This window comes from Diceros bicornis, chromosome 3 (genome assembly GCF_020826845.1).
Source record: "Diceros bicornis minor isolate mBicDic1 chromosome 3, mDicBic1.mat.cur, whole genome shotgun sequence".
NCBI lineage: Eukaryota > Metazoa > Chordata > Mammalia > Perissodactyla > Rhinocerotidae > Diceros > Diceros bicornis.
Window position 1 is genome coordinate 103,304,366 of NC_080742.1, and position 144,179 is coordinate 103,448,544.

The 144,179-nt window shown below is 47.1% G+C and overlaps 1 protein-coding gene and 1 non-coding gene across 2 annotated transcripts; one reads left to right on the forward strand and one right to left on the reverse strand.

The window, feature by feature from the left end:
* Positions 1-242: 242 nt before the first annotated feature.
* Positions 243-76,195, reverse strand: VIPR2 (vasoactive intestinal peptide receptor 2). Its single transcript, XM_058534337.1, has 13 exons — positions 76,136-76,195; positions 73,684-73,783; positions 55,068-55,175; positions 51,751-51,848; positions 25,235-25,332; positions 15,247-15,388; positions 9,257-9,407; positions 8,494-8,554; positions 6,967-7,036; positions 6,376-6,467; positions 2,993-3,122; positions 2,882-2,923; positions 243-1,395 (listed from the first exon to the last, which is right to left on the reverse strand). The coding sequence occupies exons 1-13, from the start codon at positions 76,193-76,195 to the stop codon at positions 1,222-1,224; spliced, it is 1,326 nt and encodes a 441-aa protein (XP_058390320.1). The 3' UTR covers positions 243-1,221.
* LOC131400628 (U6 spliceosomal RNA) lies at positions 24,684-24,790 on the forward strand. Its single transcript, XR_009217387.1, has one exon. It is a non-coding gene; the product is annotated as a U6 spliceosomal RNA (small nuclear RNA).
* Positions 76,196-144,179: the final 67,984 nt, after the last annotated feature.

Below are 144,179 nucleotides of genomic sequence, written 5' to 3' on the forward strand. Positions count from 1 at the left end.
CTCCCTCAGCCCCTCCCTGCCTGCCAGGCCCTGCTCCCCTCCGAGGGCCATCTCAATCATTGACACTGCGACCAGGGTAGATGATGCCTCAGAAAGAAGACTTCACGGCCTCATCTCTAAGGGGCCCAGTATCATAAACGGGGTGAGGAATCTGCACGGGGTCTGGGCTGCACGGAGCGCCCTGGACCGGTGTGGGTTTGCTCTCCTTCCGACCGCCCCCCCAACAGCCTCTCAGCCGCCCCCTCTCAGACCACTCCTCAGGTCCGCAAACATCAAAGGAACTAGAAGCCAGGACTGCAGTTTGCCAACATTGGACAGGAGTGCTCAACTCACTTTGATACTTTGTTAAAATAATTCTCCACTTAAATAGAAATGCCTTTAAGATTATTTTCATGAAAAAGAGAATAGGTTTCCACTCCCATCAGATAAAATGCCTGGTGTCACCCTGACGCCCAGGAGCCTGAAGCGTGGCCACAGGTCACCCAGTGGCCCTTGCTGAGCGCCCCTCTCGCCCCCGCGGGGTGAAGGGGCCTGAAGTGGCCCTGGAGGTGTCCGTCGAGCGGTGGAGGGGCCCCCACGAAGTGCAGAGGCTGACATGCCACCACCCGCAGTCACTACCCGACGCTCCTCTCCGCACTGTCCCTGGGCTGGGCCAGCCAGGGTGGTGCAGAAGCAGGGAGAAGAGAGCCCTGGACGGTGGTGTGGACAGGACCCGGGCATGTGGGGACTGGTGAGGCACCCGGGAGGGGGATCCACCTTGGCTTCCAGGAGTGGTTTCATGGAGGTCCTAATCTGGCTTCTACACGTCCTGCAGACGGAGGGCTACCTGTGGGCCCCGGGCAGGGAGGCCAGTGCTGCGGGTCATGCGGGGCAGGGCCCAGCGCCCTGCCGAGGACAGGCCCTGAGACTGGGAAACGCCCTTGTTTTCCTTCTGCAGCCGCTGGACCCACAATCTGGGCCACTGCAGCTAGTTTCAGGGACCACTTCGGTCTCCCCATTCTCTTCGAAAATGGGTCCACCTACACGGCCAAACAGCATTATAAACAAAATTACCTAAATGCTGGAGTGTAACAATAATTAGATTAAATTCCAGTCAGTTACGGTGTGACCCCAGTTCCACGGACGGGATAAGCAAAGACCAGCTGATTGAGTTGCTGCCGATTCACCGACCAGGGCACCTCGCCCCGCACCCCGCGGGCTCTGGGGGGGTCGGTCTGCACACTAGATGACCGAGGTCTCCGTCTGCAGGGCAGATGGGGCACAGGAACCTCGGTGGAACTGCAGGGCGCTCTCCGAGCCATTCCTCGAGAGGGAGGAGCTGTGGAGCCTGTAGTCCCGGCCGGAGGGCTGGCTGGGGCACAGGCTTCTCCATTTTCTTCTCAGCTCGCTCTGCACCTGGTAGGGGGCAACACGGGTGGTGTGGTCAGTGAACGGGTCAGCCTGGGACAGGAGCTCAGGTGCCTTCTAGAGAAAACACCCCGGGAGTGACCACTTCCCTCCACCCTTTCCTGGGTGTCAGGCTGTGGCCATCCCTCTACATCGGATCAGATGGGCTTGGGAAAGAGGGAGGAGGGACTGGAGGCCGAGAGAAAAGTGCTCAGACTGCGGAGCCCGAGGCTCTGAGATCTCCACTCCATGAGACAGAGGCTGATCTACCCAAACCCGAGAGGTTAACTTGTGTTTTCAGAAAAGAGCTTCCACAGGAGCTGGCAGCCCTTTGCATGGACAGTCTTGGTTCCACTCTCTCCCTCCCACGAGGGTGTTTCAGGAAAGGTTGGAAAGAGTGAGGAGAGGCAGGTGGAGGGGTCGCTCGCACAAACATGAGGATGGAGAACAGAGCAAGGAAGAGATGGCTCAGCTAATGGAAGACGTGCAGGGGGATATCCCAACGGAGCAGAGAGAAAGCCAGAGACAGCAGGGAGGGCCTGGGAGAGGGAAGAGCCGGGCCAGCTGGGAGCCTGCAGTCAGGGCGTCAGGTAGTGGTGGGAGAGCGCCAGGTTTGTGTCCCCCACCACCTCACAGCCACCTCCCTGTGCCCAGAACGGTCTCAGGCCTCCCCGGTCAGGCGCTGAGGGGTCTCCTGTCTGAGGAACCCCTGAAGGCAGAGGTGCCGCCGGGGACAGCAGCAAGCTCAGGCAGAAGAGATAATTAAACAGCGGGGGTGATGATGATGTTCCCGAGCTTGAAGTTTCCTGTTACTCCTACAGCTGCTGTTGTGGGGGAACTGCTAACAGAGGCGGAAGGAAGCCGACTGGGGAAAAGCATTCACGCTGGCGGAGGGGAGAGGAACCTGGAGAGCGTGAAGAGGTGCATGAAAGGAACAGAGAGGCGTCGGCCATGCACAGCTGGAAAGGCAACCACACGGGATGAAGTGATGGCGTACAGGAAATGAGCGACGGGCAGAGGGCACGGTGCATGAGGGACTCATGCCCGTACTTCCTGAGGAGCCTCTGGCAGCAGCTTCAGGAGCAGGTGCGTCTCCCCCTTCCCTCCTCCCCCTCTTGGTCTGCACGGCCCCTGTGTCGTGTCTGGGACACACAAGGGTCAAGGAGCGAGACAAGGCCCATGCAGAGTGGTGGGGTCCCTCTCACTACCCGATGGGGAGCTTTCCTGAGTGGGACCCGCACAGACTGGGCAATCCCGCTGCTGGGTGTGGAGAGGAGGCCCGTGCACGGCGCTGGCGGGTCGGCAGGAGGCTGGGCCAAGATGGTGCGGGAGGAGTGAGCATGGCCCTGGCTGCTGGGCCAAGAGAGCTGCGGACACGGGACAGCGGGGCTGACCGACAGGAGACCCAGGCTCTCGCTCCAGGTTGGGGAGTGCTTTAGGAAACCCCCACACACGCAACATCTGCACGTGGCTCTGAGGCTGACGAAGCACTTACTTCACTGTTGAGAAAGCAGTAGAGGACTGCCACCACCAGGCCCTGCGGGTGAGAAAGGCCGTCAGAGGCCGCCGCCAGCCCGGGGGGCGGGCCCAGCCCTCCTGCACGCACCTGGAACGATCCGAGGCACAGTTCGAACAGTATCTGGTATTTGGAGGAGATGCCAATGGGAAAGACGGCGAACACCATGTAGTGGACTCCGAACAGCGGGATGAGCAGCAGGGTGGACTTGGTCAGCCGCCTGCACCGGAGAGAGGAGACTGAGTGCGCCCGCACGCCCATGCCGTCAGGCACCAGCGACTGCCGGTCTCGCACGCGGGCCCAGGGCCTCACCGGGCTGAGCCTTGTTTCTCCTAAGTTTAAGTAATACACCCCACCCCGTTATGGGCAGAATGTGCAAACGTAGTGATGAAAACCACTTTTCCTCATGAAGCGGCATAGCTCTGTCTTGAGGAGTTGGCCAATCATGACAGTGGTCTGAGGGGTCCTACGGCCCCTGTCCCTGGCGGACAGTCAGGACCGGCACCGGTGTCTGAAGGACAGAGGCAAATTCTACTTGAGATGACAGGAGCAGGCTCAGCAGGGGTGAGGCCCCCGACACCAGCACGACAGAGTCCCTGCAGCCGGCTGTTGATAGGTCCCGGCCGATGATCCGTGCTCTACATCCCACAGATTCTGTGGAATCAGGGAATGATGTAATTTGTCCATCAAAGAGTCATCACCCTCCCTCACTAAAAAGCAGATTTTCTGCTCGTTGCATTTATGTGGCAAATGAAGGACCTGAATTCAATTCTACCCTCCCCAAGGCTGCATGAGTTATCCTGAGTCCCCTCCCCTCCGAGCAAAGGCACGTCATGGTTCTCTAAGTCAGCGCTTCTCCAGCCTCAGCTGCGCCAGAACTGCGTAGAGGTCATGTTAAAACGCAGACTGCTGGCCTCACCCTCAGCTCCCAGCTCTGCAAGTCTGGGGTTGGCCTGAGAATCTGCATTTCTACCAGGTTCCCAGAGATGTGGTGGCTGCTGTCTGGGAACCCCACTTTGAGAACTCTCATTGCTGCACGTCAGAATCACCTGCGGAGCTTTTACAACTCCTCAAGTGCAGACTTTCTCTTCATCCCACTGAATCAGGTCGCTGCAGGTGGGACCCGGCATCAGGAGGTGTACCATCTTCCCAAGTGATTCCAGTGTGGCCATATCCAACCCTTGCAACTCCAGCATGGTCTGTGGATCAGGAGCCCTGCGGTTGCTGGGGGCTCGTCAGGGTGCAGGATCTTGGCACCCCCAGGCACAGTCAGGCCCCCGGTGACGTGTGTGCACGACAAGGAACATCCAGCGGTCTCTCCAACCGCAGCCTTGTCCTGGAAACTCTGCATGGAGGGAGCTGAGGGACGAGGCCCCACTTTGCTCCTCTCCCACCTTCTCTTGTCAGTTGACCCCACCTAACACTTAGTAAGAAGTCTTCAATTTCTTTACATGTTTTTGAAGCACCGGCCTCAAACCTAGCAGTCAGAGCCTCGAACACAGAAATGTAGAAATTCTAGAAGAGTGTTCATTTCTCCCAATTTCCCTCACAAGAGAACACCACATCCTGTGGGGTTTACAACCAAGCAGAGTTTCCCCTGTTTCCCGGTGATCTGCACAGCACAAACCCCAGAAGCTGAGCTCACTCTGCAGCAGATGTGAGCAGCGCCTGAGCCCGGTCTGTGGGGAAGGCCGTCACCGACACCGCACTGCCGCTTGCAGACGGGCACACGGAACTTGGGGCTGTGGTGCACCTGTCCCATTTAACATCTCGGTTCACAATGAGCCTGTGAGTAAAAGCTGGGATCCTGCAGGGACCTGTGCCCTTTAGTTAAATGTTGGAGTGAGAACCTGCCCGGACTCCCATTATTAATACATCTGGAGGCTGCTATTGTGCTCGTCTCCAGGAAAGGGTTTCGGTGAGGCTAGACCCTGGGACCCTGTCCAGGGAGATTTGCTGCCACTGTCATGAGACAGTTCACAGAAAAGACGTCAAGATATAACCGCAGGGAGCGTCAGACGCTCTGCCTTCTTGTTGTCCTGGAAAAAGAGCAGATTCTATTACCCCACTTAATTTTGTTTCCAAAATAGAAGCGTCTGTCTCTAAGATCTCCCTAGCGAACACTCCCAAAGAATCCAGGGAAAAGGTCAGCATAGAAGCTAAACAGACCTGCAGAAAATCTAAAGTTCAGTCTGAAAGGCTACCGAGAACGTCCCGCCCCTGAGCCTCAGGCGCGGGTGGGTCCCAGGAGCCGGCCCCGCTCCTCACCTGAGCAGTAAAAACCTGCTCAGATGGTGCGGCCCAGACGGCTCTATCCTTTGTGGTCTGAGTGGAATCCCACCTCTAGGTCTGGCCTTGTGTGCAGCCTCCTCTAATGTGCGCCGGGCAGAGAAACCAATTCCTTGGACTTTATACACTCCAGGCCACAATTAGACATATCTGTTCACCAAACTCACACAATACTTACTGGTGCCAGGTGCTGAATGTTTTTCAAATATTAACTCAAAGAATCCTCATAACCTTACAGAAAGTATTATTATTTCCACTTTACAGGTAAGGACACTGGGGCACAGAGCATGTGGTCACCTCCCCCAGGCCTCCAGCTGGCATGTACACCCAGCATCAGGCTCCTGACCACGAGGGATGCTGCCTGTCCATCTCCCCAGGTCCCCCTGCTGTCTAAAGGAGGGAAGGGAAGCACACCCTGAGTGGGTTCCCCCCACACCCCCAACCCGTCAGGTGACCTGCCCAGGGTCATACAGCTCTCTGCGGCTGTGATTCCAACCCTGTCTGTCTGAGCCCAAGGCTCCCACCGGCTGGACCAGCCACTCCACACTAAACTAGTGTTTATTTTATACTCAAGTTGTGGACTTTATTTGTTCTTTATACATTCGTATAGACTCTTTAAGTTCCTTTAGAGAGTTCTCAGGGCCTCATTACTTAGCTGGATGACTATGGGTGACTTACTGAAGCTGCGTTCTCTTTCCCACTGAATGGGGAGGAGGACAACCATCGTCATGTAATCCTTCAGTCAATAAACATGAACTACTATTAAGTACGAGGCCCGGCATTAGGTGCCGGCATGCACCATGTAGTCTGATGGGGAAGAAAGAATTAAACATAAAATACAAATAATGTGTGGTCAAGGAGAAAAAGTAAGATTACAAGATAGGAAAGTGGACAGAACACTCCGGCGCATGCTCACTGCAGGAAATCCAGCCTCGAGGAAGGAGGGTCTCGCGGGGACAGTCGCCGCCAGTGCCCTCCCTTGGACAAGACTCTCCAGCTCTCACCCGACACACGCAGGTCCCTGCAATCAGCCAGGAGCACACTCCTGCGAGGACAGGAGGAACACTCGGCCACGTGCCGGGCACCAGACCCTCGCTCTCCACCGTGCCCTCGCCCCCTCACTCTCGGCTCCAGGCCGTGTGAGGTCTGAGGCTGCTCAGCACGGGATCTAAACTCATACTCACTTATACTGTGACTGGTCATTGCCGCCGACATCTGGGGTTGTCAACTTCTGCAGGAGAATTCGTATAATACTCACGAAAAGGACAAAATTGACCTGCACAGAGAGACAACACGTTTGTGCGTGACTTCCCTGCAAGGGAGGCGGGTGTGGCCAGGTATCTGCGGCTCCGCCCAGCCTGGTCGGCTTGTCGCCAGGACAGGGCTCCAGGCACTGCAGTTAGAGAAGTTCGCGAGCCCTGCCCGGCCTGGGTCTGCCCCCACATCAGAGCCGGGCATCGTCCCTTGGCTGCTTCATGTGTTTTATGACCCCGGCTGCGGCAGCGTGAGTAAATTGATTTTGAGAGGTGAAATCCGGCCCAGCCCTGACATCGCTTGGTCAGCCCGACTGATTCCTCTGCAGAGAACATGCTGCCCTCTTCACTGAGACTTCACCCAGAAGGCCGGCTGAGTCCATGGTGGAGGGTGCGAGGTTCTTGTCTGCGAAGGAGGACTGAGCAGGATGTGGCCACCTATATTTAACCCCGGACAAGGGGCTCGCTCTCCGCCCAAGTGTGCAACCCCCGGGGAACTCCAGTTTCACAGAGATTACTCACTATGATAGAAATTAGGATTGGTGTTCGGATGACCCACCAGGGAACACTGTGGTCGTTGGTGTCCCAGCAACTATGGAGAAGAGAGGGAAAATCAGAAATCAGGTCACTCCCGGTCCATCTACAAACCAGGGGCACGAGGATGAGCGTGCTGCCTGTGGACTCGCCCGAACCGGCTCGCACAACGCCGGCCCCTCTCCCTCCCACCCCCAAGCCATTTCACTCGGCTTGTTCCAGGGTCCCTCCTGAGCGCGTTGCTCCACTCAACGGCACCATCGCTCTGCACTTAGAAATCTTGATGAGCCCGTCTCTATCGAGTGATTCTGTTTCATTTTATCTTCTCGACATGATAGTCTGCGGATGGAGGTGAAATGAAGGCATCACCCCAGAAGCTGGGAGAAGGGGCAGATCAAATCTCACGAAAACCCCATAACTTGGGAGTTGGTGCAGCTCACACTTGTTCCAGCCAACATCAAAAAAGGGAAGTTTTCTCTGGAAAATTAGTTTCCCCTCACCTCCCAAATGGCTTGTATTTGTATCTTGAATAAAGGATTAAAATGTCTTCAGAATAACTGAGGCAGGTGCAGCTAGGAATGTTTGTCTAGTGCTGTTTTCATCTCTGATTTTCAGTGTAAGGGCGGACCCCAGCAGGCAGCTGGGACAGGATGCTGTACAATACCGCCGTCACTCCCTCGGCCCCCACACCCCAAGGGGGGCTCTACAGCTCCCTACCCTGTCCTTGGATCCTTGAAGTTTCTGCAACAGGATGTGGAGCCTTTGGAACCCGCAGGGCCCTGAGGAGCCTTCTGGCCGATGCTGTCTCAGCCCCCGGCCACCCCACAGGTGCCTGGGGGTGTGAGCCAGCCGGGCTGAGGCCAGAAGAACCACCACGTGAGTCAGCGCACAGAAGCACACCCAACCAAGGGATGATTTAAGCCACCGAGTTTCGGGTGGTGTGTGACTAGTCGTGTGTAACCTGCAGGCCCCGAGAACCCTGTGTGAGGCGCAGCACTCGTGCTGGGAACTCTGGTGCCCAGGTCTGTGGCCATGGTCTGGCTCATGGTCCACACAGAGCAGAGGGGCTCCCAGGGCTGCTCACGCTGCTCTCTCTGCTCAGGATGAGTTCGCGGGAGAGAACACTCCCTCAGAGGGCTGTCCTGCAGCCTCTTCAACCTGATCTCCACCGGGTCCCCTCTCCACACTCGGCTCAGCAGACAACACAAGCCCCTGCTTGGTTCCCTTTTGTGACACTTCTCCTCGTCCTAAGAAGCTACTCCCGTTTCTGCCTGGTTTATCCCCGTCTCAGCCCACCACAAGACCTGGTTCAGTTCCCGTCTCTCACTCGGGTCTTCCCACATGCTCCAACCCCAAGGGAGTTTGACGCTTCCCATCTATGGGGTGGTCAAGTGCTGTCTGTGTCACTCTCACTTGGCTGCAAATGCTGCCTTCTAACCAGGCAGGAAGCTTCCCAAAGACACAGATGCAGGAGCTCTGGCCCATAGAGAGGAGAGGGACGGACACAGCACTCACCCCGTGTCTTCCAGGGAGAGCCTGGCCGCAGTCCATGCCCCGATGCAGACTGTGGGGATGCCTGCGGAGAGACACCTGGTTACCCATGGCCCTGAGTACACTAACCTGTACAGCCCTGCAGGGACACAGTGTGCGCCTTGATGAGCCAGTGTCGTCAAGGACGAGGGCTTTCTGATGAAAAGATTAGGTGGAAACTCTTCATAATATACAGGTTTATGCTCGGGCCTTATTAAGCAGTGAAGGTAATTAAATATTTGTTTGAAATTTGTGTTTGAAAGCTAAACCTTCACGGCCTGAAGCTCGTCCTTGTGCGTGGCGAGTGCTGTTGCTGAAGTCAGGAGGGGGTGTTCACTGACGTGGCAACAGCCGTCCCTCAGCTTGACACCCCTGTCCAACGCTGGCTCCTGCAAGGCTCCTGCTAACTGGCGCGTGATCAGGACCTCAAGAGGGAAGGATTCCTGCTCCTTCTCCTCTTAGGCCTTTCTTTCTGACTTTCCCACCATTGGGGGATATTCAAGGAATGGGAGTTTAGATCAGTTTTAAACTAGGCTCCTGGTTCCCAGAAGTAGTCAAGTGTTGGCGGTAGGAACCTCCAGTTGTCCTGGCAAAGCTCTTCCTAATCTGACCTGAAGTGCACCCAACAGGAGCAGCAAAACGTTTTTCTGAGCTGAGAAAGCCTACATTTATAGGTCAGAGGGGTTTGTGGGGTGGCAGACAGGGCATCGGGCACGCACGGGAGGTTGGCAGGGAGGTGAGTCCTTACCCCATCCAATCAGGAGATAGGCCACGAAGCGTCGGCTGGGGGAGAATATGGCCACCAGGAGGGTGTGGAGGTACAGCCCTTCCACCAGGAGCCAGTAGAAGTTGGCCATGATGCAGTACTGGAAGAGCACCAGGCTCAGCTTGCAGCCCACCTGGAACGTCAGAGAAGAGCAAGAGAACGTGGCCCCTGAAGATGAAAATGGTTCAGGCAGGCAGAGCTGCTGCAGCACCCAACACACTCATATTCCTGTAAGAACCTAGGACACCCTGACACCGAGGTGTTGGCTGCAGACCTGTGCTGCGTCAGAGCGAGGCCCTTGTCCTCCGCCACACCCCGAGTCTGAACTTGCTGGAAGACAAACGGGGGACGAGGCAGAAGCACCCAGCCGTCCCCGAGTGTCACGTGCTGGACCATGAGGTTTCAGGAGGCTTGCCTGACCTCCCCTCCGGTCCTCTCCACCTCTTCTCATCGTCCTGCATCCTCGTCCCCGCTCACTCCCCTTTCCTTCTCTCTGTTCTTCCTTGCTGTCCTCTCTCAACAAGAGATGAGAAAATAAAGGGGAAAACAAGAGAAACCTAGCAAATCAACAATACCCCCTGGAATTTTGAAAAGGGTTTCAAAGGGAAAAAAATTACGTATTAATAAAACAAATAATAGTATTTTAATCTCTCAGACTTTCATATAACTAAAAGTACCAGGTATTTCAAGTTCATGAGCAAACATGAAATTGCTGGTTTTAATCACTAAGTTTACACAGTGTGCTGGAAAAGAACGCACTTCATTCTATTCTCCTTCCGTATCTTTGCAGCCTTCCCTCAAAAAAAATATATAGGTGGATATACTTATATACTCATACATATGGATAGATATACTTTTATATATATGTGGCTATATTTATATATATGGATAGATATATGTGGGGTGGATATACTTACACATATGTGGATACACTTGTATATGTGGGGTGCATATACAGATATATACATAGACATACTTCTATATACATAAGCATGTGGATATATGTGGACATACTTTTATGTGTGTGGATACTTATATCTACATTTGGGGTGGATACACAAATATACATGTGTAGATATACTTACATATACGGGGTGGATATATGTACACATACATATTTGGGGTGGACGTGCTAACGGCAAACTCATGGCAGCCCTTTAAGCCGGCCCCGGGCTGTGAGGAGCTTCAACATGGCAGCCCACATAACCTAGAACCTGCCTCTCCGCCTCTCCGCTCTCCTACCCCGGCCCTGCTCTTGTTCCCTTTCCTAAGACGAGAGGTTCAGTTTATCTTCCCGAGGTGCTGCACAGACACTGGTTACTGTTTATTGATGTGAGTGCAGATCCCCAGTGCCGGGAGTGGGGTCTGGCTCGTGGAAGCCACCCAGTGAACACTGTGACATGGGCCACTGTCAGTGGAAAGATGCAGATAATGACACAACTGTGAAACAGGAGAACTAACTTCACTAGACTTTCGACTTATCACCGCTTGTCTGGACAGTCACAGAAATCATGTAGGGTGTGGAGGAGGACGCACTCTGTGCCCACTGGGCGGGCAAAGCTGTGAAAATCCACGTCCTGCCTGACGGAGCAGGAGGGACATCCTGCACACAGAGGTGTCAGTTGTTTCGGCCTTCTGAAAGCAATCCAGCAATACTTATAATGTAAAACACACAAGCGCTTTGATCCAACAGTTTCACGCCTGAGTTCCACAGACAGAAATGAGAACACAGACTATGAAGACGCATGTGCAGTGATGTTTGTGGTGGTAAAACCTAGGTGTGCCGCTATTGGTGGAACCGTTAAATAAACCATGTCACACCACACGCTACTGTGCCACCTCAAAGGAAATACTGACACACCGTTGACCTGGAGGATTTCCATGATGTCCTGCTGAATGAGGAGAAAAGACGCAGAAAAAGTGTGTCTAAGACGATTCCTTTTTCTTGGTAAAACGGTGAAAACGCTGCATTTCTTTCTGTTGCTCATTCACACCAACACACTCCGTGAGGACAGGAGGTCTGGGGAGTGACATTCTCTGCTGACCTAGTCTTTCAGCGGTGGTTTCAATCCGCGTCCCTCAGAGTGGAGGGGTGAGAGGGTGGGCGGGCCACTCGGGGGCCCCGGGGCCTGCAGCTGCCCAGACAGCACACCACACGGACAGCCGGGGAGGAGACCCGCCAAGGCCAGGGGGCTGTTAGCAGCAGGTCCCCACCCAGATGTGTCCCCTGGTCTGGGAGCCTCCTACCACCGCACAGAGCTGGGCGCTGAGGGGAATGAGCCTTGCTTTCGGCGGGGGCTCCTGCTGAAGGCCGATTTCTAGGTGGTCATCTGGTTGTTCGTTTTCTCTAGACTAGAGTATGCTTTTCCACGGGAGTGAGATAAAAACCAAACAAAACAGCAGAAAGAGGGAGGAAGCCACATGTGCGCGGGGGCCGGGGGCCGGGGGGACAGGGGCTCTGTCTCCTGTTCAGCTTTACGACCTCACACAAGACATCTGGCTCCTTCGAGGCCCAGCTCCTCGGGAAAGTCACACCCACTTCCAGGGTCGTCAAAGGCACACTTAGTAACACCCTGGAAATGCCTGTCCACCCCAGGCCCCGCAGGAGTGTAGGGCATTCCCCTAGTCCCTGGAAGACTTACGGCATCTGTAGTCACTGGTTAAGAGCAAGAAACACAAGATGTTTTATTTAAATGTGTGAAAATACCATGAAGCAGACAGCCATGGGGCTGGGGACAGTGAGTGAGCCCTTGCTGAGTGCAGTGAACGGCCGTCGCATGTCCACGGCAATGCCCACTTGTGTGGTTGCACGTGTGTCCTGTGTCTACAGCTGCAGTGCACTTGAGGACACGGGGCTCCCACAGCACCTCGCCAAGCCCCAAACCAGCTGTCCCTGCGGGGATGGATCCAAACATGGGACGGAACAGAGTCTGAAAGCGTGTTTGTGTGTGCACGTGTACGTGTGTGCACGTGTGTGCTTGTGCGTCCCTGTGTGTGTACGCGGGTGCCTGTGTCTGCACACGTATGCCTGTTTGTGCACGTGCATGAACTTGTGAACCTGTGTGTGCACGTGTGAACCTGTGTGTGCATGTGTGTGTGCTTGTGCATCCCTGAGTGTGTATGTGGGTGCCTGTGTGTGTCTGCACATGTACACCTGTTTGTGCATGTCCATGCACACGTGAACCTGTGTGCACGTGTGTGCTTGTGCATCCATGTGTGTACACGGGTGCCTCTGTGTGTCTGCACACGTACACCTGTTTTTGCATGTGTGTGCATGTGTGAACGTGGATGGGCTCTCCCTCACTGTGCTCTGCTCACTTTCCTCCAGACCCTCTGCCGTTCTGACCTGGGCTGTGGGCTGATACGGCAGTTCAGCGCACCCAGGACCCTCTGGGATGTGTGGACCCTCAGCCTGACCTCCAGCCTGTATCTCTGGCTCCCATCCTGACCCCGGCCCCCTGGGGCAGCAGGCAGTGGCCAGGTCAGAGTTTAGCTTTGGACTGGGCACATCCCTGTTTAGAGGTTTCGGCCTCACCGCAGAGCTCACGGCTGCCGTGTACATCCCCAGCCCCCCTGGCAGGCGGGACTCAGGCTCTCAGGGAGTGCCTTGGAAAGCCCGTGGCTGGGGTTTGAGCATCCTCGTAGACCCTACATGCCATCTGCTCTGGCCTCTGTGAGAATAAACTGCCTGTGTGTCCCCCTCCCCTCGGGCAGCCCGGGGAACCCTCAGACGAGAAGACATACTGAGCCCAGGAGAAATGCCCGGCCAGGCCACGTGGGAAGAGGCGTGGCAGGGGGAACCCTTCTCTTGAAAGGAGACAGACTCTGTCACGTTCTTGGCTCCTCCAAGGGTCTTGAGGAAAAGACCCCTGTATCTCTTTGGGGAGCTGCCCCAGGTGTTCTGCTTGGGAGAATAACGCGGGTTTGTCTAAACCGGGAACAAAAACGTCCAAGAGATGCAGCTGAAGGGAAGGAGGTTCTCTCGTGTTCCTCTCGCTGAGGTTTGTTTCTGGCTAATTGACACAAACCTCGGCATGCTCTAGGGGACAGTAAAGGGAAGACCTTGTTCTCCTCTCCCACCCCCACTCTCCCCCGCCTCATGCGTCCTTTCCTCCCTCCTGTTTTCTGTCCCCATCTTTCTCCCGTCCTGAGTCCTTCTTTCCTCTGTTGGTACAGGACTCTCGGTGACATCTGGTGCCAGGGGGTGCATCTGGGACCCTCCCCTCCACTCTCACAGCTCTGGGGACCAGAGGGCTCCTGCGTCTGCTCCCTCCTTCCCCAACTGCAGTCCTCAGAACTTGCTGGAAATGCAACACTGGCCCTCTTTGCAGGGCGTCCACGGTTTGAGCCGTGACGCAGCACCATCAGCCCATCGCGCTGTGAGCTGTGAGACTGGCAGGTTGCTGGGTCCCCTGAGCCCAGAGTCCTCATTTGCAAAACGGGCGAATTGCTCTCTTAGGTCACTAGGCACTCACCAACAGTGTCCCCGCAAACAGCCTGGCTCTTGGAAGAGACTCACACATGGTTGGGGAGTCAGTGATTCCCAGTGTAGGGCGGTGGGGTAGGGCTGGGGTGATGGCAGGGCAGGGTCACTACACCTGCTGCCCCAGGTTTCCACTGCTCCTCGACCCTCAGTGAGGAGAGTTGAGAGCACTGCTCCGGTCAAATGCCTGGTGTTTGTGGGCCCAGCAGGGTCACTAGGTCCTTTAATAAAGAGCTAAGGAAGGAGGGCTTAGAGCTTGGAGACCCAGAGAAGTGATGGAGGGCCCGGCATGCCCCCGGTTCATGGCGTGGGGGGTCACCCTTGTGCGCACGGAGGACTCCTGCCCCAGTGGCCCCAATGTCCACTTGGGGGTGGGGATTTGCCAAGTGAAGGATCTTGTTGTTAATTTCATCACAGCAGGCTCCTGTTATTAATTTAATCCACATGCATCATGGGCTGATTATCCCCAGGATTATATTTACCTGCAGGCCTATGACACAGCTGATGTTCTGTGGTATTACAAAGGGCTTTACTATCTTAAAACTAAATTAATTCAAATCTGTTCAGTCCAGAGCAATGGTGCCAGCAGATGACTCCATCCATTTGGAATCTGAGAGGAGAGCCAACATCCTGGCTCCTTACGGATGAGAGGAGCCAACCTCAGAAGCTACCATCAAATTAAGAGTGAGGAACCAGAACCCAAAGGCCTGCCAAAGACCCTGAGGACACTGTGGCGTGATGTGGTGGTGGAGAACAACTCGGCAGAATGACTTGCATGTTGGAGGAGCTCAACCAATGTTGTACTAAGTTGAACTCGGTATTCAAGACACACTAACATCCACCACAAACCAGCCAGGGATGAGGGACAGCACGGGTAATGTGGAACAGCCCAGACTGCACTTGTAGAAACTAGTAACTGAGAAGGTTTATCCTCGTATCAAAGAGCTGGGCCCAAGTGTGTTCATAGCCAAGTAACCGGCTCCCTCCCGGCAGGTGCTGCAGGGAATGCACGCACTGCACACGTGGCTCCTCCCAGCAATCGGATGCAAGCTCCTACTGCTCAGAATCTGGGAGATTTGGGGAGAAAAGAGTCGCTTTGTGCATGTCCATCTATGTTAGGATTTTCCAGCCCAGAGCCGTGGCTGTGGGCTCCTGGCAGTGCCCTCTTGGAGGTCTGGCTCTTACTGGGGCAGCGCTCTGGGCCCCTGACCTCCCAGCCCCTGACCTCTCAGCCCCTGGCCATGCCTGGGACTCTGCTCACTCGTCTGCCGACCTGGCCTGCTCTGAGCCCGGGCCTCTTGGCCAGGCCCTCTGCTCCTCAGGCCTGACCCCTCACCGTGACCAGGACTGGGACTGGCTGTGGGACATCATCACGCTGAGAAGTAGAGACAGAGACGAGAGATGGGCGGGGAGGAGGGGTCAGCGGGGGCTGCAGATCACACAGGCCACACTGCCCACAGTGAGAGGACCTGCGCGGGGTCAGCCTTACCCAGGAGGACGGCTGGTCGGGGCAGTGCAGTGTGCCAGAGCTGGAGTACAGGACGTCATCCTTGACCAGCACCGAGATGGCTCGCAGGATGAAGGAGAGGAACAGGTTCAGGTGGATGTAGTTCCGGGTGCAGTGCAGCTTCCTGTGGGAGGGTGGGGATGGGAGGGGGTGGGGGAGGGGGGATGGGAGGGAGAGGGTGGGGGGAGGGGGGATGAAAGGGGGAGGGTGGGGGAGGGGGGAGGGGAAGGAGGGGGAGAGGGTGATGGAGGAGGGGTGGTGGGGGGAGAGATAAACATGGATTTTGTGGACACTTTAATAACTGCCTATGTGGCTTTAATCTTAAAGCTTTCTTCTTTTTTATGGAGTTAGTCATTTATTGCTGATTGTACATTAAGGATGTTTTCAGTTTTGCATTATGATAAACATTTTTTTCCTGAGTCTTTTCCCCAATTTCTGACTATCTCCTTAGGCTGGAGTCCCAGAAACAGGATTTCAGGATAAACACATAAGGCAAAGCCGCGCTAGGCCCTGAGCCTGCAGTGGCACGGGCCCACTCTGGACGGGAAGACCGAGCTGTCTCTGCCACAAATTTCCTGCAAGACCCACATCAAATGACCTGTCTGTGAACCTACTTTATGTGACGTCCTGCTTCTCTAAAAAATGCTCAGAACATTTTGTTTCTAATTCTCTTTTAACACTTAAATTCTGCTTTGGAGAAGACTTAATTGGATATTTGATGTGACTTTTAGTTGTTTAGAGTCATCAGGAAACAAGCTGTTCCACATAAATGCACTTCTGAGATCATCAAACATTAACTTTTTATGTTTATATAAAGTTTAAAAATTCTGAAAAGCATTAAAAAATATACACTAAAGTGGACTTCTACTGGTGGCTACGGAGGAGAAGCCTATCTGACATCCCTCCCACTAAGGGGCCAACGAAGTGTAAAAAGTCGTCTAAGGGCTTTGAGAGCAGCCAAAGCAGCTAAGACTTGAAGGACCAAGACCCTGGTGAGAAGGGAAAAGCAAGAAGATGCGTCCTCCGTCCACCGCGCCTCCTCTTGTCTCCTCGGGCTGTTGGCTGACTCGTGTCTCAGGGCATAGCGGCCATTTAGAAAGCAGAAGCCTAGAGCCTGTAACAGTGTCACTGGAGGGAATGGAAACAAACGAAGTTAAGGGCTTTCAAGGTAACAGACGTGAGGAGCAATGATTCTGGAGAAAAGGAAAACACAGGGAAAAGAGTCTAAAATTCAGCAAGAATTACCTACTCAGGCTTTCCTTTTTTTTTCATTCCCAAGGTGTTCATGTGCTGGGTGAGAGGCTGGAAGTGAAGCAAAAAGCAATGGCTAAGAAAGTAAAATGCTTGGAAGAAATTTTAGCAACCTCACATATTGAGTGACAAAAATTGAAATTCAGGGTCTGCAAGAGTACAGCGAGTCCCAGGCTTTCATTCGAAACCCCTAAAGAGCTATGACCCAGGAATAATGAGGAACCAGAAACAAGCCAGCCTCCACCAAGCCTGAAGCGCAGCCTCCAATCAATTCAACCCCCGATGGCTCAGGGTATTCTGCCCATCATGCTAGAAAAAATTAAATCCTTTCTGGAGTAAGATATCACCCAAAGCCTCTACAATTTAATTATTTGTAATTTCAGTAAAAACTTACTAGGTATGCCAGAAATAAGACCAAATGACCAAATGCAGCTAAAAAGAAAAAAAAAAAAAAAAAAAACAACAGAAAGAGATCCCAGATACTGGCATTCTAAGACATATACTGTAAAATTACTCTGATTAATATGTTCAAGAAAATAAGAAAATGGATGAAGAGATGGAGAATTTTATTAGAGAATGGAATTTATTATAAAAATCAAATGAAAATTTGAAAACTTAGAATCCTGAAATTAAGAATTAAATAGCTGGGTCTAACATTAGATTAGACATAGTGAATGAGAGTATTATGAATTGGAAAACTGATCAGTAGAATATGTCTCGATTCAAGTAGAGAGAAAATAGTGGAAAAGATATAAAAATAGTAGGAAATATATGGGAAATGGTAAGAACTTTGACCATCTATGAAAAAGGAATTTCACAGGAGAGAGAATTAAGGTAAAAGAGATGTTTGAGGAGATACTGGCCAAGGATTTTTTGAAACTGATAAAATGCAATAACAGATTAAAGAAACTCCATTAACACCAAGAAGAAGAAATAGAGAAAACCACATTAATTCCCATGACAGTGTAATTGCAGAAAATTGAAGAGAAAGGAAAACAAAATCTTCCAATCCCCCAGAGAAAAAGATGCATTCCTTCAATGGAACAATGGTGAGACTGGCAGCTGACTTCTTGAAGGAAGTGAATATGCCCATCTTTAGTGCGATGGAAGAAAAAACCTGCCAACAAAGAATTCAATACTCCCAAAAATGTCCTCAACAATGAAGGCAAAATTAAGATGATTTCAGGCAATCAAAAACCAGGACAACGCACTGCCAGTAGGCCTGTGCTGAAACAAACACCAAAGGCTGATCTTCAGGCAGTAAGAAAATGATCCTAGGTGGAAACACGAAAACACAGGCAGAATGATGAGCACCAGGAAAGATAAATATACCCGTCACTCTAAATAAATGCTGACTTTTAAAACAACAACAATAATAATTATGTCTTGTGTTATTTATATGTAGAATTAAAATACATAACAATAACAAAAAAGGCATGAGGGGGTAAACGGAATTAAAATGCGGTCAGGTCCTTGCATTGACTGGAAGTGGAAAAACAGTCACTGGAGGTTAACTTCTGTAACACAAGCATGCACGCTGTAAATCTGGGGTGACAACCAGGAGAAGAACAACAGAATGTATCACCAACGATCTAGAAGGGGAAAAGGGGAATAATAAAAATACTTGATCCATTAAAAATAAACACAAAACGAGTGCAGAAGCGATAAAGCAGAGCTGAGACAATAGAAAGCAGAGACAGAAGGCGGAATAAAACTCCAAGCTGTGAGTCAGCAGTCTAAATGTGAGTGTAAAAATACTGCGTGTAAAAATAAAAATACAGTGGAAATAAAAAGCAAATCCCAATTAAGTGGAGCTTATAAGACACCCAAATTAAATATAAAACATGGAAGTTCAAAGCAAAAGCATAGAAAACAACATACTTTGCAAATATCAAATAAAAGAAAGCTACCATAACTATATTAATATCAAAGTAGATTTTTAAGACAAGAGGCATTACTAAACATGGACATTTTAATAGGAAGATGAAACATTAAACTGGTATGTCCCTAATAACATAAGCTTAAAATATATAAAGTAAACAGTGAAAGAAATAAAAGGAGAAATAGACAAGTCCACAACTACAGTTGGAGATTTTAATATATGTCTCTCAGTAACTGATAGAACAAATAGTTAAAACAATCAGTAAAGATTTGGAATATTTAAATAACATGATTGACAAACGATGCAAATGACATATAGCATAAAAAACAATAACTGCAGAATTTACATTGTTTTCAAGTGAAAAGGAAAATTTTACCAAAACAGACCACATTCTGGATCATAAACCAAGTCTCAACAAATTTCAGAGGATTGAATTCACGTAGGATGCTCTCCGATCACCACGTGTTAAGCTAGAAATCATTGACAAAGAGCTGAATAGGAAATTAACTAATTGGAAATTAAGCTACAGACTTCTATAGCCGATGAGTTAAGAATCACAAGAAGAGCTTAGAAAAATCAGAACTAAATGATAATGGGAAACACGCACACATCTTAAAACTTGAAAGATGGAACTAAAGCAGGACTGAGAGGGAAATTTGTAGACATAAATAAACGCACTGTAAACAAAAAAAGACTGAACATGAATGTTGTAAACATCTATCTTCAGAAGCTAGAAAAAGAACTCCAAATTAAAACCAGAGAAAGCAGCAAGAAAGAAATAATAAAGATTAGAGGGTAAGTCAGTAAATTAATAAAAAAACATACAAGGGAGAAAACTAACAAAGTCAAAAGTTGGTTCTAGGAAAACACTGATAAAATTGATAAAACTTTATTCAGTAAGATTTATCAAGATAAAAAGAAGGAAAAACTAATTACCAATACCAGGAATGAAACAGGAGATATCAGTATAGCTCTTACCTACATTAAAAATATAATAAGAGAATATAGAAAATGTAGATGAAATGGACAGACTCCTTGAAAAACACAACTTATAATTAACATAAAAAGAAACAGAGAATCTGTATCATCACGTCTGTTTTTAAAAACTTGAACCTAAAAATAAATCTTCCCCATGACAACTCTCAGCCCAGATGACTTCACTGGTGAATTGTATGAACATTAAGGAAGAAATAGCGCCTTATCTAACCCAAACTATTCCAAAGAACAGAAAAGAGGGAACATTTTCTTATTCACATATGGGCCAGCATAACTGTCATATCAAAGCCTAATTTTACAAGAAAGGAAAATTATAGATTAAATTCATGGATGTAGATGCAAAAATCCTCAACAAAATATTAGCAAATTAAACTCAGCTACATAGTAAAAGAATAATATGTCACCACCAAGTAGGGTTAATTTTAGGAATGAAAGGTAGATTTAATATTAGAAAACTGATGTATGCAATTTTTTATACTAAATGAACAAATGGTAAAAACCATCTGCTCATTTCAATATATGCAGAAAAATCATGATAAAATTCAATACCTATTCGTGATTAAAAACTCAGAAAACTGGGAATTGAAAGGAATGTTCTTAATCTGGTAACGGGTATCTTCAAAATATCTACAGCGAATATCACACTTACAGTGAAGTACTGAAAGCATTCACCTTGAGCTCAGAAATGAGAAAAAGTGTCCCCAGTCACCATTTCTGTTCAACACTGTGCTTCACAAAAACATGAGTTGCATATAGAAGAATCCAAATGAATTTAGAGAATAATTATAGAATTCATAAATAAATTTAGCAAGGTTGCTGAAGCAAGATTAACACAGAAATAATTTCTCTTTCTAGAAACAAGTAGAAATGGAATTTTACAAAATATATACAATAGCATAAACAAATACCTAGGAATGACTATCAAAAGACGTGCAAGACTTTTACTCAGAAAACCACAAATAATTATTAAAAGAAAAAAAGACTAAACAAATGCAAGTATATACTATGATCACAGGTTGGATGATTCAAAATCATAAAGATATCCAGTCCATCCAAGCTGATATATCGATTCAGTGCAACTGAAAATGAAATCCCAGCAGAATTTTATTTAATGGCAACAGATAAGCTGATTTTAAAAAATTCACATGTAAGTACAAATGGCCAAACTCTTCCTAACAAAGAAGAAGAGCTGACAGACATAGGCTGCTGGAAATCAAGACTTATTATAAAGGTATGGCAATTACAACAACATGAAAATGCCCAGTCATAGACCAAGAGGCCAAGAGAACCGAGCAGAGGGTCCAGTCCCAGGAGACACTGTCACACAGATGCCTCTGCAAAGCCGTGGTGGAGGACGGTCTTCTCAGTAAGTGGCGCTGGGTAAACTGGATACACATACTGAAACAAACCAATGAACTTAACCCCTACCTCACACCACACACAAAATTAAATTGCAGGTGGATCATAAACCTAAACATGAAAAGTTAAAGTAATAAAATTTCTAGGCGATAACAAAGAAGAATACGCCAAAGAGTTCTTAAGCAGGACTCAGGAAGCACTAACCATAAAAAACAAATGATAAACAGACGTCATTAAAATTAAGAACTTTTCTTGATGAAAAGACTCATTAAGAGAATGAAGTCAAACCACAGAACTGGAGATAAAACTGGTAATACCCATATCTGACAAAAGACTCCACTATATGACTCCTAAAAATCATTTTAAAGAAAAATAGACAGGGGTCTGGCCCCATGGCCAAGGGGTTAAATTTCCTTGCGCTCTGCTTCGGCGGCCCAGGTCTGCAGGTTCGGATCCCAGGCGCGGACCTACACCACTCCTCAGCCATGCTGTGGAGGCAACCCACATACAAAATAGAGGAAGATGGGCACAGATGTTACCTCAGGGCCAATCTTCCTCAAGCAAAAAAAAAAAAAAAAAAAACCAGGAAGATTGGCAACGGATGTTATGTTAGCTCAGAGCGAGTCTTCCTCACCAAAAAAAAAAAAAAAAGAGAGGCAACAGAACAGAAAAATGAGCACACAGTTGAACTGTTACTTCAAAAAAATAATTTCCAAACATATGACCTCATTATCCAGCAAGGAAATGCAAACGAAAATCACAATTCTATATTATTATAGACCAACTGGATGGCTAAATTTAAAAAACTGACAATAACAAATGGTAGCAAGAATGCAGAGCAAATAGCAATGTCATTCACTGCTGGTGGGCATGTGCAATGGTACAAATATTTTGGAAAATTAGTTGGCATTACCTAGAAAGACTAAACCTACGCATAGCCTATGACCAGTGAATGTAATATAAACATGAAATAAACATAAATATAAATGTGTACATGTGTAAACACACACACACATATATATCTAAAGAAGTGTGCACATAGGTGCAAGAGATAACCCATGAGAATATTCACTGCAGCATTACTTGTTATAGTTCCAAACTGAGAGTCACCCGTATACGTGAACAGTTGACTGGATAAATCAATTGTACTACATTCATATGGCAGTAAAAGAGAACAGGATAACTACATGCAAGAACATTGATGATCTTCCCGCCTAAGGCTGAATGAGCATGCAGAGACAGAGGCGAAGCCGTCTATGGTGACAGAATCTGGATGATGGTTCCTTCCTGGGAAGTGGGCAGCCGTGGACACAGAGCTCCATGAGGGCGGCTTCTGGTGCTAACAGTGTCCTGCGTCCTGACCCGGGCGTTGTGTCATTCGAACATACAAGAGTCACCCACTTCACAGAACGCGTACCTCACTAAGAAAGGTTTACTTTTCTGTATTTAACCCCACCGCAGAGCCTCAGTGGATGAAGATCCTAAATATAAAGTGAATTTTCTCGGTGCCTCAGGAGTAGTCTGGAGCCGAGGCACGCCCGCCCCAGGTGGGAGCTGTGCCCGCCCGCTCTCCGTGTCCTGGCCGCTCTCAGGACACAGGTCCCCACGCCCACGCTGCTGCGGTCCCGCTGCTGCTCCTGTGGGCTGCGTGCATCTCTCCACACCAGCTTTTCCTTCTTTTCTTCGTCCTCCTCCCTCCCTCTCGCCCATGTCTTTCCAGGGAGCAGGGTTTGGGACTCATCCCCACCACTCAGAGATGAGCACATGTGCATTCCAGTTAGGGACCATCTAAACACGTTTGCTGAGTTTCTTAGCTGTGTTCTTCAACACCCATTGCTCATTTTAAAACTGCACTTCCAAGTATGGATGTACTAATGGATGATGGATGGAACTGAGAGTGTGGTTTCCAGATAAGCCAGGCTGGAATCTGCCACTTAATGATGGTTGGAAATGGACTTGTCAGAACACAGCAACTCCCAAGGTGAGGCGGCGGCATGCGGGCAGTCATGAGTCAGGCTCTGCACTCCCCAGCTCATAGGCGGCCCCTCCCAGGGCCCCTTTCTCTCACTGGCAAGACTGGGACAGCAGCAGCGCTCACCTGGTGGAGAGGCTGTGGGACTAATTCAGAAACCTACAAAGTGCGGGGCACGGCGTGTTAGCAGTTACCGCTGTTTTTCCTGGGCTTGTGGGGACTAGAGCTGCTTTGTTAGGTCCCCGGGTCACATCAGCACTCGAGGATGGGCCGCGGTGACCGCCCAGCGGCTCCCACACAGAACTAGGTGGCGTGTGCGGCAGCTAAGTTGGCCCTGCACTTTGGGACCCGGTCTAAGAAATAAGTGGTGTTAAAATAAGAACACGGTCACTTACTGCTCTCTTAGCTTATGGGGCTATTATGGGGAATAAATGTTCAGTGACTGCAAACAATTCTGTTTCCTGGGTGTAATCACTGGGACAATGGAGCGTGTTATTTTTATAATATGGATGTTAGAATCAACTCTCTCTCACAGCTCTCCAGGGAACTGGCATCGGATAAATAAGCACATCTGACAGATGGAGGCGGGAAGCGGACAGCATTTTGGTGGCCCAAGATGAAGGCAGAGCAGAGAACTGTACGCCAGCTCTGGGCTCTGGGCTTTTTCCAGCAATTGTTACACACTGAATCAGCGGCAGGATGACACCCAATGCAGACACATCCTTTTTAAATGAAGTGTCACCAGCAGGTGACTAACAATGTCCATGTATAGAAGATTGTGTTTGACACTCACAAAACCATTTGAGATTCCCTTAAAGGATCATGTCCGTATTTACGATAGTTCTAAAATGTTATTAGGTTGGCTAATTAAATATGTCACCTGCACAAATCTGAGGGAAACTGCTGACATCAAGAACGTGGATGGTTCCACAGAGGAGCTCGGTAAACAGAAGCTGAAGCTTTTCTAGTTCAAGCTACCCTGTGCCAGCTTGCCTCCCTGAATGCTTCCTTACTTTTTTATCTTTAACAATTTGGAGGTTTTAAAAATATATAGTAAAATACAGAAGATAGAAGAACAAATACTAATATTGTACCAGCGTTTTTTTAATGAACTAGAATATGACATTTTTCAAAGCACAGTTCTGGATTAAAGGTACTGACTTATTCTTTCTGAGAATTACCAACCACCTGATATAGTTGAGATGCCTGAAAAATGGAAAGCATAACAATTACATTTGCTGGATTTCTCAGCTATATTCTTCATCAGTTTTTACTCATTTATTTTACTCCCAAGTATGGATCCCTTAATGAGTTGTTAGGTTTTAAAAATATTCCACTTGTAATATCATTGATTTTATCTGAATACTGGCCAAAATTTGAACTATATTTTAGCAAAGAGAAATAAGTTAGGTGGTGAGCAAAACCCTGTTAAAATAAGCCAGATATCACCCATTTTATTTAGTGCTAGTGATGCTTAAGACACAATTTAATACTGAAAACACTTATTAGCTTGTCCTAGACAGAAGCTTCTGTTCTGGAACCAAAGCCTCTATCCTCTAACCAACCACCTGTAGGATGTATGTTATTAGTCACCCAAGAGACCCACCCAGGGGTTCAGGTGGGGGGACTCGAACCTCATTACCAGGGGAAAAACAAGCAAAATTTAAAGAGCGCTTACCACATGCCACGTAGGTTCCATTAGTATCCACATTTTACAGATGCACAGAGAAGCTGAGTAATTTGTCCAAGGTCACACAGCTCCTAAGAGACTGACCCAGGAACTGAACCCAGGTAGCCAGACTCCTGCCTTCATATTCTTGGACACAGTACAGTGTCTCTAAATAGACACCGACGGCCAAATGTAGGCACTTCTGAATGGCAGCGTCAACAACACGTCACCTCTGTGCTCTCAAAGCATTTGCAAGATGGCTAAGCACTTAGTAGATAATAGTTGGACTGGTGCTCGCTTCGGCAGCACATATACTAAAATTGGAACGATACAGAGAAGATTAGCATGGCCCCTGCACAAGGATAACACGCAAATTCGTGAAGCGTTCCATATTTTTTAGCAGAGGGGAAGGGGGGAGGGAGGAGGGTGAAAGGGATAATTCGGTACATGTGTGTGGTGATGGGTTGTAATTAGTATTTTGGTGGTGAACATGATGTAATCTATGCAGAAATAGAAGTACAATGATGTACACCTGAAATTTTTACAATGTTATAAACCAATGTTACTGTAATAAACAAAAAATTAAAAAAAAAAATAGTTGGACTGAACTCTTATCCAAGGTCGGTATTACCTCTTTACATAAGAAACGCAGAGTATTTAAACAAAGACGTACATGTCAGCATCATACTTCACACTGGCATTCTCCAGAGAGTGTGACCAGCTTAGCACACGGTGAGGGCTCGGGGGCAGTGAGTCTCCCTCCTCCTCTGACGGGCCTCACAGCTTACGCGGATAACTTCCCATCTCATACTCTGCAGGACTGCTCATCTCCAATACTTACCTGAAGAGGCAAAGGATTATGCTTCCGGTTGTAAGGGAAGTCAGAGAGACACTGTAGCCGAGCGTATAAATGGCCTTCACCAGAACATAGAATGTGATCTGTAAAGAGAGAAAAACGTGTCTGTGAGCTACTGGTGGCCCGCATTGGACAAAGGGCCGGTTCCCAGATCTGACGACGCCTTTCCCTTCTCAAAGGAGTCTCGGCCCTGATTGCCTGGAACACACGAGACAGTGTCGCTTACAGTTCCTCCTCCCTTCTGAACCGAAAGTTATATTTGCCTCTTTAAACACCACCTTTTTCCTTATAATTCATTGTGAATGACTTTGGATGGTTTCTGTAAAGCAAATCTGTCTGGAAGAAACAGGACCTGCCACCCTCAGGGAAAGTGAAGGAAGAAAGGAGGGAAGGAAGGAAGGAGGGAATGAGGGAGGGAAGGAAGGAGGGAAGGAGGGGAGAAGGAGGGAGGAAGGGAAGGAAGGAGGGAGGGAAGGAAGGAAGGGAGGGAAGGAAGGAGAGAAGGAGGGGGGAAGGAGGGAGGAAGGGAAGGAAGGAGGGAGGGAAGGAAGGAAGGGAGGGAAGGAAGGAGAGAAGGAGGGGGAAGGAGGGAGGAAGGGGAGGAAGGAGGGAGGGAAGGAGGGAGGGAAGGGGGAAGGAGGCAGGGGAGGGAAGGAAGGAAGGAGGAGGGAAGGAAGGAAGGAAGATGGTAAGTAAGGAGGGAGGAAAGGAATGAAGGAGGGAGGGAGGGAAGAAAAGGCTGGTCCCCATTCAAAGCAGGCTCCAGTCTGGGTCCCAAAGCAGTGGGGTCGGAGTGCACTCAGCCCTCCAGGGTGGGGGTTTTTGGACAGGCTCACGGGACACGGCGTCTGAGTACAGCAAAAAGCCACATGACTTGACAGGCGCCGGGCAGACACCTGATGAAGGGGCTCTCCTAATCCAGAACCAGCGGTTGTGCTGCAATAAACCATCTCCCGGTTCAGCAGGCTTCACAGCTTGATACTTCCGAACTCCATGAAGTCATCGGGAGCAGGAGGGGATTAGTGATACTCATTGTGACGTTACCGCTGGGGGCCCATTATAACAAGGAATCCCACACAAACAGCACGGGCCTCCAGGGGTGACTTCAGTGTTAGTCATGGCAACCCAGCGACACCCGTGCAGGCGCATCATTAGTCGTAAATCCTCCAGGCTGCTTCCTGGTTTGCATCTTTCCTGATGAAAGTGGAGCGGAGAGAGGGATGACCCGAAGGTGTCCCCAGCTTCTCTGTCTGATCACTGTCCTGATGCTGAAACCAGGGGGGTGCTTCCCATGAGAGAGCCCCAGACACCTCAGGGACTGGTTGATTTTGCAAACACGTCGTGATCTCGCTGGGTTTTCCCCGGCACTGGGCACCAGGAGGAGGGGTATGGGGGCGGGGGCCTCACCTCTCCTGGTTTCTCTCCGGAGCCTGGTCCAAACTCCTCCAGAGAAGGGGTGGGGCTGAGTGTGGGCGCCCGATGTGACCACAGGGCAGGAGAGAGGGGGCAAAATGCAGGGTCCAGGCTGCGGTGGGAGAGGCAGCCCCACTGAGGATGGGGGTGCCGGCAGGCCGTCCTCTCAGGCCCCGGCTCCTGCGGCTCCACGGGGTTCTGGGAGGCCGTGCAGTGGGGTGTGGCCCCCGCCTTGTTCTTTCCAGTCAAAGTGTCACATTTCAAGGAAAGTTTTCTCTCCACTTATTACCACTTCGTATTGAAGGCTCGATAGTGGGCTAATAATAATAATATATATATGTATTTTTTTGTGTGAGGAAGACTGTCCCTGAGCTAACATCTGTGCCAATCTTCCTCTATTTTGTATGTGGGATGCCGCCACGGCTTGGCTTGATGAGTGGTGTGTAGGTCCATGCCCGAGATCCAAACCGGTAAACCCCGGGCCACTGAAGCCGAGTGTGAACTTAACCACTACACCACTGGCTGGCCCCCTAATAATATATTTTAGATATAAACCATAAAGTCTGGAAAAAAATGAGTTTCTAGTTAATATTTAATGAGAAAATTAAATTAGCGCAGCCCCTCGAATAGTTCAGGTAATCAAGGTTAGATGAAGTCTGACCTGGCAAACTAATGCATTGATACAATTTTAGAAGAGACTTTTTTCCGTGTTAAACCTCAACAGGCAAACGGAGGCCCCATTATAAATTTCAAGGAGTCTGTACCTGGGCTGCCCAATATGCCTCTTGCCAAATGTGGCTATTTAAGTTTAAGTTAATTAAAATTAATTAAAATTTAAACTCCAGTTACCCAGTTGCACTGGTCACATTTCAGACGCTCAAAGCCCCATGTGCCAGCGGCTGCCACACTGGACAAAGCAGAGGGAGGACATTTTCCATCTCGGCAGAAAGTTCCATTAGCAGTGGAGACCAACCGCGACCATCAGCACGGAACTGACGTGTGCACAGGTGTTTCCACTGTAATCCTGCTTCACGGAAGACCAAGTGGACGCTCTGGTCCACCTGGAAGCCGCCGCCTCCAGGACTTACTCCTCACGTGAGCCTCTGGGTACGGCGTGAGTGGTGGTGTGTGGAAGGGCACAGAGAAGCGAGACGGGGAGCCACCGCCGGAAGCTCGAGGGCCTGGAGAGGGTCTGTGGAATCACCTGTTCAAAACGACACTGAGCTTCCCCTGACGGCAGAGCTCTGTCTGTGGGCGGACAACGCCATCCCGCGTGGAGCCTCGCTCATCTCAGCACCGGCCGTTTCGACCTTTCCTTCAGTAGAAAACGCTCAGTTCAGTAGGATATTTTAAATCTCAAGGGTGTACAGCGCTCAGATCATCATGGGATTCTGAAAATACCATGACTCCCAGCAGAGAAAAGGAGCCTAATCTAGCTGGAAACGCAAGCTTGGAGGGAGAGTGTGCGAGGACACTTGGTGACCCGGGAAGCCTCAGCCCCGGCAGGGCAATGTCAGCGCTGGTTTGGGAAAGAAACTTTGGCAAGAACTCGAAGTTTTGTCCATAGGTCCCAGAGCCCATCAAGGCCCAGGAGGAGGGCAAAAGACAATTTCATAAATTCAACGCTCACGTTCGGCTTGCCAAAAAGAGGCAAGTGCGTCGCTGACATCACTGAGTGGTGTTCACGGCCACGCAGAGCAGTGGTCAGCGTTCATGTCAGCAGACCCTCCAGGAGCTGCCCATCCTCACTGCAGACCCTCCCTTTGAAGAGCCCAGAGGAGGGCACCTCAGGCTAACCTCCAAGAGGCTGGCGCCTACGTGCCTGGAGTGAGCACAAAGACAAAAACATGGAATGATCAGTTGTTTACTGAAAACACTGAGCTGTCTTAGCACCTGACACCTGACACCAGGACCACTGTCCCTTCCCCACAGCTGTGTGAAATCGCCCAGCTTGTCTTAACTTTCAAGAGCGAGGTGGAGGCTGGACCCAGGACCTGTGTCCTTCTTGAGACCATCCTGTCGACAGAAATGACCAATTTCCAATTGGAAACAATGATGTTTCAGTCTAGGAGGAAAGTGTTTCCACACCGACTTCTGCATCCACGGTGTGTGTGTGTGTGGTCCCTCCTTCTCTCCATGAATTCTTGGGGTGATTTGGGTCTTCAATCAGTGCAGACGGCAGAAGCTCTGAAGGGGACACAGCCGAACTGATTGTGAAAGCAGCAGCCAGTCCCGCCGCTTCCTTCTACGAGGCGACTTCCTGCCAAGGCTTCACATGTCGGGTCCGTGTGGAATTTTGTCAAGCTTTTAGCTTCACGACTGCAGCGCCCTACAGCTTGGCTTCAGGAAGAAAGTACATGACGTCCTAGGGTTCCGAAAATGTCCTTGAAAACTCTGCTTTTAGCTTTTGTCTGTTTTCTGTTTTCTTTTCTGGTTGAGGGATTAATAAACAGGATGGGGGATTCCGAGCAGCTTTAAATCATTTCATCTTGTGATGAGAGTCCAGGTTAAACAGTTGGAAAATGAAATGTCAAACCTACCAGAAGCACAGAAAACAACATAAGGACAACACATACCTGCTAACAGACGCCAAAACCACACTGAACAAACTTCGGGGAAGGCGCCAGGTCACCCCTCCCGGGGTTACTGGATCACGGGCACCCGCATGCTTCCACGTAGGACGTGGTACGGTCGCTTATTCTCATCGGGTGGTTTATTCTGCACGGGACTTGGTATCACTCCCATCACCCATCAGCGGGGCTGTCTGCCGCCCTGTGTTTGCTGCCCCTTGTTTTTCAGTCTCCCCTCCCCCCCATTTCATTATTGCTTTAAACAGTCTGCTAGGTTTTCCCGTGTTTTACCTTTTTTTTTGCTGACATTCTTTTGTGATTCTCAGTTCCTCCTTCTGGTTTATTTTTTCCTGAAGCACATTCTTGAGGCATTTTTAACGAGGGTCTGCTGGATGTGGATTCCAGCTGCTTTTGTTTTTCTGAAAACGTCTCCTCTTTCATTTCTGAGTGGAAGTCCAGCGGGCACACCTCTCCCAGTGGATGGGAACTTGCTCTGGGCTCTGGAGGGCACCGCCGCCCGCCCTGCCGCTCCTGCTCCTGCGCGGCCTCTGCCCTTCACTCGGAGTGTCGAGGACCTCCAGCTCTCTGGCATTTTCCAGTTTCACCACAATTGCCTGGCTGTGGATCTCTTTTTATTCACCGTATTGGGATGGTCAGGCTCTCCACACCTGAGGATCAGCCACCACCCTTGTGTTCTGCTGAGACTTCGATCAGACTTGTGCGGGGCCCGACATCCTGATCCTCCCACACCCTTCCTGCTTTCTGCCCTCTCCTTCTCTGTATGCACTCGGTAGGTTCCTCGTATCTACCGTCCCGTCCTAGAACTCTCTTTTCATGTGTGTCTGATTGGCTGTTGGATGCATCTACTCGATTTGCTTTTTTTTCCCCGATAAGGTCCTTTTTAAGAGTATCTTGTTTCTGGTTCATATTTTCAATGTTCTCTTTTTTATTTAAACATTTTAAACTAATGTATTTGTATTCTGTGCCTGATGACTCCATTATCTGAGGTTTTGAGGATGCGATTTCACTGTTTGTCACCTGCTGGCTTTGGTTCACTGTGGCTTCTTTCTTCGTGTAGTTTGTCCACTTGGAACATGGAGTTGATCGGTGGGAATTTGTGAGAAGTTTCCCTCCAGAAGAACCTGTGTTTGCTTTTGCCAGGTGCCCCCAAGGCTACCAATTCAGGAACGCTTTGCGTGAAGGTCTGAGCTCAGAGTTCCTGTACCAGGCAGGTGACATAAACAGAAAAACCCAACTCGCAGGCAGGCCTCGTGGTGAGAGATTCTCAGGAAAGATCTAAAAGTGTCTTCATGGAACACACAGGTGGATAAAGAAAACTTTCCCTTTCACCTCCATGGTCAGATTTTTGGTCTAGCTCTCTCCTCCAGCCCCCCTCATCTGCTCTGCGAGGCTGCTCATCCCAGCTCTTCATTAACGAGCCAGCAGATGCCCCGGGAACCAGATGCCCCCACTGCCTGGCCCCTGGTTCTCAGCTCTTTTTTGAGATTTTTCTTTTTTTCTTTAAATCTCAGCTATGCATTTTAAAGCATCATTGTTATACCTCATTTAGCATTTTTGGGTGATTTGTAGAAGGAATTCTTTACCCCAATTTCTTATATAAGAATTTTATTTCTTGCTGAGCATGTTTAGTATCACTGGTTAATTCAATTCCTTCTGTTCAACACATTCACTGAGCACTTAATTGGACCCAGACACAGTGCGGCGTCTCGGGAAACAGGGAGACTGAGAACAGAGTCCACCCACGAGGGACTCAGACGTGTTTTCACCACAGGAATGTCTGTTTGGGGACAGATTGTCCCAGGAGACAATACATGAGCTAGAAATTGAGACAGGTATGAATTTAAATTCTTTGTTTCTGTGTTCACTACGAACAAAGACTATCTGCATTTCAACTTATATTAGTTTACTTACAGCTGGTTTAGGTTTTACACAACCCTTGTTTTCAATCATTTAAGAAGCCTTAATCTGGTTACTCGCAAATTGCCTTGTTAGGGCCTCGGCGAAGCAGAGCAGAGTCCTGAGCGAGTCAGAAACCTCGAGTCCAAGGCAGCGTTGGGAAGGTCTTATACAGAACAGAACGTAAAACCGCCCCGAGCAACGCCGGAAAGAGGCGAGTGAGACCAGTTCACGGCCCACGTCCACGTGCAGTGCTTAACCAACAGGAAACTTTTCTCAAAGCCATCTTTTAAGAGAATGAGGCAAATCACAACAGAACAATCAGGCTCTCTGCAGAAGGAGGTAGGATGAATGCCTTTTAGGGCTTTTCTGGGCTGTATCCAGTCTCTGTACTAGCCCCTCCATGGACAGAACTGCAGAATAAGAATTAATGTTTAGAACCTGGTCCCTGGAGAGCTGTGCATAGTTTCCCATCTTGGATGCAAAGCTAAATTTATTTTCAGCAGGGCTGGCTAAACCAGCTAAGCGGCCTCAAGAACTGTACAGAGGGCCCACGAAGGCGCCCTTGTCTGTAGACGGCAGTCTTCCCAGGCTCCGGCTCCACCCTGGCCTCCTTCCCCGGGGTCCCCAGTTAGACCCACGGCCTCAGACCGCTCGGAGCGTGCCCGTCGCACTTGGGGCCTTCAGAGTCTATGCTTGGTTCTGAGGGTCTCCGAGGTCCTCGGCCTGATCTTTGCCGTGAGAACTGCATCTTATTCTCTGTGATTCCAGCTGCTCTTAGAGGTCAGAACCACACTCCCACGACTCAGACCCGAGGCCCAGGCCTCCTCCTTGTCCAAAAGGGCAGTTCAGCCCGTGAGAAGCAAACCTTAAATATTAGGAAGACTGTTCACAAGAGAATAGAGGGAAAGGGTTTTCCCTTTAACTTCAGATCCAGATAAGGCAAATGAAGAGAGTCCTATGAGCCCCCAGATCTTTGGTAAATGGGAATTCACTGTATATGCACATAGCAGGGATCATTAAATATCTGTTGGATGAATGAATGATTTTGCTGGCAGCAAGAAAACACATGTAAACAGGACAGACACAAATAATTAAAGAGATAACAATGCCCTGTGTCTTTAAAGCTCATGGAATATGATACATATGATTGTAAAATTGAAAAGAGCAATGAAAGTAATGAATATCCAACTTATTTCCTAAATAAATTCGTAAATAATAAAATTAAAACTAGAAAACCAGTAAATTTGAAAAATTTAAAAAATGAGAACATTTCAAACCAAATTATAATCAAAGACATAATTATAGCCTTAAATGCCTTTGTTAATACATAAGAAAATAGAGCAGGAAAGTAATAAAACAAGCCAAGTAAAGCAAGAAGGAAATAATAATGATAAAAGCACAGAAAAGAAGGAATCAGAAGGTAAGGCCTCCTGGCAGACACGCTCCACAAGACCCGGGCTTTCAATTTGTATTGATTGATGTAAATACGAAACGCCCAGAACAGTGCAGCGTCTGCTCAACTAGCAGCTGTCAAGAGAGTGAGTGAGACAGTGCTCAGATTCACCGTAAATCCACAGGCCAGATAACAGATACATGAAATACCAAAAGAGGGAAAACAATGAGAAACAAACGTCTGAACTGTGTTACACTCACGTTTTCTTAGAGAAAGTACTCTGCACAGCTCTGTGCTAACAGTCAAACTTTGAGGAAATGGATGACATTCTGAGAGTGTAAAAATTACCACAACAGATTCAAGGAAAAGCTAAAAATACCAATAACCAGGGAAAAAATTTTTTAAAAGTTGATGAAGTATAATCTGTAAAAACGGCACTGGGATCAAGCTGTTTTAACAGGTGAGTCTTTTCATCTTCTAAGGAACAAATTATTCCTGGAATATAAAAACTTCCAGAATGTAATATCCAATAAAGGAAAAGCACAGCATTTTACTTATGAAACGAGCATAAGTCTGATATCAAAACCAGACAATATACTAAACAAACAATAAAAATAAACATTAAAGACTAATTTCACTTATAAATACAGAAGGAAAAATCTCAAAATATTTAGGATAAAATAAAATTAATTTAGAAGTATGTTAAAAAACCCCACACATCTTGACCAAGTAGATTTTCCCAGGTATGCCAAGATAATATATAATGATGATTAATCTGCTACATCCATATGTCAATTAAAAAATACTTATCTCAATGGACATTCATTTATCCTTGCTATTTTTAATTAAATAGAAAGACAAATTCTTAGGACTCACTAGTTAGGACAATTAATTCCAGGCTTAGGTGGTAACGCGTGTAACGATGAAACACCAGGCCATATTCTAAGGTTGTGGAGCTGTTGTTCGACCATTTAAGGAAAGCTGTAGAATCTTTCTTCAGAAAAAAATACCTGTGTATCCATGTGCGCATGAGAGACAATTCTGCATGTAACTTCAGGGGCGGAAGGACTTGGAAGCCCACATGGAGAGCTTTACTAGAAGCTTCTCCATCGTCACAACGCCCACTGCTGCTTCCAGCACCAAGCGCCTCTCAAGTGTAACCAATGAAACAACATGGGAAAGAGGAGTGTTTCCACGCTGGAAAAGAAGCAGCAGAACTGTGACTGGTGCGTGGGGCTGGCAAACCCAAGGAAGAGAAGGCAATGGGCAGAATCGATGCAATTCCCACAAAAGCCTGGTCAGGTCTCATGAAGCCCCCACAAATGGTAAAGTGTGCACTGGCATGTCTTTTTGGGAAAGTCACTTGGCAGTATAATCAAGAACATTAAAAACACTCACATCCTTTGACCAGGAATTTGAGATTTGTGCATGTTTATTTATTAACTAAAATAACAAGATACTAGAAACAACCTAAACTGTGAATCATTGAGTAAATTTGGCACATTCATAAAATAGAACATCATGCTGCCATTAAAAATCTCATTTTCAAAGGATATTGACTGATTTAGGAAAATGTTCATGATACATAATATTTTACAAGACGAAACAAGCAAACTACATTAAATACAATAGTAATTTTGAAATGAAAACAAGCACGAGAAAAGACAGGGAGGCAGTACCATGTACGTGTCAGCTGTCAGGTCTGGCTGCAGGAATTCTTCCCTTCTGGTACCTTTCTGAACGCCCCTCCCATCTCTTTGTTTACACATATTAATATGTAATCAGAGCCTGGAAAAGTTATGTTCCACAGAAGTGAATAGTGCGGCTCAGAGGCTGCAACAGGGCTTCAGTCTTCAGTTCCCAGAAAATCACCATCACGTTCTTAAGGTAGAGAACACCAGTCTATTTCATACATCAGGAGTAACATCCACAATGTGTCTTCATAAACCGCACCGGTGTGAACTTAACAGAATGAATTTTGAGGGAAAAGGCAAAGGATTTTCCGCTCATCCCTTCCCCTCCTAACTTCTCTGAAATTAGGATGCACTGCTCCCCTTCACGGGGAGGGGTTATTTAAATGTTCATTTTAATAACTTTCGACACACACAAAATTAGTCCAAATGTCTGCCTGAATTAACATTCTCCTTTGTCCCAATCAGGATAACAGGATAAGAAATCCTCCCCAAACTCATTCCTATGACCAGATATCCTTAAGAACTGGTTTCCTTAAGCCGACAACGAGGTCAAAGAACCCGCTGGGCAGACTGTGATTCTCACCCTTGTGTTTTGTGAATACTTTGGGTGCCCCTGGGCTTGGGGCACTGTGGAGCAGCGACTGAACTAGTCTCTGTGCTGTGAAAACTTAACTCAGGACACACGAGATTCGGCTAGTTTTTGACAGCCTGGTGCTGGAGTCAGACAGGCTGTGTCCGGCCACACCGCCCGCAGGCCACTTCGTCTCTGTCAGATTCGTTCCACACGTGGCCTTTGCAGAGCCATTAGAAACGTGCCCGATTCCCCACTCCCCCTAACCCACTTATTGCATGCATTTGGAGCCTGGCGTGGTGCCACGGGGCTAAAATAAGGGGGGGCATCTGTTACAGGATGCACATTTCACTTTTTCTCTGCAGTCCAAAGAAGTTTTGCACTCTCATCTGACAGAAAATCTCGATTATACCCCTGAATTCTACTGTGCTCGAGTTTATATATCATTGGGTTTCCAGCTCACCTGCCTCTGTGAGGAAGCAGGGACACCTCACCTGGTGTGATTGTCTCCTATCCTTTTTGGATATGGATTTTAAGAAATAATAAAACAATCCAGGATTAAGTAATATAAATGAAAACTAGTGCATGCTGCTTTTCTGATGCAGACACCCTTTTAAGCACTTTTTTTTTAACGAGAGAAAAGCATTCTGAATTGATCTTAAATTAATCACCTGATTTATTCAACCATTTCCTCTGTGTTTCTAAGGCAATAGAACAGGTTGTGCTAAAAACAGACAGAATGTGCTATCCTGGATTGTGGAGTGGGCCATTCCCAGCTGGGGATCAGCTAGTCATGAATGAGCAGTAACCTTTGGCCCTCATGTAACAACAGGTGTTGTTTTATGATTATTTCTATTGTGGTGGCTTCAGGAACAGAACAGAAAGGCAAGAGCTTCAGTATTGCAGACTGGACTGTGACGGTCTCCTCCCAAGTCTGCATGGAGCGCCTGTACCACTTGCCCCCTCTCCCCACGTGTCCTCATCTACCCCCATCTGCCCCTACCTGTCCCATCTCTCCCCACATGCCCTCATCTACCCCCACCTGCCCCCACCTGCCCCCATCTGCCCTCAGCCATCTCTACCTGTCCTCATCTCTCTCCACCTGCACCCACCTGTCCCACCTGCCCCTATCTCTCCCTACCTGTCTCCACATTATATTTCATTATCTGTCCTGGATCAGCTTTGCCACTCACTCAGCATGGATTCAGACCTTCTCCATTGTTCTTGAGAGCCCCCTCCCTCTCACCTTCACTCTGAGCAAAGAACCTCATTTCCTACTTCACCCCGGTAATTGGGACCACCAAGTAGAGAGTTCCTCAATTCCTGTACCCCAGACCTCTTTCTTTCCCTGTTCCCTCCCCTGGCTCTGGGTGCACCTCCCAGCTCCATCTGAGATCAGCTCAAGGAGCTCTCCTTTCGAGGAATCTCCCTGGGGGTGCCAGCCCCTCCTGCCCTGCCTGTCTTCCCATCCTCTCAGCCGAGGATCTAGAACAGACTCGCACTCCAGGTCTCAACTTTCTCCCCTTTCGCTCACTGCCCTGCCCTCTCGGGGGCGTGTGCCCCCACTCGCAGTGACTGTGAGGTCCATGAGTCTGGTGGGGTCCACCAGCCCCCTCTGGCTCCCCAGCATCATTCTCTCCTGGTGTCTTCTTCCTCCCAGAAAGTCCGGTTTCCGTCTTGGCCTTGCTCTTCTCCCTCTCACGCCCTCCCTGCAGGATCTGAGCCGTCCTCAGGGTTTTAGCTGTCGCAAACATTGCTGATTAGGAACCTGAATCTGCAGTCCTGACTTCTCTGGCATCTCCTGGCATTCAGTCCTCTGGCCTTCTAGAACTCTCTACCTATGAATTTCTAGGCACCTCAAACTCAGCATGCTTGAAACCTAACGTATAAAGCCGCCCCTTTCTCTGAGCACTTGGCCCTGAAAGCTGACCCTCCTATACACCTTCGTGCACCAAATGTCACTACACAGAAATCTCGGGTCATCTCCGAGTGCTCTCTCTCACACGCCTTCATGCAGCCACAGACCCTACCAGGCTGGGGAGGGACAGTCTTCCTCCCCATCCATGGAGCACACGACCTTCGCTCTGGCGACCCTGTGGCTCCAGTCCCGTTGCCCGCAGAGCGGCCTCTGAGCCGCGGTTTTCAAGCTCGGCTGCAGGTCACAGCTGCCCGGTGCTGGACGCCACCCGCAGAGACTGACTTTCTGGCCTCTGGGGGCCCGGGCTTGGGCTCGTTCCCAGGTGACTTTCATGTGTGTCAGGTTTGGGAACCGTGATGTTGTCATCAGTGGTTCTCCCAGTCTGGTCCCCGGACCAGCAGGAACACATCGTGTGGAAACTGGCTAGAAACGCAAACTCCCAGGCCCCTCACAGACCCGTGTGGGGGTGGGGCCGCAGCTGCGTTTTAAGGAGCCCTGCAGGTGAGTCTGAGGCAGCTCAAGTTCCAGAACCGCTGGTCCACACCGCAGACAAGGATGCAACGTAGCTGTGACCTTTCCTATCCTGGCCTGAAGCCTTCCACGGCAGCCCCTCACTCACTCGATAATAAGGCACCTACCCGCTCCCCCAGCCTCCCCTCCTGCCCTCCGCCTCACTCTAGTCCCCACAGCAAGCTGCCGGCACCTCCTCACTCCCTCATCTCTATTGACACTTGGAGCCTTCGCATTTCTGTCTTAATCTCCTACCCAGCCCTGAGCAGTTACTATCAGGGGTCCCTCCCCGAGGAAGGCCCCTCTCCAGGTCTGTCCTACGAACGCTAGGCTATGCTGAGGGGACTGAAGCTCCATGAGGACGGGCACTTGTCCCCTTCCTGGCCCTGCCCCCAGCATAGCCCTGGGCCCATGGGGGCCCCTGGGAACCAAGATGGCAGAGCTACACAGCTTTCAGATCTCTCAGGCCCATGTCGTGTGGTGTTCAAACAGATGAAACAGGAGGGCTGGCACGCATGTGTCCACCCAGCAGAAGGGGAACCCAGGTTTAAGGGCAGTTAATAAACGGGAGAGCACAGCACCACGTCAGGAAGGTCCGGGTTGGGGCCCATGGCCGGGCCAGTCTCAGTCCTTATGTGTAAAATGGGAGTGACAACAGCAGGGTGCCCTTTTCTTAATAACTTTCTTCTTCAAACCTGACCAGGACGCTTGACAGTAGAAGGCCCGGACCTCTGGGGCTTCCACTGGGATTTCTCAGAGGAGCGTCTGGCATTATGTCAGGAGCAGAGAAAACTCATTAAAAACAGCAGATAAGTTGAAGCGAGTAAACCTGCCGACCTTTAGCTACAGGAGCCAAGAGCCCGCTGGTTCTCTGATGCAGCTGCTGTCTCCTGGCCTCGGGACAGAGCTCTTCCAGAACACATTTAAACGTCGATCACTGTCTGAGGGCTCTGCACATCTCTCAGATGCTGATTCTTGCACATCTTCCGGATTTTCTGAGGACTAATGAGGGGTCAGGCCAGGTCTCTGGAGACATCCATTCGCTGGTCCCCGACGGGAAGGGAGGAGGTGCGCATGGACTTCAGCGTGTGGATGAAACCCCACTGCTCCGAGTAAACCGCCTCTAAATTATTACAGCCCTGTCGTCCCAACCAAGCTGAAGAGCTAACCCCAGCTGGGTAGCTGACCAAGCCGCCGTGCATCTGTCAGACGGCGTCTCAGACTTTCTCTCCAGTGCACGGATGTAGTGGATGTCTTGCTCCCAAACTGCATGACTCCACCGCAGGCGTGAATTCTGGCTGCAGGTGCAATCCTGTAACACAGCAGCCCACCTACCCTGATGCAGAACAAGGGCAGAAGGAGGGGACTCGTCTTGGCCAGGCCTCAGTCTCCCCACCAGCGACACAACTGAGTCCAGGCTGGATGCACCATGAAGGTGATGAAGGTTAGGACTCAGGGGCCCTTGCTCTTGCCCCTGTGGGAGCTGTGAGGTTTGCGACGAGGAGGCATTTCTATGCCAAGAGATCTCAGAGGAGGAGTACCTTGATGTCCAATGCTCCAGTAACCTGTGATTTCCTTCTTTATCCTGAATAAACATTCGCTTTTATATTTAATTTTCTATTTTTAATGTTGTATTCTTTTTCTTAAAGCAAGTCTTCAAACTGTATAAGCTTCAGGCCTCACAGGATGATTCCTGGGCGGCATAGCTTCATGTGGGAGCAGAGTGCAAGTCTGGAAGGGAAGGCTGGCGGTGGAGGCCTCTGCTCCCAAGCAGCCCGAGGCTGTGAAGATAATGAAGTCAGAGAGGCTTCTCACTCAGCAAGGCACTGAGTGTCCCAGCAGGGGATGCCCCACGGGGCAGGGATAGAGCCGATAGAGCCGGCTCTGCAGGCAGAGTGACCGAGTGGCCACACTTCCATACACCTGGGCATGACTCCCCATGGTGACCCCAGGGCCCTGCAGATGCAAGTGTAGCAGGATTCTTGTCACTGTACGGTTTGACCAGGCAAGATGCTCATCAAAGACGTTATGATCACAAGTGTGGGACTCTGATCTACTGGTAAAAGCACTTCAGAATACGTTGTCATCATCACAAAACCAGGAGTTAGGCCAACAGCCCAGGAACGCTTCCGAGAAGCCGGGCATCCTGAGCTGAGGGGGGCATGTGCTGGTCAGTCTGAGTCACTCCCGAGTCACTTCTCAGCCTGGTGGGCAGACTCCACGCTGGCCTTCAGTGGGAGTCCTGCCTGGTTGGCGATGGGCGTCCCAGGAGGAGGCCGCTGGCCCTGCCTTGCCAGCTTGTCACTCGGGCTGCTCCTGATCTGCACAAGTGTGTTGTTCAAACAGACGTCTGAGTCCTCTCCAGCATGACTTCCCACGAGTATACGTCTGCCCTGGAGTGACGACGGCAGAGCGCCCTCCCCACGGGACGCTGTGGCTGGCCAGTATTTTCCAAACAGTGAGTCATAACTAGGGTGACAAACCCTCCGATTCGCCCAGGCCAGGCCTGGTTTATGTCTGTTGTCCTGCAGAAATTATTAATAGCTCCCTGTTTCTCTCTTGAGAGGCCAGGTTGAGCTGCAGAGTATACAGTCACCTATTTATAACCCCTTAGTGGGTTATGCAATCAATTTAGTGCTAACAACCAACATTTAAAGAAGGATAGCACAGAAAATGTGGATTTGTGAAATGTTTGTGTTGGGTCATGGTGTGAAATGTATTTCTAACTGATAATCAAAAACTTGAAGCCCCCCTGGCTGGCAGAGATCCCTGACACAGCCCAGCGCTGTCTCAGGAGCTTTGGTAAAGGCCTTGTTCACCTTCTCACCTCAACTCGAGTGGATGTGCCAGTTTTCGAGAGGACGTTCCTATGTACGCCCCTCTGATCCTGTGCTGCCTTCATCATGGGCCTCACTGTCTGGGAAACAAAGATCTCCCCAGAGGCCACCTAGTATTGCTTAACCCTCCAGTCGACTGACACCACTTCGCAGCGGGTGCTGTGGGGACAAGAGGAAAACACCATCGACACTCAGATGGCCTGTGTCTCAGGACGGGTCCCACTTGAAGGAGAAGGCAGGGCCCCTGTCCTCGGGGCGCACAGAGTCCTGTGAGGTGAACGAGACCAACACACGCCGAGAATGAACGAGTAGGCGCTCACCTGTGTTTCTGACTCAGAATTCAGACTGAACGGCAGAGGCATAAGCTGGGCAGGCAGAGGCAGGTGGCGGAACCGCGGGAGCACTCAGGGGGTGAACAAGAACAGTGACAGCGGGTGGCTGGCAGGCCACAGGCCGGGGAGGCCTGGGGCAATGCTGGTCAGGCGAGGCAGGGACGTCTGGGCTCCATGGAGCCACGTTAACACTGAGTGACCCTCATCGTGTTTCTCCCTGGCTCCACGTCCTCCCGGTGCAGAGTCACAGTCCCATTTCCTCTGCCAGGTCTTCCTCGGAGAAGGTGCCGGGCAAGGGGCTCACACACTCCATTTCCCCGTGCAGCAGCAGGCGGAGGGCCCAGCCTGGCAGTGTTTGCTTCGCAACACCCTGGAGTGTGTCGGCCAGTCCAGGGCCCTGGCTGGTGGTGGCTTCCGAGCAGGGCTGGGGCTGGATTTTGGGAGCCCTTGGACCAGCAGCCCTCGCCGGAAGCTGCTGCATGGCCTGTGTCTCAGATACAAGAGGTGCCTGTTCTCACCTTAAAAGGCGGAAGGCTGAGGCTTGCTTTGTTTTGAGACAGATGTTTCAGAGACCATCAGAAACCATGACCTATTTTCATGGGAAACGTGGTCCAGGTCCCGTTTATCTCCCGAGTGCACAGCGGGCCATCAGAGCCCCTTCCTGACTTATGCGCCGTCTCAAGATCCAGGACGAAGCTCACTACGACATGTCATAAAAATGTTAGCCAGTTGAATTTTTCCTCCTGCAAGTTATTGGCAAATATCTTTTAAGGTCCACTTATTCTGCTGGGAGACTGTAACAATGATCACAATAGCGGAGAAGCGTTTTGCAGTTTACAAAACACAACGCAAAAATCAACGTATTCACTTCTCTCCCAACAACCTGGTGAAGGACGCAGATGGAGTGTTACTGCCACGTTCCCGTTACATGGATGAGGAACCCGAGCCCCAGGGAGGCGAGAGGGGAGTTTAAGGACACAGGGCTGCAGGGCGGGGACTCCAACCTGAACCACGATGTCACCTCACTCTAGGGGGCTTCCCTCAACGAGAAGCCACAGTTTTGTTTCCCTTTGTTTTTCTTTCTTTTCGCATCTAAGGAGCTTGGAAGTCGCCACGCCATCCCAACAATGAGTAAAAATCTGAACAGACTGAACAATCAACAGCTCTTGGATCTGCAAGAGAGGGGAAGAGATAGGCAAGCCGCTGCCCCTACGACTAGAGAGACAGAGTCGTGAGAAGGACTACAAAGCTGTAGGAATGAAGACAGTGTGATGCTGGTGCACGGACAGACAAAGACGTCAGTGGAACAGAACGGAACGCCCAGAAATAGACCCACATGAATACAGTCACGGATCTTTGATGCAGGAGCAAACGCAGCAGAGTGGAGCAAAGACAGGCATTTCAACAGCTCGTGCTGGAGAAAGTGGACGTCCACACACAAAAATGAATCTAAACACGGCTCTTAACTCGCCACAGAAATAAACTCAAACCGGATCATAGACCTAAAGGTAAAATGCAAAACTATAAAACTGCTAGAAGATAACATAGGAGAAAATCTAGGGGACCTCGGGTTTGGCAATGACTTTTTAGACACAACAACAAAGGCACCACCCATGAAAGAAATAATCAATCAGCTGGACTTCAGTAAAATTAAAAACTTCCGTTCTAGGAAAGACAATGTCAGAGAACGAGAAGACAAGCCACAGACAGGAGTAAATCTTTGCAAAACACACATCTGATAAAGGACTGTTATTCAAAATACACAATGAACTCTTAAAACTCAACAGTAATAAACAAATGGGTCAAAGACCTTAACAGACACCTCAGCAAAGAAGATACACAGATGGCAGATAAGCACAGGAACAGATGCTCCACACCGGGGCACGTGGTACGTTGAGCTGGACGGACAGCTAAGATTAAGAGCTGCAGCGGACAAGACGGTGGGGACTACCTCAGGCTCATGCGTCTAAATCACCAACTGATGAGACTGTGGGTTAGTTTCACTTTCTGCGTCTGTTTCCTGGACTATAAAGTGATGATAATGACAGTGCTTTATCTCCTGGGCTTGCTGGGGGATTAAATGAGATAATCCATGTAAAGAGCTTAGCAACTGCTCTTAGCAAATGCTCAATAGGTGATTTATGTTACTTGGCTTGCTTTTATAATGAAAACCATTTTTATAATGAAAGAGATTTTAAAGGTTATTAATCCAACGACCCAAGTCCTCCTTGCCCAGGTTAAGAATTACTTCTCAAGCGTCCTTTGTACGCGATCTGCTTCACAGAGGAGCTCAGGGCAAACCCCCGCCCTCCACATGCTGAAGCCGGTTTCTTGCTTCCCAGTTCAGCCCCTGACCCACCAGCATCGCAGCAGAGGGTGAGGGGACCCTCGGGACAGGGGCCACATCCCGAGTGCCTGGAACGGCCTTGGCTCCTCCCTCAGTTCCATGGAGTGGTCCCGGTTTGTCCGTGGGTGGTGCGACGCCTGACGGGACAGTGCACACCCTGAGCTGTGACTCAGGACCTCTCCAGTCTCTGATGCCTCACCCCCAGAGTCAAGGGGGTGGTGGGCACGGCTCCTGCCTGCAGCCGTTGGTGACATCTGAGGACCCGGGACTGGTGCTGAAGACAGGTGGGGGCTGGGCTCCCCGGGAAGCTAACTAGACAGGGGTCAGAGGGCACACGGGGACAGGGGGAGAGTGTGTCTCTCGGCCTGAGCTCAGCACTAATGAGCCGGGAGCTGCCTGGGTGGGACGTGATGGGCAGGTGTCTGTCACAGCAAGTCCGGGGTAGGCCTGGGCAGCGTCGCGCACCCTCACTTTCGAGGTCACTGGCTGTCCCAAGGAAGACGCCTCACGAAGGAGTGGGTGCCGTTTAAGATCCTGGCCACTCTCCTTCTTTGAGTGAGGGCTGACCTCCCGTGGAAACCCTGCACGTCGTTGAGCTCGGAGCCCATGGATTTGCAGCTTCTCCAGTGCAGCTCTGGTGGCGACATTCTACAGAGAGGGCTCTGGGAGGGGCGCGTCCTCCGGGACCGTCGCACCCTCGGCACAGTCACCATGACGCACGACTGGCTCTCGAGGCCGCACCTTATTCCAAGTAACTACACAGAGCGTCCCTTTGTTGGTGTAGAGTACTTAGAGAAAACTAATTTTCTGTTAAAATCCAATGAGATAAAGAAACAGCCATCGATACTTTGGGGGCATTTTATCCCACTGAGACCTATTTTGAGCACAGGGTTTATGACAAAGAAAAGGCAACTGCCCGAGGGATTAGGAGCCTTCGCTTTGCTTCCAAACATTCTTAAGAAGTGTGGCTGGCAGAGAACCCAAATCTGATCAAGAGAAACGCCAGACAAACCCCAGCAGAGAGCCTCGCCATGAACCCACGCCTCTGCCCCTCAAACACACAATGTCACAGAAGACCAAGACAGAGGAATGTTCCAGATTGAAGGAGACGAAGAGTCACGACTACTAAACGCGACACATGACCTCGTGCTGGTAAAAACGCCGTGAGAACTGCTCGGGCCACCTGACGAAGCTGGAACACGGACGGCAGATTAGATCATCGCATCGTAAAAACGTTCCGTTTCCTAAAGTTGACAGCAGTGCTGAGGTGACATCAGAGAATATTCTTGCTTTTAGGGAACGTGCCCTTTCATTTTAGGATGTAAAAAGGCACGTGTGCCCCCCACTCAGCAACCATGAAGCTGCTCACGCATGCCCACAGCTTGTGCGAGAGAAGGAAACCAAACGTGGCAAATCGTTAACAGCTTGCGAATAGGGCTCACGACTATGAGGGGCTCCCCGAACTATTCGTGCAAGTAAATTACTCCAGAACAGGTTTTATGAAGGCGCAACAAGAGCGTGTGACGACTAAGTGTCCTCTTGCCCTGACGAAGTCCAGGGTTAAGGGTCAATGTAACCGAGAAAGGATTTCACAAACTTGGCATAAATTTAAGTGGTTTTTTATAGACTTAAAATTTGACTTTATTTGAACACAAAGGTAATGCGTGCTTATTTTTGAGAAAGTAGAAAATATAACAAAGGGCCTCTAGTATGTTAGTTGCCATACTTTTTTCAGTTTTTTCTTAGGACCATAAAGTTGTGGTCCTGAAATTTACACATCAGGTGGAGAAACTAGTAGGATTATCCAGCGAATGGCCTGGGTGCTCCCCAACCTGCCCCAGAATAGTGCCCTCCCTCCTGTCCTTGCCTCGAGGGCTGGCCCAGTGCTCCCTGCATCACAGCCTGCCTGTCCCTAAGCCCCACACGTCCGTTTCCCTCAGCCTGGCTGCTCACGTACAAGCCCAATGTAAAGGGGCGCTTCAGGGAGATCACACCCTCCCCCAGAGCGTGGTTCCGGGCTGAGACCAGGCTGCAGCCCTGAGTCCTGCTCAACATGCCCAGCCCTGTGGATACACTTTGTCCCCACCATCCTCTTAGGAGAAACGGAGGCCGCATCCATCAGTGCAGGGCCCTGGGCATCCGCAGCGGGCGGCCTCCTGGCTGCGCCTCCCACCCCTGTGAGGCTGCTGTCTCCAGCCTCCCCAGCACCCCGGGCCTCCTTCCCAGAGGACAGCTTTTTCTTTGTATTTCCTTTGACCCACCTGTGTTGTCTCTTGGCCAGATGTCACCCTAGTCTGCGCTCCTGTGCTCTCGCTTCTTGACGACCAACCTCTAATTTCTGTACCTTCATCCTTGTGGGAGAATCTCCTGGACCCAATCACCCATCTCTGGGACTCGAGCGTTTCTGTGGGATTTCCTTCATAACCTCCTCTCCCTCACCCCCTTTCTCCTTTGGCCTTAGAAAGACTCATTACTTTATTGGACAAGTATTAAGCATCATCACTACAGGCTCAGTTAAAACTACGATAAAAATACCTAATAATTGTGTGTGCCCGTGAATCTTCTGAGTCACGTTTCTGCTCATGGTCAGATTTCTGCCTGTTTCAGGCGGGTTCGGGCTCCGCTGCCACAGGCAGTGTGGGATCAGCACTCCAGGTACGGGCACCCAGTCCTCCTGCTGACACTGCTCCTCCACGTCCTGTCCCAGTCTCGGAGCCCGGTCTTGTGCGTGCCTGCCTCCCTGTCCCTGCTCCCGGTGTCCCCCTTGCTTGATGAGCCATCCACCTCCATGGGCTGCAGTGAGCACGGCACTTACGTGCCCCTGAAAACCAGGATGGGAAGCTTCCTCCTGCCTTTCGACGTCAATGAAGCAAAGACGCTGCCCTTGGATGGTGTCCAGAAGCTGAATTAAATCAGCAGCCACAGCAGGAGCAAACTGTGGGGTGCAGGAGCCCTGGATCTCTTGGGTTGGCTGGCACACTTGAGTCTGCTACCTTGAAGCAATGCTTCGCCATCTCCAGGGCTCCAATCCCAGCTCCATCTCCCGCGGGCGGGCTGCTCAGCTCGCCTGTGGGACCCACCTCTGGGCACTGGGATGCCACCGGTCCCTCCAGGGCCTGTGAGGAGCAAGTGGGATGCCAACGAGAGCCTGACACAGAAGCACCAAGAATGCAGGGTGGCCGTGGTCTTTGCTGTCAGGGATGGGAACCCTGGGGAGGGGACCTTAGCAGTTAGTGGGAAGGAGTTACTGCGTGGTCTGAAAGCTGAGAGCAGAGCGCAAAAATATTTTTAGGAATATGGCATAATATGGAAGAAATGTGTCCACTTGATGCATGGGACGGTGGACATGCCAAACAGCTTTCTTGGCTAAATTTAGCAGAAGTGCTCTGTATTTAAGAAATATGTTAGCAAATATGCAATACAGGAGACATATGGAGTGCACTGCCTTGTGTGTCTGCCTCGCAGGACGCCAGCGTGTCCCTGGGGCTGCTGTTCTTCCTCGAGTGGGGCCGGGCAGCCGGCCGGGGCAGCTGTGAGGGCAGACTCATGTGTGGTGACTGAGATGTAGCCAAGAGGGTGGGTACAGCCCTGGAGGCCTTCTAGATCCTTCTGGAAGACTGGTACTCAGAAGAAAGATTACCCCCAGGCCCACAGAGATTTATCGTATTGCTAAATTGCAGGTGTTTCCACATTTCTCCAGCTCTCAGCATCCCTGTGGGATTGGAGAGGTGGGGTCATTGGGCCACAGGTGGGAAACCAAGGCAGAGAGCCTGGCTGGGGGCGCACCCTCACCTGGAGCTTCAAGGCCTTCGGTGCAGAAAGAGGCTCAGGAGCACAAGGTCCACTGAGGAGCTGTGGCAGGGAGCCACTGGGTCAGGAGAGCCCCAGGGTCTGGGGCCCTGGAGGGGCAGATGCCAGATGACAGCAGGTGAGATGACCGGTACCGGCTGGTGCCGCCCGAGGCTGAGAACATGACTCTGGGACAGCCTCCACAGAGCAGGAGACCCTCAGCTCCCAAAACAAGGATGGGGGGCAGCGGGGAGGGTCTCGTGGTCTCCATCTGACCTGCTTTCCTCGCAGCATCCAGCAGGCTGGGACATGGGGACAGAGGACAGAGGAGCTGCTGGTGTGATGCCCGTGGGTCCCTGGGGGAGGGGGCTCCTTAAATCTTTTTAATGGGATTAAACCCTTTATTCAATGATTAAAAGAATGTTCCTAATGCCAAGGCAGACGCCTGAAGCTTGGTTTCGGCTGGAGAGGGACACAGACTAGGAAGACCTTGGCACATGGAAACGGGGACACAGGACAGAGCGAGTCCTGAGCCAAGCCTGGCTGGTTTCAGGATCTCACTGAGGCTGTGAGACCCAGAAAACAAAGGCCCAGAGCGCTGTCAACCCCCTCATGATTCCATGGGCCTCCCTTGGTCAAAATGAGAAGCAGCCTCACAACAGAGGCTCCCACCATGGTGCAAGGGGTCCTCTGGGGTCTTCAGATCCTGTTCCTTCACGGACTCCCCATTCCTGACTTTATTTTATCTTTGGATTCTCTCACCATGTAGTCAAGACTTTGGCTTTTGTGGAGGCTAATATTTTTTTTTCTTGAATTTAATTTTGAAACCAACAAAGATTGCACAGACAACACCCAAGGAAGAGTTTGACCGTGTGAGAGTAGGAAATCCAATTAAAAACATAAAACTGGGAAGAAAGGGGCCGCTGACGAGATGAGGAGTGACAGTGAAGCACGAGTTCACTGAGGGGCAGCAGAAACGCTTGGTCTCCAGTGCCGCTCCGTCCCTCAGCTCCGGAGGAGGCCCTGCCTGGGCCGTGACGGGCATTCCCCTGCCCAGAGGCCCTGGGAGCCCGTCCTGACCCTCGGTGTCCACAGCGCTGGCAGTTTTCATCTTTGAAACAATTCCCTAAACAACCAAGCGTTCGAAGGATTCCGATGGGAGAAATGGGGATTGGGAAGAAACCATTCACTTGGTTTTGGGCCATCATTTTCCTCACTTCTGCACGTTAAAATATTTTGACTTTCAATCCATCAGCAGGGAATATGCATTCATGATATTTGCAGAACCTCTGAAATGTTTAATTAGGAAGAAAAATAGCTTTTCAAACTGGACGGAAAAGCATCAGAAAATTACAGAGGCTCTGTGCTTCACGCAGGCAGGATTTAGTTACAGGCCTTTCCAAGGACCATGTCAACCTGGAAGAGTTTTCCTGGGAACGCCACTACGGTGTGACCCTGGGGAAACTGAGGGGAGGGGTGGTGGGATTTGACTTCTGAAGTGGCTGATGTTGCTACGAACGGCAGTCAGCTCTTAGCACCCTCCTACGTCCCACATCTACAACCACATCAGGTTCTTCTTAACCCCAGGACAGACTCACAACGTCGGGGTTCCCAAGAAACGTGTATTCACGGAATAAATGAATGAGGACCAGGCCCCTCCTCTCACAGGAGGTGCAAGCACAGGCTCTGAAGTAAATGCTGTAGGTGCGGCTGCGGGACGCTCTGCTTCTCACCCCACACGTGTGTCCCGAAGCCTCGGGGTGTAACTGCCGGGCTGACTGCAGGCAGTGGAATGAGAGATATGGGGGATCCAGCCTGGATGTCGGAGCCCCGTCCCACCTACCAAGACTCTCCTGGTCACTGGGGCCTGTCTCCCTGCCCCTGGGACGGTCTGACCATGTCCAGCAGGGACACCCAGGAGGCAGGCAAGATGAGACAGGGTCGCCCCGGAGCCAGTCTTGCAGCCCAGGTCGTCACGCAGCGGGGGCAGTCCCCGCTCCCAGTCAGCATTCGGGGTCCTCGGAACAGGGCCTGGGAACTCTCCTTTCTACAGAAACAGTCCTGAAACTGGGGTTGAATGCCCTACTATTTAAAGTCTTACTCTTAGAAAGCTGACGGGATGGTCTCCTGGTTTGGACACATTAAATAGCTAAACAGCAATTTGGGACTAGTTTGGAACCTAGAATCGCTCATATCTTCCCATGAAAATGTTCTGAATCCAGATTCAACCTGGACAGGTCGCTGCTGTGGGCTGTGTGCTGGGTTATCAGCAACCACGTGAGGCAGCAGCATTACCCCTTTCTCCAGAAGGGACGACTAACGCTGGAGGAAGGTAACAGCTGCAGAGCCACAGGCCCCAGGGCTCAGAGACTCCGCCCACCTCATGTTTACCGCCCACAGGAGACTCACGGAGGACTGACATCTCCACCTCTTCAGTTGGGACCGGCTGGGCCTTACTCCTGGGACCCAGTAAATTCAGGAGCAATAAATGCACAAGGCATCAGGTGCCGAGCTCCGTCCCGGCCCGTGGGACAGCCCAGCGTAACGTGCGGAACACGGCGCCGCTGCTCTGCAACTTGAGCGGTGAGACGGCCGTGAGGAGAACGTGGTGTGCTGGGAAGTCAGGAGAGCCAGAGCCTCCAGGCGGGCCGTGAAGAAGGACGGAGAGTGGGCAAGGAGGGGAGGCATCTCCAGGACGTTCAAACTCCCTCACGTGTCAGTGACGTCCCAGGAGCTATTCTCCTGGGCCTGCATTTCTCTGGCTGGAACGCCTGGCAGAGGGCGGTCACCATACCTTTGTGCCTTTGGGACGTGTGGGGTGGAGTTTAGCAGCACAAATTCCCATGCCGCTCCTAGAATCGCCGAGTCCAGATGCACACAGGCCCCGAAGCGGCTCTCGCGCTGGCCCGAGAGAATGCAGGCGGCACCCAAGGCCTTCACTTGTCACAAAGGTGACGAGCGCTGAGGGAATGTTAAATACATTTGACACAGAAAAGCTAATTTCAGTGATTATGTGCAACAGAAAACAGCAGACAGCAGAGCGAAGGCAGGCTCAGATCCAACGACACTGAGTGAGCCTCTCCCTCACTCACATCACCTAGGCTTAAAAAGAAGCTCCCATCCTAAAAGTCTGGTGTAGATGCCACGTTATCACTGCGGCTTTGTCCAGCAGAACTGAGAGTCTGATGAGGGCAGCCTGACACGCTCTCATCTCCCTGGAGCTGAGGGTCTGATTATATGTTCCCAAGAGAAGGACCAGAACCGAGTCAATCGCACCTTCCTCGAGGGGCTCTGGATGCCTGGTGTGTGCTGTGTGCCTGGAGCCAGGCCCTGACACACAGCCTGGTTTTCTCCTGACTGCGTAGAAGGGTCGTTGTGGTGGTGTCTCCATATTGACTAGGAAGGGTCAGCACAGCCCCCTGGCCTGGCCGCCCGCCCAGGTGGGTCCCACACCCATTGCTGCTGCTTCAACCCACGCAGGGAGAGCTGGGGCCAGGGAGCTGCCCATCTAGTGGAAGGAGTCAAAGGGCTCAGCCACGCTCTCTGCGTACGAGCTGGGCCTCTGACCACTCACGTCATTTCTCTAAACCTCAGTTTCTCCATCCGTCAAGTGAGTTGTCATCAGGACAAATTAGATAACGGGTGGGTGGGGGAAACGGGGGGATGTTGGCCAAAGAGCACAAACTTCCAGTGATAAGTTCTGTGTCTCACCAAAAAAAAAAAGTAAATATGTGAGGTGATGGTTAGTCAACTTGATTGAGGGACTCATTTCACAATGTATATATACAGAAACGTCACACTGTACGCCTTAAAGACATACAATGTCTATCTGTCAATCACACCTCAATTGAAAGACCACAGGAGATGATACCGGTCATTGATCCGGCTCAGGCCCACCAGCAACGTCAGCCACACCACCATCGCCCTCACTGACTACTGGCCAGGGGCCAGGAGACTTCTCTTCCAATTAGTGGGATAGTGGCTAGAATATAAGGTACTTGCTTTTCTAGGGTTTAATAATTTGGTGGGAAAAGAATTGGCCTTAAATTATAAATCTTGGTGAGGAGAACAAAGAAACCTCCTCTATAAAAAGGAGCCTGAGGAGACATGTTAATGGCCTGGGAAAAGTGATCTGATAGCAACTTCACCAACAATTTCCTTGGGTGTCAGGATGGCGGGGGCCCGGGGTGCCGGGAGCCAAACCAACGTGCGTGTGGGGCAGTGACCCAAGGGGAGGTGAGCGGGGAGTGGAGTGTCAGCAGCACAGAACAGAGTTTTCCCCCAGTATTTTGTGGGTAGAAGCATATTTATTTGTGCGTGGCTAGATATTCCCTAATGCTGTTTAAAGGGCCTCAAGCGTATCATTCCACACCCGGGTGTTTGCAGGAGATGTACCCCCGCTTCGGGTTTATGAGGCACTCACCGTCCACACAGCACTACGGGGTAAATAAACGTCGCCCAAGGGGAGGAGAGTGATCTGGTTTTCTGGTGTAAACAAAATAAAACCACTATCGTACGACATTGCAAGTGAGTGTGCAGGAAAGAACAGGACCCAGTGCTGGGGCTGCGGGAGTTTGCAGATAGGCCTCCCAGCAGAGCTGACGTCGACACATCGTGTAAACGATCACGTCCCTGGAGAAAGGGCTCACCTCGAACACACCTCCTAAACCACACTGGCCAACCGTGCAGCCCCGAGAGGGCTGCCTGCCACAGGCAGAGTCCCCAGCACAGCCTCAGAGAAATCACCAGCAGCCAGCCTGCTCCCAGCACAGCCGGGCGGGGACAGGCTCAATCTCTGAGTTTGCAAAGATGCTCCGACTTTGGTTCCACCTCCCGCTGCCAGCTCAGGGCTAAGAAAACTCCTGCTAGGCTTCTCGACAGCCCACATCACGGCAAAACCTTAAACGGGACCACGAAACCCCAGTGGCAGAAAGGACGCTCACTAAGCTCGTTTCAGGCAGGTGAAGCCCACTCTCGGTGTCACCTTCCAGACGCACCCACAGCAGGTGGAGAGAAGCAGCCTTTCTCACCTCCAAGATCAAGGAGCCATCAGATAACCCAATGCCTGCAGCAGAACTCAAACAGGACCTGGCTGGCTTGGGCCAGCAGAGGAAAGATCTAAGTCGTAAGGCAGCGAATGGATGCCGCTCAGTGAGCACCGTTGGAAAATGGACAGGAGGCGCCAGAACCAGGCTGGAAGCCCTTACCTTGCTCTCGTCCTCGGGGTCGTTATAGCCGCACGCGTCTATGAAATCAGGAAACATCTCCGACCATCCATCACTCGTGCAGTTTTTGCTTATGTTTCCTGGAAGACAAAGTTCAGATGTCTGACCTAAGTCCATGAAAGTGGCCTTAGTGCGAAGGCTTAGTCAGTGCTTGCCCCTGTGGGTCCTGAAATGCCCCCTTGGGGTCAGCGGGGAGCCCGAGTCTGCACCCAGCTCAGCCAGGTCACGGGTGTGCATTCACCCCTCTCAGCCGCTTCATCCAGGAAACCCAGGCGGTGACCCACCTTGGGCCTTGTGGAGCCTTGGGGGCCCAAGGGAGAGCATCTGTGCCATGAAGCACAGGCGCCACGAGGACGGCAGTTATGGTGGAACTGCTGTCACGGCGAGCATTATTATTATGGAGCAGAATGAAAATTAGCAGACCCTCACGTTCTGTCGAGTGAGAGATGTGTGTGGCCAGATCCTGATCATTCTGGAGCAGCCGTCCCGCTCTATCCTGCTCCAGCCCAGCTCCTGACAGCATCCTCCCCATTGCCAGGGCCAGCCCCTCACTCCTCTGCCCCATGGCACAGTGACCAGAGCACACAGGGCAGGCTCCACTGGGTCACTGATGTTGGAGGAAAAGATTGTGGTCGTAAGATTTAAATCTCATGAAATAAGGGCAATTTTGACCTTATAGTCCCGTTGTTTGCTCCTAACTAATCTGAACTTGTATATTAAGCTCAGGAAGGCAATGTTCCTTCCACTTAGGAAGAGTGTCTAGTGGACGACCACACAAAGTGAGGGGACCGTCTCCACGGGTGCTGAGGGTGATGGACAAAATGAGGCAGCACTGGTGGCCTGTGTCACGTCTGGGGCCTGCTGGGTGGCTCTGGGAGGCTCAGGCCCGGGAAGGCGTTTCCTGCCATTGGCACTGTGGGTCTCCGTGAGCGGACGCCCTCCCTCCAGCCTCCGCGATTTCTGGGGCCAGAGCCTTCGGATTTAGCAGCAGTTTCACTCACATGATCTCTTTATTTTGAGGGCAACTTTGAGGCAGACTTGGTAGGCATTACTGTTCCCACTTTACAGACAGGAAAAGGAGGCTCTGAGGGTTCCAGGACATGCCCAAGGTCCTGTAACAACTGAGTGGCAGAGAGAGTTTTTCTGACTCAAAAATCTTATTTCCTCAACACCAAGGCAGCCTGCCTGTCACTTGCTTTCACTGATTAATCACAGGACATCAAGAGGAGAGTGCATTCACGTTGAGGTGGAAATGGCATAAGCAATTCTGGGCGCTCTGCATGCAGACAGGCGGGAGAGCCTGGACCCTGGTCCCCGGGAAAGGAAGTGGGTGGGGAGGCATCAGCAAAGCCCCAGGTAACATCACCTGGGCCGGCCCTGCCCGTCACTCTCCACACCATCACCCGCCGTTTTCTCTGATTCCAGGCCTGAAACCTCCTGCTCCAGGTCCCAGAGGGAGCCCCGGGGGGTGGGGGCAGCTTGGGCCCAGGGACAGTGAGGCTCCCGAGAGATCTGGCCCCACGGCCCCATTTTACAGAGAGGGAGCCTGAGGCCCACGGGAGACAACGCTCTGCCCGTCAGGGTCAGGAATAGCAGCAGTGTACCATGCACCAAGCTCCTCCTGGGTGCCAGGCTGGGTGCCAGGACTCCGTGTGTGTATCAACTCATTTAATCCTGACAGCCACACGAGGAGGCCCTTTGATGACCCCATCGTTTAGATGAGAAACCTGAGGCTTAAAGGAGTTGGACTCCTCGGCCAAAGTCACACAGCTAATAAGCGAAGGGCCCCACTTCAATCCCGCATAGTGACCTCCTCATCCGCACAGCATGCCTGCTGCTCAGTCTGCACTGGCCCAACTCCCGGGACCTCACCCTGAGCTCTGTGGACGGGGCCATGAGCAGACGCTGAGCTGGCCATTCCTCACTTCCTACAGGCAAATGCTAATCTAAAGAGGACACGTATTTGAACTTCATCCTATAAAGTCAAGACTCCCTCCACAGCGCCTGGCTTCACACTCCTCAGAGACACCTGAAGGCAGAGGTGGAAGGTGAGCATCCAGGAAATGCCTTAGGTGGCAATGTGCAGAGGGGGCCAGGGAGGTGAGAGAGGACAGAAAGTGAGAGAGAGGACCGGGAGGTGAGAGAGAGGACCGGGAGGTGAGAGAGAGAACGGGGAGGTGAGAGAGGACAAGGAGGTGAGAGAGGATGGGGAGGTGAGTGAGAGGACGGTACGTGAGAGAGAGGATGGAAGGTGAGAGCGAGGACAGCATGTGGGAGAGAGGACTGGAGGTGGGAGATAGGACGAGGAGGTGAGAGAGAGGACAGGAGGTGAGAGAGGACCGGGAGGTGAGAGAGAGGATGGGGAGGTGAGAGACAGGACGGAGAGGTGAGAGAGGACAAGGAGGTGAGAGAGGGTGGGGAGGTGAGAGAGAGGACGGGGAGGTGAGAGAGAGGATGGAAGGTGAGAGCGAGGACGGGATGTGGGAGAGAGGACTGGAGGCGGGAGATAGGATGAGGAGGTGAGAGAGAGGACAGGATGTGAGAGAGGACCGGGAGGTGAGAGAGAGGAGAGGAGGTGAGAGAGGACCGGGAGGTGAGAGAGTGGATGGGGAGGTGAGAGAGAGGACGGGGAGGTGAGAGAGGACGGGAGGTGAGAGGATGGGGAGGTGAGAGAGAGGATGGAAGGTGAGAGTGAGGATGGGAGGTGAGAGAGAGCACGGGGAGGTGAGCGAGAGGATGGAAAGTGACAGCGAGGACGGGATGTGGGAGAGAGGACTGGAGGTGGGAGATAGGATGGGGAGGTGAGAGAAGACGGGAGGTGAGAGAGAGGATGGGGAAGTGAGAGAGAGGATGGGAGGTGAGAGAGAGGATGGGGAGGTGAGAGAGGACGGGGAGGTGAGAGAGGATGGGGAGGTGAGAGAGGATGGGAGGTGAGAGAGGATGGGAGGTGAGAGAGAGGACGGGGAGGTGAGAGAGGACAGGGAGGTGAGCAAGGACGGGGAGGTGAGCGAGGACGAGGAGGTGGGAGAGAGGACGGGGAGCTGAGAGAGAGGACAGGAGGTGAGAGAGAGGATGGGGAGGTGAGCAAGGACGGGGAGGTGGGAGAGGACGGGGAGGTGGGAGAGGATGCGGAGGTGAGAGGAAGGTAACAGGAAGCCTTTCCTCCTCCCGCCTCCTAAATCCAGTTCGGACATGATGGCACCGCTGTTCCATGACTCAGTAAACTGAGGCCCTGACGGGGAAGTGACCCCTTCAGACGCAAACTCTATGCATGACAGAAACAACACCGGCAGACATACCTGGTTTGCTGTAAAAATTGCTGAACACTTTTGGACAGGGCACTGTGACGGTCTCGCCTACATCTGCAGGGCGCCAGCACGTGAGGTTGTCCCAGACTCCACTGCAGTCTGGAAGGGAGAGAGAGTGAAGGAGGGACTGCCAGCCCACCGCAAGGAGAGAAGGCATGTCACCGCTGGGGACACCCAGGTGGACAGGAGCACCCCTGTTTAAAAGATTTACAAATGGAAAGCCTATGAGGTAGTTATCTTGCAACTTATGTTCTTGTGAAACAAACCTGCACCAACGATATTATTGAGAATATCCTTAGCTCTGTGTTCATTTCAATCAGCTTTGGAGAAATAACTGGGTCTGTGGTGGAAAGCACTGAGTCATCCAACGTGCACTGCAAACCTCTGAATTTAATAGAATCGTCACTTTCTTCCTCTGATGTGCATCCCCTAGTGTGAAAAAATGGGCACTACTGGGTATTTGTGCGAGTCTTGGAGGCTTAGAGTCCCCTGCATGAATGTCATTTGTCCTTTTAGGGAATTCAACCTCAAGGATAATTTGCAAATTTAAATATTTGATAAGATTTAGTTGATTATATCAGTCAAGACGACATATTAGTGATGAAGTCTTAGGTTACCTTCATGGGGTTATTAAATCACTGAATTTGCATAATGTTATAGCTTAAACCATTTTCCAGATCTCTTACTTGGTCTTAATAACCACCCACAAGGGCAAGTCACACAGATCTTCCACCAGTCACCTCACAGACAGAAGGCACAAGGTTCAAACAGCACAACGACCCCTCAACATCACACAAACCGTGACCGAATCCACATCCGAACTCGGGGCTCTACAAGTCCATGGTATTTATGCTACATTTTGTGACCTCTAAAATGTTATAATTTATTTAAACTTCAATACTGGAGGAGCCACGTGCCCAGGTAAAAATGACAGCAGTTCTGCGCTCTGCCACGCTGTCTAGACCCATACAACAGTGGCAGCAATACGTCAATACAGGATGTACATTGCTGGATTGAAGACGGGAGTGTTTCAGTTTCAAGAATACAGATGCCTCCGAAAAGCAGGCTATAAACCAAGTTTTGTGGATGAAAATACTTTCTAAAGGTTTGTAAAATAAAAATGAAAATATATTCATTCTAAAAATTGAATTACATACTAATGATTAAATAAGTACATAAATTCATACTATATTAACATTCTTACATATTTAAAGAAAATGTTGCTTTTTAAAAAAAATATTCAGAACAAGTCAACAAGAACAAGCGCACCGCTGGAAACTCCAGGTATGTGTCCAGGCTAAGGGACCAGGGCAGTGAGGGGCCTGAGCAGAGCTGTGATGAGACCCTAGTGACACTGTTTAAAGGGCTCAGCTCGTAAGCCGAGCGCCTTCTGACTGCAGCTCCAGAGAGAGGGACCGCCATTGAGGCTCAGACAAGACAGCCTGGGGCCCGGTTCCCGACGGAGAGTCAACAAGGGGAGGAAAGGGAGGGTGTCCAGGTCTCCAGAGAAAAACCAAGTGATGGCAAAGCCCCCTCACCTCTGATGAGGATGCGCAGTTACCAAAGATCAATTCTGACAGTTTGGTTGTTGATTATTTTGAAGGTTCAACTGTCTGCACTACAAAAATGACAAATTTCTGCTTCAATAATGACACCTTAATAGAGAGACATTAAATCCCTGGGTTCACTTCCAGCAACCTTCACAAGGCAGTAGGATTTGATTCAAGTGCCTTGAGTCTGACTGAGCATTCCTGCACTCGCTAGTAAGTCTTCCCTTTCTCTCCTCGTTCACTGAACTCCACATGCAGAAGCTGTGGACGACACATGCAAACTCGAGGAGCTTGACCATACAGCGGCAGAGAGTGATGGACCTTCTGCCTACAGTCCAGGGGAAGAGCAGTCTGCAGGGCCCAGGGGAGTGTGTGGAGGAGGGCGGCAGGCTGGTAATGAGGCCTTTACATATGTGGTGAGGCTGAGGGCAAGAGACAGCCAGTCAGGGATATACGAGCTTCTCTCTTCCCAAATCTCACAAAAATGACAGCCAAGAAATCTGAAAGGGCAGCACCAAAAGACGTCAATAAAACTTTGAAGATAGAGAGCGTGTGTGTGTGTTAAACAACTAGGCAGAGCAGAGGGAGCCCCAGCGCGGCCTGCAGGAGGACAGGAAAGAAGCAGCAGGTGACGCTTGCCCACTGGAGGGGCTCTGGACTCCAGACACTGGGCACGGGGTCACCAGAGTAGATGGAATCACATCAAGTCTGAATTCTGAACCTCGAGACCTCCAGCCTTCCTTTTGCTCTGCTAGGCTTTTCCGGAAGCCAGGCTTATGCCACCTCAGCGGAACAGGACCACAGGAGGCCCCAGAGCAGGCCCAGTGGGACGGAAGGATCGAGGGTCCAGGAGGGGCGGCTCTAAGAAAAAAATTGCACTTTGTGATTTCCTTATATATCTGATTGTCTTGAGAGTATGTTATTGTTATTCTGGTACAAAGCTTGATGCTTAACTATTGACAGAGTATAGAAAACTAAACAGAAAAACAAGGCACTTCTTGTTCCAGGAAAAGCATAAAGTTGTACAAGAAAAGAAAAGTTGATTGTCATACGGTCAACTGTGGTCATAATAATATAAATCAACACTTGTGACACGACTCTGCTGGAAGGCCAGTTGGAGGAGGGACAGAAGTTTGACCGGCAGGGCCATTCTCAGTGGAAGAACAGCTTGAGCAAAGACACTAAACTTGGGAGAAAAGGCTCGTTTGGAAAGTAGTGAATAGTCTAGATTGTCTAAGACACAGTGGCTCGGGTGAGGCCATCAGGGCCTGCGTGAAAATTTATTTTTGTTACACGTTCGTAGCAACCCAGGTATTCGAGATGGTGATAATAAAACCAAAGGTCAGTCTGAGAAGAGGAAAATCTTGTTCCTATCAGTAGACTCTGAAGAGCTACTTGAGGAAATTCAGCAACCATTCCTAATTTTTAAAAACTCTAAATAAAATAATAAATAGTGAGACTGCCTTAAGATAACAAAGACAATTCATTAAAAATAGCAAGTATTAGAAATGGTTAAACACAGTGTACAGCCAAAATCAGGAACCTGGCTGAATACTTGCTGTCACCATTAGTATTCAGCAATATGCCAGAAGTTTTAGCTGAAGCAATAGATAAAAGAAAATGAACCAAGTGGTGTACATTGGTACAGAGAAGAGAAAAAATCCTAGAACTGCACTTTCCAATATAGCAACCACTAGCCACATGTGGCCATTTAAATTTAAATCTAAATCAATGAAAATTAAATACAATTAAAAATTCAGTCCCTCAGTTGCAGTAGCCACATTTCAAATGCTCAGTAGACACGCATGGCTCGTGGCTATCATATCACAGCTCAGACACGGAACATTACCATTGTCACAGAAAGTTCTATTGGACAGCGCCATCCTAGAGCTATAGTTAAAACAAACAAACAAACAAAAAATAAAATTAACGAGCCACTCTTAAAAATTATCAAGAAGCTTGAAGCAAAAAGAAAACAATGAAACCCATCATTACTGTACATATACTAACGCTGAGTGTAAACTAGCCCAGAAAGATAAAACTTTCTTTACGTCCTGCTCTTCAGCTAAAAATGCACATATAAATTACCTGAAATATTTTATAAATAAATGTAAATTAGATTTTTTTTGGTAAAAAATGTATTTTTCACTGATCACGCAAATATTTTCTGTCTTTCAAAACCTACCAACAAGGAGATGAAGAAGCTCTCTTGTCCAAAGTGATGGTTAGTGTCTTGGTGAATTGAAAGCATGGTAGAAAACCAGAAAAAAAAAATGCCTCAATTATCGTCTATTAATTTAAAACACAAAAATGTGTGTGTGCTACTTAAACTTAGAACATAGAGCCAAAATCTCTCCTTTGAGTATGGGTTTCTTGATTGGGCTTCTCACTGCTTTTCTTGTGTAGATCATCCCCCTGATGTACCACCTATGATTTCTAATTTCAGAGTATTTAAAGTGGACTGACTTAGACTCTTGCAAAGCTAGATTTCCAAAAACTAACCCCAGTTGTTATTCTCATCTCTAATGCTACAGCTAATTAGCAACTCACCTTTTCTAGTCTTTCCAAAACATACAAATTAGTTTTCTTAGAGACAGTGCTTTTTTTCGTACTTCATCAACTTACATACTATTTAATTAAGTAGTTGGGTAGGAACAGATTTCAGAGGCACCACTATGTTGTGACTCAGCAAAGTCTCCCAGAAGCTGCACGGAGGTGATGAGGTGGGCAGGGAGAGCCCTCACCAGGAGCCTGGCCAAGGTGCCCCAAGTGAACCTGCCAAGTTTCAAGGGAAAAGAAAGTACAGGAGCCCAACGTCAACTGATGGTGGTGGCTTCCTAAGTTCTTCTTTGAAAGGCAGTTTAGTCTCCTGAAAACAATATTCTAGACTCAGCGGTTCAGAAAAGCTGGTCTTATGTACGGTGCAGCCTACAGACATTTCTCAACCTTCACAGCACCTTCAACGAAACATACACAACAGGATATCTCTGAACCGGGTTGAGGAGAGCTGCTATTTGAACATGCTCCAGAGGATGGGACCTGAGAGAGACAGCCGTGATCCCACCTACCTGAGATCACCTCGCCAGTGGGAGAGTCTTACCGAGTGGGGAGGAATCTACCACAATTAAAAGGAACCTAACCTCCTTGCACCTGAAGGACTAATTCTCTCTCCAAAATATCCCCAGGCCAGTCATAAGACTCACGGCTGATGGTGCGTGTGTTGTTTCGAGTTTTGGATTTATTTTCTCATTATTTCAATGATATAAACATCAGGTAATTTTCAAGAAAATCACAACATGAATCTTACTACTTATACTTTAGGAAAAAGCTTTTACAAATACCGCATTTCATCCTCACAGCCCCAACCCCTGTACTCCACAGCGAGGAAACGAGGCTCACAGAGTGAAGACATTTGCTCTGGGATGAAGAGCGAGAGCAGGACCAGAACTGGGTGTCATCGTTACTGCTCTCTCCCTAGACGGCCACTGCTCCCCATTGGCCCTCTCTGACCTCCCAGGACCTGCTATCAATCCCAGGCTTGGGGACCTGTGGTGATATGCTCCTATCACTTCAGTCTTTCATGTTTAAGATATTTTGTGACAAAGGCACTGGACATGAAGCCAAAGGCATGTATCTGAGTCCAGGTTCCTCCTTAAACCTCAAGTGTGATGGAAATAAATCCCTCCACACTTAACACGTGTGGACCAGGGGATGATTCTGTGAGCACTCCCACAGCAAATGCCAGGGCTTATGTTTCAGACGAGGCTGTGACCACGACCACATACACAGATGCATTCACTCTGCCCTGTCTGTGTGAGGGTCCAGGGGCACTGCCATCACTGGTTGTGCTCTGGTCCATCCAAGTTTCACCATGAGAGAAACCCAGTCCCCTACACATATCAGCTCACAGAGAGAGGCAGCACAGCGGTGGGACAGCTCAGGAAACTCTGGCGGGCCTGACTCTTGAAGATGGACTTCACGGTCCTCACTTGCACCCTGTGATGGAAGTGCATTTCCCCAGCATGTACAGGAAACAGTGGGCACTGAGCGTCAGCAGCCACCACAGAGGGAGGGGGCTCAGCTATCGCAGCCCCGCCTGCGGAGGAGAGGGCTGGGTGACCAGCATCAGGAGACTTCATCATCAGGATAATTTTGTTCTAGAAGGCAGGGTGCAGGAACAGGTGAGTAGGAAAAGAAAGCAAGAAATAAAACTGTTTCTGGCACTAGGGTGTGTCAACTTAAAAAGCAAATTTGCCAATTATTTTACCCTCGAAACAAGTTTATTCAGGAATAGCCAAAAGAATTGCAATTTGGGATGTGCATGCCGTGGCAAACCACAGGCAAATCCAGAGAACAAAGGAGGGAAGCTGCTTTTACAGAGAAAAGGGGTGGAGTGGGGGTGGGCGGGGCCATTCTAAAGGAAAGTCCATTGGGGGAGTTCAAGGTGGCAATGGCTTCTCATTGGCTGAGCTGCAGCATTTCTCATTGGCAGAGCTGTGGTGTTTCTGATTGGCTGGGCTGTTGCTGGGTGGAGAGAGAAATCTTCCTCCAGTAGTAAAGTAGTTGTACTTCCTGTGGAAGATGCAAGCTCCTCTCTTCCTGTTTGATGTAACTGACAATGTGTGATGGGGTGTGAGAGCTCCCTCTACAAGCCTTCCCCCTATAGGCCTCCAATTTAGTTAAGGTTTCTTTTATTAATTTCCACATTTTTCCCTTTTGATCCAGATCTTTCTCAGAAAGCATCACTGATCAACAGTCAGATTCTCTGCACGTAGTGGTCTTGTCCCTCGGAGCCAGGAAGGACCTTTCCTGGTTGTCATGTCCCACGCTGGAGGGAAGGTACATAGTGGTTGGAAACCATTTAGGCCACATTTGACAACAAGGAAGATTAAGATTTAACTCTCAGGCATTTCTCATCTAAAGTCTATATTTCTCCATAGTCGTAGGCATTGGAGTTTATCTGGAAGTGAGGAGCTAACATCACCTTATTGGGTACGTCATTATTATAAAGGTTCGACAGGTAATACGTACAAAACTTCAGAACAAGTACACAGAGTAAGATTAAGAGCAATACTATAGGCCCAGTTTGCAGGATGGTTCTAAACCAGGAGCCCAGACCTGAAGGTAACCAGCTGAACAAATCAAAAGACAGTGGATTGTTAGGTGAAATTTGTTGTAGCCAATGTGCTTGCTTTCTAATCTTATGTAACTGAGTTTCCACTTCCTCAGAGGCATTTATCCATGTGCAACAGGAGGTGTTTGCCACAGTACAGACACCTCCTTGCTCAGTAGGTAGATAATCAAGGGCTATATGATTATCCCAAACTACCTTGGCCAATGAGTTAAGTGACTGTTGCTGAGCTGAAATTGCTTTGGCTATGGAATTGGAAAATTCCTCTAGATTCAGGGAAAGATTCCTGATCATTTGTTTGTTGGCACTCACTCTGATCCACGGGAAGAGAGCTCTTCCTACAGAGGCAAACCCAGAATCACGAACACCTCCTGGAAATTCTCGGTTAAAACGATTACAGTGGTTTAATGGAAAGGACCAGTAGGAGGCCTCTGTTTGGTTACGTAGAGAGATAGCATATGTGAATACAGCAAAGGCACACTGTCCTTGTATTCCCCAGTTGTCAAGGCAATGAGTTGCCCAAGCATAAAGGCCATTACTGAATCCTTCACAGGTGAAGACATAACCAGGGGGTGTATATAACGCTCCTACATTAGTGATATCATCCACAGACTTATTCATCAGCGCAGAAGCATTAGCATTGTATAACCAAGGCTCAGACACTATGTTGTTACATACCAAGAGGTTGCATAAATACATGAACACGTAGAGAAGTACACAAACGATTGGACTTACACTGATGGTCCCACAAAATTTTTCAAAAAATATTCAAAAGATCTTGTTTTTCCCTTCCAAGGATGGGTTAATTAAAGCAAGGAACAAGTTTCGGCGGGCCTAGCACCCTGACTCGGTAAAATGGGCCAGCAGAGCAATTTAGACAAACAACAGAATCTAGAATCCCAGTGAAATTACTTATGGGGTGAACTAAGGGGTCATTACTGTCTAGGACAAACTGAAGTTTCTGATGGCAAACCCAGCAATCAGAGAAGTTTCCCCCTTTTGAAAGGAATTGGGAAATGTGAACATGGGCATTGTCCTTCTGGGAAAGAGAAGGAGAAAACAAAGTAAGAAACAACAGTGGGAAGAGGGTACACAGGCCTGGTCCCGTCATCTTGGGAAAGCGTCTGCCTCGGACGTCGGCTGCCTCTCTTCCTGGTCAATGTGATCTGGAGTCTCCAGTGTTTGTAAAGGACCAGATGTCAGGTGGAGCCTTCTTCACCTGTGAGATGTGCACCCAAGGCTCGAGTCCCTGAAGTTTGGCTGCCACTTAGGTAGTGAGGAGGGCCTGGTATAGTCCCTTCCACAGAGATTTCAAGGGCAGTAAAATTGGAAATGTCAGTTTGGAGTATTGTGGCTAGACATTTAAGGAAGTTAGAAGAATTTAGGATCCAGTCCAGCTTACAGGTATAACAAAACCTTAAAGACAATAGGACTAGCATTTAATATCTACAAAGGTGCAAGCATAATTTCTCTCTCCACAGTTTCCCCCATTTTTATTAAAGATAATCATAGTAAAACTAATTTGTTTGTATTAAACTTGGCCTGATTATTTATATAAATGCAGCAAAAATAGTGATTGATCATATAAGCTCTTTTTTTTTTTTTTGTGAGGAGATCAGCCCTGAGCTAACATCCGCCAATCCTCCTCTTTTTTTTTTTTTGCTGAGGAAGACGGCCCTGGGCTAACATCGGTGCCCATCTTCCTCCACTTTATATGGGACGCCGCCACAGCATGGCTTACCAAGCAGTGTGTCGGTGCGCGCCCGGGATCCGAACCAGCGAACCCCGGGCCGCCGCAGCGGAGCGCGCGCACTTAACCGCTTGCGCCACCGGGCCGGCCCCCATATAAGCTCTTTTTAAAGATTGCTTTGCTGAAACTTTCTAAGCAAGGTACTAGGTCAGTTTTTCCCAGCAGTTCCTTAAAGCTGTCTGGTCACTTCTGAGTCTATGTACATCTTCTTTGAATATAACATTCTAGTCAAGCCTTGGTAATGTATTATTTCCTACTGTATCCTGTTATAAGGAGAACAGATCTTCACTGGGAGCAATTTAGCAATGTTCTTATCACTACCTTGCTTTCACTTTCTGCTCAGAGACCACCCCTGAAAAACTACCATTCCTGGACGCTCAGGCCTCATTTTCCAGTGGCCTGCACTGACCACACTGCACAGGAAGGACTCCAGGGTCTCTGTTCCCAGAGTTCAGGGTGCACAGAGTTCTGAGACGTGGAGATTATACCCTGAGTGGCAGCCAGGAACAGCGGCACAAAAACACCGCTTTCCAGAAGCTGCATTCCAGGACTCTCTGTCTTAGCGTTTATTGTAAACAAGGCTCCCGGTGAAGCTGACAAAGCCCTTTGGGAAGCTGGCTGTGACGCCGAGCGGGTCTGGGTTCCCAGCCCTGTGGACGGCGAGCACACCACTCATACACCCCTCACCGGATCTGGAGACTCTGAAACACCGGCCCACACTCCCCACTCCTGGATTTTTCTGTCGCCTCTCCCTCAGTTTTGGTTCCTCTTTGACATCTTGGATGCTGCCTGTTCAGGTGGCCGGTTACAAATACCCTGTTACTCCAAGGCCTGTAGAAGCCCAGTTAATCTGAACACTAACAGTGGTGATCAAATTCTACTAAATGAAGGAGTCCTTCCTCTTGCTGTTCTAAGGATGCATATTTACATCATTTGTTCTTAAAATATTTGCCAGTGAGATAAGAAAAGCTACATCCATGCATTCGCTAAGCTGGGTACGGTGCCAAACGGAATTTTAGAAATGGTGCAATCAGGAATGAAGATAATTGCTTTTGGCAGGAACAGAGTGCAAAGGAGCCTTTTGAGGGGAAACATCCACAACACCACCCCGTCAGAACTGATAAAAGCCTGTGCTCTGGAGCCTCAGAAATGGTCAGCGCAGGTGCAAGACGACCACGCCGGGAAGTGCTGCTGCAGTCAGAAGCTGGAGGAACGACCCGGAAGATAGTGAGACAGGACACGCCCAGGTGCGATAATAACCTGACTGCCATGGAGACAGAAATGAAACAGCACACTGTCCAAGCGATAAACTGCACTTTCTCCGTGATTTCACAGAGCTTTCAGACACACTGCAGCCACGCCCTCCTGAGTATTCATTCTTCAACGGACGTTGAAGCATCGACCTCGCCCCGAGGCTGGACTGCCCATGGAGTGACCTGCAGCAGCAGGGCCCTGACCACGAGCTCTTCCTGCCGCCAGAACAGAAGATTAACTACACCAACAAGGGCGTAACTTGCGGATTGGCTCTCAGCATCCTCTGGCTTGTAAATGAGCCCACACAGCAGGTCAGTCCTCCGGTCCCTGAGAGAAACAGCGAAGCAGACCTGGACCGAGGCACCAGGACCACGTTGCGTCCTCAGGTCACCTGTATGAGACACCTGGATTTGATGTAGGAGGAAACCCAGCCCCACGGCAGAGCTAGGACTCCAAACGCATTTAGCGTGCTGCAAGGAATGTTTTACAGGGAACTCATTTTCCAGACAACTCCAGGATGCCCCAACATTCTGTCTAATTAGGATGTTGAATAATCCACCTCAATAGCCTGGAGGTGAACTACAAACTCAGGCCTGGGAAACACCACTGGCTGGGACTCTGCCACTGGATGGCACTGTGAAACGGGGTCACTTCAGAGCTTTGAATTTGGAAGTAGCAAAGTTTTATTCTGGAGTCAGCGGTTCAGGCAGATTCCATAGGTGGGAGTCATGTTCTGGGACTTGAACTAACATTAAACCAAGACTCCAAACCCAAAATTAACCAAAACTGTTAACTGAACAAAAGGATCTTTCAAGGGAACATAGGAATCCAGTTTGAACCTATATATTTAAAAAATACGCTGAATCCAGTAAACCCCGAACATCAAAATGTCCTCCTAATTGCGCCTGAGCGAGTCCATGCCTGTGGTTGGGACCCCCGGCCAGCCCTGCTGCCCAGGAATTGATGAAACAGCTCAGATGGGAGCAGCGTCCCTACCTCCCTTCTCAAACACCCCACAGACAGGGGGCTCACGGGAACCTGAGTGAGCTCACAACGGCTTCAGTTTAGGAAAACTGGTGAGTGTGCGAAATTGCATGCAAAACGCTTGTGCCCTTCACCCTTCGAGATGTCTCCTGTTATTACCTTTTATAAACAGCCTCTGTTTCCTTACACATTAAAAATTCTCAAAAATCTTCCCTCCAATGTCTGTGACGACATGGGACATTGTTGGTGCTGCATGAACTCCAGGCAGCCAGAGCTGAGCGATGCTTTGCAGAAGGCCTGACTCAGAGGCTAAGACGCTGGGACGTGGAGTGTGGGGAATCCTGCCATGTTATTCCCAGGATAATCTTCTACAGATTTATGATGGGGACTTGGGTGACTTCCCGGGATCGTCCCAGGACGTATATCTGCCAGTGTTATGACGAGCCTGATAAATCAGCAGCAGACGCACAGCTGCGTGTGACTTGTGTGTGAACTGACCCCAGTGCAGAAGCGCCTGCCCTGCTCTCAGGCCACGGCGTCCACAGCTCCCTCCTGTGCGAGACCACAGGGCCACCCTCCTAGGCTTGGTGGGAGGCACGGCTGTGTCCAAGGTCTGCAGAATGAGGGGACTGGTGTGGCATAGCTGTCCGGGGCCCTAGAACGTCCACAAGTCAGTGCCCTGGGTCACAGTTCTAGTGACCTCCGCAGCCCCCATCTACCCCAGGAGCAGAACCTCCCATGGGTGCTCGGGCCCCTCGGTACTCAACCCTCCCCACCCTGCCTCTCTCCTTCCCCTCCTCTTCCTCCAGGCCTGCCCTGTCACGCCTCCTCCCGCCTCAGGACCTTGTGCCCAGAACGGTCCCTGAGCTGGCCCCTCAGTCTCTGTAACAGCCCTGTCCTGCTCCACTTTTCCTGCTCTCAGCTCCTCCTGTGCCGTCTTCTTTCCCTTCATTTCTGGAGTAGCCTACCAACACTCTCCAGCCACGGGGGCCTTCTCAATCCTCTTCTCCCTGCAGGTCACCCTCTGGCTCCACCAATCGCTGAAACGACTCTTTCCCATCACCTTCCACAAGGAACATCTTCATCATCTCCCACCTGGATCTACTAGCTTAGCAAGTTCTGTCACTTTCAGGGTCACCCTAATTCCTCTCTGCTCCATGAGCCTTCCTGAAACACAGCTCACATCACAACACCCACTTTTCAGAACTCCTCATGGGGCTCTGCAGGCCCCAGCTCTCCAGGCTGCGGGTGAACCCTGCCCTCCTTCCTCAAACCGCTGCTCCTTCTGTTCTGTGTCCACGTCTGCCCTTGCCCCTCCTCCTCCCAGGGCTGAGCTCCGGCGGCCTCGTGTGCCTGCCGCGTGCTTCTCCCACCTCGCCACACGTCCAGATCCTGCCACCTCCAGCTCCGGAACAAAGCAGCTCTGCCCAGGTGCAAGTCCTCCCTCTCCCTCCCCTGAGTTCCCATGGCGTGTTTTGGTGTCTTCAGTGTCCAGAGCACCCAGCACAGGGCCTCGCAAGAGCAGAGTGTAGGTGCTCACTGGAGCAACACAGGACACATGTGCTATCCTTGTCACGGGGAGCCAGTAGGCAGGGCCCAGCCAGGGGGCCTGGCCTCACCCTCAGTGTCCACTCAGGCCTCTGTGCCCCCCTGCAGGGAAGGAAAGAGCTGTGAAGAAGTTACAGATTCCGTGAAAAGCTGTACTAACGCTTTCCTGCGGTGTCAGAAAGGAGCCTTTGGAGGTGTTAATTCTCAGGCTACGGGAGCTCACAGGAACTGCCGTGTTTACAGTGAATGCAGACTGAGAACACTCCGGGCTAGTGCTACTCGGCCACCACCTGCAGATAAACCACGGCTGCTTCCGACGGGTCCCTGTTTACACGCAGAAAGGTGGAGAACCCAGCGGGCCCCACAGGGGTAGAATCACCAGGTAAGCTACCACCCTGAAAACTCCAAAGCCATCACCGTAGGCCAGAGGAAGGAAAGGCTGGCTTCACCACGTTGCAGTAAGCTGATGGAAGTCCTTCTCCCAAGGGGTCACTCAAGCTGAACGTGCAAACAACTACAGTGAACGTGCAAGAGAGTGAGACACAATCGCAGCGAACGGACGTCGTGATGTTCAAAGGAGTTGCCCTTACCTTTGAAGCAGACGTTAAAGAGGAAGAAAACCTTCTTTGAAAGCATGCCTCTCTGTCTCCTAAGATACCAAACATGGTTTTGTAAAAAGGCATTTGATGGGACTGGCCCAGCGGTGCAGTGGTTAAGTTCATGTGCTCCGCTTCAGCGGCCCGGGGTTCAGAGGCTTGGATTCCGGGTGTGGGCCTACACCGCTATTCAGCCATGCTGTGGCAGTGTCCCATATAAAGTGAAAAAATATGGGCACGGATGTTAGCCCAGGGCCAATCTTCCTCAGCAAAAGAAAAACGAAAGCCCAGGAGCCGGGACACTAATGAAACACCTTAGAATGCAACACAGCTATCAGACAGAAAAGATACCCCAGTGCAGAACCGTCTCCAAATACACTGCTAAAGTGAAAAAGAAAAAGAAAGCACAGACCAGAGCACGTGGGTGGACAGGATGCTAACTTCCACTGTACAGAAGAGCAACGAAGAGGGAAATGCAGACAAACGTGAATGTGCGTGGGTCTCCAGGAGGTGAGCGAGAGGCCTGCAGCAGTGGCTGTCCTGAGGGAGGCGAGCTGGGGGTCTGGAGGGGGAAATATTTTCCATTGAATGTAATTTTTTTGCTGAGGAAGATTGGCCCTGAGCTAACATCTGTGCCCACCTTCCTCTATTTTGGATGTGGGACGCAGCCACAGCATAGCTTGATAAGCGGTGCGTAGGTCCACCTCCGGGATCTGAACCTGTGAACCCCGGGCCGCCGAAGTGGGGTGCGCCAACTTAACCACCATGCCACCAGGCCTGCCCCCTGCATATATTTTTGAATGGTATTTGTTTCTATGTGCATATATCACTTAATTTTTAACATAAAATTTTTCATTAATTTGTTCAGCACAATCTTATTGAATATCTTTTTAAATGCCCAGGGCTGTGCAAGATCTTGGGGCTGCCTTGGGAACAAGATGCTCTCTCTCCCTCAAGGACAACGTGGTAGAAGAACCAACACACCGCAGTGAGTTACGATCACAAAAGTCACAGCATGCCACGGAGCATGAGAGAAGGACGCTCGACCCTGCTGAGATGCCACCATCCTGGTGCTGGGGACGCCTCTCCAGGGGTGTCTTGGGAAGGGGCATTGACAGCTTTGCTCCAGACTGTCTTTCTGAGGATGTCTGTAAATACAGCAAACAGCCTTGGCAGACAGGGATGTGCTTCCCTCTGGGCTGGCCACAATAACTGGGAGAGCATCTTTCTCTGGAGCAAATGCTGAGCAGGAGCAGCAGCAGCCTCCTTGTGACGTGGGGGCTCCTCAGCTACGACACAAACCCATGGTGGGCACTGCATATACATGGCTGCTCCACATCATCCTGTGGGACTTGGGAAAAGGGAACCATGTGGACATGAACCTGTGCTGCCTGCTGTGCTGGAGCAGTGAAGGCGTCTGTCTCTGACCAGCGTCTTGTGTCTTCTGCAGGCGTCTGAAACTGGGGCAGGCTAACTTGTTAGCTTGCCAGTGGGGGAAACCCAAAACCTTCACAGCTCTTGACAAGTAGATCAAAATCGGTCTAGAAGCCTTTGTTAAGAAAAGCCAAAGAAAAGGAAGTATTTTGGTCTAGCACCTCGCATGGCCCTGGTCCTAAGCTAACATTTGCCATCACATCCATTTCCGCCATGCACCTTAACAGTATGGCTGAGTGTGGAACCATCAAGAAAACACAGGCACCACGTGTGCTCCTCCCAAATACGGGGCCATGTCCTCTCCAGATCGAGGCATAAATGATACAAAGTCACAAGAAAGTTCCTACCCAATCTGTGCACAGGCAGGAAGACTGGGCAAAGCTGGCAGTCGCTGACTCACTCCCTCCCACCCGCAGGTCAGCACGGGCTGCAAGCTGGGAACAGTGCTGCATCTTAGCTATATTTTTAGGCATCTGTGGCCTCAGAGCGCCTCATATACATATTGGCAGGATTAAGTGAGTCTTAGCAATGAATCAATATTAAGTCACAAAGCTCTAAGCATCTCCTGAGCTTTTCTTTCTTACAAAGCGAATCCTTTAAAGGGGTTTAGACTTGAAATCAGTTTCTGTGTAGATTTATGTGTTGGCTGGTTTGTTTGTGATTGTTTTAGATTCAACATGGAATAAAAAGAATTCCTCGTCAGACTTACACAAATTACCTCACTAGAAACGAACACTCGTTTGTCCTGTTTCTGGTGCTCTTTGACACCAATTCCTTAATCCTACAGAATTAAAAGTAGCTACTCCAGACCCTTGATATCTCACCTCACTTCTAATTTCATGAGGCAAATGTGTACTATTGGTGCCCGGAATCACTCTCCCCGTCCAGTTAGGACGCCTTCACTCCGCAGACCGGGCTGGTCCGCCTCATCCACAGTATCCTTATTCTGGTAACTTACTACTATTTATATCCTTGGTATTTGAGCCATGCATTTTTCAAAGAGTAAAAGGGAAAAAGGGAATTTAGAACACAAGTTGTCTCTCTTTACAGAAAGCTGACGGGCGGCCAGGCCTACGCTACCGTCACCTTCCCGCTGGAGGGCAGGGGCCGTTAGCAGCTCTTCCTGTGGGTCACAGTGCAATGAGCCAGATGGAGATGTCTTTGCTACAGAGCTAATACGAATAATAAGAGCTTTCAATATGAGAAAACTTCCAAGGACTGATGCCTGTCATTGCAAGAAAACCGAGCCACCTCTCCTCCTACCGCTCCAAACAAGGGCGAGGTTTGATGGCCTTTCTCTAAAGCTACCATGTTCTTCCTGCTCAAGCTGATGAGGTGAACTTAGTGATTTTCGTGAACTCTGCCCTCACATACTGCCATCCAGCATGTCTGACGTGGGTCACACAAACACATCACCTCTGAGAAACTCTGACCCAAGACAGGAGGAACCTGCGAAGGAGCCCCTAGTGAACATTTAAAATGTCCTGACACATCTCTCATCCCAACGTTGGGGGCAGGCTTGGGTCCAGCCACTGCGCTGAGAGCAACCTAGAACCTTTTTTCTAAGCGCTAGTTGCAAACTTGTAAGAAACTGGGATATTTTATGTCAACTTTGCATTTCTGATGTTTTCTGAAAATAGGAAGCTAGGCAATTCCATGCCTGCATTTCCTCAAAGTGACAACCGAGGGTTGTGAGGAGCAGCTGCCCTTTCTCTGTTCTTACACCCCCACCGCCTGTGTGTCATCCCTCCCTAGCCACACGGCCATCAGCTCCCTGTGGCCAACAGCTTACACTCCTGAACGGCTGGCCAGGGACTAGGAGTCAAACCTGTGCCTTTGGAACAGAGTACAACTGAAAGGACACTGCTTTGAACTAATTAATGCCACACTCCATCTTTGTGAGACAACCAGTAATAAAGAATCTTTTATATAAAAAAAAAAGCCTGATGGAGGATCATAACACCCTGTTTCACAATGGCAGAGAACCTAACCCCCCCGCACTAGTCCTGCTTTTCCTCGCACACATCTGTCAAGGTGCGTCACTGGCACAAACTCAGATGCGCCATCGCTGTCAGCCAACCCCTGACCAACTGTAGGGGACTTCCTCCGAGCGCAAGTCCTGAGCCACATTCCATGTTCTAAAAGTTAAGTGCTCCCTGCCGCCCGCTGGAACGGTGCCAGTGTTCTATTTGTTAACAAAATGTTCCTGATGAAACTAGGAAATCAAGAGTGATGAGAAAGAAACACTAATTCAGTACTTCAGGAGCTTCTCCCTGAAACACCAGTCATGGGAGAGGCGACGGGAGGGGAGCAGGGGTGGGGGGGGGTAGCAGGGGCGAGGGGGGTGGAGCAGGGGCGAGGTGCCCACAAGGGAGAGGTGCGTGGTCTGTTGAGAATTTATCAACAGTGATAAAACTGACTACGATTGGGTCTGCTTTCCATTATGACCTTGCGTCAGCAATGTCAGTGGTAAGATTCTGCTCCCTTCCCTGTTCTGGGAGCGTCCATGCGTCCACAGCTTGTGGCAGAGGGCCTGGGACGTGCGTCCTGCAGATGGCTGCAGGAACCGGAAGTCCTCCGTCTGGGAGGAGAAGGTAGAGCTGTGGACGCCCTCTAAATGCTGGAGGACTCACTCCTGTGAAGAAGCTGTCCCGTTCACTGCTGCTCGAGGAGGCAAATCAATGCCAGTGAGCAGACACCACTCGTGGGCAGCCTCGGAACCCGTCAGCAATGTGACTGTCCAATGATGGCGTGAGGAGGGGGAGTTCCCACCCTGGGGAGTCTCCCAGCAGAGGCTGAGGGCCAGCTACTGAGGATGCAGCAGCGGCACTCCCACCCATCCACTACATGAGGCAGCCTCGTGTACGGTGCTGCTGGGATGTGCCGACAGGACCTGGGGTCACTGGCCACTAACTAGATGATTCTAAAGGCTTCAGATGGTCTCTGCTCAGCATTTACTTTTCCTAAATCTCTTACTTTTCACTTAAGGGAATGGAGCTCAGTGGCCACAACAATTGTTCTGTCGTAAGGCCCTGGCTGGCAGGACTAGTGTGTCTCATCTATCTCTGCAGCTGGCTAACGGCCAGTGCGCGGCTGTGCACAGGACGGACACTCCGTCCCCATCTGTCGTGGACCTGAGCCTCCTCATTTGCCTTTCTCCGGACAGACCATGTGGAAGACGTGGGCATCAGGACCACGTGTGCACCACAGAATCACAGATCCTTAAGGCTGGAAGGAATCCTGGAGCCAGAAATCTCACTTCTCAGCTGCGGAAGTGGAGGCTCTAGAGGGGACAGGAAGGGGCACAGGATGCCAATTTTAGGGTCAGTACAGCGTGGGACCTGCTGGCCGCCAGTGAGCACTTGAAACATGGCGGGCCCAAATCATGATGCAGTGTAAGTGCAAAACACACCCTGGGTTTCTAAGACTAAATATACTAAAAAGAACAGTAAAATTTCTCATCAGTATCTTATATCGATTACAAGTTGAAATGATAATGATTCGGATATATTTGGATAAATAAAATATCTTGGATACTTCTTTTTATTTATTTTAATGTGAAAATTGAAATTTCCTACATGGCTCAAATTCTATTTCTACGGGCAGTGCTAGTCCAGAACAAAGCCCACGTCTGTGACTGCTGGTCTGGGGTCCTCTGCGGGACACTAGACAGTTTTGACACGTAGTCGTACTTAGATTTAATTTTTTCTTGAAGAGGATAAAATGACACAGAACAGAGAAAAAGAAAGCTGAAGGACAAAAGGTTTTTGCTATTGTTGATAATCTGGGTGTTGTCCCAGAATCTTCTTAGGTTATAGACACGTGAATGTGCCCAGGTTGAGGACACACTGTCCCGGCATTCCTTCTTGACCTGGAGAAATAAAATCAGCAAGCTCACCGTAGCCACCCAGGTCTATCTGCAGGAAAACAAGAGTCTCATTTCCTGTTTGATTTCTGATAAGTTTCCACAGTTCTTAACTGGACCAAAATCACCTGTGATGTAACTGACAATTTAAAATGCAAGAAGTCGGATAAATACTCATTCGATGGAAATGAAGTTGCTTTTGCAAAGCATAACAATGCCCGTGAAATTATTTTAGTAACTGTTGTATTATCTCAAGCCATGGAAACTGCTACTGTTAAAGATTAAGGCTTTCTTTTAAAAGATTGATGTGAAGGACTCTCCCAGCCCAAGACCACAATGTTCTCTGAGTTTCATCAGCAGTTCATGAAAAAACAGTGGAAATGGACCTTTTACTTTTTTCTGAAGATGCAGGCGACCTGAAACACGAGTTTCAGAGGGAGCTGTGAGCTCTCTGCATCCCTGGGCACAGTCTTACTCACCAGCTCTCCACCTTACCTTTGTATTTCTCTGATTCAGCCCTTAGAAGCTCTGCACATTTTGTTTCTTCCTCCTGTATTTCCAGATGAAATCGGCATTCTGGGTGAACACTGTTCACCTGGTCAAGGTTTAAAAGAATAGAAATAACTAAAAATTCCACCATAAGAGAAAGTCAAGCAAAAGTTTTACAAAAATCTCCCAAAACCTCACAGTTCTAAATTGCTTTCAAACTAACACTCATTTAAAAGTAATCACCTTCATATTTCTGGCAGTTATTAAAAAAAAACCCTCCACTATTTACTTTGTAAAGGAATTATAAAACAAATATGAAACCAAATAGAATATTTTTTTCTGAACAGGAAAACAAACTTACTAACGTAATACACTGTATGTTGTTAGCACTAATCTGGCGACAATAGAGCTCTTTAATCCAATAATCTTTCAATATTCGAGTCCTCCATTTCATAGGCTTTGATTTAATTAGAGTAAATACATGTTTACACCTAAGAACATTCCTAATGACTGCACGCCATCCCCAGACGCCAGCACGCCTCCTGTAAGGAGCCTCTGCACTCAGTGCAAAGACCCCAACAGGAGAGCCTTAATTTTAGAGGCTGCAGGTCACATTCAAAACCCAGCTTTAGAATCTGGTGTGAAGGAGCTTTTCACAAAGATTCGAGGGGTTAATACAGAGAAGAATGGGGGAAGAGCCCATCACTGTGGCTTCCACTAAACGAGGGATGGGCAAGTTCATGTTGGATCTACCACAGGAACTAAAGAGGTGACACAAATAGTGGTTAATACTGTCTATTTATGTGGGCAAAGACAAAACTACGTGTTTCAGTCTTACAAGATAATATTCTCTGATCTCTATTTTTACAAAGGTCCAACATTCTCTTTTTTTTGCTCCCCCCAACAAATACTCACATGGTAGGCTGGAGCTGCGCTCCCTCCTGTGTCTGAAAAAAATTTTACTTTTTACTAAAAAGAATCATACTCTTGGGTATATTATGGTCATCTATGTTTAATTATCCTACTATTGAAATAGGTCAATTAGAATTCTAAGCAGGAATAAAATTTCCTAACAGAACTAAGAGAAGAAACTTAATGCTGGATACTTTCGCTGCATTTACCGTCATTTTAAAAAAAAACCGAAGCTTGTTTTTTTTTCCCCTAGCTTATAACTGGACAGCCTCCAACTGTAGAAACTCCTGATTTCAAGCAAGTTGTATTTTTCAAATACGAACAAGTCAATGGTTTAAATTTCAGAATTAGGGAAATTATGTTGATTTAAGAAGAAAAATAAATTTTTGTTAAGGTATTAAAGGACACTGTAATACCTGACATTCTTGGAATGTGCAGAGCGATGACTTATTTGGGGATATCTTAGAAATTAAAGCAGCATTAACCACAATAATTCCTGGTACTTTTAACAAACTAGCGCTTTCAAAGCATTAAAATTAGTAGCAAGGTTCTTATTGTCACAGCAGCCTTCTGAAGGAGGAGAACCTGCTAGGCACATACGACTAGGAGGGCGCAGGTGCATGCCCTCCCAAATGCTGAAATATCCTCAGCAATTACTACTTTCCCCAAATAGCTCCATCCTTGGCTTCACAACCTTCAGGGGGAGATGAATCAACAGAGACGGCGATCCTGGCTGGATATGCACACACAAAACACGACGTGTACACACAGAGCAGTCTCCAGTTCGTGAGGGAGGAAGCAAGAAATAAGGTTCGAACTTGTTTCTAAGAGGTCTTTAAATAAAAGGAAGAATTTTTGAGAATTAAATAATCTAGTAATGCTCTCATTTAACCAACTTCCATTCAGTATATAATTTCCTTCAGTGATCTTAAATAATCACAGAAAAATCAAAGCTGAATACTTCCAAAAGGAAACTTTCTCCACATCGCATCTGCCTCTGACACGCACTAAAACATATGAAACCAGTGACAGGCACCAGGAGCGGAAGGAGAAGTCACTAATGACGAAGCAAACCCATTTCCCCGAAGTGCGGAGCTTGCGCAGGTGGCCGGCCCGTCCCCGGCTCCCGCGCCCCTGGACCCACGGGCCTCGCCGGCCACGCGCCCCGGGAGGAGGCGGCGGATCCAGCTCCTCTCCGAAGAGCGTCGGGGAAGAAACGGATCCCGTCCCGGCAAATCCAGGACGGTCGGTGCCGGGGGAGAGGGCACATGCGTCTTCCCACCCGCGTGTCAACTCTGGTCGCTTCTTCGGCTCCGCTGGGGAGGGTCCGGCACGCCCCCGGGGACCTGTTCCCTCTCCCCGAAGACCCCGGGCCAGCCCTGGGCCCCCAGCCCCGCGCCCTGGCCAGTCCTGCGCCTCCGGCCCCGCGCCCCGCCCGCCCCGCGCCCGGACTCGGGAGGGAAGCGCAGCCCGGGGCACGGAGCGCTCCTCTCTGGGGGGAGACGCGGGTCCGGGGTGAGGGAGTGGGGGTCCGGGGCGCACTCACCGGGGCGAGCAGCCAGCAGCAGGTCAGCAGCGCGGGCGGCAGCAGCCCGGGCGCCCTCATCCCGCCTCCGCGCACCAACCGGCCGCCCGCCTGTGCGCAGCGACACGCTCCCGCCCCGCGCCCTCCGCTCCCGGGTTCCCGGTCCCCGCGCGGCGCGCGCCCCGCAGCCGCCGCCGCCGCTCCGCCCCCCGCGGCCCGGCCCCGCCCCCTCCACCGCCTCCTCTCGACCCCGTACCCCCTCCTCCCTCGTCCTCCCGGTGACCCGGTTCCCCCTCCTCTCTCGCTGCTCGCCACGCCTCGCCTCTCCCACGTCTCCGCTCCCACCGCGCTCCCCCCGCCCCTTCCTCAGCAGGAGGAGCGGGTGAGGGGGTGCGCACAGGTGCACGCGGGGGGCGCGGTGCCCGCCCCACTCCTAGCGGAGCCGTCAGGGGGAGAGCGACCACTGCGAAGAGGGAGACGGGGCGCCAGGCGTGAACCCGTGGGTTTGCACTTGGTGGTGTCGTCTTTGTTAAATAATAACCAAAAGACGCCCCCAAAGGTGGCAGGAAACCCAGTGGGTGGGTGGGCTGCCTTTGAAGCCAGTGGGGTTGGGTTGGGGCAACTGAAAATTAAGAAAATTGGAGCGCGTTTTGGTGGGGGGCGCACTCAGCGTGGCCGCGGGGTCATGCCTTAAGTGTAAAACCGGGAAAGTCGTTCTCTCTGCAGACCGGCAGCCACAGGGCGATGGGTGCGGTTCCGGGGGCCTGAGACCTGCATGCTGCCCCCAGAAGGCTGTCACCTTAACATCCGAAGGATGAGTGTGGCCTGAGAGCCTGTTGTTACCCAGCCAATGGAAAAGCACAGAAATGAAAAATGAAACACGTTATTTTTGTTGTGATTTTAACTTATTTGAAAATAATTTCAAACTTACACAAAAGTTAGAATAAGAAGAGTTCAAAGAACACCCTTTTACCCCTTACTGAGATTCAGCGACTAAAGTTTACGTCACTGGCTTTATCATTTGTGTCCTCTCTGACCACTCCCTTCCCCCAAAATATTCATCAGTGTCTTTCTTTCATCCGTCTAACGTTTGTCCATCTACCTGTCTGTCTATCATCTATCTGTGGTCTTTCTTTCCATCTGGTGGGGACAGTATTAGAGACCAAGCTCTGAGAGCTCTAGGTATGCAGTTTGGTGTCCGGAAGCTAATGGGCTCGGTGTCCTACTTGACCCACATTTCTTTTACTCACTCTTCGACGCTGGACAAGCCAGTGAACTTCTCTGAGCTGTGTGTCCACTTGTAAGTGAGAACCGCGGTGCCTGCCCTTCCGCCTCAGAGCGGCTGCAGGAATCAAGCATGCACCGTCACCGCGTGCATCAGTGTCTTGCTGAGGGCCTACTCTCCAAGCGTCGCTGCACTGGGAGCAGGGCAGACACAGGAGTCCAGAGTCCAGCAGATGGGGGTAGATGACGCAGAAAACTGTGTGACAGTAACAAGATGCAGGCAAACAGGAGGAGGAGCGTGGAGCTTGGAGGAGTGAACGTCCGAATGTGACTGAAGGGTGGTCGGGATGAGAGATCGGGATGGGTTCCCAGGAACAACGTGCTGAGAGCATCAGAAAGATCAAGACGTGTGGCCAGCACGGGCGGCCCGAGACCCTGGAAGACAGTCTTGACCCAGTGGAGATAAAATCAGAACTGAACAGGAGTTGAGCTGCACAATAGAATGGAATGCACAAGAAAGGATTCTTTATATTCCATCTGTCCTTACCTTGTTCAGGATCCCACTGATGTTGGGATGGGTGGGACTTACATTTGTCAACGAGAGGTTACTCTGTCCCTTTCGGGTGAATGCCCGCTCCTCCAGGAATTTTTCCACTTCCCCTTGCAGGGGAGCCTATGCGTCCTCAGGGCAGGGAGTAGAGGGGCTCCTCTGCGGGTGCCTGATGTGGTAGGGCTGGCGGTGGTGTTGCTGGCAACAACACTGGCCCCACTAAGGTGTGGCAGCCCCCTGATTGAGCTGTGCTGAGGCTCTGTGGAAGCCTTGGTCCCTTCCTGGGCTCTGGTCACCAGGGCCACACCTCTGCCTCCTGCTCCTCAGGCCTCTTCCGGCCACACCCACCCTCGGTGCCTGCACCAGCCTGTGTTCCGAGGCACCCCGGAGGGGGGAGGGGCGGGCCCGGTGAGGCACTTTTCAGCTGCTCTCCCCACCTCCCTCCTGGACACCCCTTCTGCTGGCACCCATGGCCCACACAGCACATGCTTCCTGGCACTCCCACACCTGAGGCTTCCCCATTTTTTCCAGGCTGAGCTCCGAGTGGAGAGGATCAGATCTCCAGTGGTGGAAGCTTAGCAGCTACTCTTGTGCTGTCGCCACAGATCAGAAGCCGGGAAACCCGTTGATTCGGCAAGAGGAAGCCTTGGGGCTTTGTGGTTGGAAGAGAGTGAAATATTGTGCTGGGTACTCTCTACTTTCCAGAAGAGGAAGGAAGCTTCGAATACATGTGACTCTCAGGTTGTTCTGGTCCCTCTGCCCCATCCAGAGTCCAGGTGAGTAGTTCTGAGGACACGCCTGCTTGGGTGGAGGAGACGCCCCTACCCCCCACAAGGCCATTTTTAACTTGTACCTATGAAGAAGCTCACCATTTGCCTGTGTCCCTCCTTTTGTGTCTTAAAAGCCTGGATGCTAGACTTCAATAAACAGTTTACTTCCTTCTCCCCCTTTTTTAAGCTGGGGTGCTCCCAGCTGTGATGGGGGATCAGCAGGTAGTCAGGGGAGCGCCCTTCTGAGCCTGGACCCTGGCCTCGTGCCTCATGGGTTCCTAGAAGCAAACTTAGAGCATGTCTTCTATGCTTGTTCCCAGCTCCCACAGGCACACAGCATCCTGGCCCCTTGGCATCCCCTTAATCGGGGTACGTTGTGGCATACAGGTGGTGCCCAATGTGTGCTCGTCACACAAGAATGCGTTCCCTGTGGAGGTGAATTCCTAATATGTGCTTGGCCTACTTCTCAAGACAATGTGAAGATAGACTCAAATATCAGCGGTGGGAAGCCGTCACGAGCGTTTTTTAAAGTGTACAGATGTGACGGACGTGCAGCCTTGGGGATGTGCCCCTCTCTGCCCTACCGCCGGCTCTGTGCTGCGGGTGGATGTGGACACAGCCCGGGCCCTGGCATCAGGACGAGTCAGTGATGTCTGGGCTGCACGTCTGCCTGGCTGGTTTCCAACCCCTCCTGTTTTCAACCATAACCGACCTACCCAGTGAGATGGATTCTTGAGAGCAAACCTGCCTTACAGCTGCAGCCCTGCCAGACCCTGGTTGTCCAGCCTGGCCATGGTCTCTTTTCCAGATATTAAACAGCCCAGGACCAGGGGGGAGCAAGCCTCTTGACTTCCTTGAATTGAAAACATCTCTTCCCCCCAGCCCAGTCCTGTGTCAGGCCGTGAACCTGGGCTAGGAGCTGTGCACAGCAGTGGGGGGAGTCTCTTCTCTCTCTGCTGCACTTCCTGCCCCCTCACCACCGCAGCCTGCATGCTCCAGGGTCAGGCAGCCCTGCCCGCTGGCACAGCAAGGGTTGTTCTTGGGAGCTCCTCTGGCCTTCCCTGGCCCAGCATTGCTGGAGACGCCTCAGCTGTAGGCCCCTCCGTGCAGAGGATGCTTCTCAGGATGCCTGCAGCTCCCACAGGCTTCCCTTCTACTGGGATCACCTTTCCTCTCCAGATGGTCCTCTTGGGAGACAGAGTTTCAAGATGGTCCATGGGAATCGACATCTGGCTAAGGAAAATAAAATCCACCCTTGCTTTGCCGGTGGGGGAAGCAGACTGCCGTCAGCAGCCTTCCTCTCCAGGATCTGCAGTCGGGGCAGTCCGCCAGCTGCGCTCTCACCTTCAGACACTCCAGGCTGAGTCAGAGCCTCTCCTGCCTCCCTCAGAGGATGCAGGCCAAGCTCCCGAGTTGGGTCTGGAGGCCGCTTCACGTGGTCCGAGGGGGAAGCACCTCTGGCCCCTATGAGAAGGGAGCTGTGGCGCACATGGGTACGAGGCTCTGAGTCCTGCCTGCGTGCCGCCTCCTCCTCTCACTTGGCCTGGAGGTCGTTCTGGGCCGACACTTGCAGACCCTGCGGGTCACTCTCCTGCAAATCCTCTGTCGGTGGTCTAGCACCTCACTTTGAAATGTGGGGCTCTTGATCATAGCCGTGCTGGCCTTTAGGCTTAAACGCTGACGTGACTGGCTGAGTCGCCTCTGACCTCCTGTTAACGTGACTCTCAGCTGAGCCTGGCCCAGAGGCTGCAGAGACGCCTGGAGGGACCTGTTCCTCAGGGGTTCCCCAGAGGAAGGCAAGCAGGCGGTGATGTGTAAGACACGTCTGGAACGCTGTGGTTTTCTAAACGGACCTCAGTTTTTAGAGCAGTTACATGTTCACAGAGAAACGGAGTGCATCCCCTCACCCTCCACACACGGTTTTCCCGTTATTAGCATCTTGCGCTGCTGGGGCGCCTTGGTAAAGCCGATGAGCCAGTGTTACTAACTGGCATCCGGAGTGCACTGTCCCCACCGCTCTGTCTCTCCCAGAATGTCACATGGTTGGGATCATACGGTATGTAGCCTTTTCACATTGGATTCTTTCACTTAGCAATATGCATTTAAGGTTCTGCCATGTCTTTTCGAGGCTTGATAGCTCATTTCTTTTTAGCACTGAATAATATTCCATTGTCTGGATGGACCACAGTTTATTTATTCATTCATCTATTGAAGGACATTTTGGTTGCTTTCAAGTTTTGGCAATAATGAATACAGCTGCTGTACACATTCATGGGCAGGTTTTTGTGTGGACATAAGTTTTCAACTCATTTGGGTAAATACCTAGGGGCATAATTGCTGGAGTGTATTATAAGAGTATGTTTAGCTTTGTAGGAAACTGCCAAACTCTTCCAAAGTGGCTGCACCATCTTGCGTTCCCACTAGCAGTGAATGAGAGTTCCTGTTGTTCCACATCCCCACCAGCATTTGGTGTTGTCAGTGTTCCAGATTTTGGCCATTCTGGTAGATGTGTAGTGGTATCTCATTGTTTTAATTTGCATTTCCCTGATGACATATGATGAGGAGCATTTTTTCATATGCTTGTTTGCTATTTGCATATCTTCTTTGCTTAAGTGTGTGTTCAGAACTTTTGCCAATTTTTGCAAATTATATTGTTTGTTTTCTTATTGTTTTTGTGTGTGTGTGTGTGTGTGTGTGTTAGGAAGATCAGCCCTGAGCTAATATCCATGCTAATCCTCTTTTTGCTGAGAAGACCAGCTCTGAGCTAACATCTATTGCCAATCCTCCTCCTTTTTTTTCCCCCCAAAGCCTCAGTAGATAGTTGTATGTCATAGTTGCACATCCTTCTAATTGCTGTATGTGGGACTTGGCCTCAGTATGGCTGGAGAAGCAGTGGGTCGGTGTGTGCCCGGGATCCGAACCTGGGCCGCCAGTAGCGGAGCGCGCACACTTAACCGCTAAGCCAAGGGGCTGGCCCTCTTATTGTTGAGTTTGAAAAATTTTTTGTATATTTTGGATTCTAGTCCTTTATCAGATAGGTGGTTTACAAATATTTTTCTCCCAGCTTGTCTTCTAATTTTCTTAATAGTACCTTCCACAGAGCAGAAGTTTTTAATTTTAATAAAGTCTAACTTACCAATTTTTTCTTTCTTGGATTTTGCTTTTGTTCTTGTATCTAAAAAGTCATCAGCAAACCCAAGGTCACCTAGATTTTCTCCTACGTTATCTTCTAGGAGATTTATAGTTTTGCATTTTACATTTAGATCTATGATCCATTTTGAGTTAATTTTTGTGAAAGGTGTAAGATCTGTGTCTAGATTCACTTTTTTTGCATGTGGATGTACAGTTGTTCCAGCAACATTTGCTGAAAAGACTATCTGTCTTTATGAATTACTTTTTTAAAAGACTAGTTGACTAGTATTTGTGTGCGTCTATTTCTGGGCTCTCTGTCCTCTTCCACTGATCTATTTGTCTATTCTTTCACAAATACCACACTGTTCTGATTTCTGTAGCTTTACAGTGAGTCTTGAAGTCAGGTAGTGTTAGTCCTCTGATGTGGTTCTTCTCCTTCAATATTGTGTTGGCTATTCTGGATCTTTTGCCTCTCCATATAAATGTTAGAACCTGTTTGTCCATATCCACAAAATAATTGCTTTTGATTGGGATTGCATTGTATCTATGGATTAATTGGGGAAGAACTGACATCTTGACAATATTGAGTCTTCCTATCTGTGAGCATGGACTATCTCTCCATTTATTTAGTTCTCCCTTTATTTCATTCATCAGAGTTTTGTAGTATTCCTCATATAGATCTTGTACATATTTTGTTTGATATGTATCTAAGTGTTCCCATTTTTTGGGTGCTAAGGTAAATGGTATTTTGTATTTTTAATTTCAAATTACAATTATTCATTACTGGTATGTAAGAAAGCAATTGACTTTTGTATATTAACCTTGTATCCCACAACTTTGCTGTAATCACTTACTGGTTTCAGGAAGTTTTTTGTTGTTGATTCTTTCTGATTTTCTACATAGACAATGATGTCATTTGTGAACAAAGACAGTTTTATTTCTTTATTTGCCATCGATATACCTTTTATTTCCGTTTCTTGTCTTATTGCATTAGCTAGGACTTCTAGCATGATGTTAAAAAGCAGTGGTGAGAGGGGACATCTTTGTCTTTTTCCTGATCTTAGCGGGAAAGCATCTAGTTTCCCACCATTAAGTATGATATTAGCTGTAAAATTTTTTTCTATATGTTCTTTATTAAATTGAAGAAGTTCCCCTCAATTCCTACTTTGTTGAGAGTTTTTATCACGAATGGGTATTGGGTTTTGTCAAATGCTTTCTCTGCATTTGCTTTATATGATCATATGATTTTTAGCCTGTTGAAGGGATAGATTATATTAATGTATTTTCAAATGTTGAACCATCTTTGCATACCTGGAATAAATCCCACTTGTTTGTGGTGTTTAATTCTTTTTATATGTTGTTGGATTTGATTTTCTAATATTTTGTTGCGTATTTTTGTATCATGAGAGATATTGGCCTGTAGTTTTCTTTACTTACTATGTCTTTGTCTAGTTTTGGAATTGGGGCAATGCTGGCCTCATAGAGTGAGTTAGGAGTAGTCCCTCTACTTCTATTTTCTGGAAAAGATTGTAGAGAATTTGTATAATTTTTTTCTTAAATGTTAGGTAGAATTCACCAGTGAACCCATTTGGGCCTGGTGCTTTCTGTTTGGCAAGGTTATTAGTTATTGATTCCATTTCTTTAATAGATATGGGCCTATTCAGATTATCCATTTCTCTTTGTGTGAGTTTTGGTAGATTGTGTCTTTCAAGGAATTGCTTCATCTCATCTAAGTTATCAAATTTGTGGGTATAGAGTTGTTCATAATAATCTTTTGTTATCCTTTTAATGTCCATGGGATCAGTAGTGATGGCCCCTCTGTCATTTCTGGTATTAGTAATTTGTGTCTTCTCTCTTTTATTCTTAGTTAACTTGCCTAGAAGTTTATCAATTTTATTGATTTTTGTGAAACATCAGCTTTTGGTTTAATTGATTTGTCTCTATTGATTTCCTGTTTTTGCATTTCATTAATTTTTGCTCTAGTTTTTATATTTATTTTCTTGTGTTTACTTTGGATTTCATTTGCTCTCTTTTTCTAGCTTCCTAAAGTGGAAGCTTAAATGACTGATTTTAGATCTTTGTTCTTTTCTAATTTATGCATTCAATGCTATAAATTTCCCTCTAAGCACTGCTTTGTTTTTCCTTTGGTTTCGAAGGTTAATTTTGCTGGATATGGAATTCTAGATTGGTGGGTTTTTTCTTTCAACGCTTTAAATATTTCACTCCACTCTCTTCTTGCTTGCGTGGTTTCTGAAGTGAAGTGGAGCGTAATTCTTATCTTTACTCATCTATACAAAGGTGTTTTTCCCTCTGGCTACTTTCAAGGTTTTCTCTGTGTGTTTGATTTTCTGAAGTGTGAATGTGATGTGTCTTGGTGTGAATTTTTTTGGTACTTATTCTGCTTGGTGTTCTCAGAGCTTCCTGTGTCTTTGGTGCCCATCATTAATTTTGGAAAATTCTTAGTCATTATTGCTTTAAATGTTTCTTCTGTTCCTTTCTCTCTTTCCTTTCTTCTCCTTCTGGTATTTCCATTATGTATACGTTACACTATCTGGAGTTGTACCACAGTTCTTGGGTATTCTGTTCCATCTTTTTCATTCTTCTTTCTCATTGCATTTCAGTTTGAGGATTTGCTATGGACATTTCTTTGAGCTCACTGATTCTTTCCTCAGCCGTGTCCAGTCTACTGATGAGTCCGTCCAAAGTGTTCGTTTCTGTTAATGGTGTCTAACCCCCTAGCACTTCCTTTTGCTTCTTTCTTAGAATTTCCACTCTCTGCTCATATTACCCATGTGTTCTTGCGTGTTGCCCATGTTTCTCCTTAGTGTATTAATCATATTTGTTTTAATTTCCAGGTCTGATAATTCCAGCATCTCTGTCCTGTCTGAGTCTGTTTCTGATGCTTGGTTAGCCTCTTCAAACTGTGGTTTTTGTCTTTTAGCATGCTTTGTATTTTTTTGTTGAAAGTTGGACATGATATACTGGGTAAAAAGAACTGAGGTAAACAGGCCTTTAGTATTGGTTTTTATGTTTATCTGGCTGGGGTGAGGCTGTGTTTCCTGTGGCTGAGGCTGTGGGTGTCAGAGGCTAACATTTCTTCTGCTGCCCTTGTTTATTTCTTGCTGTGTTGTCTTTGGGTTTCCCTAGAGACTTCTTCTTAAATAAGGCCTGAGACGAACTGTTCCTTCAGTTATCACGTTTGTTCTACAGGAGCCCTGCTGCTGTGGCAGTGGTGAGGTGTGGGGAGGGGGAGCATTTACAGTCCTAGGAGCAGCTCTCAGTCCAGCAGTGAGCCTTTGCCTCTGGACCATGAACTTCACTAGTGCTTCTCAGTTTTTTCTTCCCTGAAAGTGGGACTAGATGGCTACAGGGGGCTGGAGTTTCCCTGCCCCCAGGTAGGGTAGGCTCTGATAAAATCCCAGCATGTTAGGCTCTGGTTAACTGGTTTCCCCTGAGGCAGACCTTGTTAAGAACAGAATGTTCTGGAGTATTTCAAAATGATTCGTTTTCTCCTTCCCTTGTTAGAAGCACAAAGGAATTTTTCTCTGGTATTCGCTATGAGAACCTTGTCCACTCTTGGAGGTAAAAGTCACATAAATGTGAGGCCCCCCCCAGGACTGGGTCCCCCTAGTTTTTAACTCTCAAATTTGTCCACAATAAACCTCTGTCAGTTATTCAATTACAGCTCAGGTTTTCATACACCAGCACTAGTCCCACAAAGGTTTCTGCTCCTGTAAGCTGTGATTCTCTGCATCAGCCTGTCTGTCTCTCGAATTTTGGGGGCAGTGGTTTGCCCTCTGACCTCAATTCTCTGATGAATCTAACACGAGTTTTGGATTTTCTGTTTGTTCAGCTTTTTCTTGTTGTGAAGACAGGAGTGATGACTGCCAAGCTCCTCACATGCTGAATTAGAAATTGGAATTGAGATTGAATATTGAAAGCAGTTTTTTAAAAAATACACGCCAGAAGTGGGGTGGAATGTAGCATGATATTTTTGTAAATGTACTGGATTACTTTTCAAAGTATTTTCCAGAGTATAAATAAGATGGACTCCAACATTCACTCAATATTTGGTTAAGTTCAGGGAGAACAGATCAACTGATTAACTGATCAGCAGATTAGCTGATAAATCACTGATGAGATTTCTGTACTTTTTTAAGGACAGGAAAGCCTTGGAAGTGATAACTTCAATGTTTTACGTGGCAGGCTGATTTAACAAAGTGCATAAATTGAAACCAAAAGGCTGAAGATTAACAGCTTGGAGAGCATGGTGACCTCGACTGCATGATGCCTTTTACATCTGCTCCACTCTCTCCTTTTGGTCCAGAATCCTTGGGATTAGTGCAGACTGTGCATTATTTCCCGCAAAAGAGAAGGATAAAAACAGAGCGAACCTTTCAACACAACTTCAACTCTATTTGGCTTCCGCAACCCACGCTCTGCAATCTTGTGCTTCATTCTTCTCGTCTCTTGATATAAATTAGCCCTAAATGGTGCAGTTACTGCTCCAAAGCAGCTGCTGGCTCCCGTCCAAGGTGCTGCCAGTGCTGCTTTGACTCCAGCAGTGAGCACGAGGGCAGAGCCTGAGCTCAAGGGTGACACCTCATTGTCTCGTCCTTTTCTGCTCCTACCCCTCCCAGGTCCCTTCAAGCAAAGCAGTTTCTTCCACATGAAGCTGGAATCCTCCAGTGCCTCATCTCTTCTTTGGCTTTCCTTTCAAAAACCTCACAAATGGCATTTAGTGTTTTAGACGCCCAAGTCACACGCATTTCTGTATTAAGGCACCAAAGTGGCCAGCAAGGATCTAATGCTGTTTCTACCCAGGATGTTGAGTGCAAGCCTTTAGGATGTGTGATATCCTTACAGGTAAAACCTGCCCCAGATGCCTCCCTCCTCCCAACACTCACTTCCTCATCCCCCACCTCAAGGGTCCACGCTGTGCACCAGGCTCTGCTTCCCGCTGACCACCACAGTCATGAGCTATCGGAGGGTGCAAAGTACACCTTAGACCAGTGGCTGTCTCTGGAGGTGCTGTCCCTCCCTGGGCGTATGGAACGGGGAGCGGGACTTTTGACTGTCGGCTCCTGGACACTGAGTGCCAGGGAGGCCAGGTGGGAAGCCTCCTGCGATGCATGAAATGGTTCTTCACTGCAAAGAGCTACCTTGCCAAAACTGCCAACAAAACTGCTGAGAAACACAGCCTGAGAGCAAACTTCACCATCAGTGTGGAAAGATAAGATCTGGTTGCCTGGAGATTTCCACAACACCACTGTGAGATAATGATGCACTTTCAGGTTGGTGATGGTGTGGGCTGAGTGAGGCACTGCAAAGGCACCAGGAGATGCACATGCTTGGGGGCTGTGAGCAGGTGGTGAGTGGGGTCAGCCCGGGGGTTCCTACAGAGCTGGAGGGAACCCCCAGTGATGGGCTCCTAGCAGTGACGGGGGTGGAAGGTGCGGGGATGTTTGCAGTCACAGGCTTTGCTGAACACCCACTAAACGCATATGGATCATGACGCTCTCCACGCCCAACATCCTTCTATGCCCGTTGCTCTTAGGATAATGACCCAAATCCTCGATGTGCCTTTCAGCAAGGTGGCCACTCACCACGACGTGCCTGAGTCAGTCGCCTGGTTTTGCCCACTGCCCCAGCACTGTGATTGCAAGGGTCCCCTCACGTTCTCAGCAGTGTTCTGGTTTGGACATCTTCTATGGTCACCCTACATTTTAAGGCCACAGTGACCTGACCCGTACTTAACTCCTGCACCCCTTCTCATCCCACTCCCCTCACTGCGTAATGTGCGAGCCTTGATGTTCCTTCTTCCTGAAATACTCCGGGTACCACTGAACCCCTGGGGTAAACACTTCCATCTTCTTTCCATCTTAGCTCAGGTCTCCCTGCTTCAGGAAAGCCTGCCCTGACCCCTCTCTCAAGCATCTTATTTTTCCTTGTTGTGGGAAAGACAAAGACTCTCGACCTCTCTAAGCAGAGTTTAGTGCCGGGCCAGGCAGGACACGTCCCCCAACAGCACGGGAAGGCTCCGTGCGATGGCCCTAGAATGGCAGCCAAGAATAACTCAGAGGGAGCGTCTGAGCTCTGGGTGTGGACCGTGCACGTGGCGGGTGGGTACACGGGAGGGGGCAGCCCCCTGGGCCATCTCTCCCACTCGAGGCAGGGCGGGACCTACAGAGGCAAGGCCTCCAGCTCTAGAGGAGAAGCTGGTCGGTCTAAACAGGGCTCTGGCTTTGTGCTCGAGGTTGGTTGTTGACAGTGGAACTCAGCGTGGACTGATGGCTGAATCCAAATCTGTGATTTTTAGGAGCTGTACTACCCACCCCGTCTCTTCTGTTGGGGCTGGATGGTACGGTTCTGTCCAGACCACACACAGCCAGTGTCACCACTAGGATGTTTTACTTCTGATTCCAGCCGGTTTTTTAAGAAGCAGGTGCCTTGTTCTCTTCTGGGCCTTGAGTTTGCTGTCTTGCAACAGGGCTCGGAGCTCTGCAAATTCTCCGTCACCAAGAGGGTTCATCGCTTTTGTGTAGACTATTCTTAATTTGTTATTATATTATATTAATTTAGAGAGATGATTTGATTGACGTCTGCCTTCCCTACTGAAAGGTTTGGAGGTTCAGCACAGTGCAAGGCATACAGCAGGCACTGACTGTTTGCTGAATGAACAAGGGAGTGAATGCGTGGAATGACCCTGGTTGTGCTGACTGGGGGCTGGCCTGTCTGGGAGACCTCAGTGGCGCCCGCCCTCCATCCCCCCAGTAGAGTGCCTGCCTGGCCAGTGGGCCACCTTGTCCTGAGAAGGGTGGATTCCTGACTCGGAAGCCGCCCACCTCAGGCTCCGTTACAGACTTGCTGCCGACTGGCACGGTGGATTAAGTCCAGGTGGTGACTTGGGGAGAAATAAGCAGCTTCACTGTGTTCACCGTGCCTGTTGCTTCCTCTCACGCACACTTCGTCTTCTAACTGGGCAGACTGGGCTCTGACTGAGCATTTTGGGCATGGTTTCCCTCCAGGAGCGGTGAGAGGCACAGAACTTTCCAAGGAGGGGTGACTGTGTGGCCTAACAGGGTGTGCCTCTTTCATGACCATCCACTCCAGACACGGGCACAACTTCAGTGATTTCCTAAAATTGGTCCCACACTATAGGGTGGTGTCAGAAAGGAGCTCTGAGAAAGAAATCTTAGTTTTTTAAAATTTAAAGCATACAGAGCGGGAAAAGTCAATTACCTTCTTTTCTTTCTGTTAGAGGTTGTATGATCAACAGAAAACACTGGCTCTGAGGATGGGATGCTAACAGCGTCTTCCAGTTGAGGGTGGTAGTGGGGTACCGTCTGTCGTTTCCTGACAAACTAAAAGTGCCACGCAGAGAAACTTGGAGAGGGAAGTGCTCTCGGAGTTAGGGAATCCGAGTTCTCCTTCTCCCTGGCCGTCACCGGGATCTGGGTAAGCCCCTGAACTTCTCTGAAGCTCACTTTTCTTATGGAAATAAAGGAAGTAAGATCTGCGACTACTTCCTAAGGTGGTAGGAGGATTGAGTGAGACGGTACACGAAAACATATTCCTAATCCCACGCAGTGGAAGCGTGAGGCCGCACGCTCTGTTGCTGACGGGGAAAAAGAAAGGCATTCTTTCTTTACCCAGGGAAAAGACGCGGGGGGATGGCACGCGGTGCCTTGCGATGAGCTCTCTCATTCCCCGCGCCTCCTGGAAGCCCATCACAGGTGGGGAGCCAGTGAGCCTGCCTTCACGGGGCGCGGGGCCACCTCTCCAGGACCTCCCCTCTGCCTGGATGCTCGCGTTTTCCTGGACTATTCTGTCTCCTCTGACTCCCTCTCAAACGGGTGACATTTTCAGGAGAAGCTAAAGGCGTTGAATCACTCACATTTGGTGTGATTTGGTAAACCAGACCTTTGCTTTTTGAGAGGAGAAACCTGGGCAGAGACAGCCCTGGGGTGAGCCTGGTGGGAGGAAGGGACTCGAGATGGAAAGTGCTTCTCGCTGCAGCCATGGTCAGCTGGGCCTCAAGGTCACTGGGTCGTCATTGTCACATGTCCACTTTGTGCAAGATCAAGGTCCTTCCTTCAGTGAGAGTGCCGAGGGGGTGACAGGTCCAGAGATAGGGGCCTGGAAGAGTCCCGAGAGTGCAGACAGCAGAGGTCACCTGGGCTGTGGCTGGGAGGGGCCGGCGAGTCCACCTGAGTGGCCCTGGGCAGTCAGGGTGGCCGTGGAGGGGCCTGAGGCTGGGAGGCAGATCTGGAGGCGAACTTCGTTGCCACCCTGAGGAGGTTGGAGTTTTCTGCCCCAGGGGGCAAGGCAGGGTCGTCAAATGTTTTGAGAAGGGCTGCACCTGTTGTCCGCTTACAAAGGTAGCCCTGACCACAGATAGGGGAGAAATCAGCACGCAAAAAGTTATGAATCTTGAGAAAAAGTCAGGATCTGAAAGACTGCATTGCCCTTCAAAATGGCTTGTTTCTGTTTTTTAGGTAGAAGAGAAGAAAATGAAGGAATTTAAAGGAAAACAAAATAAAGAACTCCTGTTTTTAACCGAGTATTCAGCAGAAATGAGAATCTGAGGAGTAAATTGGTGAATGGGACTAAGGTTGAAGTTTGCTTCTAAAATGAACAGAGAAGGATAACTAATTAAAGTGGCTCTTTAAATAATCAAGAGTGTCCTCCTGGGATCACCTGAAGCCCCACATGGAGGGGGGATTTGCCAGGCCTCACTGCCCTCAGTCTCTGACTCCTTTGACACAAAACCAGAGGTATTAATAAAAATACCAAAAGGTGTGGTCCTGGTCTTTCATTAAAAATTGCTGTATATTCTCTGTTCTTTAGTCTTTTTTCCTGTTCTCTAATCTCTCGTTAGGGCCTTTTTGTAATTCCCAATGCACTTTGGAGACAGGTGAGAGGGGAGCATTGAGTTATGAGCGTGGCACACTGAACAGAGTATCCGCAGTGTTGCCACAGTTACTAGGAACGCTTTCCCTAAACGTAATACTAGGGGGGCTAATTAAACTCCCCTCTCTGACATAGGTGCTCAGTTATTAAGTGACACGATCTCCTCTTATTTTTAACGCACGGTAGCCAAGGAAAAGAGCCTTGGGAATCTAGGTTTCATGGCAGCCCTGCCATGGGACCCTGTGACCCTGGCGTTGTCATTTACCCCTCAGGCTGAGAGTCTCCTCACTTGTAAAAGGAGCTAGTAGACAGGCTAATAGGCTATTCTGACTACCTCTCACACTCTGAAAGCAAACTAAACTGATATTTAAAAGTTAGATTCTGCTGCATTTTCATATTTTTTTGTATTCTTTGAAGAAGAAAACGAGGCTTTTACCTACTATGCTGTCAAAGCTGGGAAAAATTTCCTTTACTATAATTTCTTTTATTATGCATCTTCAGAAGGCAAAAGCTCGGGACTGTTTCTACACCTGGAAGCAGAGAAAACGGCCTGTGATCGAGGCTGGGTCTCATGCTCACCGTGTAATTTTGACGACAACCTGCGATCTGGCGTTAGTTCGTCATCTGAAAGAAAAAAGAAGCACGGGGCCACTCACTTCTCCAAAGATGACTTTCGCAGGAGAGTCATCGTGTGGAAGACGCCAGGAGTGGGGAAGCTGGTGGCCCCTGCACAGCACGGCCGGCCAGTTCTCACCCTCTGCGGTTCCGCCGTCACTGCTGCACGTAAAGCTCCGTGTTCTGATTTTCTGGCAGCCAAGTTCAAAGCAGTTTAGAAACTTTGAGTCAAGTTTACTGACAACCATAAAAAATGAGAGGAGCAGACACTAAATTAAAAAAAAAGACAGAGGAACTGAAAAACAATGTCGCTGGGGTGTTACCGCACATAAGCAGACGACGTTCTCCAGTGTTCATGGAGACACGGCCAAACGACGAGAAAACGTGTGCATGGCAGGTTTGGAGAGCTGATCAGTGAGAGTGTTTTCCACAAAAGCCGGGTCTGGTGGTCCAGGTGTGGCTTCAGCAGGTGCGGTGTTTATCTCTGTGGAGCCACCTGCTCAGAGGTGAGCCCAGGCCCGTGAGGCGGAGCAGCCCTGTTGTAGGAACGTGAGGAAGGAAACTGCTCTCCGGACTCCAGGGCCCCACGAGGGCAGAAAGTGAGATGGTTCTTAGCCGAGGTCCTCGGGTCACTGGGCTGGTGAGTGTGTGAGCGTGCATGGGGCATTTAAAATCTTTATTAGAGTTGTTTAAAATACATTGGTATTGGCCAGCCCCGTGGCTTAGCGGTTAAATGCGTGTGCTCTGCTACTGGTGGCCCGGGTTCGGATCCCAGGCACACACTGATGCACTGCTTCTCCGGCCATACTGAGGCAGAGTCCCACATACAGCAACTAGAAGGATGTGCAACTATGACATACAACTATCTACTGGGGCTTTGGGGGAAAAAAAGGAGGAGGATTGGCAATAGATGTTAGCTCAGGGCTGGTCTTCCTCAGCAAAAAGAGGAGGATTAGCATGGATGTTAGCTCAGGGCTGATCTTCCTCACAAAAAAAAACCCAAAAAACAAAAAACGTTGGTATTTCACTGTTGTGTTGGCATCAAAATACATGTATGGATCTGTTTTATCACGTCTGTGCATTACTATCAAAAAAATTTAGAGGTGGCTGCAGCACCTTCTGAACTGCTATGTCCAGGGCCTGTGCAGCCCAAGCCCTGTCTCTCAGGGCACCGTGGACCCACCTACGTCACTGCAGGCTTGCCAGGTTGATGTTTTGTTGTGTCGGTTAAAGAAGGCTGGAGTGATTGTCTTAATTTCCAGAGGGGTAAGAAGCCAGCTCACACAGTCTAGAGGGTCCCTCACTAGGTCATTTCCGTTTGGGGACAGATGCCCCACTCTAAGCCCACTGCCAACTCGAGGCCCTGGGCAAGCCCTGCTCCGGGCGGCCTGTGACTCACGTCTGCATGAGTCTGTGGGTCCAAAGTGCATCTGATGGGTGTTGGAGGGGTGGATACTGATGGCCCTCAGACCAGACCCGGTATTTGAGCCATTTGACAACTTAACTGGGCTTAGTTGATTGTGTATCGTTAGCCAGAAAGACAGTCAAATGGGCCATTTCAGAACCATAAACTGGCAGGTGACATGGCAGGGAAGGACCACAGGACCGTCTCCCTTGGTCTTGGGAGGTCCATCATCAGTGCTTGGGCTTCTGGCCGAGGCTTCGGTTAGGGTTTTTATGCAGATGCCTGGGGAGCTTCACGTTGGAGACTGAGGGGCTGTGCAGAGAAAACCAGGGGGAACGAGTCATGGAACATCGGGGGAGATCCGGGGGGAAGTTCTGAGGATAAATCTGTCAACTTCAGAATTTTGCTGTATCTTCACGCTCAACTGAGCCCGATTTTGTGATAGCCAATTTTGTACACTAAAATGCAGGAGTTGTAATCTGGGTCTTTTACGTTTTTCTTCTATTTCTCTATATTTTTGCTAAAGTTTCTAAACAATTACTTTATAAACAAAAATAAAAGTTATCCTTGAAGTTTTTAATGGAACAATATATACCTGTAGAAATACATTTTCTTCAGTTTAACTTATTCCTGTGGTTTCTACTTATTTCAGTTTAATAAATATTTATATACTTGTTAGTACATCTGTGTGGATAACCAGAGTCCTCTCTCTGCCTGTCAGGGATGGCACTTTGGGGCTTAGCAGAGTCTTAGGAAAAGCCACGCATGCACACACGTCCACACAACATGTCTCATTGAGAAGATGGACAATTTTATCCCCCATATTTATGCTGAGATTTTTATAAGACTTTGGGACTTTCCACTTCCAGGCGACACAATGCTCTTCAGCCTCAAACCATAAGGACAAGGGCTTGAATGCTTTCACTGGCAGAGGGTCAAAGAATAAAACAGTGGGAGGCAAAACTCACCTTTCAAATATTTAATCAGTCCCTTAGTGACAAGTTTTGAGTTTAAAAATATCGGATGGGAAATTTCCTGCAGAAATAGATGGATGGGAGGAAACAAACACAAGCTTTTCAGGCAAGAGGCACCTGGTGGTGCCTTTTCAAGAGTCTACTTGTCCACCTGTCCTTTGCAGCTCAGGGTGATATTTCCAGCCGGGTGAGACTCTGTGGGCCAGAAACACACATGTTTCCAGATTCAACCCAGTGTGCACATGGCTGCACTTTTAAAATGCCTCTTCCTCTTTACTTGTTAGAATTGAGGCATAAGGCACACACAGCAAAGGACACAGTGAGTACGTGCTCAGCTGACACATTTTACAAATGCGAACACCTGTGGAACCACGACTAGACATTTCCAGAACTCGGGGGCTCCGTGTCCCCTTTCCTGTCACTGTCCCATCTCACCGCCCGATGTAGCTGGGTCAAAGCTCCAATATCGCAATGAAGGGAATGCTGTTGGGACCTGGTCTAACCGACCGCCCAGTGCAGAGACGATAGCTGGAGCCTGTGCCGCTCATGTTACATTTAATCACATGGTGATCTGTGTAGCTGTCTGCTTGTTTTGTGTCTGCCCGCTCAGCTGGGTTGTAAACTCGTCGAGGATGGGCTGTGACCACATTTCTTTCATCCTCTGTGGTGCCAGGGTAGAGTTCAATACGGCAGTATTTGCTGCGTGTTAATTTGCAACATTCCACCACACCCAGCCCGCCTTCAGATGATCAAGCAGGTTTCAGATAAAACCTCAGTGTCCAACCGATTGTCTACCAGTTAGCAAGTGTTCAGTTAGCACCCAGCATGTGCCAGCCAGACAATTGAGGAAAACATCACCGAGAACCAGGGACTTGTTCAGGCCTCACGAACTTACAGTCTGCAGGGGAGACACATGTCCAGTCATTACAGGAAAACCACGTTGGCATCAGTCTGTTCTGGCAAACTCATCTAGCCGATTATATAGAGTTTAGATGGATAGATAGGTGATAACTGAAATAAATACTGAGCTTTAACTCTGATGCCTCTGTGAGTCAATGTAACAGCTAATCACACCAACCCGGACACATTGTAGCTGCAGAAAATGAAGATACTTAAACCCACAAATCAACCCTCATTTCTCCTGGAAAATGTTCCTTCTTGTAATTGAGAGCACTTTCGCTGATTGCTTTAAAGTGTTTTCACTCCTCAAACAGGTCACATCCTGCCTTAGTTTTCTTTACACAGCGTGTACGTACTCTCCTTCCAGTTTGTAAAGTACATTTGAGTGAGGATTGAAAATAGGATGTGGGGAAACCGGAAAACGATGCTGAAAAAGCACAAAGCAGACAGGATGATTAAATTACCCTGTGCTGATTTTTCTACAGGAGGCCGGCGGTTTTTCAAAAAGGTGTAGGTGGCCATAATTGGATTATCTGAGATTAGTGGACTTCCTGATGTCATCACCTGCCCCAAGTTTCCCCTAGGAATTCCTCAGCAGCCAGTGTTTTCACTGCCACAGGGCCCGAGGGACCACCTCACCCCACCGTGCAGACGTGGCTTGGAGCAGCGGGGCGCGACGCCTGCTGAGGGCACAGTGGGCTGGCGGCTTCTAAACAGCTTCCTGACAGGCACTCACCGCTCATCCTCACATCCCAGTGTTGGTGTCACCAGTCGCGACTCTCCAAGTAGGGAGGATGCACTGAGCCTCACAACCACCCCAGGCTTCACCTCCTGGCCATCGCCGTCGGTGACTGGCAAGAAGAGGGGCGTGGCGGTGTGGGTTCCCGGCTGTCATCGGGGCAGCCTTTGAGTCCAGTTCCTCAGTTCTAGGGCTGTGTGGTGCGGGACGTGAGGGCAGCCCCTCCAGAGAGAGGAGTGTCCTTCTCAGCCGTGGCCGCCTCCACCAAGCTGCCTCCCTCCCGGCCCCAGCCGGGCCCCGGCCGGAGAGACCTGACAGCTGGTATAGTCAGGCACTTTTGCTCAACTGCAGCAAACCCTGTCCAGTAAGTGTTACTGGTCTTGTTCTACTGAGAAGGAACCTGAGGAGAGAAGAAGGACTTGAGGTGCTGGGTGGTAGAGCCAGAGAAGGAACCCAGTCGTCTAAGTTTAGGGCCCACAACTTTGTCCCCCTCATACTCCCTCCTCCTTCTTCCGGGGTTCAGAAGGCAGGACTGGCAATGCAATGACGGGCCAGCTGAGTCTCTGCCCTCTCACGGGCGGAGGGAAGCCGGGGCCGGAGAGCAGCTGACCCTGCAGCCAGCAGGCGAATTCAACCCATTCAGTCAAACGAGGAGCAGACTAACCGTGGAGGGAGCTGCCTGGCAAGTGCCAAGCCTGGGTGCCTCTCTGCCGGCCCCGCCTTCTCATCAGTCCCAGGGGAGAGAGGATTCCGTGACTCCAAATTTAAAGCCCTGCCTGTTCACTGAAGAAGAAAACCTCCGTTAGCCAGAGACCATCATTGTACTTTAAAAGCACGTCATTTATGCATTTGGAGACAAGGCCCAGCCTAGCCACTGCCACAAATATTGGGGAGCCGTTTTCCTACTATTTTCCTTTAGTGGAAGAAAAGGACTATTTTTTAAAAAATCATTGATTTCATTACCAAAGTGTATAGGAACCCAAAAGGATGAACTGGCTTGTAGCAAACCCCTTCATTTCAGGATGGGGAATCAGTAAGTTAAGGGTAGATTAAGGAGACTGAAGAAGTCTGTTAAAAACAGGTCAGTGTGACCTGTATTAATGCCATTTTGCTGCTTGACATTCTCTTCCCTTTAATAAGAAAATATTTCTTTCAATGTTTCCATTTCCTTACAGTTCTGTTTATGAAATGCTCTTTTTTTTTTTTTGTGAGGAAGATTAGCCCTGAGCTAACATCTGTTGCCAATCCTCCTCTTTTTGCTGAGAAAGATTAGCCCTGAGCTAACATCTGTTGCCAATCCTCCTCTTTTTGCTGAGGAAGATTAGCCCTGAGCTAACATCCACGCCCATCTTCCTTTACTTTATATGCGGGACGCCTGCCACAGCATGGCTTGATGAGCAGTGAGTATGTCTGCGCCTGGGATTTGAACCTGCAAACCCTGGGCCACCAAAGCGGAGTACATGAACTCAACCACTATGCCACTGGGCAAGCCCCCTGAAGTGCTCTTTTGAAAATGCAATTTTAGTGCAGTCTTCTTAGAATTTAATTCCTAAGAAAATAGAAACTTAAAGTGCTCTGTTGCCAGCCAGAGACCATGGCTGGGGGGCTTGGGAGGTCAGGGTGGTGACGGTGGACGAGGGTTGCTGGGAGAGACGCCAGCATGGCTCTTTCTGAAATGTTTCCCCAAAGCCACATCTCTCAGTGCCAAGAACAGGCCTCTCCCCTCCTTCTCCTAACTTCTCCACTAAACCACTCATTTTGTTACCTTCCAACCTAAACGTTCTGCTCAAATCCTGTACAGACATCTCCTCCCACCTACAGTAGCATCTGGAGATGTTCCCTATGTGGGAACTCCTTCCTTGCTGCCTCTTCAGGTTCTGCCCTCCTCAGTGAGACCCATGTCACCCCTTCAGACAAAACCCACCCCATCCAGTTGCTTCTGCTCCCTCCCACCCTCTGAACACTCAGGAAGTTACAACCCAAGTCAGGGACCTGTCTAACTCAGGTCTGGGTGAGCTTGGACAGCTTGTGCAAAAGAAATCATTTCACAGTAAATTTTAAAAAACCAATGAAATTGTATCTTATTTTTTAAGTTAATTTTCGTGAAATAATTTTGATTTTTAAATTCATTTTATTAGCTGTATTTTTAAATAGTCTGTTAATTTGTTCTTAAAAATCAACTGGAATTTTTCACTTATTGAAAGCCAGGTCGTCACGGGCTTCCACCTGGTTCTCTTGGGATGCTCGCTGGGGGAAGCCGGCGTGAGAAGTCCATCCTGAGGGCTCCACGTGGAGAGGCCAGATGTGATGTTCTGCCTGGCCGCCCAGCCGAGCACCCAGAAATGACTTCCCCGCATGGGCTGAGCCACCAAGGGCATCCAGCCTGGGTCTTCAGATGATCGCAGCCTCAGCCACACGAAAGACCCCAGTGAGAGCTGCACAGCCGAGTCCTTGCCAAATTCCTGGTCCCCAAATTCTGTGTATAAGCAAAATAAAATGCTTGTTTGAAGCCACTAAGTTTTGAAGTAATTTGTTATGCAGCAAAGTAGCTGAAACAGGTCCCCAGTGATGTCAAACATCTCGCAGCTGCAAAGAGGGCGTGGCTGATGACACCCTCTCCTCAGTTGAGTGTGACACCAGAGGGGTCCTGCTGGTGCAGTGCAGGCCCAGGGCAGGTCACAAGTGCGGAGCCTCTAGGTGAGCTCTGATCGTGGGGTCTGATGCCTTCCTTGAAGGTTTCAGGTCAGCCCCTGTTCCCAGATGCAGGCCACAAAGAAGCCATCCTGAAACTTCAAGACAGAAGCTGTTAAGAAGAAACGCCGCGCCCGTATTTAAAACCATTGTTTGCATAGTATCATTTATTGAGTGCTGCATGAGCTTCGCGCTAAGTGTGTGAAGAAAGGCAACGCTCTGCCCTCACTCTGCGGGGAGGAGGGTCGCATGTGGGGGAGCTGAGTGAAGTCGCAGGGCTGTCTGGCCAAGGCCTCACTCAGCTTCCACGCTGCACCCACCTCTCACGGCATTTAAGACGAGACGAGAGGAGCGCAGACAACAGAACGTAGGAATCTCACTGACTTTCCAGAACACAGGCTCCACGAAGTCAGCCATCTGGTGTGTTTGCGCCCTGCTGCATTCTGCGCTTGGAAGAGCCTGTAGGTGGGCGCCACCCCTCGCCACCAATGCGTATGTTGGTTGGTTATTGCTGTGTAACAAACTATAGTGAAACTTAGTGGCTTAAAACAGCTGTTTTATTTTGCACCTGACTCTGGGTTGGGAATGCAGGAAGGACAGGGCTAGTCTCGGACCCGCTTGGCATTGGCGGGCAGCTGAGGCCGGAGGATCCACTCCTAGACACAAACTCAAGATAAACCAGTGTCCACCAGGACACATGTACAAGGATACTCTTAGCAGTCTTGTTAATAGTACCCCCGCATTAGAAACAACCCAACTGTCCAGTTGGGTTGGAATCAGACATGAACATCCAAGGATGAGCCCAATTATACGAAGTTTGAGAACTGAAATTGATCGTGGTGAGAGAAGTCAGAACAGTGATTACCTGAGGGAGGCGGGGGTGTGGACTGGAGAGAGCCAAGGGGGGATGATTCTGGGGTGTCGGAAATGTTCTGTATGACCTGGGGGTGGTTACGTGGGATGTGTGTGTGTAAAGTTCATTGAGTTGTATACTTCAATTCACTTTATGTACGTCATTTTTTTCAGTAGGTTTAGGCGTGAGTCTTTGTTGTCACAGGAAAATGGCCTCGTCACACAAAAGTGGATCGTGGTGTACACTAAAGTTCATTTGGAGAAAGACTGAGAACTCTAACACTTAACTTTTTGGATTCTTTTCAGCCAATTGATGGATTTTCTTTTCTATTTTAGACATTTCCCATGGCTTCAAGGGACAGTGAAAATGCTACAAAACTGAAAGCCAATCAAAAACACTCCTTGAAGAAAATAGCAGGCACTGTTTCTTAACAACATCCTTCTTGGCTCCATCAGTAGGAAATTACAGCTTTCTTTCTACATCACAAGGAACTGTGCAGCTAACTCTGAGCAAGGGGCTAATTTGGGAGGTGACCCCGAAGTGCTGGTAGGGCCGGGGGGAGGAGAGACAAGGAAGAGAAGAGTCATTAATTAGCAGATTATTGCTGTGCACAACGGGAGCTCCATCCCACCAGGCATCCGTGAGGTGTCACAGAATGTGCCTTGGAGCTGTCCTTCCTGCAGGTGCAAGTGCCAAGGCCTTCACCCTCCAGCTCCCACCTGCCCTTGGCGTCCTGGGGCAGTAGAGACTCGGGTTTGCTAGAGCTAGGCATGTCCTGGGGAGTGGATGCTGAGGGCGTGTGAAGGACCAACAGTGTTTCCTATGCCCCTTGTGCTCAGAACATCAGAATTGTTTCTAAGTTACATTTGAAAAGCAAAATAGACTCCTTTTTCCTTCAACATTTTTCTTTGGTCACAATTTGTTGTTTAAATCTAAATGAAGTGAAGATAATTTCTCAGGTATTTCAGCCAATGTCTCCCTACTCCTGATGTTAAGAAGGTGAGAGATTTTGGTCTAAATGAAATCCTTTCCTGAAGGTCTCATTTACCTGGGATAGTCAGCCTCCCTCTCCCTTCTAGGGTCTTCTTCCCGCTTAGAGCCCCTGCTCCTTCACACGAGGTGAAACTGTCAGGACTCAGTGGAGACCTTCTGCCAAGCTCGAGTTTTATTTATTTCCAGTATAGAGAGACATTTTGAAATGTAAAAAATTTTTTTCTATTTGCTCTTACAGCCAAGACCCAGTTCAGACTCAAGACATGCACTACCTGTAGACCAGGCCCCTCCTTGCGTGAGTCTGGCAAGAGAGGGGCCAAGGGCAAAAGACTGAGATGGTCAAGCAGCCACTCTGAAATGGACAGCTTTCAGGCCAATGTCCAGAAGATGTTTGGTAGCTGGAAACCATGCGGGAGTGGTTTTTGGCCCTGGTGATTTCCTGTTGCCTGTTCCCAAACTGGCATTGTCACATCCTGGATAAACTTTGAGGGACCATATAAAGCTACCTTCCGTCTACAAAAGGAAGTGGAGGATCCGATGCTAAGCCTGGTACTTAAGTGTATTTTTCTAGTAGTGGAGGTGTATTTGCATGATGCTAAATACACCCCTTCACCTTGCCCTTCTTATGGCATTGGCTGTAGCTGGGGTTGTCACCGAGGGTGATTTCTAAAGGTTTTTCTGGGAGACAATAATCTGTGGAGTTGGCAGTAGGGAAATCATTGAGTTTGCCTTGCTTTGGTGGTGGAACACAGTGACCCAGAGCAGAAACTGGGTGTATCCCAATGCTGTCTGGTCCCTCTCGTCACCTTGCACAAGTTTCTTAAACTTTAGAAGACAGAAGAGGTCCTCGGCAGCAAAATGAAGATAATGATAACGTCATTGGCACGGGCTATTGTGCAGATCACATGAGATGAAACACTGATAATTTAGAATGGCTGTGGCACCGGGTAAGCACTCCCTAGATGTTCACTGTCGCTGGCGGTGACAGTTCTTCTGTGAATGGCACCGCACCATCTCCCTGAAAGGGCTCTTATCCCCACTTGCTCCCTCACCACCTGCTCAAGGTCTTCCCTGGGGACCGGCCAGCCCAGGGCTTCCTGGCGCCGGGTGTTTTCTCACTGCGCTCTCCAGAGAAATTACCCTTTCTCTGTTCTCCCCAAATGTTCCTCTGCTGGGCAAGCTTCAGTCCAACAAAGTGTTAAATGTTAAGCTGTTAATGGGTGGTCCTGCTTTAATGTGCAAGCCACTCAGGTAACCTTCTTCTCATATCAGCTTCCAAGGGTTTAACCCAAAGGAGTGAGTAAAACAACAACAAAAATTAACCCTAATGGAGGAAAGTGCTTGGGACAGGAGGGGCTGACCTTGCTGATGTGTTAAGTGTTAAAACGTTCACCTTAATCTTGGTAAACCTCTCTAACTAACCAGCCCACCTGTGTCTGACTCGGCCTCTGCTGAACAGCAAACATCTCAACTTCCAAGCTTGTGGCCACATGTTCTTCCTGGGGATGCAACTCCTCCACCTCCCCATTTTACAGATGGAGGGACTGGAGAGGAAGGTGAACGAGACTGGACCGGAACCAGGCTGGCCCCTCACACCCGGGGGAGCCAGCAGATCACTTTATCTCTCTGGCCTTGTTGATAAAACAAGGGGCCTGGGCCTTGGTGTTTTCCCTCTTCTTGAATAATTGGGAGTCCCTGAAAAGCAATATCTCCTGGAACCCACATCTAAGCCAGAAGCTCCTACCAAGCCAAAGAAAATGCTCCTGAATTTCCTGTGGGTGGACTGACATGCACTGCTAGTATTTACGATTTTATTTTCCAGACAGAGGAAATTCTAGTTTCTTAACATTTGCAGATTTTTCATCCAAAAATGCAGGGGAATCTTGATTTATTCCAGAGGCAGTCATGAGGACAATTTTCAAGTAGGTCATTACGACTTCTAGCTCTTCCTTCCTTGTTTTTTCCTCTCTGAGCTCTCTGGGACCCTGATGCACCCTTAGCTGCTGAGGGCCCTCAACACAAGAAATGTTGTCCCTGAGGGAAGCCCAGCCTGTGCTTGGTGCTTTCCCTCTCCTTTCTCCAGGTGTCCCGTCAAAACTTACCTGCCCTGAGATTTCAATGCAGCCACTATAAAGATGTTCAAAGAAGTGCAGGAAACCATGCTTAAGGAACTCAAAGAAAGTATGATGACAATGTCTCATTAAATAGAGAATGTGAAGGAAGAGAGAAATTATTGAAAGAATGGGATAAAAATTCTGGAGATGGAATTTACAATACCCAAAATGGAAACTTCATCAGAGAGTCTCAACAGCAGATCCGAGCTGGCAGAAGAGAGAATCAGCACATTTGACGAAAGATCAATAGAGACTAAACATCTGCAGAATGGAGGGAAAAATGAGAAAAATAAAGGGAGCTGCAGAGAAGCTTGGGGCTCTGTTTGGTGAACCAACATATGTGCAATGGGAGTACCAGAAGGAGAAGAGGAGGAAGGAGATGAAAATATATTCAAAGAAATAATAGCTGACAACTTCCAACATGATGAAAAATATTAATCTACCCATCCAAGAAATTAAAAGAAATGAAAGCAGGGTAAAAGCCAAGAGATCCACATCTAGACACATCATAGCCCAAGTGTTGCAGCCAAAGAAACAAAATCCTGAAAGCAGCAAGAGAAAAATGACTCTTCACTCATCAGAGAAGGAGGCAAATTTCTGTTGACTTGAAAAAAATAACATTTTTAAAAATTTTATTTTATCATGATAAGAACACAACATGAGATCTACACTCTTAAATTTTCAAGTGCAGGACATAGTATTGTTGACTATTGGTACAATGTTGCATGGCAAAAAAAAAAGAAAGGCATTTTTACTGAAAGGAAAACTGTATGGTTGAACAAGAAAAGAGAGACATTGTTAACATAAATTCAACAGACAAGTGGTCCTAATATAATATTTTGTTTTGTTAACTCAGGACCTCTTGATCTCCAATTGTTTGAAAGGAATAATCCATAAAATCTGACTCAAAAATAACCCTGGAAAGCCCAGAGGCCCCTCAATAGAATGTCCATACTCTCACATTGACAGCTGCTGAAGACTTCACTTGAAGGGTGAGACGACCCAGGGAACCTCCTTGGCAATGAACTCCACCTTTAGAACAGACATACACTGATCACCAGTAAGTCTTCACTTGAATAAAAATAGAATCAAATTTAGATGGAAATGTAGAAGAAAAACAGAGCTCTATATTTAAACCATATGGTCTGAAGTGAAATGAGAACAGAGCTCCTGGCAGATTTGTGTTAGGAAAATTGAGTGAAATACAAGGGCTTTCAGCTAACCAAGGCCAGGAGGAGATTAGCTGAGGCTGTAGGTCAGACTCTGATACTCGTTTCAGTGCTGCCTTCACCCGTATCTTCCAGCAACATCCTCCTTGTTAGCTGACATCCTGTGGGCAGAGGGCATCCAAGTTGCCACCCCCTAAAAAAGGGTCTAAGAGGACACACTGAGCAAGTATTGATTTGGTTTTGAAATTGGACGATTTTCATAAAGGTCTCATTTTCTTTTGAACTTTTCCAGGCATAACTTATTTAGACATGAATTACTGTTTATTACCTCTGCTATTCTATCTCACAAGCAATGGAAACCATTAAAGAGGTCACCAGATATCAAATTTGAAAGAACAGCTATTTTATAGTTCTTTTCACATTTTCACAGTTTTACAATTCTCATAAGGGCTATAAGCTCATAGGATTTACAGCGGCTGAGTCTCTGAAAGGACTGTGGAGGATGGAGAGTCCTTAGAGTTCATCAGGGAATCTTGACTTATTCCACAACCTTCCCTCGCCAGTCGGATTCTTTTCTTCTATTTTACTCTCCTCTCTTGAGACTTGAACATTTCTGTCTGTGTTAGCCCTTTACCTCAGGCTGCTAATGTGCTCAAATCATTTACATCCCAGGAAGAAGAAAGAAGAAATCAAATGAATGTAAAACATTCTCAAATGTACTCTCACCAAGTCACCTTCGAGCTCTTTCTCCTTAGCTTCTCAGCAAAGCTTTCTAAAGAGGAATGAAAGCTCACTGTCTTCTCTTCCTCACTACAGTTTACAGCCTCGCCCACTGAAGTTAACAAGCCATTAAAACTATGCTAGCACAGTCCACTAGGACCTCTAAATTGCCCAATCCCAATAGTCAGTCTTGGTCAACTTGGCTTCTTGGTGGCGTTTGGCATGGGGGCCAGCACTGCCTGAGGCTCTCCTCTGTTGATTTCTGTCTATTTCCTTCAGGTTGCTGTAACAACGGTACCAGGGAGTGGGCAGCTTAAACCACAAATGTTTATTTCTCACAATTCTGGAGGCCGGGAAGTCCAAGATCAAGGCGCTGGCAGATTCCGTGTGTGGAGAGGCCACACTTCCTGGTTCATAGACAGCTGTCTTCTGGCTGTGTCCTCACCTGGCAGAAGGATCCAGGAGCTCTCTGGGGTCCTTTTATAAGGGCACTAATTCCATTCATGAGGGCTCCGTCCTGATGACCTAATCACCTCCTAAAAGTCCCACCTCCAAGACCATCACATTGGGGGTTAGAGTTTAACATACAAACTCTGGGGAGACACAAACATTCTGTCTAGAGAAGCTTCTTTTGCCATTCACTCCTGATTCTCCCCCTTCATCTTGGACCAGTTCTTAATCACCTTGTGGCTCCTCTCCCACTGATATCTCCTAAAGTGTCAGTGTTTCCAGTGTTCTCTCCTCTCCTGTCTTCTTATTCTAAACTCATTCCTCATGCACTTCTGCTTCCTGTGCTTCTTTGAATCATATACATATTTCATTATAGCACTATCGTACTACAACATGAGTATTTTTCCCCGAATTAAACCATTTGATTGGAGTTGTGAGGGGAGGTACTGTGTCATGTCTCTGGGTCTCCAGGGTAGCTCAGGGCCTGATATAGGGGAAGGTGGTCATTAAGAACCGGTTGGCTGGCCTGAGAATGAATTTCATGCACCCTGGTGATTTTAGTGATCATTTCTAGCTCAGTGACTTTGAAATCTGCATCTTGGCTTGTACCTCTCACCTGAACTTTGGTATTTATGTTTGCCTCAAAATGCAGTGCTTTTCATAATAAAGTTCAAAATCAGATTCCCTTCACAACCTAAGTGAACATTTTCATATTTTTATTTATTTGTCAAAAATTCCATGAAAATAACTGTCTCTGCTACATTCCTTCATGCAGACGTACACTACGGCACACAAACGCCCACAGGTCTAGGTGTATAATTGTAATGCAGCCATTTAGGAGGAAGAGAAGAAGCTAATTAGCTGAAATGATAACATTATGTTGATGTGATGATTTCCAAAATAGGTCCTTTCATGCATACTAGCCTTTCTTTTTCATATTTTTATGATGACAAACTTTCCACTTCTTCCTAATGGATTCTTAATTTTCTTAAAGTGTCTGCAAGAAATTTTTCCATGGAAACTCTTTTTGAAAATTCTATATTTTATATGGAGAGTTGGCTTTCTTCTGCCCCCATTTTTCAGAGTTATTTCCAGTAATTGGAGATCATGCTTCGAAGCAAAGTTTGGAAGCAGAGCTTTCTCTCCCTGCATCTCTCATGCCAGGTTTTCCCTGAGAAATTCCCTTTTTAAAAAAGAAAACACAACAGAGTTTTGTAGCAAATACTTTTTCCATCTGACAAGGTAATGATAAAACCTGTTGGAGGGATAGAAAAAATGTTTAAACCATCGTAATTTTCCTCGGCATCAAAATTTCTGATTTGGTTTTTGACTACCCATAAAGCAATAGGCTCCACTGACTAAGTTTGCCTTATCAGTTTTCAGCTCTAAGAGATTCCTCTGAGCAGTTTTTCCCTACCAAGATCTGGAAGTCCTTCATCTTGGTTCTGAAACTCTTGACAAGCCTGTTAATACAGAGCATGCTAGAACAAGATGACCTTCGCTGTAATTCATGGCTTGGCTCAGTCCTCGAAGGACTTCAATTCTCAGAGTAATTAAATATTTATCAGGTCCATGCTTTGTCTGTAAGTTTTCAACAAAGAGAGTCCAGTCATTTTGGCTTGTTTCAAGGGCCTCTCCAATCATATACTAACCAACTCTTCTGGTCACATTTCCCCACTGTCCCCAACTAGAATCCTGTTTTTTGTTCTGCCAATTTGGTCAACTACCTGGTCATAAACATATCTTTAATCTTTTTATATATCTCTTTATTCTTGCATTAATTCCTTTTTGCATGTGTAAATCCTATCCATCTTTCAGAGTGAAACTCAAGTTCTTCCTTTCTTACTAAACTTTCAAGTAACTTACAAGACTCAAATTGTCTCCTGTGAGTTTGTACAGTGTGTATGATTTATATCACTCATTTGGCACTCACCAAGCGCTGTCCTATATTAGGTGTCCTTTTAATTAATGCTGTAGATAAGCTCTTTGGGGGTATTTTAGCCACAAGTAACAGAAAACTATAGAGGCTTAAACAAGATAGAACTTTATTTCTCTATAATATTCCAGAAGTCCAGAAGTGATCAGCTGAATTTTGGCATGATGATCCATAGTGGCAGGAAGCCAGGCTCTTCCATTTTGTTGAATTGTCTTGCAGGGCTTCCATTGCGAGGCCATCTCATCGTCAAAGGTGGGAGAGAGAAACTCCAGCCATTGTGTCTCCGTTCTAGAAAGCAGTATGGCAGAAGAAATGAAGAAAAGTCCTTCTCTTTAAGGACACTGCCTGGAAATCACTTACTCAAGCATACCTAGCTATAAGAGGGGCTTGAAAAATTAGGCTGTATTTTAGGTGGCCATATGCTCAGTAAAAAACCAGATGTTCTATTCCTGAAAATGAAGGGACAAATGGATATTGGCTGTCTCTGTCACAAAGTGCAAGGTCCATTTTATTTTTTCACCACCACAGTGTGGTTAATGCAGAATCTTATATCTAACATAATCACCATTTAATACCTTTAGAGGTTCCCTGAGTTAAATTTAAAAATTACTTTGGGGAGAGTCCACTTCTGTTAGCAGTAGACTAGGTAATTCAGAAAAAGTCTACTGATGATGACAACTAGAAAAGCTGGACAAAGATAAAAACATTTGCTTGAAGGCTTCAGAGAGCTACCAAGGATACAGGGCCAAGATTGGGGAAAAGAAGGAAATCCAGTGATGCTTTTTCCATAGAAAATCCCCATTTACTGATTCCTGAAAAGGCAAAGGCAAATGAGAGGCTGAGAAGCTCAACAGAGACTTTCAGGGAAAGAGGAATGAAAATTGGAATCTAGAGTCTGCCAAGAAGAGGGACCTAATAGACCAGGGATTTACCTAGGGCAAAAGAGATTCAGAAATACACCAGTCCTCGCAAGGGCTGCAGCCAGGTTCAAATCCTCTCGATCCTTAAGAATGGATTAAGGTGGTCTGGGATTTCTAATGCTCTTAGCCTAGCCAACCATTAAAAGTAAACAAAATTCTCTCTGAAGAAATATAACTTCATCCGAGGCCTTAAACATTCTATATATTTTTTTCATATAAAATATACATACCTAAATTTAAAAAATTAACCTTGTCTCAAGGAGACAAGTAATGTGATTGAAAAAATAAAAGAAATAATAGGCAACATAAAAATACCCACAAGTTCAATGGAATTATCAGAAAAGACTTTAAAATAACTATTCTTAATAAAATGAAGACAATAAAAGACAAGACTGATATTTTGGCAGGGAAATGGAGGTAAGACATAAGAACTCAATGGAAATTCTAGAAGCAAAAAGTACCATAACTAAAACTAAGAACTTAATGGATGAGATTAATAGAGACAGAGCTGAAGAGACAATTAGTGGAATTGGAAAATAGTTGAGAAGAGAATTTTATATAAATTTATAAATTTCTATAAATTTATAAATTTATAAATTTATAAAGTTATAGAAACAAAAAGACGGAATATAGAAGAAAGAGATTAAGAGGCATAGAGGAAATTGTATAAAAGTCTAGCATAGCGATAATTGTAATTGCAGAAGGAGTGGCAAGAGAATGAAGCAGAAACAATATCTGAAGGAATATTGCTGAGGAATTTCAAAATATGATAAAAGACATTAAACCTCAGATTCAAGAGTCACCATGAATCCCAAACAAAACCACATTTAGACACATCATAGTATAATTTGCCAATATTAATGATAAAGAGAAAATTTTTCAAGCAGCCAAAGTGAAAAGACAATTATTAAATGGAATAATAATTAGAAGATACTTTACCTATCAGGAAGAAAAGAGTTCAGAAGAAAATAGAATGCTATTGCTAAATGCTAAAAGAAATTAAAATGCCAAGTTAGAACTTTATATCCAGTGAAAATATTCTTCAATAATAAGAAAATAAAAAAATTAAAACATTTATGAGAAGCAAAATTGAGAGATTTTGTCACAAGAAGGGTTAGTTCTCTAAAAGGAAATAGGTAAAGTCTGCTTAAAAATATTTAAGGAGTGTGAAAGACAGTGATACTGGATGATGGAATCTCAGAAATTCAGGGAGGAATAAAGACCAATTAAAAGAGTGAATATGTGTGGTAAATCTGAATGAAGAGATATGTATATACACACACACACATACATACATGATATAAACAAGATATGGTTTGTGAGGTGGTAAATGAAGTAAAATGTGTTCTAAGTTCCTTGAATTTTTAAGAAGAGCTAAAATACTAATTTAAATTTTGTAAGTAAAAGATGCATGTAGTAGTCTCAAGTATAACCAGAAAGAGAATAGTAATAGAATATATAACTGCCAAACTAATAGCTAAAAGGAAAAAAGGAAAGAACAAAAAATAATCAATTGAATGGAATGTGAATAGAGAAAAAGAAGGATGTAGAACATATGAGACAAATAGAAAGCAAATCTGCCTATAAATTGTCAGATTTCAACTGAAATATATCAATAATTATATTACATGTAAATGGAATAAATACTTAATTGTAAGACAAAGATTAAAACCCAAAACTTATAGGTTGCTTCCAATAGACACATATAAAATAGAAAGATAAAACAAGTTGAAACTAAAAGGATGGAAAAAAATATACCATACAAATATAAACCAAAAGAAAGACTATGTTGCTATATAATGTAGACTTTAAGATAAAATGTATTACTTGAGATAAAGAGATGTACTTCTTAATAAAAGTTCAATTCAGTGGAAGCTCTACTAATTCTAAATATGTATGCTCCAAATAATAAAGCTTCAAAATATACAAAGAAAAAAGTACACAAAACTAAAAAAAACCCTGCAATAATAATGGGAGATTTTCATGCACCTCTCCCAGTACCCAATAAAACAAGCAATACAAAAATATCAGGATATGGTTTAATAAACTAGGCCTGATTAACATATGTGGAAAACTACTCCCCAAAACATCAAAATACGCATTTTTTCAAGTACACATGGAACAAAAATTGGCATGTATTGAGCCATAAAGCATGCTGAATAGATTTTGAAGGATTGAAACCAGATAAAATATTTTTCTGATCATAGTACTATTAAGTTGGAATAAAAGAAGGAAAAATATAACTAGAAAATCCTTCTATGTTTAGAAATCAAAAATATATTTCTGCACTAACTGAATATTTGTTGGTTTCAATGAATTATTTTAATTTCTAATGTGTGATATATAACTGTGGTTATATTTTCAAAAGAATTCTTATCTTTTAGCGAGACATGCTGAAATAATTATGGATGAAATTATTTGCTGACTAAAATACGCTTCAAAATCATCCAGTAGAATGTGTGGGTGTTCAGATAAAACAAGAGTGGCCCTAAGTTGATGATTATTGAAATGAGTGATAGTTATATGGAGGCTCTCCACTATTTTCTCTTCTTTTGTATGTTTCTCAAAATATCTATAAAAACAGGTAAAATAAATATATTTTCAACAATTGATGGGTCAAAACAAATCAAAAGAGAAATTAGAAACATTTGGAACTTAAAAAATTGAAAATACGAAACATCAAAACTTGTCATATGCATAACCAAATAAGCATAGCAAAAGCTTTGAAAACTGAACTGATATTGTAATTACCACCTATATAAGGTGAGACCAAATTTTTAGTCTGAACCTAACTAGGTTGATTGCCTGATAAAACAAGATATTAATGGTCTCCAGAGGATTTTAACAGTACCCACACTCTCACAATATAATAGGCTAAATGCTAAGGATACCATCCAAAATTACTCAACATACCAGGAACCAGAAAATATGTTTTATTCTCAATGGAATTGTTAATCAACAGATGCCAACCCTGAGAAGATTCAGATGTTGGAATTATGAGAAAGACTTTAAAGCAGCTATTGTAAACATGGTCTGTGAGGTAAAGATGAACACTTTTGAAATGATGGAAAATAGAAATTCTCAGCAGAGAAATAGAAACTATTAGAAAAAAACAATTGGATATTTTAGAACTGAAAAATATAATATCTGAAATGACAACAGTAATAATAAAATGATAATGATAATAGTAACAAACATCCTTATTGGATAGCCTCAAGAGAAGAAAGGAGGGCCGGCCCCATGGCTTAGCGGTTAAGTGCGCGCACTCTGCTGCTGGTGGCCCGGGGTTCGGATCCCGGGCGCGCACCGACGCACTGCTTCTCCGGCCATGCTGAGGCCGCGTCCCACATACAGCAACTAGAAGGATGTGAAACTATGATGTACAACTACCTACTGGGGCTTTGGGGGAAAATAAATAGAAATTATAAAAAAAAAAAAAAAGAGAAGAAAGGAGATAACAAAGGAAAGAGACAGTGAATTTGAAGAAAGAGCGATAGAATTTATCCTGCCTGAAGAACAGAGAGAACAAAAAATCATTTGAGGATATTATGGCTGAAAACTTGCCAAATTTGGTGAAAGACGTACACTTACCAACTGAAGAAGTTCAGTGAACTTCAACCAAGATGAACTGAAAACAAACAAATAAATTGCACTCAGATACACCATAATTAAATTGCTAAAAACCAAAGGTAAAGAAAAAAATTGAAAGCAGCTGAGAAAAATGACATATTACATTTAGAGGAATAACAATTCGAATGACTGTGGATTTCTCATCAGAAACTGTGGAACTGAAGACAGCGGAACAACACCTTTAAAATGCTGAAAAGAAAAGTACTGCTAATCTAGAATTCTATATCCAGTGAAAATATACTTCAGGAATGAAGATAATATAAAAAAAATTCTAAGATGAAGGAGAAGCAAAGATTTTGTAATCAGCAGACCTGTACTATAGAAATGCTAAAAGAAGTTCTTTAGGCTGTAGAAAAATGGCGACAGAAAGAAACATGAAACTTCAAGGATGAAAGAAGAGCAACAGAAATGTAAATATAATGAATATTTTTCTTCTCTTAAAGTCTTTAAAACATACTCAATTGTTGAAAGCAAAAAACATTAAACAATTTTTGGGATGTCAATGAATGTAGATGTAATACATTTGAAAAGTATGACATAAGGCGGAGGGTAAAGGACCTATAGGATGTGATGCTTCTCTGTTTTACCTGAAGTGGTGCAATATTAACTCTAACATAATAATGTGTAGGGATTTAATAATCCCTAGAGCAACCACTAAAAAATTAATACAAAGAGATATAGCAAAAAATTAGATAAATTAAAATGGAATGCTAATAATACTCAGATAACCCTAAAGAAGACAAGAAAGGAAGAAGAGAGGAACAAAGAAGAAAAATATAAAATGGTAGACATAAGTCAAATATCTCAATACACATACTAAATGTAAGTGGTCTAAACACATCAATTGAAAGACAAAGACTGTCAGTTTGGATAAATAAATAAGACCCAACTATATGCTGTCTACAAGACACCCATGATATACCATGCAAACTCTAACTTTAAAAAAGCTACAATGGCTATATTATTAACAGACAAAGGAGACTTCAGAACAAGAAAACTAAAAGGCGTAAAGAGGACATTACATAATTATAAAAAGTTCAATTCATCAAGAAGACATAACAATTCTAAATGTTTATGCACCTAATAATATAGCTGGGAAATACATGAAGCAAATATTGACAGAAGTTAGACATAATCCACAATTATATTTGGAGATTTCAATACTCCTCTCTCAGTAATCAATTGAGCAAGTAGACTAAAAATCAGTAAGGATATACATCTCTGATCAACACTATCAAACAACTTGACCTAACAGCAGAATATATATCTCAAGTGCATATGCTTAAATGCAGATGGAACATTCATTAAGATAGACCACGTTCTGAGTTATAAAACAATCATTAATGAATTTAAAATAATTGAAATCCACACCATACGTGATATTTGACTATAAAGCTATTTAACTAGAAATCAATAATGGAGAGATAGTTGAAAAATCCCCCAATATTTGTATATTAAATAGCACAGATCTAGCTTACGTATGGCTCAATAAGGAAATATCAAGAGAAATTAGAAAACAAATGAAAACGAAAAGGAAACGTAAAAACTTGTGGGATCTAGCTAAAGCAATAGTTAGAGGGAAATTTTCTAGAATTAAATGTTTACATTAGAGAAAAAGGAAGAACTCCATCTAGAGAAAGAGGAAAAAATTAAACACGAAGGAAGACAAAGGAAAGAAAAAGTAAATATAAAAGCAGAAATCAATAATATTAAAAACAGACAAACAATAGAGAAAAATCAATGAACTCAAAAGCTTGTACTTTGAAAAGCTCACTAAATCTCTAGCGAGACTCTTCCATAAATAATGAGAGATGACACAAATTATTATGTCAGAACTGAATAAAGGGATATCACTAAAGAACCTAAAGACATTAAAAGGAAAATAAGGTAGTACTGTGGACAACTTTATGTCCCTAAATTTGACAATTTAGATTAAAGAGACCAATTTCTTAAAAGATACAAACTACCAAATCTCATTCAAGAAGAAACAGATCATCTGAATAGCTCTATATCACTAAAGAAATTTGAAGTTAACAACTTTCAACAAAGAAAACTCCAGACATAGATGGTTTTACTGGTAAATTCCAGCAAACATTTGAAGAAAAAAAATACCAACTCTACACATTTTTTTCCTGAAAATAGAAGAGAAGAAAAAACTTCCCAACTCATTTTATGAGGCCTGTATTATCTTGATGCCAAAACCAGAAAAAGACAATACAAGAAAATGAAACAATAGACCAACATCCCTCATGAATAGAAACACAAAAATCCTCAGCAAAATATCAGTAAATCGAACCCATATTTAAAAAGGGATAATACATGATGACCAAGTTGGGCTTATCTCAGGAATATAAGGCTTGCTCAATAGTAGAAAACCAAACAATGTAATGCACCACCAATGTAACACATCACATTACAGACAAAAATAAAAACTACATTAACATATCAATTGTGCATTTGATGAAAACCAACATCCATTCATGATAAAAATTCTTGGCACACTAGAAATAGAAGGAAACTCTCTCACCTTGATAAAGGACAAAAGACCACCATACCTAATAGTGAAAGACTGAATGTTTCCCTCCTAATATTGAAAAGAAGACAAGAATGCCCACTTGTACCACTCCAATTCAACACTGTATTGGAAGTACTAGTAAGTACAATAAAGCAATAAAATAAATAAAAGACATACAGTTTGGAAAGAAATAAAACTGTCACTATTTGCGGAAGTCACAATGGTCTAAATAGAAAATTTCATGGAATTTACAAAAGAAGCTACTAGAAATAATAAGTGAGGTTAACATATGTTAATTTTGGTAGAATGGAGGTATTACTGGGAATATACAACTGAGAAAATACAATCCAAGAAGAAATAGAAAACCTGAGTAGCTCTAGAGTTTTAAAGAAATTTAATCCATAAGTAAAAACTGGAGGTGACCACGCTGGGGTTTATTAGAAAGCACTCTTTGGATCAACATCTGTGGAGGGGAAGGGAAAGGAACAGGGTTGGGCAGAGAAAGAACCAATATGTAAGTTACGCCACCTCCCAAGAATGTCCACTCTAGTTACACATTTGGGGACTGGTGAAACTACCAACAAGTGCGTCTCTATATCCAATGGGCCCACCGAGGGCCGGACCTAAGCCAGGACTCTATCACTTGGCCCCCATGTGCTCCCATTTTAACAGAGGGCCAAGATGATCTTTTAGATCTTTGGGTATCAATGTCAATTTGCACTGCTGTGTTCAACAGTTATCGAAATATTTGAGTGTCCCCTCTTCCTTACTGTACAGTTACCTGAAAAATTGGCTATAGATCTTTTGAGGGAAGGACTGAAGGAATCAGTACTGTGTACACTTCTTTTTTTTTTTTTTGTGAGGAAGATCAGCCCTAAACTAACATCCTATGCCAATCCTCCTCTTTTATTGCTGAGGAAGATTGGCCCTGGGCTAACATCCATGCCCGTCTACCTCTACTTTATGTGGGACACCACCACAGCATGGCTTGACAAGTGGTGCGTCGGTGCGTGCACGCCTGGGATCCAAACCTGCAAACCCTGGGCTGCCTAAACAGAACACACGCACTTAACTGCTGCGCCACTGGGCCAGCCCCTGTGACACTTCTATAGTGTATCAGGTTCCTTTCTGTTGTGGGCCTGGTGACTACTTCAAATAACGGGTTTTTAGGTTCCCAAACTGGCTTAAATCTGGAAACTGAGGAAGAGTTCATAAGTTTTTATTGGGGTGATCATAAACTCAGTTTCATGAACGTCCTTGATTTGATTGTACAGATCAAATCAAGGCTGCTTAGTACCTTTGTTGACTGCCCATCTCTTTTGCACCTGGGGACATTGTTGACCCTCTGTACAACCATCTCTGAGTCATGCTCCCCCTGGCTGCCAGCCTTGTCACAGATTAAGATAATTCCACTTGGCTCCTGAAGGCGAAGCGTAGCCACCTGGTCTATGTTTTTCCGGCCCTATAATCCCATTTCGGTCAGAAAGCCCAGTTCAGTTATGGCCTCTGCTACTGTCAGCCTATCCTGCAGAGGAGAGCCACTGTTGCCCCCATCACCAGCACATTCCAGGTTGCTTTGGTAAGTGGTGTGTCCTCTGGGGCTTCCCGTGGGGCACAGTCCTCTGGTGCTCCCCCCCCGGCATGCTCATGTCTCTGAGCCTGTTGATCCCTTCCTTCACTGCTCTCCATGGCAATTCGGGCACTTCCACCTCACTTCATACGGGTTTCACTCTTTCCACGCTCGTGGGAGCCAGCTTCGTAGGTGTTTCACCACCTCCTGGCGTCTTTCCTTTATTCCATGCGAGTGCTTCCAGACTGATAAACTCCCCCTTATCCGCAGCACCAGCTCTAAAATAGCAAACCTGGTCAGGCTGAGGGGTTAGCCTTCTTGGGAGCCCACTGCTATCACGAATGAGTCCTGGGACTGGTCCTGCTTTCCTCCTGCAGGAGATGAGAGCCATTTTTATGCTACTGGGAGCCCTCTGGTTTGCTGCCTAATCACTCCCTTTTGTTGTCTTTTTCAAACCATTTGTTGAAGTTAGCAACTGCTATCTGATTCCACTGTCCTCCTAGTTATTCCTTTCTCCATATTTTTCAAATGTCTGTCACATCACACCTGCCAGCATACCTGTCTCTGATCACTGGTTGAAGTTTTCACGATGACACAGCTGCCTTGTGCCAGGCGCATGCTCTGCTTCTCCTCGCAATAAGCACATGTTGCTGGCGGTTATTTGCTCCAAAATTGCATCCCAGTGTCTGTCCTCTTGTACCACTGCTGGTGTGAACTGTTCATACTGGGCTCCTGGTAGACAGTGAGAGGGAAATGATTATGCTGGAATTGTAGTCTGGAGTGCTCTGGGGTCAGCACCTGCGAAAGGGAAGGAAGCAGGCTTGGCTGAAGGAAGAATCTGAGCTGGGATGTTGTCTCAACAGAGGTCTCAGCTGATCTACAGAAAACCCTGAAGCTGGGATGACCCTTCAGAGTAGCCCTTACTTTGGGCCTTTCACCACCACCTGGATCCACCAATGGATGTGGGGTGCCCTGGGAGAAGGGTGTGGTGTTGGGCAGAGCAGTAAGTTTCAGCCAAGCAGTCCCTGAGTGGAGCTGACGGTTATGGGCTGACAGCACTTCTTTTAGGTGGAAGAATCCGGAAAGGAGATCTGAGTTGATCATCACAGGAGACACCAAACGGGCCAAAAAAGCAGCCAGACCCAAAAGAACGCACACTGTTCTAGTCGGTAAACTTCAAAGCCAGGCAAAGCTACACTACTGAGCTGGAATCAGGGAGCTGTTCCCTTTGGGGAACAGGGCAAGTGTTGGTTGCACGAGGGTGTGGGCACCTCCCGGATACGGGCAATGTCCTATTTTTCATCTGGGTGGTGGTCACACAAGCGTTTGCTTTGTGACAGTTCACTGGGCTGTACATCTATGTTTCGTGCACTTTTCTCATTTGCGTTATACTTAAGAGGAGTGTTTCTGAGATGTGGGAGGCACGGTGTGTCTGGCCTCCTGCTCACCTCCTGTGGGTCTTCACGCAGCCTGGAATTTCCTGGTTTGCGAGTTGAGGAATACTTCACCCAGGTGCAATCCATCTGTTTTCACTTTCCAGACATCAAGTTTGGAAGATTCTGATACTAAGTTGGACTCCTTTCCTTTATTTATTTTTCTGGTTGAAATGAGTAAAGCAATGTGTGTGTCATTTTTAGAATGGAAGGCTTTAACCAACTGAAACCAAAATTATTTCTTTTAAGTCACAGTACAAGTTGCCTGCATTTGTAATATGCTTACTGTTAAAGTTAGGGTATATATCACTGAAGAGCAATTTTGCTTTTAAGATGAGTTAAGATAATGCCTTGTTTATAATATTTTAAAAAGCTCTTCACAGCAAGAAGGAATTTTGCTGTTTTTGGAACATGAGCCGTGAGAGCAGGATGATCCAAAAATCATTCATGTTTAGTAATTCTAAGAGAAAAGTTTCTAGTGCAAGGAAATAAAGTCTGCACCAAAGGTTCCCAAGACACACCGTAGGGGCCCAGAGTGCCCTGCACCTCAGATACCCCTTCTGAGGAATCAGTCCCTTTCCCCACATAGACAGAGGGACACTGGGGGGCGGCGGTGCTCGCTAAAACACGTTTCCACTCACGTGTTAGCACCTTCAATCACGTGATCGGGGATCCAGACCTTTCGTTCCACATTTAGGAGAAAAGCTTTAAAGGCAAGTGGCCTTGGTAAAGCTAGCCCATCACTGCTGTTTCGCACAACCTGAGAACCAGCTGAAATTGTGCCTGTGTGGTACTGCTCAATTTTATTAAAAAGAATGAAAAGCAGGTAGACACCAGTAGAAAACACAGGTGAATGTCTTCCAGGCCTTGACAGCAAAATACTTCTTAAATGACCCCACAAGTGCTATTGATAACAGAAAATCAAGTTACCCTAAAGAACTTGAAAACATGTTACAAAGTGGGAGCAGGTATGTGCAATACATAACTGACAAAGGATTGGTATCTGTGATTCAAAGAACTGTTATAAATCATAAGAAAAGGACTCATAACATTTTTAAATGTCTGAAAGACAGTAGCACACACTTCACAGAAAATGAAACATGTAACCAGCAGATATATGAAGAGGGCTCAGTGTCCTTAGTGATCAGGAGAACGCAAATCTCTATCACACCGAGAGGTCACTTGACTACCATTCGAGCAGGGCACCCGGGGGGAACGGCAGGATCCCATCCGTGCTGCTGGTGAGAGTTAAGTTGGAACAGCTGCTTTGGAAAGCACTTTGTCATTATGCTGTGAACATGAACATTCACGTTTCCTGTGACCCAAGAGAAACCCTTACACATGTGCACCAAAAGACGTGAATTAGAACACTTCATGTGATAGGAAAAATCTGGAAACAACCCAAATGACTAACCAGCAGGAGAATAGATAAACTGCCCTATATTCAAACAATAAATTATTTTATAGCACCCCAAATTAAGAACCACAGCTACATGCAACCAGATGTATGAATTTCAGCCATTTAATTTTGAGTGCTAAATGAAAATCCCCAAAGAATTAAAAACTACTTAAACTGAAGCCACATGATTTCTAGGAACCTACGTACAGGATGGGAATATATGTACAGAAAGTGACAGGTGACACAGGATATTGGCCATCTAAAGAGAGATGTGGGGGTGTGCTAGTTAGGCAGAGGTAGTAATATTCTAGCGTCCTGGTCTTTATTTTGGGTAGTGCTTTTGTAGGTGTTTGTTAAATTATTTAAATAAGTTAATTTTAAAAAGCGGGCTTTGCATGAACAATAATGAGAATGTCAGAAACCGAAGTATCAATGAGAAGAAAATAAACAGGAAATGACCATGTGATTGAAGTGGTTTAGAGGAAAGTTCATCAAAAAGTGGGAAAATAGTGAAAAACAGGAAAACACAAGAAGAGTGACAGTCTGAGGTGAGTGTGAACGTGGCCTGCTCTGCGGTTTTGCTGAGGACCAGCCCTGACGAGGACACCTTCTTGGGTCCAATTCCAGAGGAGCAATTTTTCCCAAACAACTTTGTCTCCTCTTGGGAATCTAAGGCTGGTCTGTAAGGATGTATGTTCTTCCCTCCGTCCTCGCTAGGATGTGTTTGAAATCCTCCAAGAGCTTAAGTGTTTGCCTTTTGGCCACTTGCCCAGGGATGTGCTTTAAAGGGACCAGGAAAAGGTATTTTCAAAATATATTTCCTGGAAACTTTTATAAGGTAATAAATCAGTAGGAAAGGTCACCCAGCCTGGTCCTTCTCACCACTTCTGTAATAAATGTAAGTTTCCACTAATATTTCATTTGACATTTTTAGTCTAAACATGATACTATCAATTATCTTAGAAATGAGCTATGTCACATAATATTAATTTTTCTGCTTGGCTTTAAATTTATAAAACCTTTATCATCTTATTTGAAAAATTCCTATGAAATAGGGCCTGAAAAAATAATTTCCCTTTTACTGACGAAACCACTGGATTTAGAGAGTTTAAGCCACTGGCCCAGGCGGGGCCTCTCAGCCTCATCCTCTGGGTATTTTCTCACAGTGCTCATATAACATGCATCGTCATCACCTGGTTTAGCTTTTGTTGTTGGTTTAACCTGATCTGTAAATCTCTATGCAGAGATGCCCGTGCCATAGGGATCTCTCTTATCACTTGCCTGGCGTGCCGTGGGCGTTCAGCCAGCTGGGTGAAGACTGAGGACACTCCCGCCTCCCAGTCTAAATCCATGTGTCGGCCGCCACCCTGCATCCAGGAGCGAGGGGGGCTGAGGCTCAGAATACCAGGCCACGGGTGGCTCTCAGACCGAAAACGCAGAAGTGATGACTGTGTAGTAATACTAACAAATGCTTACAGGGCAAAGGTTACTGTCAAAGCGAATTACAAAATTGTACATACACTATGATTACATTTTTTGCACAAAACATGCATATAAAAAAGAATATAAGGAAATTTATCCAAATGGTATGTTAGCCATGCTCAGTGGTAAGATTAGAGGCAAGAATTTTTCCCCTTTTGTTTATTTTCAAAATTTTCTCAAATGTGCTTATATTTCTTTTACAAACTCTCTTGAGCAAGGCAGCCATGCCCTGCGTCCCCTGTTGTGTTTACTAAGATAATAAAGTATGATGTTGTCTGTTTGCTGCTTGGAAGACAGTGCATATAACTGAGGCTTGAGGCTGTGGAGCCCACCCATCTCTCCCAGCCCTGCCTTGGGTCAGATGTAGCCACACGGAACTACGTGCTCTCTCCTTAGGAATCTTCCCCAATCGTCCTCACTCATTTGTCTGGCTAACTCCTGCTGGTCCTTAAGACTCAGCCCACAGGACCCTTCCCAGAAAAAGCTTCCCCAAGCCCCTGGGGGATTAGTGGCTCCTCCATGAGCTTATCTGAGCAGCTGTCATGTCTTTAAATGACCTGTTTGCCTAATGGTACCCCCAACTGGCCTGTGTGGGGACGGCAGCTGTGTTCTGTCATAGCATTCCCGTACGGCATGTTGTAGAATCTCAGGCCTCGGATACGTGAATGGACAGGTGAGAAATTTGGGCGGGGCTGTGTGCATTTCTGTGTTTTTGGACAAGTCAAGCTATCAGGGGTATGTTTTCTTCATCTGCAGATGAGGATGCTGAACCACTGATGCACAAGGGGAATTTCTCTCATCCTTTCTTCTTCTTTCCTCCTATCCTTCCTTGCTTCCTTTTTTTTCCCTCCTTTCTTCATCAATTTTTTTGAGCTTGTCATCTATATGCCAGAGAAGGAGCCAGGCCCCAGAGAGGGAGGGTGGCTGTCACCGTCCTCCAGGAGCAGATAGAGCACTGGCCTTGAATATAGCCAGAGGGCAGCTCTTTCACCCACTTTCAGAACTGAATGCTTTAGGGCCCCTAAAAATGCCCATAAACTTTAAGTCATTTGTAATTAGTCATCTGGGCCTAAGTGCTAATGAATTTGTCACTTGGGTAAAGTTCAGCATCACTCCCCAGGAGGACCTGCAGGCTCAAGGCAGGACCCCTGGCAGCTGTGTATTCCAGGTTCTGCTCAGAGCATGGTGACCTTGGGGACAGTGGCCCGAGCCGAGAACAGGGCGCTGAGCAGGGAGACAGGTAGGCTCTCGACGGAAGGAGCTCAGTGCTCTCTTCCTGTGTGGATCTCCGGTTCTTTCCTTACCTTCTGATAGGGGGATTTTCAAAGTGAGCGAGGTGAGGGTTTTGATAAGGTGCCACGGGCTGCCACAGCGAAGAGGGTGGGTCTCTCCTCCCCTCCATGATTGTAAACTGAGAGGCTCGGCTTGTCTGTTTTACGAAGTGCACTTCTGTGGGTGATTTCACACAAGAACATTGCTGCTTGAGGGGCCAGCCAGGTGGCGCAGTGGTTAACTTCGTGTGCTCCGCTTCAGCGGCCCGGGGTTCACAGGTTTGGATCCCGGGCACGCACCAACGCACCGCTTATCAAGCCATGCTGTGGCAGGCGTCCCACATATAAAGTGAAGGAAGGTGGGCATGGATGTTAGCACAGGGCCAATCTTCCTTAGCAAAAAGAAGAGGATTGGCATTGGATGTCAGCTCAGGGCTACTCTTCCTCACCAAAAAGAAAAAATTGCTGCTTAAAAAAAGGGTGTATATGTGAAAACCACTGTTCAAATAGATCCTTTCAGGGGTCCCCCATTAGGGAGCCATGGGGGGCAGCACATAGCACCTACTCTGTCCCTCCTCAATCTCAAACACGCATGCACGTAACTTGTACACACACGTGCACACACACACCCTGCACACTCTTATGTGTATGCACATACACCTCACGCACTCATGTGTGCACACACATGCACACATGCACACAACCCCCCTCCCCCGTCAGTGCTGTCCAAAACCCCTTTAAATGCTAGAGCTGAGGACCCACCAGCCCTTTCCAGATGAATTCCAGGAGGACAGGTGTGGTTGTAGCCCGTGCATAGCTGAGTGTGGAAGTCGGGAGTCAGCCTTCAGCACCCTGACAGTGATGTGGCCCCTCACCATCCCCCAAGGTGTGATCTGGGCTGTGCCTTGTTGGCCAGGCAGAGGCCAGCCTTGGGGGTGTGGGGCTCGTGTGTGTATGGGGCTCATGCGTGTGTGGGCACTGCCCACTATTCCTGTGCAGCAGGTCCACACTGCAGTGGGTGGCACCTTAGACTAGTTTGTCAGCTGTGACAGAGAAGTGACTGTGATTTTACAGAATGCACAGTTGGTGCTGACTGCCGATGAGAGATTGAGCGTATTGCTTGCCTCTCGCCTGATAAAGTTTAAAGGAATGTCTTAAGCCTGCTGAAATTACTCAATATCTCTTCTTCCATCCCATCAGCACTCCTCTGTCAGACTGGTTTCTCTAAGTTTCTAAAGACCAAAAGTGAGAACAGTCTGGGTGTCCATTACCCCTGCATGTACGTCTCGTCGCCTCTCCTACTTAGATTAGATAAACGAAGCAAGAAGCAAGCTCATTCGTCACATCAAGACTTTAAACACTGGCATTTGCAGTGCCCTTTCAAAGCATGCACGGGGTGATCGCTGTCCATGAGGTTCCGTTTAGTTATGATTGCAAAGCAACAAAGAATTACATGCATACCAGCATGTACACTTTTCGGTGAGCTACTTCTATATTTTTGGTAATTTGCCTACACTACACTTGTTCTGATTATATTTATTGAAATATGTTTTTATGTCTTTTGAATCTAACGAAAAAGCTAGGATTACTTTTGTACATCTTTTTAAACTTTATTTTTCTGGCAATTAATTTTGATTGTATTTTATAACAGTATTGGTCTATAATGACTTGGAAATTAAAAACAGAATCGAGTCTTCTCCACAGATGGTTTGGGAAGTGCCCGGATTCCCCACCGGGAGACGTCTCTGCACTGACAGTCCCTGAGATGGGAGCAGGTCCACAACAGAGCAGGACTCACGAGCTTGCAAAATATCCTTGGGGTGGCAACAAGGGGACGCAAGCCTAATATTTAATAATTTAGCTATAAAATAGAACAGGGAAGTTCCAATTTCTCAGAGTCCAACAATTCAGAACTTCATTTTAAAGAAATGGGGCGGTCTTTACTTGACTTTTAAGAGGGGCAGATGACATGACAAAAAGCTGCATGCAGAGCATTAGCAGAGACATATGGAAGAACAGCTTCGAGCTTGGCGATTCCTGGGGGTCAGTGCAGGTTCAACCTCGTCTCCCACACTTCCTGTGAACAGTGAGAATCGATGTTCTGAACCAGGCCTCAGCGTCTTCTGAATCATACAGAGTCAAGTGTGTTCAGCCAGAAAAGTGAACAAATCCACTTCAGAAAAATTTTCAGCAATAAGTGGTGACCCGGAAAGGGCTCTGGTGATCACAGAGTTGCCCTTGACTCCTCGTTGTAGGCTCTTCCCGTCTTAGGTTTGGCCCTGCGTGGGATCCTCCACAACATTGCCTGCGATGCAGAATCTGAGACTCCGTGCAGGACGGAGGACGCCAGTATTCCTCCCCGCCCCAAGGCCTGGCCTAGTTGAGTTTACTGGCCCAAGGAGCTTATTTGTTCCTCACTCATTTGGCAAATATTAAGTGACCACTTGGTGTGAGGTCCTCTGCTGAGCAGTAGACACACAGGTGAGGCGAGGTCCCTGCATTCTGATCAGGATGGAGAATGGACGGCTCCATCAGTAGCCCTTGTCCCACTAATCTGACCAGAAAACCACAGAAACGTCAACTTAAACACAGAAGTACAGTTATTTGTCTGTATTTTGGTGTCGGTCCAAAGCTTTTCCTTTATTAAAGTTTGCTGATTGGAATTCTACAACTTTCCTGGAATAAACCACACCCGTGACACAGCATCTATGCTGTCCGTTTTTTGTGTGAGTAAAAATGAAAAGGAACTAAAGGACGCTGAGAGCATCTGAAACTTAAAGCCATCTGAGAACAACACATTCTGTTCTTTTTATGATTTAAAAAATTTTTACAGACTTTTTCCATAGTAATTTCAACAAGCAATTTTTTTAGCAATTTGCTTTTATTGATCCTTTCCAAAGATATCAAATTAGTTACAATAAAATAAAAAGCTGTTTTTATTTTTCTATTCATATTTCTCCAGTGTGTGTACTAAAAATTAGTGTTGTTGTTTAGTAAGTACAGGTAGTGTGACACACTGAGGAACAGACAGGCTGAGGAACAGACATGTTGATGAACAGAAAGACTGAGGACAGAATCGCTTGACTCTGCTTGCGGAGGGAGGGTGGGAGTTGCTCAGAGGCCTCCGGCATGCTGCTCATTGTGGGCCTTGGCCAATGTGGTTAATATGATGAGTTGGTTCTGTGGGTTTTGGTTTAAACGGCTTCTATTGTAAGGAAATGTGTTGTAAGAATTGTTCTAGTCAGGGCAGAAATGAGGACATGGGCAATTCCATTTGTTTGGGAGACTAGACTGGGTGAGTGGATGACTTTGGAGCCGTGCTGTCAGGAGGAGCAGGTGTTCTCCAGGTTGACGGGCGCGTGTCCAGGCAGTCCTGCCTGAGCAAAAAGCCTGGCACTGCATCTCAGCAGGCTAAAGTAGAGGACACCCTGCAGCAGTGGAGCTGCCCAGGGGAGCAGGGCCTTGGAAGCCAGACGGTGGAGTCTGTGCTCACCCTACAGGGACAGAGTATCAGGGGAGGGTGCTGTGATCAGATTCCTTTATAAAAATAACTCAGGGAGCAGGGTGGAGGTGGAGTCGGGGGAGGATGGGAGTATAGGAGGCTGGCTGCAAGGTGCCAGCCTGCACGATATGACAATAGCCACAAGGTGGAGAGGAAGGGACAGACCCCACTGACCAAGGTCAGGGAGGGAGGAGTGTCTCCGTCAGCGGTGATTCCACTCACCAGGAGAGAGCTCTGAGCAGCTGTGCGACTCTCCAGAGAAGCCGAGGCGGAAGGCACTGGCATTAGGCATTGTATTTACACTACCTCACTTGAGCTTCATTAAAGCCCTTTAAGATCTATTTGACAGACAACTGAGGCCAGAGGCTGGGTAACTCACCCAGGATCGCACACCCACTTAGGGCCATGGCTTCATCAGTATTGGCGGGAGGAGCCTCGGTGTCCACCTGCCTGTCTGGGAAGAGCGGTGTCAGGAGTGTGGCCCCAAGGTCACCAGCAATCAGAGGACGCAGTGCAGGTCTCAGGGTAGAGAAGTGGCATGAAGAAAGCAGTGCTGGAGACTCAGTATGAATTGAAAGACAGCCTGGGGACCAACGGGGCCGGCTGAGGTAGTGAAGTGCAGAGGGAAGGGGACAGAGAGGGACAGACAAGAGAGACACCTGAAAGGAAGAGAAATCCATCAGCCACTGACCTGAATCCTACAAGATATCAAGTTCACACCACTGTGTCTGTTTTACAAGCATTAATAATTCTATTCATAAGTCTGACCTCTGAGAGGACTGGCAATCATTTAGTCCTGCAAACAAGCACATCAAAATACACAGGAGATGAACCAACATCTAGCAGAAAGTGAAGGCAGCCCCAAGCCGCAGAGATAAGAATTCCTGTAACTCTGCATCCTGCCACGGGGGCTGCCGGCTCCTCTCACCCGCCGCAGTCCTTCCTGCCAACACATCCCCAGGAGCAATCCTGGAGAGACTGCAGGGAGCTGTGATTATTTGAGGTTTTATTTTATCCCTCTTAAATGCTTGTTTTGCAGTGAACTACAAAGCTAGAAACAAGAATCTGTAATTAGAACTTCAGTAATGTCAGGATTCGGATTTGGCTTTTATGTGTGCTTAGAGGAAACCAGTCAGAGGAAATGTTAGGAAGTGTATTTGACAGAAAATTTTAGCAGAATGGTTATAGAATCCCAGCGTATTGCAGGTGGAAAAGACTCAGATCTTTTAGAGCTGGAAAGTGCACTAGCATGACCAGGCTGGCCCTCTTCATTGCACAGGTGAGGGTTTGGGGCACAGAGAGGTTGAGAGATTTTTCCAACATCACACGGGTTGTGTCAGAGCAGAGACCAGCATTCTGCCCAGTGTTTTCTCCATTGAACTGTACTGGTTTAGACAAACTGCTTTTTGAAAATTATGGTTTAACAGCATTCCCCCACCTCCATTTCAATGCATTTATCTATGGCCTTTCTCCAAGTGGCTATCCTTATAAAGTACTTACATAGCAGCAAAGTTCTCCCTTGGAAACCGAGGGCCTGGGGCAACTTGTCTGATGTTCATCCTCTATCATCCGTGGGAGAAGCTGCAGGCTCCATGTGGGCACTGTGGTTACACCCGCCGATGGGTGGAGGCAGCTGGGGCTCCCAGCCTTCAGAGCAGCAAGCCATGAGGGGTCAAACAGAGCCAAGGCCAGATGGGCCACATTTGCACCAGGAAGGCCTCAAGCCAATTACCCACTATCGCCTGGCTGGCCAGTTCTTCTGAAGCCTTTGGCCGGGCCACCAACCTCGACACAGCCAGAGGGCAGCATTCCCATTCTGTTTCACTTAAACGTGATATAATGAAAAGGGCTCCGTGGAACTGGGCATGTGGCTGACCCATCCTGTTGGTTTACGGTAAGTTTTCTCACTTGAAGGGCCCTCTGGTCAAGCAACCATCTCAGGGGGCTCCAAGTTACCCGTGACTTTGGGTTCAGTTGCAAGGTCTTTCTCTTTATTAATATCTTTCTTTGAGGGTTACGGGGATTCTGATATGGGGTGAACTGGCAGGGAAAGCTAGACTAAAAGATTAGTGTTCCCTTCCTCTTTCGATGTTCCCCTGAGTCCTGGGTCTAAAGCCTGGCTATTTAGATGGAATTTTGATTGTCTGTTTATCCGGAAGATGGTTAGGAAGGTCCAATGGAACAGTTTCAACTCCAGGGCTTCAGACACAGTGGGCAGGCCACACATAACCTGAATTTCCAAACTCCTGTGACTGTTTTCCAAAGCTTTGCCAAACGTAGACTTTATCAAGGAAGGTGTGGGTTCTGAAGGAAGGAAAGAAGGAAGGGAGGAAGGGAAGGCAGCAAAGGAGGAAGAGTCACAGAATCTAACGCAAGGCATCTAAAGATCATCTAGTGCAATTGCCCAGTGGTCGAATCTCAGCCTGGATTGGCCGTGCCCAGAGAAGGGGCTGCTCTGGGTGGACCCAGGATAAAGCCAGTGGCAGCAAGTGGGCTCTCATAAGCAGAAAGGAAGAAGCAGAGTGGGATCCAGCCAACACATAAGAAGTGAGCTCAGTGTGTGCATGCCTGGGAGCAGGTCTCTAGACACACCCCTTACACTCCACTGAAGCTCAACTCAGAGAGACACTGGGAACACAGGACAGAAGTGCACTCGCCCAAGACCAGATTAGACAATTACCAACATCTGTATTTTTTTTGTATTTATCCCAAAGAGCCTCTGAAACTTGAATCTACTCTACAAATTCTGTGGTGGGAATACACACACTAGCTATGCCCTCAAAGAGCTCACAGGTCACCAGGGAAGATAGATAGCAAACGGAGTGAAGAAGCTACGTTACTCAGGGCCCTGGAGCTCGGGAAAGGCCTTCTAAAGGAACTAACATTTAAGCTGAGACCCAATCTTGTACAAAGATTGTTCCAGATAGAAAAATAGCACAACGTGTGCTGAAGCCTGCAGAAGGAGAGAAGGTGCATCTGAGAACTGGAAGGAGCCATGGCGGTTGGGACGCAGGGTGAAGAGGGAGAGGGGCAGGAGAGGACTCAGGGGCCAAGATAAAGAATTGGATTCTGTCCAAAGGGTTATAGGGAAGTGGAAATTCCTCCCTGCTGCTGGAGTTGCTCAGAGAATGGTGTGTGAGCCATGTTGTCTGAGAACGGAGGTAAGACAGTGAGCAGAGCAGAACAGAAAGGAGGAGACTGAGACCAAGTCTCAGTTACATCGCTGTCCACAACCACTAACAGGGCCGGACTTCTCAGTTACATGAGTCAGTAAATCCAAATTTTGCAAACTGGTTTAGTTTAATTTATACCATCTGCCACAAAAAGTGTCCTGACTCTATATCCTGCACCGCACTCTTGCCTCAGTGCCGGGCCTTGTGTCTCACCTATATACAGCTTCCCTTGGCCCTTGAACTTGATGGCTGATGCTGCTCTTCTGATGTCAACCTTGGCTACTCCCCAAGGCAACAGCGTGTACTCACCCCTGGGCTATATCTAATTCTGGCTGCTCCGGGTAACAACCAACACATCCAAGTTTGGCTGGGGTTACGGCTTGTTGCCCCGGGAACCTCAGGCAGACAGGGAAAGTTCACAGCCTCCTCGAGTAAAGTATTCTCATGTCTCTCAGAACCAACAGAAATTCCTCCTCATTTCTTAGCTAAATTAGTCATGGAGAGAAACAGTCAACATCAGTTAAAGGCAGTTGTACTAAGCCATTTTTTTCTAACCTGCCAGGCTGATCACTTTCTCCTAGCTAACTAGCCTCTCATAATACTGTCTCTGTTTCTCCATCCCAGACCCTTGTCTCCTGGTCCACTTATGAAAAGGGACCTTTGTTGTCTGTGGCAGGTTGAGCAATCAAGAATGTGTTTGTTTTGTCTGCGTGCCACGCTCCTGCTCAAGAACTCCCCATGTTCCCCGATAACTACCAAGTCCAGCTGAGGCTCTTCCGCCTGGATTCTAAGGTCCTTCACAGATGGCTCCATTCTAATTCCTCATCCGTTTTTTGTTGGGTAATCTCTCCTTTGTTTTCCCTCCCTTTGCCTGTGCACTGGAATGCCTTTGCTGTAGCTTTCAGTGGCCAAAATTTTATCCTGAATCCTCAATGCCCCCCTGGAACCCTACCACCTCTGTGAAACCATTTCCAGTCACTATAGCTCTTAGATGGAATCAACTCGACTCATCACTTATGGGATATGTATTGTGTGTTTGGCAGATGCTGTGGCTCGGTGGTAAAAAGATGAATGATCCCAGCAACAAAAAGTTTACTTTGCAGTGGAAGCGATGAGTTACTAACAAAGGCACATGCAAAATGTGGAACAAGGTGAGGGAATAAATCCCCAGCTGGGACAGTGGCCGGGCACAGCGTGCTGGTGGAACTGGGGCTCAGGGGGCTCTCTGCACTTTCAAATACAGAGGGCAAGTGACAAAGGGCCTGAAGCCAGGTGACTTTGGGTAAGGGTGCCGCCAGTGGACTCTTGGGCAGTCCTCACGTCCACCACCACGTCGTAAGGCCTTCCCTGGGCTGCTCCTTCACATTGTTACGAACGAGTTACTTGTTGCTTTTATTACCGGTTAATCTTCGGTCACTCGTTAATAAATTCTTCTGGGGAAAGATTTGCTATATAACTCTTAGCTTCAGTGCAGCAATAATGACTATAAAATAGGTTTTTACTAAAAACCTGTTAGTTGATTTACTTTTTAAATAAGTTTAGGGAGAAGGCCAAATTTATGGTGTATATTTGCAAACAATCATCTCTCTGAGAAGACAGAAAATTGGTTGAAGGGAAATACAATGTTTTCTCCAAATGTCTGTCCTAAAGAATAACAAATAAAAATGATTTCTAATTGTAGGACTGCCCTACAGAAGCTGGGCAGAAAGGAGTGCCATAGCCTCTCTATTTCTGCCTCTCACCCCTCCTCACACCCCGAAACGGGATAACTACATTGGTTTCTTTCTATTTCCTCACAATGAAGGTGGAACTTACGTGAGCCTCACAGAACGAATCCTAAAATCCTAGTGCTGAGCAGGACCACCTGAATTTTAAGGGTTAGAAAAAGAGGCGCAGAAAGGAGAAATGGTGGAGATGGATGCTGGGTGGGCCTGGGCTGGAGACCCCTGGGGAGGTTTGTGGGAACTCTCTCAGAGCCAGTGGGGTAAAGTGGACAAAGAGAGCCACGTGGTGGTGGTGCTATCTGAGCCACATGACGGGTGAAACTTGGATTCATAGCGTGCAGATTAGAAATTGTTCCAACATGAAATTTTTATCAGTTTGCATGAGGAAATTGTCCCAGTGGGTATCACTTGGTGATACAATTATAACCCTCAAGGGTGTGTACAACTTGGGACTCAGATCCATGAGGAGCTAATGTTGCACATGCAGCTTAAATTGCCACTTTGTCCTAAAATGTCTCTTTTCAATCCAAAGATTAAGTTGGCCTTGAGACATTTTCTTGAACCAGGTAAGGGAAAGCAAGTGTAAAGATGGTTTGACCTCAAGTACGTTTTTTCTTCTTCACATTCAGTATCTTTGCTTCAAAGGAAGCTGACTGTAATTATTAATAATTAAGGCATTGATACCCTTTTTCAGACATTTAAAAGATGTGATTCTCCATGGACTCAGTAGTCCTTGCCAATTAGACCTGGTACAGAACAGCGTTTGCTCAGGAGTAATGATTGTACAAGAGCTTGGAAGTATTTTCTATTGCTACACCTACGTATCTGAGAATAGGCTCAATTTAAAGTTAGTCTAGACTCAAGAAAGCAATTAGCTGGCCTCTTAGGAGGGAATTTCTACCCTTATGTTGGCCAAGGGTAGAATTGTTCTTTTGAAGAACAAAAATGGAAAACTACTATTTCTATCTCCTGGCTAATTTTAAAAGTGAGAAGGTACATTTTTTGCAGAACATATTTTCCATAGAGAGTTTAATGCCCATGCAGACAACAGGCCCAAATACAACATTACAGGGTCTCCGGTGTTGCACTGGTCATTTGGTCTTTGAAAGTGGGGAGTGTGAAGTAAGCATGGATGAAATGCAGACTGCATTCTCGAAACTTGCAAGCCTACACTTTCTGAGGAGTCTTCATCGTCCACATGCACCACAGGACTGATGGGATGGTGGTTAGGAGGGTGTTCCCCAGCCTGGAACTGAGAACGGGGTATGGAGCCTGCCTGCTGCAAAGGTAATGAAGAGAGGACTGTTTAAAGCCCAGCTGTTAATGAAGTGAGGCACTACAGCTCATGGTGGTGTCAGGCCTGTGTTATCCCCTGGCCCCAAATGGGGTTGGGCTGTTGGTATTGGAACAGGACTGGCCTGGGTCACCAGTTCCAGGGGGAAAAGCAAGCTGCTTTAGTCATGGACAGTGGTGTATGGACATGTCCTAATCCACCCCTCTGTGAGCAGGTGAGGATGTGAAAGCCCGCAGACGTCTATATCCTGTTCTCTGTTTCATCTTCAAGACACCCCAACAGAGACTAGTGGTCTTAAGTCTCGAGAAAAATTTCACGGTATATGCTTATCTTTGAAATCACTCTTGCAGGCATCCGATATTCCTGGTGGCTGACACCATCAGGACACCTGTCAGTTGTCCTGGAGTTACCGTGTGCGAGCTGTGCTCTGAGCTCTGAGGTGGCTGCTCACCGGCCCACAGGCAGGGGCCTTGCAGAGTGCGTGGCGTGCCTGACAATGCCGTCTGCATGCTGGAAAGGTGCCGGAGTCGGGATGGTTTGCAGTTTCAGCCTGTCTGTGACTGACCGGAAAAGAAAGCTTCTGTCTCTGATTCCACCCAAGGGTGAAAATGACCTCCCAGAAGTTCAGAGAGGGATATTTTCCCTCGAGACCTTACATTCCAGTTACCAAATCATCTTGGCGATTGCAGAAATTTCATGTTCTGTCATTCAAATCTCCTCCTCCCCTTGCTTCCCCTCCACAGCCCCAACAACGTTGGTCATTCCTTCCACAAGGTTTGGTCTGAGCATGTTTGAGGCAGCACAGCTCCCGTTATTTCTCCTGGGGCACGATGCCTGTGCTCTAAAATGACTTTCTAATAAAAAGTCCTGTTGCTTCTTCATCCCGTTGCCTGTATTTCTTATTCCAGAAAATTACATTTTACGGTACTTTCCCCCCTTAAATTCCAGTGAAGATGGATGAGGGTGATTCACATCAGGTTCTTAGATGGAGAGTGAAAGGAAACCACAACAAAACCATCAGGATGACACGGAGATTCATAACATATTAGCTCTGGTGCAATTTCACGCTCTCTGAAATGGCCAAACTCCATCAAATGATAGCTCTTTATTGTGTCCTGCAGCTAATGTACTTAGTTCTCATGTTTTCCCAAAACCAGTTCTCAGTTTTGTAAATGAACATGTAGCTAGGCAGCTGTTAGGGAAGATGACTTCTCAAGCAAACAAAGTTCTTAAAAAATTTCTACCAGGAGCTTTTGCCCCAGGAAATCTTGGGAGCCAGTTGCAGAAGTGAGGGTGGTAGGTGGTTTTGCTGGCTGCTGCCAAGCGGCTCCCTGGCTCTACCCGTTAATTTGTTCCCTTCTGTAACTTGGTTTACATCTTGGAACTTACTCACACCACTAAATATAATGAGTCTGAATCAACCCGTCAGTTCATAGGATATGAACTTCACACATAGGATATGGCTTCACAAAGTGGCCAATTCTATTATTGAATTGAAAGCTCACAAACATTAGGCTCTCAGCTGTTCAGGTTTAACCAACTAGACTTGAGATACAGAACATTAAAATGAATAAAAATTCACATGTTCAAAGGACCAATCAGATGAGCATAAGAAAAACCTAAAGGTCAACTAATAGGATGAAGGCTTCCTGGATAAATGACCTTGTGTTCTGCTCAGTCGAGGCATCATTTGAATAAAGAAGCTGCGGTTTGGGGGTTGCTCATAGAATGCTGGCTTCTGCGTGGATGACAGAGGGACTCAGGCTGGATGCATCACAGAGGATTACATTTCCTTTATCAAAAGATGCTGTACTGATTTCATACATTGCCTCTCTGATCCAAATTCACCTTTCTTGGCATTGCTTTGTGACAGGGGAACAGGACACTGCGAATGTCTCTTTTGCCAGCTGGCAATGTTAGGATTTGTCAACAGCAAGAGGGAGAGGTTTTGCTTCTGGCATCTGCCAGTGGATCGGCATGGGGAGGGGTGGCAGCACTCACCTTAGGGACACTCGTATTGTCAGCGCCTCCCCCCACCTAGAGTCTCCTCTCCTGGCACCCTGAGTGTTCCTGTGTCAGCCACACCATCTCCCGAGAGACCCGAGTCTCGGCTTGGGTTTGGGGTGCTCGTCTAGGTTGACAGATTCTTTGTTTTTCCTTCTTCTTCTAAGTTTGCTACTTCTCTACCAATTTAGTAGTCCCTAACTACTACACATGTTAGAAGTTAACCACTTTTTACTAGGTAAGTATACATACATTATTTTAAAATGTCCATGTGCAGATTAAACAGCATTCCCAGAATGGTGGAGTAAGGACGTTGAAAATTCTGTTCTTCCATAAAAGCAGTGAGAACACTGGCAAAATTGTCAAAATCAACTTTTTCAATATTCTAGAAATTAACCAAAGTCTTTCAACAACCCAAGGAGTTTTTATTCAAGGAAAATGGTTGAATCTTGGTAAGATGTTCATGACATTTTAACTCTTCCTATTCTGACCTGTCTCCACCAGTCTGCAGTAGCCTGGAAACTAACAGCCTCACAGTCATGGTAGCTGTAAAAAGTAGAGCCTGGTGGCCACTAGAGTGGGTAGGATGGCGGCCACTAGAGCGGGTAGGATGGTGGCCACTAGAGCGGGTAGGATGGCGGCCACTAGAGCAGGTAGGATGGGTTTGAAGCTCCCCAAAGCCCAAGCCCATATAATTGCCACTATTTGACATGTCTGGCAGTTCTCTGGAAACCTCCACTCGAGGACTTGTCTTTATTTGACCTGACTCAGAGCTGACTCAGTGTAAACAGTCTTTTCCCTGGGATGTTTGTTGAAAAAAATCAGTGGCAACTGCCTAACAACAGCTGCCTGAGGCAGTGACAACACTTGGGCAAACAAGAAGCTGACCAGAGTAACAAAAGGAAAATCTGAGGGATAACGAGTCCAGAGGGGCTTTGAAAACTCCCGACATATTCCTGGGAACATAGAAAGTCACGCACATGTAGCCAGGAAAGACCAGAGAGGCCCGCATCCCTCACTTTGCATTCACTGGGAGCTCTCCACAGCAGGAGTGATGGCTGAGGCAGTGTGCAAGCCGCCTGCCAAAGCATTAGAGAAACAGCAGCACACATGAAGCCCTGCAGCAAGGGCTGGGAGACTTCCTGGTTCAAGACTTTTAGGGAAATCTCTCTTCAATCATTAGCTGACCACTAAGCTACCTGAACAGAGACTTCCACGGCCACATCTAACAGAGAATACAGGCCTCACAGAATTAATTCAGGAAAGTCACAAAACAAACAGCAGCAATAATAACAAACAGAAAGAATAGCAACCCCTTTGGAGCGAGTGGTCTGATTTCCAGAGCTGCCACATTATACTATTTAAAATGCCTAGTTTCAACAAAAATTATGAGATATCCAAAAACAAGAAAGTTGGGCCCTAACAGAACAAAAATAGTCAATAGAAACTCTCCCTGATGAATCAGAGACATGGACTTAATAGGCAAAGACGTTAAATCAGCTATTATAAATAGTTCCTAGGAACTATTGTTAGACCTGTTTTGAGGTCTAAAGAACTAAAGGGAAATACAAGAATGATGTCTCACCAAATAGAGAATATTAACAAACAGATAGAAGTCATAAAATAGTGCCACAGAGAAATTCTGAAGTTGAAAACTAGAATAACTGAAATGAAAAAATGCAATACAGTAGCTAACAGAAGATTAGAGTTGGCAGAAGAGAGAAACAGAAAACTTGAAGATAAGTCAATTGAGAATATCCAGTTTGAAAAACAGAAAGAAAAAGAAATAAAGAAAATAGAGTCTCAGAGATCTGTGAAAAACTATCACATGCACCAGCATATATGTAAAGGGAGTCCCAAAGGAGAGGAGAGAGAGAAAGGGATAGAAAGAATGTTTAAAGAAATAATGGCCCAAAACTTCCCAAATTTGATGAAAAACTTTAATCTACACATCTAAGAAACTCAAATGAATTCTGAGAATGATAAACTCAAGGAGATTTACACCTAGAAAAATCAAATGATCAAAAGACAGAGAGAATCTTGAAAACAGTAAGAGAGAAGGGACTCATCACATACAATATATTCTTAATAATATTAACAGCTGATTTCTCATTGGAAACTATGTAGGCCAGAAGGCAATGGGCTGACATATTCAAAGTGCTGAAAAATAGTCAACCAAGAATTCTATACGCAGCGAATTGTCCTTCAAAAAAGGAGAAGCAAAAATGGCAGAGTAAAAAAATCCAAAAGTCTATCTCTTCATAAAATCATGACTAAATTGGCCAAAATTATGGAAATCAACTTTTTTGGAATTCTGAAAACTAACCAAATGCTTTCAGCAACCAGGGGAGTACTTAATCAAGAAAAATTGACTAAATGTCTGTAAGAACAGAGAGTCTTGTGGTATTTTAACTAATCCTGGTCCCACACTCCATTCCCCAGCATGGCAGAGGCCTTGAAAATAACAGCCCACAGTCTTGGGACAGGAACCAGCACAAGAGAGGGTAGAAAGGGTATCATTCACAAGGAATGGTAGTTGACTGTTTTATTGGTCTGGTGCATTCTTGGAGGACCAGCTTGAAGGGCTTGCTTCTCTGTGCTGAGGTAGCTCCATGGAGAGCATTTGTCAAAAACATTTACACATAAGTGTGTTAGTAGCTGCTGCTTGGGACAATGTGACTTTTGTTTACCAATGGTTTCTTAGATGTGACACCAAAAGCATAGCAACTAAAGAAAATATCAGACTTAATAAAAATTAAAAACTTTTGAGCTTCAAAAGACCCTGTCAAGAAAGTGAAAAAGGCAACCCACAGAATGGGAGAAAATATTTGAGAACAATTTATCTGATAAGGGATTGTATCTAGAACATATAAAGAACATTTACAACTAAGTAATAAAAAAGACAACTCAATTAAAATGGACAAAGAATCTGATTAGATATCTCTCCAAAGAAGATATAAAAATGGCCAATAAGGGGCCAGCCCAGTGGCATAGGGGTTAAGTTTGCACAATCTGCTTCGGTGGCCCGGGGTTCACGCGTTCAGATCCTGGGTGCAGACTTATGCACCACTCACCAAGCCATACTGTGCTGGCATCCCACATACAAAATAGAGGAAGATGGGCACAGATATTAGGTCAGGGCCAATCTTTCTCATTAAAAAAAAAATGGCCAACAAGCACATGAAAAGATTCTCGACATCATTAGTAATCAGGGAAATGCAAGTCAGAACCACAGTGAGGTATCGCTTCACACCCACTAGGATGGCTGGAATCAAAAAGTCAGATAGCAACAAGTGTTGGTGAAGACGTGGAGAAATTAGAACCCTTAATAAAGAACAACATGTACTACTGGTGGAATGTAAAATGGTGCCACTACTTTGGAAAACATTGGGCACTTTCTCAAAAAGTAAACATGGAGTTACCATAAGACCCAGAATTCACTCCTAGGTATACACTCTGAAGAGTTGAAAACAAGTATTCAGGCAAAAACTTGTACACATATGTTCATTACAGCTCTACACACAACTGCCAAAATGTAGAAATGACTCAAATGTCCATCAACAGATGAATGCATAAACAAAGTGTGGTCTACCCAGACAATCTAATATTATTCAGCAGTAAAAAGAATGAAGTACTGATACACGCTATAACGTGGATGAACCTTGAAAACATTATGCTAACTTAAAGAAGTCAGACACAAAGGACCACATATTCCATGATTCCATTTATATGAATTGTCCAGAACGAGCAAACGCATAGAGACAGAATGTGGAATAGTGGTTGCCAGGAGCTGGAAGGAGGAGGGAGTGGGGAGTGACTGCTAATGCTTTAGGAATTTCTTTTGAGGATGATGAAAATTTTCTAGAATTAGATAGCACTGATGGTTCCACAACCATGTGAATATACTAAAACTTACTGAATTATACACTTTAAAATTGTGAATTTTAGATTTTAAGAGTGGAATTGGGTCCAGAAAGACTATCTGACCTAAGATCCTATAATTCAAAGTCTTTATTTACAAATTCTTGAGAAAAACAATAACTATTTATTTATCCAAGTCCCTACTTGCATCCTCAACTATCCAGAGCACAGCTGAGAACCAAGCAAAAAAGATCAAATAACAAACATATGTCCACACAATCCAGCTAATACACTTTGCTCAGGAAAGGATACTTTGAGCCCTCACTCATAGCCTTTTATTTTATTTTTAAATTTTATTTATTTACTTTTTTTGCTGAGGAAGATTCACCCTGAGCTAACACACGCTGCCAATCTTCCTCTTTTTGTACGTGAGTAGCCACCACAGCACGGCCACTGACAGACAAGTGGTGTAGGTCTGCGCCCGGGAACCAAACCCGGGCCGCTGAAGCGGAGTGTGCTGAACTTAACCACTAGGCCACTGGGGCTGGCCCCCCCAATTCACTTTTACTTTACATAAAATTTAACAAGTTTGGCTATCTCATTTTGCAGCCAAAAAAATATTTTTTAAATAAAATAAAATAGTGAATTTTATAACATGATATTTACATTTCAATAAAAAAGCACATTGCCAATTTATCTTCTGTAATTACTATCAGTTTACAAGTTTACACTCCCATTAATAGTGTATGAATGTCTATTTCCCTAGATCACCACCAGCGCTGGGTATTGCCCTACTCTGTAGTCTTTGCAATCTGAAAGTTATAAAATAATACATTATTAATTCAAATTCCACTTCTTTTATTGAAATCAAGCAGAACATTTTTCATGTTCACTAGTCAATGTTTCTTTTTCTAATTGTTCGTTCACATCTGCTGCCATTTTTTATGTTGGTCACCACGTTATTCTCACTTGTTTGTAAACGTTCTTCATAAATTAATAATTTTACCATTTTGTCATATAGGTTGCACACTTTTTCTCATATCAAGTGCTAATCACTAGTCTATTTGTCACATTTATTAATTTTTTCCATTATCATTTACAGTTCTGGTATAATATTTAGATCTTCTACTTCCCAAGATTGTAAAACATTCTGCTCTATTTTCTTGTTATAGATTTATAAATAATCACCTGTTTCTTATGAATCTGAAAGAACTATGTCACTCTGAGGCTTGGGAGGAGAGGGAGGGATTGTAGATATCTGTTGCCTTTTTCTGCTAACTCTCCTTTTTTTTTTTAAAAGTTTTTGTTTATTGCAGAAACTTTGGTTTATAACATTGTATAAATTTCAGGTGTACATCATTATACTTCTATTTCTGCATGGATTACATCATGTTCACCAGCCAAATACTAATTACAACCCATCACCACACACACGGGCCGAATTATCCCTTTCGCCCTCCTCCCTTCCCCCTTCCCCTCTGGTAACCACCAATCTAATTTCTGTCTCTATGTCTTTGTTTATTGTTGTTATTATCTACTACTTAATGAAGGAAATCATACGGTATTTGACCTTGTCTCTCTGACTTATTTCACTTTGCATAATACCCTCAATGTCCATCCATGTTGTCACAAATGGCTGGATTTCATCGTTTCTTATGGCTGAGTGGTATTCCATTGTGTATATATACCACATCTTCTTTATCCATTCGTCCCTTGATGAGCACTTAGGTTGCTTCCAAGTCTTGGCTATTGTGAATAACGCTGCAATGAACACAGGGGTGCACGTATCTTTATGCATTGGTATTTTCAAGTTCTTTGGATAAATACCCAGCAGTGGAATAGCTGGATCATATGGTAGTTCTATCCCTGATTTTTTGAGGAATCTCCATACTGTTTTCCATAGAGGCTGCACCAGTTTGCACTCCCACCAGCAGTGTATGAGAGTTCCCTTCTCTGCACATCCTCTCCAACGCATGTTGTTTCCTGTCTTGTTAATTATAGCCATTCTGAAGGGCGTGAGGTGATATCTCATTGTAGTTTTGATTTGCATTTCCCTGATAGTTAATGATTTTGAACATCTTTTCATGTGTCTCTTGGCCATCTGTATATCTTTTTTGGAGAAATGTCTGTTCAGGTCTTTTGCCCATTTTTTAATTGGGTTGTTAGTTTTTTTGTTGTTGAGATGCATGAGTTCTTTATATATTTTGGAGATTAAGCCCTTATCAGATGTACGGTTTGCAAATATCTTCTCCCAATTGTTAGGTTGTCTTTTCGTTTTGTTGATGGTTTCTTTTGCTGTGCAGAAGCTTTTTAGTTTGATGTAGTCCCATTTGTTTATTTTTTCTATTGTTTCTCTTGCCCGGTCAGACATGGTGCTTGAAAATATGTTGCTAAGACTGATGTTGAAGAGTGTACTGCCTATGTTTTCTTCTAGAAGTTTCATAGTTTCAGCTCTTACATTCAAGTCCTTAATCCATTTTGAGTTAATTTTTGTGTATGGTGTAAGGTAAGGGTCTACTTTCATTTTTTTGCATGTGGCTGTCCAGTTTTCCCAACACCATTTGTTGAAGAGACTTTCTTTTCTCCATTGTATGTTCTTGGCTCCTTTGTCAAAGATTAGCTGTCCATAGATGTGTGGGTTTATTTCTGGGCTTTCAATCCTATTCCATTGATCTGTGTGTCTGTTTTTGTGCCAGTACCATGCTGTTTTGGTTACTACAGCTGTGTAGTATATTTTGAAATCAGGGAGTGTGATACCTCCAGCTTTGTTCTTTTTTCTCAGGATTCCTTTAGCTATTCAGAGTCTTTTGTTGTTCCATATAAATTTTAGGATTCTTTGTTCTATTTCTGTGAAAAATGTGGTTGGAACTTTGATAGGGATTGCATTGAATCTATAGATGGCTTTAGGAAGTATGGACCTCTTAACTATGTTAATTCTTCCAATCCAAGAGCACGGAATATCTTTCCATTTCTTTGTGTCTTCTTCAATTTCGTTCAGCAATGTTTTATAGTTTTCCGTGTGCAGATCTTTCACCTCTTTGGTTAGGTTTATTCCTAGGTATTTTATTCATTTTGTTGCAATTGTAAATGGGATGGTATTCTTAATTTCTCTTTCTGTTACTTTGTTGTTAGTGTATAGAAATGCAACTGATTTTTGTACATTGATTTTGTATCCTGCAACTTTACCATATTCATTTATTACTTCTAAAAGTTTTCTGGTGGATTCTTTAGGGTTTTCTATATATAAAATCATGTCATCTGCAAATAGTGACAGTTTCCCTTCTTCCTTTCCAATTTGGATCCCTTCTATTTCTTTCTCTTGCCTGATTGCTCTGGCTAGGACTTCCAGTACTATGTTAAATAGGAGTGGTGACAGTGGGCATCCTTGTCTGGTGCCTGTTCTTAGAGGGATAGCTTTCAGTTTTTCACCATTGAGGATGATATTAGCTGGTCTTTCATATATGGTCTTTATTATGTTGAGGTACTTTCCTTCTATACCCATTTTATTCAGAGTTTTTATCATAAATGGATGCTGTGTCTTGTCAAATGCTTTCTCTGCATCTACTGAGATGATCATGTGATTTTTATTCTTCATTTTATTAATGTGGTGTATCACATTGATTGATTTGTGAATGTTAAACCATCCCTGCATACCTGGATTAAATCCCACTTGATCATGGTGTATAATCTTTTTAACGTATTGTTGTATGCGATTTGCTAGTATTTTGTTGAGGATTTTTGCATCGATGTTCATCAGTGATATTGGCCTGTAATTTTCTTTTTTTGTGTTGTCCTTGTCTGGTTTTGGTATCAGGGTAATGTCGGCTTCATAGAATGAGTTAGGGAGCTTCCTCCGCTCCTCAATTTTTTGGAAGAGTTTGAGAAGGATGGGTATTAAGTATTCCTTGAATGTTTGGTAGAATTCACCAGGGAAGCCGTCTGGTCCTGGACTTTCATTTTTGGGGAGGTTTTTGATTACTGTTTCGATCTCCTTACTGGTGATTGGTCTATTCAAATTCTCTACTTCTTGATCCAGTTTTGGAAGGTTGTATGATTCTAAGAATTTATCCATTTCTTCCAGATTGTTGAATTGGTTGGCATATAGCTTTTCATAGTATTCTCTTATAATCTTTTGTATTTCTGAGGTGTCTGTTGTAATTTCTCCTCTTTCATTTCTGATTTTACTTATTTGTGCCTTCTCTCTTGTTTTCTTGGTGAGTCTAGCTAAAGGTTTGTCAATTTTGTTGATCTTTTCAAAGAACCAGCTCTTGGTTTTATTAATTTTTTCTATTGTTTTTTTCATCTCTATTTCATTTATTTCTGCTCTGATTTTTATTATTTCCCTTCTTCTACTGATTTTGTGCTTTGTTTGTTCTTCTTTTTCCAGTTCCTTTAGGTGCATTGTTAGATTGTTTATTTGAGATTTTTCTTGTTTGTTGAGATAGGCCTGTATTGCTATAAACTTCCCTCTTAGAACCACTTTTGCTGTATCCCATAAATTCTGGCATGTCGTATTTTCATTTTCATTTGTCTCCATGTATTTTTTGATTTCTTCTTTGATTTCTTCGTTGACCCAGCCCAGTCATTGTTCAGTAGCATTTTGTTTCATCTCCACGTATTGGTGGCTTTTCTGATTTTCTTCCTATAGTTGATTTCTAGTTTCATACCGCTGTGGTCAGAAAAGATGCTTGGTATTATTTCAATCTTCTTAAATCTATGGAGACTTGTTTTGTGGCCTAATATGTGATCAATCCTGGAGAATGTTCCATGTGCATGTGAAAAGAATGTGTATTCTTCAGTTTTTGGATGGAATGCTCTGTATATATCTACTAGGTCCATCTGTTCTAGTGTATCATTTAAGGCCAATGTTTCCTTATTGATCTTCTGTTTGGATGATCTATCTGTTGGTGTAAGTGGAGTGTTAAAGTCCCCTACTATTATTGTGTTACTGTATATTTGTGTTTTTATGTCTGTTAATAATTGCTTTACATATTTAGGTGCACCTACATCGGGTGCGTAGATATTTACAAGTGTTATATCCTCTTGTTGGATTGTTCCCTCGATCATTATGTAATGCCCTTCTTTGTCTCTTTTTACAGTTTTTGTTTTAAAGTCTATTTTGTCTGATATGAGTACTGCTACCCCAGCTTTCTTTTCATTGCCATTTGCATGGAGTATCTTTTTCCTTCCCTTCACTTTCAGTTTGTGAGTCTCTTTAGGTCTGAAGTGTGTCTCTTGTATGCAGCATATATATGGGTCTTGATTTTTATCCAATCAGCCACCCTATGCCTTTTAATTGGAGCATTTAGTCCATTGATGTTTAAAGTAGCTGTTGATAGGTATGTACTTACTGCCATTTTTTAACTTTTTTTTCCTCAGTGTTTTAGTAGTCCTTCTCTGTTCCTTTCTTCTTCTATACAGAATTGATGGTCTCTTTAGTTTGACCTCTGTCTGAAAGCTCTACTCTTTAACTCCCCTCCTCCTTCTTTTTATGTTTTTGATATCATATCTAACCTCTTTTTTGTGCATTTGTATCCATTACCCTCTTATCATAGAAATAGATAATTTTTCCTATTTGTGGTCTTCTCTTTTCCCCTTAAATCAGTCCCTTTAACATTTCTTGTAGCACTGGTTTCTTGGTGACAAACTCCTTTAATTTTCGCTTGTCTGGGAAATTTTTGATCTCTCCTTCCATTTTGAATGATAACCTTGCTGGATAGAGTATTCTTGGCTGTAAATTTTTTCCTTTTAGCACTTTAAGTATATGGTGCCATTCTCTTCTAGCCTGTAAGGTTTCTTCTGAGAAGTCAGCTGATAGCCTTATGGGGTTTCCTTTGTATGTAATTTGACATTCTCTTGCGGCTTTTAGGATTCTCTCTTTATCTTTAATTCTGGGCATTTTGATTATGATGTGTCTTGGTGTGGGCCTCTTTGGGTTTATCTTGTTTGGGGCTCTCTGTGCTTCCTGTACCTGGATGTCTGTTTCCTTCCTTAGGTTAGGGAAGTTTTCATCTATTATTTCTTGAAATAGATTCTCTGCCCCTTTGTCTCTCTCTCTTCTCCTTCCGGGACACCTATAACATGGATGTTAGTGTGCTTGATGTTGTCCCAGAGGTCCCTTAGACTGTCCTCACTCTTTTTGATTCTTTTCTCTTTTATCTGTTCAGCTTGGGTAATTTCTTCTAGTCTTTCGTCCAGCTCACAGATCCGTTCTTCTGTATCCTCTACTCTGCTTTTGAGTCCCTCTAGCGAATTTTTCATTTCCAGTATTGTATTCTTCATTTCTGATTGGTTCTTTTTTATATCTTCCACTTCTTTGTTGACATTCTCACTGAGTTCATCTATTCTTCTCCCCAGATCAGTGAGCATCCTTAACACTCTTAGTTTGAACTCTCTGTCAGGTAGGTTGTTCATTTCTGTTTCATTTAGTTCCTTTTCTGGGGTTTTGTCCTGTTCCCTTACTTGGAATGTGTTCCTTTGCCTCCTCATTTTGCCTCTTTCCCTGTGCTTGTGTCTACGTATTAGGTAGGTCAGCTATGTCTCCTGCTCTTGGATAGGTGACCGTATGTAAGTGATGGCTTAGGAGGCCTGCAGTGTGCTTCCCTCAGTTCTCAATGTTCCAGGGGTGACCCCTATGTAGGCTATGTGTGTCCTTCTGTTGTGGCCTGTTTGCTCTCCTTGTAGGCACCCAGGGAGGCCGAGTTATGCTCCTGGCCAGCCGTTGTAATGCTCAGCTGCTTGTAGTTGTTGTGGTCCCTTCAGTCTCTTTATCAGGTGTGGGGAGCCCCAACACAGTTGGCTGCAAGTTCTAATACCACATTTGTGTTGCAGTCTTTCTTTTAACTGAGTAGACCCCCAGCGTGGCAGGTTGTTAGGCTCAGGGGCTTACAATTGCTATAAGCCTCCAGCCTTTAGGTCTCTTGTCAGCTCTCTGAGGATTGCAGCTGGGTGGGGCTGGCCTCAGGCACAGGAGCACCCAATTGTTTCAGGCTTTGGAAGGTGGGGCAAACCCCCTATGTGGGTCTTTGAGAAGCACAAGTCTTCTTCAGCTGACAAGCCCTGCCGCCCACAGGTCCACACACACAGTCAACACAGTCCTGCCCCGTGTGCGCGCCCCGACCTCCCAAAGCGGACCCAGTCTCTCCACAGCGGGAGCCCCACACACTCCACCACTGCCCCACACTCTCCACCTGCTCCTTGTGCATGCTCTGCCCCACTGAATTCGGCTAAGTTGCCGGGCTGCAGAGAATCCAGTCACCAATCGATGCAGGCCCACAAGTTGCCTGAGGGCTTGTTGTTGGGTGGGGCCAGTCTCTAGGGTGGTCTGCCTGCCCTGGCTTAGCTGGATTAAATCGGTGCTCTAGCGGGTGGGGCAGACCCTGGGCTAGCAGGCCTCAGGGAGAACTCCAATGGCGTCTGTGTCAGCACGCCCACACCGGGCCACAACAATGGCCACCGCCAATGTCCCAGTCCCTGGAGAGTTCCCATCTCTCACGGAGATGCACACGGGGCCTATCAAGTGAGTCTGCCTTCACCAAAGCACTGTGCACCCTTCTTTCTGGTGATTTTAGGTTGCTTTCTGAAACGGGTGAGTTTGCGCGTGGGCCCTTTAAGAGCCAGTTGTAATTTCTTTGTGAACCAGCTTTTCTGGGGGTACTCCCCAATGGTTTAGTAGCAGGCAAAGTCAGATATTATGCCACTTGTCTCGATTGTGCTGGGTCCACAAAATGCCCACAGCGGGGGCGCTCCCTGCTCAGGGTCCCACTCCTCCAGAGAGGCTGCGTACCTGTGGGCTGCGCCCGGTGGCCGTGACGCTGGCGGCTTGTGAAGGCAGCGCTCTTCCTCTCCAGAAAGGAGTTTCTGCCTCTTCTACCTCAGTTAGGATTGTCCGTTGTTGCAGGAGTTCCTCCTATCCAGTTTTCAGTTCTGTCTCAGGGGCAATCTTTCCACGAGTAGTTATAAACTGGCTGTGTCCGTGGGAGGACGTGAGTTCAGAGTCTGCCTACGCCGCCATCTTGACCTAGAGTCCGTGCATAATCTCTGCTAACTCTCCTAATACCCGATATGTAATTTTAGTTTTAAGCCTGACATTTTACTACTGCATAACAATCAGCACTTGTTATTTTTTAATTAAGCAAA

Coding starts and splice junctions, on each gene's coding strand:
- VIPR2 (XM_058534337.1), bottom strand. CDS start 76,195: ATGAGGGCGCCCGGGCTGCTGCCGCCCGCGCTGCTGACCTGCTGCTGG. Junction 8,555..9,256: donor CTATCTCCTGATTGGATGGG/GTAAGGACTCAC, acceptor GTCTCTCCGCAG/GCATCCCCACAGTCTGCATC. Junction 2,924..2,992: donor TGTGCCTCGGATCGTTCCAG/GTGCGTGCAGGA, acceptor TCTCACCCGCAG/GGCCTGGTGGTGGCAGTCCT.